This window comes from Amblyomma maculatum, chromosome 1 (genome assembly GCF_055883805.1).
Source record: "Amblyomma maculatum isolate TAMU_Amacu chromosome 1, ASM5588380v1, whole genome shotgun sequence".
NCBI lineage: Eukaryota > Metazoa > Arthropoda > Arachnida > Ixodida > Ixodidae > Amblyomma > Amblyomma maculatum.
In genome coordinates, this window is record NC_139344.1 from 72,804,595 (window position 1) to 72,948,773 (window position 144,179).

Genomic DNA, 144,179 nt, shown 5'->3' on the forward strand with positions numbered 1-144,179 from the left:
GCCGGAAAGGAGGCTTTTATGTCTGCATTTCAGGGGCGGTCAGCGTGCGTGAGCGATACAAACGTCAGTTCACTGAACAAAAACTAGGCTGAATTTCTGCTAACAAAAGTAGGAACGATTTGCCACTCCCCAACATAGATCTAGAGAAGTGATAAAAGAATACACTGGAATATTCCTGGAGCTCGTTCTGGCGCGAAAAAGGCGATAAAAGAAAGTATATATATATATATATATTCTGATCTGTGTTGAAATATGTTTGGACATTAAGCAGTGTTCCTTCTGGGCTTCTTTTTCAATTAAGGCGACATCGAAGGCTTTGTTGACCTCGGCGATCATACACCTGCTGACCAGAAGAATGTGCTGGCAGACCATGGCATGGTTTTGCTGTTTCAGCCATTTACTGGTAAGGTGTGTTTAATGCTTTGAAATATTGTCACCAACCAAAATTAAGAGCCCATGTTTTCGCGTCCGAGTTGTTTTGTTTCTTCAGATGCGGCGCCAACAGGAAATGTTCTTCTTTTCCCCACTGATGTCATCTGCAGCGTTTCCAGGTTATCGTATAGGCTTTATCGGGCGAGGGAGATTCGAAAAGCCTCCTCTCTGGACTTTTGAAAAACCGGTTACCAACGACCCAGTAAAGAGGCGTCATCCTTCCCGACCGCCGATGCAAATGTCTATAGTGTACTACAATTTATAGTTTCAAGAAGGCTCCCCTCTGCATATATGTGAATGGCCTGTGTCACTTTGCAACAACGGCGAACCAAGGCCGCTGGCTCCTCCAAGCAACTTTTTGAAAAAAAAAAAAAAAAAAAAAAAAAAAAAAAAAAAAACACACAAACGTCTCAAAGCCTGTTTGTCCGCGCCATTCGGTTATATGACTTCGGGTGATTTGCAGCGAGTATATTTAACCGCCGGGCCACTGAACGCAAAGCGTGGGTGTGTGAAGTGAAAATCGCGAGTGGTTCCACAGGGCGATTATCATTCCCCGTGTCTCGAATGTGTCATATGACACAATTGAAGCTCCTGCGAGGATTCGATAGTCTACACCGCAACAACTACCTCCATTAAAGTCAATTTTGTGCTTCTGTTGCTTAGCACCGTGCTTCGGTTGCGGTACGTTAGCCTAACAGTGTTGGGCTTTTTCATTATTTTCTTAAAATTCTTCATTTAATTCAGCAATTGGTACGACGCCGAGCCTTGGGTGTGTTTTCTTTAGGTTGACGATTTTTCAGCCTAAGGTATACTTGGTTCGCATTTTTACTTGATTTAAACTCTTGCTTTCTCAACCAAACTTCTATCGAATATGTTCACTTCCTAGAGACGAAGGTGGCCTCGAAACGCGTCAGCTCCTAATAAATTTTGGTTGTAGCCAGTACTTCAACCCTAACCAGACGGTCTTCCATCGAATATGTGCTCTTTTCAATAACCTTTTCTTCGTTATATCGCAACCTTAAATATATAAACATACGCACATATCTGTGAGCGATAACTTCTGCCTTTCTGCAGGAAACTGGACTCAGATCCTAGGGGTTTTTGCCTCAAAGGGAAATGTTAAAGCCCCGACCTTGGCTAAAATTATTTTGGAAGCCACTGTCCTTGCGGAAAAAGCTGGCCTCTTCGTGGATTCCATAACATGTGACGGCGCTAGCTGGAATAGAGGAATGTGGCGGCTTTTTGGAATACAGGGTAAGAGCAAGAATGTAATTTCACGCAAGATACAAAATTGCTCTTTCACAGTGTTTTGCTATTTTGAAGCTTTAGGTTTGCATTGTTTAAAATGTGGCGATGGAATAATACCAGATTTTATCATTTTGGATTTATTTGATTTTTTCCCAGGTTCTACAAGCCACGTCCGAAATATAGCACCAAGCACCCAGTAGATCAAAAGAGAAAGCTGTATTTTTTCTCAGACTTTCCACATTTGATTAAGAATGTCAGAAACGGGTTTGTTGCAAAAGGATACCTCACACCAGCTGGACATGTTCACTGCGGCATCATACAAGCAGCTTTCGAAGTGGATCGGGAAAATGTGACCCTCAAGGTGATGCCAAGCATAACAAATGCACACATCAAGCCGAACAGCTTTGAAAAAATGAAAGTTGACATCGCTTTTCAGCTGTTTGGTGACCAAGTCATCAAAGGACTTTTCATTTACAAAGAACAAATTCAGTCTTCATATGGGATAGTGCAGCCGACAGTAGATTTCGTGCAAGATATGAACCGTCTGATTCGTATAATGACTTCGCGAACAAGCGAGAAGGCACTCAAGCCTAATAGTCCGAACGAACAATATATCAAAGGATTCTTAGAGTATCTGCAGGAATGGGAGCAGCATGCGAAACCAGCTGGCGGTGGCTTCCTTACGGAAAACACATCGGCAGGATTAAGAGTGACGATCAAGAGCACACTTGACTTGTTGTCGTTCCTGACGTCGGCTGTGGGGTTCAAATATCTGCTTACGTCCCGATTAAGCCAGGATAAAATTGAAAACCTTTTTGGGATAATTAGGCAGTCGTCGGGATGCAACGACCACCCCACCGTTTCACAGTTTCTCGTGACTGTGAATCTACTAGCGTTCTACAACCTGGCGAAACCGCCTAGAGGAGGAAATTGCACCCCAGAGGTGATCAAAGCACTGCTAAACCCAAATGAGCTGTGTGAAACAACGAGCAGTTTTCTCTCAGAGAAAATAGATGACCTACTTGACCACGGAAATCTCAGCGAAGCTCATGACGTTGTTGAAGTAATCGTGTCTAGCAGTGACCATGAATCATACACAGAAAAAAAAGCAATAGTGCTCTAATTTATTATACTACAGGCTATGTGGCAAGAAAGATGATTACCAGGAGCTGCTGTCCACGGTGTGCAGACTATCTTTGCGTCAGCAAAGCAGAAGCTGGTGCCGATGCTTCTTCATACTTTACTGCTCATTTTGATAATGAGGGCCTGGTGTACCCTAGCCAGAGCTTGTTAACTGCTGTAAAGGCCATGGAGGATGCCTTTACAACGTTTTTTAGTAAAAACGAACTCCATGAAGGAAGTTTAGTTGAATTCTTGACCCAGCTACAGCAGGTGTCTTTTCCTGAACTTGGCTGTCCAGAGCATGAAAAGGCAATTCTAACTGCAGTTGTAAAATTTTATGTTCTCTTAAGGTTTCGTTTTTTTGTCAAGGGGCTAAACAAAGAGAGGAAAGCTCGAAGGCAACGACAAAGGTTTCTTAAACAGCGCGCCGCTGCCAGTAAATGCTCCCCTTCATGCTCTGCATGCAACTGTCTGCGTCTTGTTATTGTAGCAATAAAAACAAGTGTTGTATGGTTCTTTCCTGCATTATTCACACACACACACACACACACACACACACACACACACACACACACACACACACACACACACACACACACACACACACACACACACACACACACACACACACACACACACACACACACACACACACACACACACACACACACACACACACATCCCGGCCTCGGCGGTAGCTTTTCGATGGAGGCGAAAAGCAAGGCGCCCGTGTGCTGTGCGATGTCAGTGCACGTTAAAGAACCCCAGGTGGTCGAAATTTCCGGAGTCCTCCACTACGGCGTCTCTCATAGCCTGAGTTGCTTTGGGACGTTAAACCCCACCAACCAACCAACACACACACACACACACACACACACACACACACACGCGCGCGCGCGCGCGCGCGCGCGCGCTATGACTAAACTGCACGTATTTGCTTGTCAGCAAATGTAGAGTACACATTGAGAACCACTAATTACAAATAAATCTATTTCTGATCTATTTCAGTTGAATTAGTGTGGGTAAAACACATGTACGCATATGATCCTTACATTTTGTTAGGAAAAAGCTACCAAAATGACAATACACCAATAAAAGCCTATGGTGCTACCATCGCCCGGGTACATATTCCGTTTTTACTTTGTGAGCACCGGGGATGTTCAAAACTCGCTTTGAAGTTGCACCGAAGCGGCGATGATTGAATATGCCGCAAAATTCTAGTCTAAGTTCAAAACAAACCTTTAAACTGGTAGTCAGCTGCCTCCAGTAGAACTGTGGTCGGTTACCAACTTGACGAAAGCAAAGAAATGCAGCGCGCGCCTAGACCTCTTGCCGGTGTTGCGAGAGCGCGGTAGGCTGCGGGCGTCGTGACAGGTACCCACCCAGTTTGCAGCGCCCCTGGCGGCGGCCGCCGGCATTCATCGCTGGCGGCGCCACCCAGGAGGCCGCGGTCGGCACACTAGCCAGTATATTCTAGGCACTATAGTTTCGGTATAGTGCCTAGAATATACTGGCTAGTGTGCCGAGGGCGCGCGCTGGCGTGTCCGCCGCGGTGATGCCTTCCCGCTACCACCGCGGGGCGGCGCTAGCAATAGCTAAGGTGCTATCGCTCCGCGTTCGCGGCCTCGGCAGCATAGGCGGCATATAGGTCCGGATAGCGCGCTGCGCTTTTCACTATGAAACCTGTCTCTCGACCGTTTAAGCGCACTTTGTGTCTAAAAACAGTCTTGGTGGAAGACATTCATACCGTCCTAGTACTGTGCGGAGAAAATTATACGCTCAAATAGCGCTCGAGGAAGCGTTTAACAAATACTGTCTGGTCCATGTCTGCTATATATCTGTTTTATTTATTCAGCTGAACCGGATAAGGTCTTAAGCAGAACACATATTGACTTCCTGATATCCAGCGAGAGAAGAAATTTGAGAAAACCACCTAAAGTTGACACGTTGGTTGCAATAGTTTGTTAGTCTTTGATTAAACGATCGAGTCCGGGCCGGATTCAATATATTGCTATGAAATATTCCGATGACGATTTTATTTGATCTAGAGCCACTCGATTGCGATCCACGCATCGCGATCGCGGATGTTGCGTATCGTATCTATCTTCCTTCTGAGTGAGCGCTCAGTCAGCTCATATCCAGGTGGTTGTCCCGAATTATGGCAACTATATTCTCAATCGCGATCTAACCCGGAACGGATCGACGACGACTGTTATTGTCCGTGTGACACAGGTATCAGAAAATGCCCTTAATATTTTACACTGTTCATTAATCCAACTTTGAATTTTATTTACTCTTCGGTCTTTTCTTATGGTCCATGGTATATCGCGATGCCGCAGTCAAGTGCTACGAACGTCAATACGGGCCTCATGCTTTCGGATAGTTTACGTCGACGTTTCTGCAATTCAGTCATGCTTATTGCTAAGGTGATATAGGTGATAGGTTAGTGACGTTTTATAGCGTCACATATATGCTACAGAAAAGAAGGGCGCTTTTTATGTTTTCAAAGATCGCATTCGACAATAAACACAAGCAGTCTGAATCTGTTCTTACTCTTTATTCATTTGTTTTATTAGGAAGTCACTTAATTGTTGCTTCATACATAAATGATTATTATGCGGTGCGCTTTTTTTTGTAACAGAAGGAAAGACAAGAAACAAAAGTGGTGATTGTGTCACTGATTCTTTTTTTTTTACAAAGTCTACAATATAGTAAAATTTGAGCAAAAAGTTGCAGCAACAATAAACAAGTAAAAATATAGAAATGAACCGCTAAAGGTTTTGGAGAAAGGCCGCACATATGACACCGCAATAATTTTAAAGTAGTCTGATACCAATTTTTGGTGGTATTTTTTTTTTTTTTCACTTGCTAATGATGCGCTAGATATTCCTGTAATTCTCCACGTGGTTTCTCGCTTACCACCGCTAAGTAATTTATAATTAATTTTACTTTCTTCACCAGTTTCGGCTTCGCGGTTTCAGCAGCCGAGCGGTTGTTGTACGGTCACAATTGTCTAGGTCACGCGCGGGATTTAAAAAAAAAAAAAAAAAAAAAAAAAGCTTTAACCACAGACTCACTTATTAGCTCCTCATTTTGCGCTTTCAATACAGCCACTTGTTCTGCGCTCCATGCCAGTTTTCTCTTAGCTCTTCTCAGAGCGCGAGAAATGTTGCAGCATTTATTTGGCTAGTTGCATGCTTTTTCCTTCTTTCTGCGCATCTTGTGTAAGCCTCCGCTGGTATTTGCATTAAGCGCAGCTAACCCTTTCAGAGTTGACGGTCAAGCGACACTTTTTCTGCAAAATATATTCCCATGAATGATATATGCTTCCTGAATCAGCTGGTTGCAGGCCACATTCGGAACAAAGACCCTCCATGTGCACTCTGCCTATATAGCTCTATCTTCAGCTTTAGATATTGTTGTATTGTACGCGCTTGTTTTTTTCTTTTCCGAGAGTATACACTGTAGTGTCCACAGAACTGCGTTCAGGCTTCCAAAAGTTATCACTTTTTCTATGTACAAAGTGACAAAGTTCTTTTTTTTTTTTTTTTTTTTTTTTTAAGGCTCGATAACGCGCGTAGGCTACAGATCCAGCAGGTGCTTCGGTTAATTTGGTCCAAGTTGCAGGTATGTAAACTGAGTCAAACGGATCCCGATGCTCAAAGCTGCACGTCTGCTGCTGCGGGCATGAGTTCTCGCTCGGCTCTTCTAGCTGCTGCCAGCTCCTTGGAAGCATTGTCAAACATCCTTGACGGTGCGTGCATGGCTGTCGTCTGCACCACTGGCATTACGGCACTGCGTTTTTTGTCGTTTAGCGGCCGGTTGGTCACAGAGGTTCCTCAACTTTCTTTTAGATGTCTTCTTAGGCAGAAGATAGTTCGGATAATGGTCGAATAGCATTGGCACGGTTTCAGGATTAATTCGAGGTCTATCTCTATAGCGAGCTCGTTGACGATGCCGTTTACTGTCACTTTGAACGTTCTCTTGATGTAGCTCTCCTCAAAATATTTTTCGCAGACAACACACGTTGAAGTCAACTTGCGGTACTGTCTTTTAATCAGCCGCTTCCACTACGCAAGCTGCGCAGGGTCCGATGGCACACCGAACATAGAAACCTAGTCCTGATTCGAGCGGTAGCCACTCCGACAAAGCGACACGAAACATGTCTTTTCCCTGCCCTGATGCTTTATTTTTAGCATCATTAGTCGTTGCAAATTTAATTATCTCATATGAATGCAAGAAACAGAACGACTAAAACAAAAGAACAGCGTAGACGCGTCCAAAGCGCTCGAACCCACTGATGGCTCGGCCAGCGCAGCTGCGGCAAATCAAGGGCGCGCCGGCGGCCGACGGCGTCGACGGCACCTTTACGATGAGCAGCGCCCCTGGCGGCCAAAGTTGGAAGGCATCGCCGGCGCGGACACCTCCTCCCATTGAGAGAGCCCTCCGCACGGCACACTAGCCAGTATATTCTAGGCACTATAGTTTCGGGGTAGCTCGGCCTTGGCTCGGCTGGAAACGCATGGAGGAAGAAAAAGTTTTTTCTTCCTCCATGTTGCTAGCCTTGCCATAACTGGGTTTCGATCTCAGAACCTTATGATGATTTTGTTTCTATTTTTATTTTCCGTCGTAGTAGTTTAAAACGAATGACTTTCAGATCAAGGACGTAGATAGTACATAGGAATATTTTCTAAAGTGCACAAGTTGAAAGCATTTCCATTGCTATCTAGCCACAATACCATTGCCTACGACTACTGGCTGTAGTCGACTGTAGTCAGTCGTGTTTTCCCAACAGCCGACAGCCGTTACCTCTTGCGTCCTATCGTATGTCACGATCAAAGCTCGTCGTGGCCTAGTCTAGTTCAATTTAGCCGTGGTCTTTATGTAATAATTTGACACCCCGCCTTTTGACACTTAGATGGACAAGCATGGACGGCTCCCAGGATCAGCATACTGAGAAAAGCCCAAGAGTATCGGTAAGTATATTACTGCGGCCTGCACTTGCATAATGTGCCTTTGCTTCACTTGTATTGCTTGCTAATGTTGGTAATGTCTCCTTTGTTTGCTTCTCTTGTAGGATGTCACTCATGTATGTATATCCTTGTTTGTTTCTACGTTTGTAAACTTGATTTTCGTGAAGCTTAGGTTCTGTAGTGAAGACGGATCGTGCAGTAAATAAGGTTGAGTACTGCTCGTAACGTGCCACCTGCGCCCCTCTTGTAGTCGCAGATGCCGCCGGTTTTCCCCCTGTCTGAAAAAAAAAAAAAAATGCATAGAAATTTGCAGCGCTTTTCTTTTTTTTTTTTTTGTGTGTATAGCCTTATTAAGGGATGCCGTTGTTTCTGTTTCCGAATGGTTTTCTTAGTGAGGGTGTTGTTGTTGCATGCGCCCATTGTGTTGTGAAACTGCTGGTTGGCCGCCTTCACAGCCTTGTTCGAGAAAAGGTTACTTTATTGCGTGTAACGCATAACTTGCACGTTCGTGTTAAATTGGTACTGATCTATAGTGCATGTTTAAGTTAACCTTTTCAGAAAACTTGCATATAACGTGACGCTTTTAGCTGCCCTGGTTTTCCAGGAGCTAGCAGTGGATCTAGTCAACTGGCAATTACTTTTCTTTTTTTTCCTAGTTGTCAATACGTCAGTAGTGATTAGTTTCCTATTATTTCTGTGCTCTTCCATCACACTTGTATGCAAAAGTATTCCAGTTTGAAAATTGTGGAAAATTTTTGCGTTGTTTCTGATTTTAACTAACTTTTTAGGAGCAGTTAACTTGCACGTTGTGCACACTTAGCGAAAGTAGCTGTGTCTAGTGTGCCTGGTTTGTTTGCTGGGAAGTGTGACTAGCCGCTGGAGCAGCCTGACAGGGCAAGAGCAACTGTTTGTTGCACCACCTTGTAATTGTGCCGTTTTACATGCTTGTTGCTTCATTGGCACTTGTGCCATAGATTTGAAATAGTTGTTTCTACTAGTGACCTGCCTTATCTCAAAATGCCATTGCCATTGCAGGCACTGTACTGCCAGTTTTCCAAGGATAGCTTAAAAATAGAACATAATAATTATTTCACATTCTTTATAGTGTTGTAAGGGCCTTGCTTTGTTAGCGTTCATTCTCTGACATGCTGGCTTTTGTGTGAAGTAGGTGTGTTCAGTGTTCCTAGTAATGCTGCTGTCTGAAGTCCATACAACTGCTGTCAAGTCATTCCCACTCCAGTGGCTTGTGGCACAGATTAAATGCCTCCTATGCTATTGGCCGGATTTATGGATGGCCGGATTTATGGAGGGCCGAAAAACATTTTTGCCCCCCCCCTCCCCCCCCCCCCAAAAAAAAATGGGGTTTGGTATGCTTTCACTGTGTAACCGCACCTCCGCCCCGCTCCCTTCCCTCTACCTATCCTATACATAAATGTGCCCCTGTGCTGTATGAGTTTAGTGGAAAGAATTATTTGTCTTGTTTACGTTTATTACCTACCATGCTGGTTGAGCAATATTGTTTTTCTTTCTTTTGTTGACATCAAGCTAATAAAGATTGAACTGCATGTGAGTGAAAAAGTGCGCAACGCGATGAGGCGTTGTGGCGAAAGCGATCATCATTCGATCTGTCGCCTGCTGGGGAAGATATATGCTCGTGACAGCTTGAACTGATGGCTACGCGAAACAGCGACTGCGCTTTGTGTTGCTGGCATAGTACACCGCAAAACTATTGGTAAATGCAACAACAGTCATAACAATTGCAAGAATTGAATTGCCTTGTGAAAACATGCAAAATAAAACAGATTTACAACACACCGTATTGAACTTGAAGCGTTTAGCATGTCTTAACTTGTACTCTACAAGTAGTCACATGACCTTTTTCTTTTTTTAAATTGGGATTCCTCGGCCATTCATCATTGTTCGTACAAAGCGAGAAATTTATGCGCCAATGCACAATCACAATGCAACATTGCAAAAAAGGAAAGAAAGGAAGAAAGCATGCGACATGAGCAGCAGTGACGCATGCTTCGCGTTCATGCTATTGGCTGATCGCGCGTGCACTTCCAGGCGAACAAGCGAAATTTTCTGTTTTGGCAGATCCAAGCGACGAGCCAAGGGACGCATGCATTTCTGTTAGCGCGAAGGCTTTGCATGACGCGTGCCACATTGAATTTGCGTGAATTTTCGTGTACATGTAGCTCAGCTTTAAATGTCTGCATTTATTGGCAAATCATTCTTGAATTTCGATAAATTTTGATGAAATACCTTCTCTCACATCCCTCATGGTTTGAATCCTCGACATCAAAATGGCGCACAGTGTTGGTGCGACAGATGTGTGAGGTCATGTTCAAATAGTGTCATGAAAATATTAAGTTTTATAGATAAAAGCTCTCAGTTGTGATACTTTATAATTGGGCTTAAAGATTGGGCCTGAAAGTCTGATATATTTGTATTCGGGCTTTTTATTGATGGAGTGACACTGTTGCATCTCTGCAAAATTGAGATCTGGGACAGAGATTTAGTCTGACAGCTTTCTTTTTTCTCTCAGGCGCTGAATAGATGGCAAACAGGCAGATATCTGCCAGAGATACTGCATGTTACAGTTGTGCCTCACTCATTGAAAGCCTTAATAATTGTGTGGCTCAGATTTATTGAAAGCATGATAACTAAAAATTTCTTGTTTGGCTCTAGTGAAGCATGAGCATAACTGCTGTTCTTTTGCCTGTATGAGTAAATGAAAAAGTGTTCACACACCCAAGTTTGGGTGCAGGTATACATGTACTGTCAGCAGCAGTAGTTTGCAGGATCTCTAATGCGTGGCGGATGACGAAAAGCTGCATTGCAGCACCATCTGCTGCGATTGTGCCCTATGACGGGGCTAATGGAAATTGTGTCTGAAGCGCGCTTTGCGCATGCCTGTCCTTTCTTCGCTTTCAAGCATTTCTCTTCGCTTGCTTCCCCATAATATGCGTATCAGACTCACGGAAGCAGCTGAGGCGTTGTGACAGTGACATTCTCCGCCAGAACGTAGCACACCCGCACAAATGATTCTCCGGAGCACTGTTCACCATTGCAGCCACCGAAGCAGACGAGCAACTATGGTGATACAGCGATTCAGGAGTAGGCGTGTGCAAAGAGTGCTTCAGATGTGATTTCCATTAGCCTCGTAATCAGGCGCAATGGTGTAGCAGTGCAATTTTCCGCCGCTCCGCCATGCGCTGGAGATCTTGCAAACTTTTGTTCTTGACAGTACCTACCTGCCAATCCTCCTGGTTTGCCTGGAAGACTCCCTATTTTTGACTGAACTTTCCAGTTGTACGACCACTGTCCTATATCTCCATTTTAGTTCCCTCTGCCCATGCAGGGATAGTTTTTGTGACACCAGCACCGTGTGATCTGTAGCTGCATCATAATCGCCAGCACCACCATCATTGGCTAGCTGATCAAAGACAAATCAAGCCCAAACCAAAGTAGCTGCATTTCGTCTTTGCTTTTGCGTGCATGTTTACGTTTAGCTGAGCAGCTAATTTGTGGTGCGCAGTGTATATTTATAATTCTCGTGCGTGTGCAGCACTATCAAAGCCCTAGAAATATTTGAAGATTGTTTTGCAATCTCATACTTCTGAATTTCCTTGCTTCATGAGGTCGAGAAAAGGCAAACAATTTGCACAATGTGCAGATGCGACGTCAACACGTTTGCTCGTCACTGTGCAACAACCCTCATGCATCTGCCGCTGAAGGGCCATCAGTCTGAACCATGTTTTGAGCAAAGCTACTCTGACAGGTTTTCGAATCAAGCAAATTCTGCTACTGCAAGGACCCCTCTCAGGGGCTCATTGGACATTGGCTGAAAGTTTGAGCGAACCCTTTCTCCCCCTCCCCACTCCCCTCTTTCATTTGAAAAAACTAAGTTCTCCCTGCTTTGTTCTTGCTATTTTGGCAGGTGTGCATGAAATCTTAATTTCATAGGTGGGTAATCAGGGTAGTATGTTGGAATCCTGAAAGTTGCTTTGGGCAACTGAGGAAAGGTGCTCTTTTATGGTAGTGAAGGACCTAAAAAGACACCGGATTTTAATTTTAAAAGCAAATGAAAGCACTAAAGCACTAATCTTTGCAGAACTGCAATTTTCTGTCTGAACACTACTGTTCGTTGCAAAGTGTTTCTGTTGGAATACTGTTGCATGAATACATAACAATGTATAATTGTGTACTGTTTGCATGCTTTTTCCTACTATTGTGGCTAACCTTTATCAGTATACATGGCTGGTTGACAAATTTTTGGTCCATGCGTAGGTGGATGATGCCTCTCGGGAAGACCTGATCAGACAGGTCAAGCGCCAACTTGTACTTCTTCAGAAAGCGAAAGCAAAGTGTGATGGTGAGGGCTTGTGTTTTTACCTTTGCTCTTCTTTCAGCTGAAATTTCTACATAAGAGATTTAAGTATGTTTTTCTGCAGGCTAGCAGGAAATATAGCTGCTATAACTATATGAACAGATTTATTTCTCTTGGTAAATCCTGTTGTCTCTACTGTAGTGTGCTGTGATTGAGAGACTTGCATTCGTTTGCAGATCTGTGGAGCGGTGTCCATTTGTTCCTGAGAGTGGGCACCCTTGAGAATGTGCCATTAATGTTCACCCTATTTAGCCACCTGGCCTTGTTTAGGATGGGAGCAGGGCGGGGGAATGTTCATTTTGAGTGTGGTTTAATATACATTCAGATTTGTGCACTTTTTAATCAGCAAAAATTTTTGTTGCTTCTTTTTCCCAGAGTAGCATAAAAGTCTCGTAGTTCTTAAATGCTAGAAAGAGCGTGTGCGAAAGAGAGCCTAAACTTTGATCAAATAGCATTTCATCTCGTGTTAATATGAAGCTGCGGTTCACATTGATCTGGTGCTAGAGGTTTGTATTTATTTGTGCTTGGTTTAATTTACGGTGTTTGTTTTAGATTCTGCTTCCTCATGAAAGCGAAAAGCACTAATGTCTGCATTTTGAGTTGGACACAATGTAACTTTAATACAAAAAAATTAAAGGGGCGCTTAAGTCACCATATCGGGAAGCTGAAACACCTTTTTGAGAATTCAATGAGATACTTGCATTGGGATGAATGAAACTTCTAGGTCAGTTAAGTTACCTTGTAGTTTTGCACTGCCATTTAGAAACGTGGCGTAATTGACTATCAAAGTATCAACACCAAGTTTTTTTAGCGGTTTTATGTTTTTGTAGTGATGTGTAAGACATTGCTATACACAGACCATCACCATCTGTCTCTGGCCACTGAATAATTTATTATTTAATTCTTTTTAATAGCCAAGAGAGGTCTGTGACATCGAAGTTATGTGTAAGTCACGTGAGGGATAAAAAATGATATTGCTTTGTCATATTTTCATTCACTACAGCGCTAAGGTTGGCCTACATCAACAATGCGAATCACATTGAGTGAAGTAGCAGCAATTATATTTCAGTTGTTTTATTCCTTACATGACCTATACTTAACATTGTTGTCATAGCCACCAGTCAGCTGTTGAAATCAACACAACTTATTGGTTAGGATGCTTGACTACTAAACCCAAAGGTGTGGGATCAACTTTAAGCTTCCACGGCTGCTTTTCATTGTAGGCAAAAGGCAAGCAGTCCATATTTTGTCACTGCACTGCAGAGAAGCTTGAATGATGAAATAGCTTTATTCAGCAATTCTGTCATCATTTTAAATGCTAGTGCAAAAAGAGTTGTCATGGTTTCCCTGCAGCTTTCACACATATGACCTATGCATTTCTTTGGATTCTGAAGCCTCTTCTATTGCCTGTGAAAAGTGGAATGTGACAGCATTGGAAGCAACATAGTTACTACAATTTTGTCATTGTAGCCATACTTGCTTATTGCTTTCTTAAACTGATTTTTTTCTTTGATCTTTCCAGCACTTATAGTAGGCTCTGTATCCAACACAATGATTTTAGGTTTTTTCCTACCATGGTAGATACAGGTAACATCAATTCTGGCCCCATTGCACCCCGATGCATGGAGCTACCTTCAGTCGGATACAACTCAAGAAAAAAGCGGCAGATGTCCCACGTTCAACCAGTGGCATTGACTGAGATGCCGTGGTTAATCTGATTAAGCCTCGGTAACCCCTTTCACCTGCCACACCCTGCATTGTCACGTGTAGGTGTCTTTGAGGGGCCTGCCTTTTTCTTGAGTTGTATCAGTCACATATGCAAACAGCCACTGCACTTGGCCATGTCACCTGATCAGTGCATCTGCCTTTGCCTTGTCACATTTTTTCATGATGTTACCCCAGTGACCACTCAGCCATGTCAACTGTCGTGTGCCACATACCCTTTAGACCAGTCGGGGAATTTGTGGTTATTACTGGGTTTTTCTGCCCATGTAGTCTCTGGTGCTGTGACATTAAAAACCATTCATCAAGTGGGCTTATAATCAAGAGGTCCAAGTTCTATTCTGCATACTCTCAGGTTGCAGTGTTCATTTCAGTGTAGTATGGCTTCACATCGGGAAGACGTGAAGGTATTCCATCATGGGTAGTGTAGATGGACTTCCTCATAAGCATATACTACTTGTGGTTGAATCGCATCCTTATTTTGCATAAGGTGGTATTGGAGGCGCTACATGACTGGGATAAAATTGAGAAATACCGAGGACAAAGCTCCTCTGTCATGTTCCCTCTTTAAGCACAGTGAGATGTTTCATCGACTGACCCCCAAATGTACGAAAATTTCCCTTAATGGCTCATTGTTGTTGTCAGCAAAAGTGTCACGCTTTTGCGGCGGCTCTGATACTTATAAACTAATAAACCTTGTCTTTCACCGGGGAATCAAACCTGCATCTCCTGGATCCCCAGCCCAGCGCTTTACCACTGCGCCATGCCCCGGATCGTGAAACGCTCTTCATAATTCCCCTTGTCTACAGTGAAAATGATACCGAGATTCCGCGAGTGACAGATACTGCGCCTTTTCTTTCCTGTAGACGAATTATAGAATGCCGGTGAATTTTAATGCATTCGATGAAATGCTGGTTGTGTTCAAAAGGGGTGCGCGATGTACCGTCACGACAGGTCACGATGTCAGAAGGCGATTAATGCATATACGAAGCTGACCCCACCGGGCATCCGATCCAGGTGTCCATGCGCCCTTTCATTTGCTGCTTCCTTGAACGCCGCACCACACAGCAAACAGAAGCAGACCCAGATGTCTAGGAGGCGTTAGTACAGCAGGCATCAGCGGTGTTTGAAATTGACTTACAGGATAGAATTGGCGCAGTATCTGTCACAATTCTCCGCGTACACATGTGCCATGCCATAAAGGAGGGGAGGAATGAAACAGTAGTCACCCTCTTTACTCGAAGCATCATTCACGGCTACATTCGCAACAAATGTGCAGCAGAATACGGCACTCAGGTTTTCGCCTTTCACCACTTTAGTCGCCAGAGTGTCTTAATTTTTTAAGGAGTACTTTATTAGCAGAGTGAAGACCTCTAAAGCAAAGTTGAACTGTTTTGTGCCTCAGATCTTGGCAATAAGTGTCTGGAGAAGGACAGGGCCATTGATGAGTTGCGGAGCCAGTGCAGAAGATCGGAGGAGGAGCATGTGGAGTTAGAGAAGCTTCGCTTGGCATACCACAGGCTGCAGGAGTCACAGGAGAAACAGAGTCATGTGAGTATATACATGCCCCCTGTACCGAAATTTTGTCAACGTCCTTGTGGAATATACATATGAGATTGTCATCACTGAGCTAACGCTGTTTAGTGTAGTGCAGTGAAGCTTTATTTAAGTAGGGACGAGGGTCTTGAAAGCAGAACAAAAATTGGCAAAAAATGTGTGACGATCCTTCCCATGTGTCCCCGCCAGAGCGTCTTCTCTACGGCAGCCGAACCGGTCTGCGTGGGGGAAGAAGCAGGAAAGGAAAGTGTGAATAAATGCTCTCTCCGCGTACAGCGAGGAGGGCCAGTTTGTCTCCCGCTAGCAATATGTACAGTCTCCTTTCTGGGTGCCTCATCCCGCGCCCTTCTCAGGGCACGTTGGTGACCCGGGCATAGACGTCTTCGGGCTCGGCCCCTAGCAACCCTATAACAATTCTGGCAACGAGGTAAAACTTAAGGCATTGCATTACAATTTCTGCAACCATGCCTACCTACGGAGTATTGGAGCCGTTTCACGGGGAAGGAGCAGCCTGGACCGAGTACCTGGAGCGTGTGAAGCTGTTTTTCGACGCCAACAGCGTTCCCGGGGAAAAGCAAAGGTCTGTGTTCTTGACGTGCTGCGGACCCAACACATACTCCTTGCTGCGGAGCCTAGTGACGCCCAAGACGCCCGACCAAGTCTCCATCGACGAGATATTCAGCGCACTCTCCAGCCACTTCATTCCAAAGCCTTCCGTGGTGGTGTGCCGCTTCAAGTTCAACAGTCGCAAATGCCAGCCATGGTAGTCCGTCAACGACTACATGGCATCGCTGAAAAAGCTGTCGGTGAACTGTGAGTACGGCACCTTCCTTTTTGACATGCTGCGGGACAAACTCGTTTGCGCCATTAACGACGCGCCAGTGCAGCGGCGCCTGCTTGAAGAGCCAAACCTGACGTTCGAGTCAGCAGTACAAATCCTTGTTGCAATGGAGACTGCCAAAACTGACTCAAGCATGTTGATGCAAGCATCGGAGAGGGCTGAAGCTCAACCAGTTCACAGTGCAATGCGAGCTCAGATGAAACGGACAGTAAGCTGTTATCGCTGTGGAGAGCCGCACTATGCGACAGCATGCCAAATCCAGGTGCAACGCTTGCAGCAAGATAGGGCATTTAGCAAGAGTATGCCGCTCTACGAAAACTAAAGACACGACGCCGAAGAACATGTCGCATAAGTACGGCAAGCAAAGGCAACAAAAGCAGCCCGTGCATAGTCTTGAAAGCAATGAGAATGTTTCTGTCCCCAAGCCGCAGGTCTACGAGACGTGGCAAATGAACGGCGAGCAACCAATTCCACCCTTCATTGCAGTTTTACAAGTTGCAAGCAGGTCTCTCCGAATGGAGCTGGACACGGGGGCCAGCGTTTCCGTAATGGGTGAAGCTGCATTCCAGGAGCGATTTCCCGATCTCCCAGTAGAGCCTTCAGATGTGATACTGAAAAGCTACTGCGGAAGACTTACACCTGTTAGGGGCAAGGTCATCGTGCCAGTCCTATTCGGACGGAGAGAGGCTACATTGCCATTGTTTATAGCTCCTGATCACTGTCCGACCCTTGTCGGGAGAAACTGGATCAGCGCGCTACGACTTGACTTAAATGACGTCAGAGCTGTGGAATCCCTTACAAATATTGATAAGCTCCTCGCTCGATACAAAGATGTATTTTCAGAGGGACTTGGAACAATGAAAGGCGTGAAAGCGAAAATTGTTGTCAATGCAGATGCAGTCCCCAAGTTTTTCAAGCCGCGAACAATTCCTTTCGCGCTTCAAGATAAAGTCGCAGAAGAGCTGCATAGAATGCAACGAGAGGGAGTCATTACGCCCGTCAGGACGTCAGATGGGGCAGCCCCTATTGTTCCTGTGCTCAAGCAAGACGGCCGTGTGCGCATATGTGGCGATTTCAAAGTAACAATCAATTCTGCAACAGTGCTGGAAAAGTACCCCGTGCGGAGAGTCGAAGACCTGTGGGCGAAGCCTTCAGGAGGCCAACAGTTCACAAGACTAGATTTGAAAGATGCTTACCAGCAGGTAGAGCTTGATATCGACTCTCAGAGGCTTGTGACAATCAACACACCTCAAGGCCTTTTTCAATACACTAGACTGCCTTTCGGAGTAGCTTAGCACCAGCTATTTTCTAGAGAGAAATGGAAAATTTGCTACAAGGCATGCGGCACGTCACTATGTACTTTGACGATATCTTAGTAACAGGTCTAGACAAGGCAGATCACTTAAAGAACGTTGCCAGTGTGCTACAGCGCCTACAAGAAGCAGGTCTCAAGCTCAAGCTTGCAAAGTGTTCAATCTTAGCTCAAGAAGCTGAGTATCTTGGCCATGTCATAAATGCAAATGGACTAAGGCCGACACCAAAGAAAATAGAAGCTGTCGTTAATGCTCCGAGTCCGAAGGACATCAAGCAACTTCAAAGCTACCTCGGACTCATTAATTTTTACAGGCGTTTTCTGCCTAACCTCTCGACAGTGCTTCACCCTTTGAACCCCCTGCTTAAAAAAGAAACTGCATGGAAGTGGACAAGCTTAGAGGAACAAGCATTCAGAAAAAGTAAACAACTATTGACCTCTGCGCATGTACTACAACACTTTGATTCCTGAAGACAAATTGTTCTCAGTTGCGACGCCTCACCGTATGGAATTAGAGCAGTCCTCGCACATCGAGATGAAACTGGGGAACATCCTATTGCATTTGCATCGAGAAGCCTTCTTCCAGCAGAGAAGAATTATAGTCAACTGGACAAAGAAGCCCTTGCCATGATTTTCGGTGTCACAAAATTCCATCAGTACTTATGGGGTCAAGATTTCGAAGTGATAACGGATCACAAGCCTCTTCTGGGACTCCTTGGAAAAGACAAGCCTATTCCTGATAGATCATCATCCAGAATGATACGCTGGGCAATTACTTTGTCAGCGTACAAGTACAAGCTTGTGTACCGCCCTGGCATCTGCATCAGCAACGCCGACGCGCTGAGCCGTTTACCGCTTCCTACGGAGCCCGGCGCAGTGCCCAAGCCTGCTGAGATTTTGATGCTTGAAAATGCGTATCCACGACCTCTTTCGCCATCCGCCATTGCCAAAGCCACAGATTGTGATCCTGTGTTATCAAATTTACGTCTTGCGCTACTTACTGGGGATGAGTTGCCGAAAGGAAGTGACTGGGCAATATTTCAGAAGAACCGCACAGAGTTTAGCGTTCACGAAAACTGCATTCTAAGAGGAACACGCGTCGTCGTTCCCAAGCAACTACAAACAGAAGTTCTTGACCTACTTCATGAAACCCACCCAGGCGTGGAGAAAATGAAAGCAGTTGCAAGAAGCCATGTCTGGTGGGATGGACTCGACAGCAGCATCACAAAGAAGGTGCAACTCTGCAAAACCTGTCAAGAACATCAGAGAATGGGACGGAAAGCACAGTCGAATCCTTGGCCATTTCCGAAGAAACCATGGTTGAGACTGCATGTGGATTTTGGTGGTCCATTTCAAGGCCACTACTTCTTCGAAAAATGTTAGGGGTAACATTAAGAGATAGAAAGCGTGCAGAGTGGGTCAGAGAAATAACTCAAGTTACTGACATTCTAGTGGAAATTAAGAAGAAGAAATGGACATGGGCAGGACATGTAGTGCGAAGAGAGGATAACCGATGGTCGCTGAGGGTAACAAACTGGATTCCAAGGGAAGGAAAGCGTAGCAGGGGGCGGCAGAAAGTTAGGTGGGCGAATGAGATTAAGAAGTTCGCAGGGGTCAAGTGATGCAGCTAGCACAGAACCGGGTTAAGTGGAGAAATATGGGAGAGGCCTTCGCCCTGCAGTGGGTATAATCAGGCTGATGATGACTTCTTCGTCTTAGTCGATGCCTACTCTAAATGGGTAGAGGTGGTTCCGGTTCGTACGCCTTCAGCGGACGCCACGATCTGATGCCTGAGAAACACATTTGCAACTCGTGTACTTCCAGACATCATTGTCTCTGACAACGGCACCGCATTCACCAGCTAGAATTGCGCTGACTTCTTAAGCAAGAACGGCATTCGACGTATCCTGATCCCACCATACCATCCAGTGTCCAACGGCGCAGCAGAACGTGTTGTACAAACAATTAAGGGGAAATTGAAAAAAGCGGCTCCTGGAGACTTCCAATACAAACATTGACAGGATCCTACTTTCATACAGAACCACGCCACACGCGTTTACAGGATCCCCTCCTGCAGAGCTTCTTATGGGCAGGCAGCTGCAAACTCCCATTCAACGAGTGCATCCCGACATGAGAGCAGCATGGAATTCAAGAAGTTAGAGCAAAAGGTGCGCTCCGACAGAAACGCATGCAGAAGCACTTTGCCTCCAGCAGGAGAGCGAGTCTTTGTTCGGAACTTCCGACCAGGCCCATCTTGGTTTTCCGGTACCGTCAATTGTCCCACAAGTTCTTCGTCTATTCAGGTAGAGCTTGAAGACAGAACGCTGTGGAATAGACACGCGTACCATGTGCGACCGCAAACGACGCCTGCCATTACCTACGACGACAAGGATCATTTATCGGCATCAGCCGCAACAGCGGTCAACAAGCCGCCGCCCCCGTCTTCCCCGTATCCCTGCTTGAGTACCGATCCGCCGACAAAAGCGTCGGTGCGCTTTCAAAGGTCAAGTGGCATCCCCTCGGAACACCAGCTTCGATGATCTTCGCGGGTTCGGAAGCCTGCGGAGTACTACGGACTTTAGAAGACAAGACGTGTGCTTGTGCTGTGCTGCAGTCTTCATAAGAGAGGGAGGAGTGTGACGATCCCTCCCATGTGTCCCCGCCAGAGCGTCTTCTCTACGGCAGCCGAACCAGTCTGCGTGGGGGAAGAAGCGGGAAGGGAAAGTGTGAATAAACGCTCTCCCCGCGTACAGCGAGGAGGGCCAGTTTGTCTCCCGCTAGCAATGTGTACAGTCTCCTTTCTGGGCGCCTCATCCCGCGCCCTTCTCGGCACGTTGGTGACCCGGGCATAGACGTCTTCGGGCTCGGCCCCTAACAACCCCGTAACAAAATGAATTTTTAGAGAACGGTATTTATTTGAATTTACGACTTTCATTCTCGATTCTACCAAGTTTCCCATCTCTACTGTCAATATTTTAGCCGTAATATCAATTTATAACATGCCTTGTGGCTACTTTTAAGCCAGTGTTTATGCTAAAGCAGCAAGTTTTCAAAAAAGTACAGCTCCGGCACTGCGGCTGCGCTCAAGGCCATCGTGGTATCATTTGAGAAGGCATTGTTTTTTCACGTTCAAATTGTGCTTGCCAATGTCCCGTTCTGATGACTGGTTCAGTAATGAAACATCAAAGAAAAAAGGTTCCAATGCCTGTTCCTATTCACTATCAGTGCATGTGACACAATAGGCGCACATGATTGACTGAGCCCATCCCCCATCGTCTGCTTCACATTTCGCAGCCGTACTGCGATACCATTTCGTCAAGTGCTGTCAGCCTTGGACAGGCTTCTGCGATGCTGATGCTGCGGTGAAAGTTTGCTTCAAGGCAGCGGTATGGCAGAAAATAAAAAGAAATCGATTGTGAATATGAGGAAAAGGGTGCCAGTGCTGCAAGATGGGGAAGATGAGCAAATTTCGGCGTCGCGAAACAGTCGGCGAACCTACGACACAAGTAGGCCTAGTGGGCCCGTCAATTGATATTGCTCCAAACATACATAGGCCGTATCCGTCTCAGTATGAAGATGCTGACTCCTTCCAAAGAAGAGTGGCTTGCTTGGATGCACTAAATAGCCTTTTTGATGAGACAAAGTGTAAAGCATGCGTTGGAAGTATGATAATTGGCTGAGATGATCGAGCTCTTCCTTTCGTAGGATGCGGGATTGAATCGGAGCCTCTGTGGCCGCTTTTCAATGGAGGCGAAAAGCAAGGCGCCCATGTCCTGTGCAATGTAAATGCACGGTAAAGAACCCCAGGTGGTTGAAATTACTATGGCGCCCGACACTAGCCAGAGTCGCTTTGGGATGTTAAAGTCCGTAAACCAACCAAAGTTACTGTGATGCAAACAACTTTTGCAAGTTTTTCAGGCCCATTCAATTATCCAAACGTTTGATTAAGTCAAAATTTTTTCCTTGTCCATTGCTGTATTAGTTTACTGTATCAAACTGCCTTAGACGTCCTTGTTCCCCATCATGAGTATACGCAAAAAAAAAAAAAAAAAAAAATGGAACTTTCATTGTTTGGAGTACTCAGTGGAGCAAGGTTAGTTACAGTCGTTACAGGAAATCTTAACAGCGTTGCCCCAGCTGTGTTGCAGTATGAGCGGAAGAGCAGGCAGCAGCTGCGCTTCACTGCCATCATCACCGTCCGAGCGCACTCAGTAATGATATGTCTGAAATTATTGTTCATTGCTTTGGGCTAATGTCGTCATCCTTGGTCAGAGTCAAATATTTATTCTGTAACGAAATCCTGAACTCTTCAGCCCTCCACCTCGCTACTAATTCGTTGGACTTTTTTCTTACTAATCTTTTACGTTCCCTCTTCTGATCAAGACTAATTCGAGACCTTACCATATTGTAGTCACTGCATCATACTTTCCCGATTACCTCTACATCCTGCATAATGGCGGTGTTAAAACACAGTATGAAGTCAATTTCATTTTTAGTCTCCCTGTTAGGGCTTTTCCATGTCCACTTCCGGTTCTTCCGTTTGCTGAAGAAGGTATCCATGATTCTGAAGTTATTGCGCTCTGCAAACTCAACTGTCTAATCAGGTTACTTCTTTGTGGCAAGAGCTCTGAATATGCGTAGACCGTACGTTTTGTGTTGTGTTTATTGTGTAGTATTGGTGTGACGTTTCGATGGTGTGCTGGCACGTGCAGATTTTAGAGGCGCATCTGGTGGCATCCACCGAGGACGTAGTAACATGGCGTCGTAAATATGAGGAATGCTTGGAGAAGCTGGAGTGCACGGAATCCAAGATGGCCGCATATACCCAGGGAACAGAATGCCTTCAGAAAGAGTTGCGGCGCCTGGAGGATGAAAACAAGGTGTGTATTGTGCTGCAGCTCAAAAGGCCTGCAGATATTTTTTGTTTCTTGCTTCACTGTATTAAGCTAACTTAGTTGAAAAGATTTGCTGGACATTTTGTTTACAAGGGTGTGTGCAAATGTTCATGAATTTTGAATAGCCATTGAATACCTTCCTATTTGGTTATTCGAATAAATGAAATCATGTATGTTCAGAATTATTCAAAACAATTTGACTGGGTTTTGTACTTTTCAGATATCTTGGTCAAGGTTTGAATAGCTCCTTCGGTAGCATTTTTATTCGATGACTGCATGAAAAGTGGGACCCACACCAATTGTTTGTACCATTCTGCAGTGATCAGTATGCGTAGGACACAGGGCTCAGAACTGCTGTGTGGCCGATCGGTGTGGCTGGGCTCATAGTGCTTGTACAGTCATGAGCAAAAGTGGTATACAACACTCAGCCGGTGGCGGAGCTCGCGAAAACTGCATGCGAACTTCATCTAGTAACAGCTGTCTGTGATCATAACGATAGTGACAGTGCCCCATTTTATCCACATCCATGCACCACTGTCGCTGTCTCTTGCGCTGTCGCTAAGTGGCATTTTTACGCAGTTTTCCCGAGCTCTGTCACTGGCTGAGTGTTGTATACCACTTTTGCTCACGACTGTACATGGCCTTTGAAACAAGCTGCCACAACACGGGGCTTAACCCTGCCTCCGTGCCCTATCTCGGAGGCAATGGCTCACGTGTAGCTGTTGCCAATCTCAATCTGTGTTCTGAAATGTAGCTCTTGTTTATTTTCTTTTGTCATCATTGGCAAAAAAAGATCATTTTTCTGTGCGTGTAATTTTACGCCCATATAAATAACATGCAGAATTTGTTTTGCAGCCCTTTTGAGGAGGCTAGAATTGAGTCTTAACAGCCATTATAGTGCCATGCTGTAGCACTGCCATTGGGAGTCCAACGTATGTTTTTGTTGTATGTTTATTGTTCACTCTAGTCCAAGATGCATAACTTTTAAGTTGTGACGAAAATTCAGAATGACCAGAGCGAATTACTGTGAAACAAGCGCATAAGCACATGTGGCCTGCTACTTTGCTCCCTTGCGCTGTACTTCACAAGGCGGGTCGCTTCTGTGTGCCTGCTTATTTATGCATATCAGAGTTGTACGCAATTGATTGCTTGTAATTGTTTACCTTTCTGTGTAATTTTGCGTTGAATTGATTACCTTCTTTAAGGAGCAATGTTTCAGGTGCCGGTAGTCAATTTGCAAAAATGGCTGCAGGGGTGTAGTGTCTGATGAGTTGACCGTGTGAAGTTGTTTAGCCATGCGACGATGCATGCGGCTTCTTGATTTGGTACGCTCTCCACGGTCTTTCTTGAAGAAACGCGAGCTGGCATCTGTTGCAATTTTTTTATTTAAATTTAAATGCGTGTTAGTGAAGAATTGCGAAAGGAACTCTGTCAGCTTTTGGCCGAAAAATTGAGGCCTCGCTGGGGTTACACACCAAAAGCTCCGCGTGATGTTCCCAAAAGAACACCCTCAGACAATTTTTTTCATATTTTTAGCGTCTGTACCTGCATTGCTGTTTCAAAGCACCAACGAAGGATGGTGCTTCATTGAGGGTGGAAACTGGCATTGGAGCATTGTGCAACTACCATCGAGTGCGCAAGGCACTTGTACATCATGACCCTACTCTACCTTCTTGCACATACATTGAAACAGGCAGCGGCTGATGTCTTCACAAGGAAGCCTTGAAAAATCAGATACAACTGAATGACAACTCATGTTGAAAACTAATGGATAAAAAATTTTAAGCAAACCGCTTTAGTTTTGTTGGGGTTGGAGTGAATTTATGTAATGGCAGTAAAGTTTGAAGAAAAGTAACGTAATAGTGATTAATTGCTGCTCTGCAGCTTAAGTGCAGAGAAGTGTGCAATGCAGTTCAATTGCAGAGACGTGTGGGTGGGGACAATCAGAGCTTTTGTTGGTTTCCCTTCCTGCAGGCGGCTGCTTGTCTAGTGGAGGAGCTTCAGACCGAGAGGGCCACCTTGCAACAGCAGCTAGGCTCACTCGAGCAAGAGAAGCGTTCGGAGATCTCACAGGGCCACTTGAAGCAGAAGATTGAAGAGTTGCTGTCTCAGTGCAGTGCGCTGCAACAGGAACGGGATGCATGTAGTGCAGCTCGGGAGGCTCTTGCACAGCAAGCAGAGAGTGCCAGCGAAGAGGCAGCTAGCCTTCGGCAGAAGATTGCAGTACTGTTGGAAGAGCGATCTTCTCTTGAGAATCAACGGGATGAAAAAATGAATGAATGCAACCTACTGCAGGAAGAAAAACATGGCTTAGAGAGGCAGGTGTCCGAACTGTACCAGACCAAAGAAGAGCTCGAGGCCAAGGAGAAGGAGTTTGCAAAGATTCTTGATGACAATAGCAGCCTAGAGAAGCTGCTTGCAGAGGCAGTCAGTGAGAACACTCAGCTGCAGGAAAGAGTCAACAACTTGCAAGAAAAGATAGGAGAGGTAGAAGCTGAAAAGCAGATGCTTGCTGCTGAACTGGAGACAACCACAGATGTGTCTCGTAAGGAATCTTTGAGGTTCGAGGGAATTATAAAAGAGTTGGAAAACAAACTGGTGTGGCAAAAGAATGTGGAACATGAGCTGCAAGTTTCCCGCTGCCAACAGATAGAGTCTGAAAAGCTTATTGAAAACCTGAAAGCTGCTTTAGCAGCTGCCCATGAAGGGCAGCACACAGGTGAATTTTGTGTAGAAGCAAATGAAAATCTTACTCAAACTCCAGCAGCGCTGGGAGAGCATCTGGAAGCTGTGGAGCTGGAAAAAACTGTCTTGACTGTGGCTGATGAGGAATCGGAAATGGATGCCAAGACAGCTCAAGCAGAGACTGCATTCTTGACAGAAAAGCTTGCAGAGATAAGAGAAGTTGATGAGGTTCTCATTGAAGAGCTTCAGACATCTGCTGGAAAGGTTTTATTGTTGGAGAGAGAGCTTAGTGACTCAAAGAACCAAAAAGAGTTTATTATGGATGAGTTACGCGAGGTCAAAGACCTTCAACACTTCCTGGAGGACGAAGGAAACATCCTCAGGCAAGAGTGTGAAGAGCTAAATGCTCGCACGGGCTGTCTCGAGGCTGACCTTGAAAATGACAGAATTCATATTCTGAAGCTTGAACACGAGCGGGAGTCTGCTGAATGCAGGGATCAACAGTCGCAGCGTGAAGTTGAGATATTACGAGCACGATTGAAGGCAATAGGCTTAGATGCCTGGGTGTGCCAAGAAGCCTTCATGGAATATCGTGTCCAGGATGCCCTTCATCCCCAGGTGTCTGCCATTTTGCAGATTTTGATGAGAGTCACCCGTGATATTCTGAAGACAGCAGACCCAAACTTGATTGATGTTCATGTGGATGCCCTGTTACGAGCTGAGCAGGCATCCAAAGAGGAGAGCGACGATGAATTCGATTATGACAATTATGAGCCAGTGTATACAGGGAACGCTGGTGAACGCTTAGAGTTTGGGAAAAATAAACTTAGAAATATGCCAGCACAGGTCCTTGCAAGCATCAAGGCAGGAGTCAGGCTTCAGCTTGAAGAGGAAGAGGAGGCTGTAGAAGAGGAAAGGATGCATCAGGGCAGCTGGGAAGACTCTATGAATGGGGAGCTGGCTGCCGCTCCCCCAGAGCTCTTGCTGCTGGAAGAGAGGATTAGAGGCCTAAAGAGACAACTAGAGGCTACAGTTTCCTATCTCAAAAATGACGTTGATCAGAACAGAAGGGAAGTGAATGAATATTTTGAGATTTTGTTGGAAAAGCTTGGTAATGCGAGTGAAAGCCACGGGAGGCTAAAGTGTGAACACACGGCACTTTCACTAAGATTGTGGGAAGCAGACAGCCTCTCTGGTGCCACAGCTGCATTCATGGAAGAACTGCACACATTGCGAGAAAAATATGAAGAGCTTGTGGCACAAACCAGGAGGCTGGAAGTAGCTTTGAAACATGCTTATTGTCAGAAAGGGCATGTGACACATCAAGCTTATTGTACAAAACTTGCCGAGGTAATAAAGGCACAGGTGGAGAGTCGGGGTGTTGGCACAGAAGAAATGGAGACACATGAAGAAATGGGACGTGACTCTGCTGGTGAACAGTATGCTGCACTGCAGATTGAGGTGGAAAAGTTGCGAGAGGAAAACAAGCATTTGTCTGAGGAACATTCATCTTTGACAGCTGCACTGGACTCTTCTCGAATAGCTGTCGAGGAGCTCAGCAGTAACCTGAAGGCACTGACTGAGGAAAAAAAGCTTGTGGCAGAAAGCCACTCTCAGAGAGTCAGCTCACTTGAATCCGAAGTGGAGGTGAAAGCTCAACTGCTTAGCCAAATTCATGGCAGACTGGATGACCAGCTGGAGCAATTTGAAAAGCTAGAAGCGTTGCTGAATGAAAAAAGCAAAGATTTGCAAGATGTCAGATCTGATGCTGCGAGGAAAGACGCTGAACTGGAAAATTTGAGGGTAGAATTGTCGCATCTGAGAGACCAGCTTGTCTTTTATGAGAGCGAGTGTGCTGGGTTGCGCACTGCCTTTCAGCCTGAGTTTAGGAATGAAAGTAATGTGCAGGGTGAAGAAGCGCTGTGTGAATGGTACAGTGCCCACAGAACGATGCTCCGACTGCTATCCCAGCTTGTCGTATTTGCTTCTAGACAGCAGCGTTCACATTTTCCGTCTGATGGACATGGGGATTCAGATGTGCTGTCGGAAGCCAGGTGCTTGTATTCTACATTGTCAACAAAACTGGAGTCTGTATGTCCGAGTGAAGTAGATCCACCAGTCACTCTTTCCGGCATTGTCGCAAAAGCCATTTGCGAAGATTTGGTCGCTGAAATGGCCCTCATGAAAAGTTTTGAAAAACTGCTAGACTCTATGTCTACTGATGTGAATAAAGCAACCGTGGAAAAGTCTCCAAATGAACTTGAAGAAGGTAAAGACAATGCCAAGGAGATTTCTGAATTGCAAAACCTTCTGATGGAGAAAGATGAGCTGCTCAAAAAATTTAAAGCTTTGACATTGAAACTAAAGAAAGAAGTAGCAGACAAGACAGGACAGGTAAGACTGCTAACTTGTGAGGCTATGCGGATTTATTAAACCTTATTATTCTCATATGCTTTTAGTTGAACTCCATGGAAGAGGAACTGTCCAGTCTGAAGCAAGAAGTAGAAAAAAATGCCCAGGCATCCATGCAGTCTGTACAAAACTTTCAGGTGAGTCATCTCAGCACTTCAGCCTGTATTTTTTTTCACAGCAGTAGAAGGCAGTGATTGTATGCGGGAGCATGAGGCTGCATGCTGAAGGTTTTGGCATTTTTGCTTGGCAGTTTTGCAGTACCGCAAGCTTGGACTGAGATTGGGTTTTGGAGTTGTAAGCATAGGCTGGTGCTCAGGCCAGAAATAGGGCTTCCATGCCTCTTTTTTTTGCCTGGATCTCTTGTTTTGGTGCAGGTAAGAGTGAAGTGATGCCAGGATAAATGAAGTTGGCAAATGTGGACCTAGGCAGCAAATAAAGCTAAGCCGTACATCGGCTGGTGTATTTGGGCTGTTAAAAGAGCCAGAGATTTAGACTTTTGTTGAATTATAGTTTAAGATAGGTAGTTAAAAAGTGATCACTAATGCCGAGGACGCAGGCTTGAACCCGGCCACTATGGCTGAATTTCATGTGTACTGTGTGTTTCAGTGTACGTTAAAGAACCCCAGGATGTCGAAACTAATCTAAACCCCTACACTATGACGTGTCATAGCCAGAGTTGCTTTGGGATGTTAAACTACATTCCATACCACAAAAAAAGTCAAGTTAGTTGACCATCTCATTAGTTATCAGCCTGCTTCCTGATGCCTGTCACCACTGGTATTACTGTAGCAGAAAAACAATCTAAATAAGTTGAACATGTTTGCTGTTGCGCCTGAGCTCTGTGCTCATAACTCTGGTGCTAACACATGCAGAGTCTTCAGAATGAATATGACAAGCTTCAGGACCAGTATGAAGCCACAAGGTGTAATTGTAAGGAATTAGAAGGCAAGCTGGCGACTATGGATCACAATCTTGCTGTATCCAACCGGGAGCTTTCTGATGCCAGTGCAGAAAAAGAAAAACTGAAAGAAATCACTGACTATCTTGGTCTAGAAATAAAGGTAAGTGACTGTTGTACACTGACTTTTTCATTTGTGAGATACGAGCTGTTCTTAAAGAAAGCTGCATAGCTGTGTAGTTTACTGTCCCGGTGAGGTTCATAGAGGAAAAACTTTTAGTACCAAGTTTTTACTGCCCAGTTTAACTTCGTAAATGCTGCTGCGTAAAAATGCGCAGGTGATCGTATAATGTGGTGCAGCAAATCTGTCTTAGCGGTCGTGGTTGTACATTTTTCTTTTATTTGTATTGATTGCCTTCCGATTGCATCTTTGTATTTGATTTTGTCATGGACTTCTTGAGGGTGGGAAGGTGGAGGCTTGTAGGTAAGTGATGCATTCTCACTGGTGGGTGCCTGGTGGTGCACCCATTGGTGTAAGACGTGTGCTACAGTGCGGCATCACGTTGGCATGCATTTGATGCTGCTCTCCTTTGATCTGTTGTCTACAGTGCAGGCCTTGTCATCATGAATGTACACCATTGTGAAAGTATGCTGGTTGGTTCATTACATTTTGGAGCAGAGAAAAGAGAAGCAAAAAAAGTGCCGATACTCTTCATTTTCTGTACATTCCAGACATTCTCATTGCACTCTCTTCCTTTTTGTCTTTTCATTGTGGACAGACGTGATATTTGCAATACTATCACTGTAATATCAAAATTCTGGTGCATGTGGCGCAGTCTGCGAGGTTGTCACATGGGTGGTACTGAGGTAAACTAGCCATTATTATCAGTGCTGCCAGTTAGAACAGCCAGTTGTAGCAACTTTTGCCTTTCTGAGTAAAAAAAAAAAAAGCAAAGGAAAATTTTGATTACGGTGTGCATTGCGTGTAATACAGTCAAAACCGGATATATCGAACCCGGATATATCGAATTTTGGTTATATCAAACTCACGGAATATCCCCTTGAAAATCGCATGTAAAAGTATAGGAACTACTTTATCGAAACATATATCGATAGGAACATATATTGAACTCAGTTTCACCGGTCGTTCGATATATCGAACTCCGCACCATGCACTGGAAAGTGTGCCTTCCCCAAAGACTATCGCATCACCCTCGGCCGTTTGCCACCCGACGTTTCAAGCCACATGCGGAAGGAATGAGAGGGGGCAGTTCGGCACTGTGCCCATTCCCCAAAGGCGCGCGCATCTGAGGTTATCGTTTCCCGCGCACCAGCACGTGACATTTGCAAGCCATGTGTGTGAATGAACCAGAGAGAACCGGTGGGAACGAGAGGGGAAAAGGGCGATAGAGGGAAGCGCAAGGGTGTGCCCATTGTTTTGCCGAGCTGTCTCTCTCTCTCTTTCCCGGCCTTCTTTCGCAGTAGCACGTGCTACGCATGTGCCAAGCCAGCTCAACTCGTTTCTCAAACAGAACGTCGGACGCTTTCTCCAGCGTGTGTTGCGAACCCTCTGCGCGCAGCGGCTGACGTGGCTATGGCGCCTGCGGACGTTAAGAAACGGCAGTTTTTGGAAATTTTGGAAATTTCCAAAAATGTTGGAAATTTTTTGCTCTGTCGTTGCCGCTCGTCACTGAGATCACTCAATCGCTTGCTTGTGAGCGAGCTGGCCTTAACGCTTTTTTTTTTTTCTTAAAATTCTTGGGTGCAAAAGTGGAGGGTGGGTTCATAATGGGAGTGGGTTGATTATGAGAAAAATACGGTATTGTTTTTTTGCGTCGTAAGTGCCGTCACAAGCCGATTTCTGTATATCGAATTATCGATATATTGAGCTATTTCTTGATCCCCTTCAAGTTCGATATATCCGGGTTCGACTGTATTATAACCAACAGGGTTAGTAAACATGTCATTTTTAACTTTTTGGAAACATTGAAGGACATTTGAAGTAGAGCTGCATGAATAGCAAAATCACTTGGTGGGCTGTGAACTCGAACATTAAGAATTGAGTGTGAATCAAATTGAATATTTTTTGAGTATGTTTCGATTTTGGCCATGCTAAACTAATGAAGTCCTTTGCAAAAATATTGCAACAAGTTCTGTTAATCAGCATAATTTGTCATACTTTTAAAACCTACCAGGCATTAAACAAGACAGTAGGATATCATGCAGGTAATACCTTGTTCACTGTTCCGTTTGATAACAGGGCTGTCAGTGAAAAAAAAAAAAGGCATAATAGTATATAACAGTTTGACTCAATGGCCATGTGGAGAAAGAAGTTTAGTAAATGCTCTTATAAAGAATTGCAAGATGAATGCCTCCTTACTGGAGGAGTGATGTCTGAAGTCAATTAACGGTAAGGCAGAACGCAACCAGACTGCTTGCATTGCAAAATAGACAGGAGAACAGTAACCTGAGCTACAACACTGGCAAGGCTGCTCTTCCAAGTTATACACGAAGCATCAGTAGTGGAACACCGCTTGAAGCTCTGCATTCGCAGCGACATTGCAGCGCGCTTAGCCCTCGCTTATCGGTTCGCTGGGTTGCGAGCCCTTGGATAGGCCTCAACTGCACAAACATTGGACCGTGAAGGTGAGAAGACTAAACCACGCTGTTCCTGACCCCAGTGTGCACGCTGCACTGCACATAGAGCAGTTGTGCAGGCTGGCTTGAAGCCTGATGCTTCTGTTGCGAGTTTTTTTTCTTCTGCATTGTGTCATGTGATGCATAATTTCTAGGTTGTGACAAAAATTGAAAAAAAAAACCAAAGCATTTGCCTTCGAAACAACCGCAGTGGCATACAAAGTGTGCAGACTGCAACTTACACTGTCTCCCACAAGCTGCATGCGTGGGCATGCACATGATTATGTAAAACGGGATGATAGTGCCAGTCAGGCTCACAACCTAGACAGCAACGCGCCGTGGGCTGCTGCATTTGTCGGCAGTATATAATTGTTCTTCCCAGCTATCGGGGGAGGTGGGGCTCTTTCTGCAGCCACGCACTGTCCTGCTGCTTATTTGTCTTCAACCCCGTTTATTTCTTGTGTGTGTATTGAATCCGAACTAGAGGTTGAAAAACAAAAATGCATATAGTAAGCATGCGTCACACCAGTTCTGTATTCCCTAATAAATGAAGTGATTCAGCAAGGAAGCAGCTGACCATATATTGTGTACTTCAGGAAGCAGGATTTACTGAGCGTGAAGTTTGGGCCATCGGCCACAGCTGCCATTATCATTTTTGGAACTAGTATAACTGAAGGAAACAACGAGGGTGAGAGCTAGCAAAAGTGGTGGCGCACAGTAGCAGTAACAGCCACATTCTCCCCTGATAATTTGGAAACACATCACTATTGGCGCCATTGTGCGAACACTGATTGATCTCTCAGTGTAGGTCACAATGAGCTTGAAAGTACCTGCAGGTTACTGTTATAATCGGTTTCTTAACCAGGAACGTCATGACAATAATTCCTTTAACTTGTCATGTGTCCTATGCTTGCTTATCAACGGTGTTATTTTTTCTTTACATCTATGAGATGAGGTTGTGTTTCTGCACCTTTCTGCTCTGGTGTAGCTTGCAGTGCTCTCTTTACCTTAATGTTTAAAGCAGCCCATCAATGTCAAGAATTTTCGTGCTATGCTATACACAGGTACACAAGAAAGCAGGAACCACGTACACAGCGGGAAAATTCTTGAAATGGTAAACCAACTAGCCCATATTGCTGCTGTCCCATCAATGTGTTTGCTTGGCAGCTTTGTAAATAATCAGCTTGGCATCTCTACAATATCATTTGCAGTCATCTTAAAGCATGACATGCTATGCTTTCCCAGAATTCTGGTTGGGTCTCATGGTGGTGATTCATTGGCTAATGGCAAGCCAGTTATACCGAGTCTACAGTTGAAGCCATTATCTCACTGTTGAAAGACGAGGTAGAATGGTGGGTTTGCGTTGGGCACACAAATGCGCTGCTCCATGGCCAGTTATTTTGGCGCAGTGGGGCAGCGCTAGCATGAGTCTCTGGCTGCGAATGGCTTCATCACTTACGTCACATATGCAGCATCGAAAAGTACTACTTGGGCTGGGCCTCAAGTTTCTAGCCTTCTAGCTCTTTAAAATATATTTCTTGTTTATTTGAAACTGCTGTTCGAGTATTAAAAAAAAAAAAGTTTTATCCCTTTATGAGAAAGCTGTCACCAGTACAAATTAACCATTAAGAATGCGTTATGCCTTGTTATGATGGCATTTCTACTGCTGTATGTGCACACAGGAGCTGCGGCAGCATAATGAAGAAAAGGAAGCTAAACTGGCCCAGATGGAGTCTCAGGCGAGGCTTGCGAAGGAACAGGAGGAGAAATTGCTTGGACACATCAAGGGCCTGGAAGAGCAGGCTGCAGAGTGTCACAAGCAGCTGCTTGCTGAAAAAGAGCAGCATGCCAGCACAGCAGCACAGTTAGAAAAAGTGCAGAAGGTACGTAGGAGCTTATTTGTCTGCACCAGGGGATCACGAACTTAGTTTTGTGGAACCCTTCAGTTCCTCAAACACCTATTTCTGTTCATAGCTTCCTTTGTTCACTTTACTTTGGAACTAATCACACTGTTAATTTTTTTGCAGTTTTCGTTCGTTATTGTTGAATTGGGCCATATTTCTGAGGGATTGTCTTTTACCAAGGCAAAAAGGGACAAGTTGAGACACGTGAGAGTTCCTCGGCTCCTTTTAAAGACGCTGCGATTCCCCCTAGGCTGGAAAGACGGATAACTCGTTGGTCTGTGGAAACGCCATTTAGTGAGGTTAAGTAAAGCAGGGGGGGGGGGGTGTTAGGTTCGTTCGAAACCCGCTGCCGGACACCCACCGGTAAAATGGGTACGCCTCCCCTGGCCTGTCGCCCGGCTCTCTCAGGGGTGTGCGTTTGGAAGAGGCTCTACTAACCCTGCTGTGCTCCTTCGAGGGCTTAAAGTTTCGAACAAACTAATGACCTGCAAAGGTCAGGTTCACAGGTCGGGTTTCCAGCATGGCTGGAAACCAGACCTGTGATCGAACCAGGAACCTGTGACCAGGGATCGAACCGGGTTCGATCCCTGGTGCCGTCGGTTACCCACCGATTTTTCAGTGGGTACAAGCTTTCCCCCGGCCTGGTGCTCGACTCTTCTAGGGTGAAATGCTTGGGAAAAGGGGTCACGGCCCAAATAGTTGCGCCGATGTGGCAGTGATTCGTTCCGCCATCGGACAACAATAAGTCCACCTTGCGCGGCAAAAGCCCATTATGTGGCCCTTTTTTTTTTTTAGGACTGCTGCAGCTGAGGCTCAAAGGAAGTACCTTTGCAAGACAAACTGAACCACCTTTGCAGGCTGCGAGGTTCAAAACTGGGTTTGGGCCCACTGCGGAGGAGGTGCGCGCAGCGGGGTTTACGGAGTTTCTCCCAAACGCACACCCCTAGAAAAGCCGAGCGCCAGGCTGGGGGACGCTTGTACCCATTTTTACCGGTGGGTGTCCGGCGATGGGTTTCGAACTAACCACCTCCCGCAGCTGAGACGGGCGCTCTAACCACTAGGCCATCGGTTGTCACTGTGCTGTAAGAAATTTTTGAGCTGGCTTCATTAACATCGCAGATATTGGTGATTATAAAAAACTTTCTTCCTCTCCCTTTAACTTGTACATAGCAAGACAACAGGAAAAAAAGAAAGCAGCTTGGGGACCACGCTTACCCATGGAAACGTCATTGACTGGTGTTTTGGGTACCGACTTCCGATTGCCACACCCTTTTTCCCGAGTGTAGATTTTCTCCCTCCTGCACATAAGTTGTTTGCTGCCTTACTCCTCCTTGTCAATGTTGTATGCAGTATTGGGCACAGAGTGCAGTGGCCAACGGCAGAAAGATGCGGCAATGATAAATCAGAACAGTGTGCACTAGAGTATTGGTGCATGCTCTAGGGGGACTCATGCAGCAACATGAGCAAACGACTTTCACAGCTACCAGGTGTGGAATTGCTGCTCCGTTTGCTCCATTCTGCTCCAAACTGCTTTCCTTGCTCCATCCTGCTCCAAAATGCAATATTGCTCCAAGACTGCTCCAAACTGGCTGCCTCAATGTTCTGTCATCAAATTTATCAGAACACTGGAACAGTGTCACAGCACAGGGGCAAAAATATAATGCAACTTTCACTGGGCTTAATACAAATAAAATTTTTGTAAGGGAGGAAAGCATGAAGCACAATAAATATTTGTCTCGCCAGTAAACTTAGGATGAGCCACAGGCGATTGAAGCGAATTGAATGAAGAAAAAAATGCACTGGGCATGTGACATAGCACTTTTTCCCAGCCTTTATCACTGGTGGAGAGAGAAGCGACAGCAGGAAGTGAAGCAGATAGCGCAAAGTACTGTGATCTGTTAGGAAACTTGTCCGACTGCAAAAACTGCTTGAGTTATTCTAATAAGGTGGCAGTTTGGGTGTTTGTACTTGCTTGTCCTTGTTCTGTCCCTGCACTATTTTTGTTGGGATGTGTTAGTCTAATTGTTCTGCTGTGAAAACGAGATTTCACAATTGAGTCTCTTTGTCAACAAGTTTGTCAGGCATACGGCAGACAAAATCTTACTTGAAGCGGTATTGATTGGCATGCTAGAGGTGCCAATCATTAGGAAGCTTCTTAAGAGTGTTGAAAGGCCATGCAGGGCCTATGCCAAGATGCTAAAAATGAGTGCGAGCATTCCTTAGGCGAAGAATAATGAACTGCTGGCAGGAGGCAGTGAAATAAGCTGGAGAATGAAAAGGCTACCCTTCCTTGCCATCTATCTTTCCTGAAAGCACTACTGAATTTCGGAATTTATCAGCACAGGCATAGAATCAAAAAGGATGTGCACATGTTAGACATCGTAAACGTCATGCCCATTAATCTGAACCCTAAATTAGCAGCGTTGATTGAGCGCATCGAAGGGAAAGACTCGACATTTTAATCTGTCACTTCAAAATAGGCAAGCCCTTTAGGTTATATTAGGCTTTCAGTTATGAAGTGCGGCCAGGAAGCGTTCCGTTTGCTGCAACGTCTGTTTCTAGTTGTTACTAAGGCCAGCCTGTGTTATATTATATACCTTTACATGCTTTGGCTGTTTAGAGATGATGCGAAGATGGAACGACAATGACGTAATCAGATTTGAGATTTTGTATTTCAGAAAGAAAAAACTGTGATTATCAAAGGCCCTTGACCGTCGAAGCTTGCTCCAAAGCATAGTTCAAATGCCCCAAAATTCTCATTTCGTTGCTCCAAAGCTGCACCAGAATGCTCGAGCTTGCTTCCACGCCTGAGCTAGTGTGGCCTGTCACTCACCATGACGTCACCATACTACAGTAGAACACCACTGCAACGAACGCCATTGAAACGGAAGTATTCAGTTGTACGAACTGTATTATATTCCCCCACCAAAGCTCCACTGAACACTATGCAAGCGCCATTCACTTCAACGAAATTCAGTTATTGCTTATTTCAGTTCTGAGAATAGTTTACGCGGCGTTATCCTGTGTCTCCCACGTCATTATAACAAGCATAAACCACACTTTTTTGAATATTTGTACCATGTGAACCACATTTCATTACCGCGTGACGAAAACTGGCCGTCATTTAGCTTAAAACTTGATTGGCTGCACACCAGACAGTTGTGCCGAACAAGTTTCACGGGAGCTTGCACACAGTGACTGAGTTCAAGACCACTGCAGTCCTAAGTTTACAAAAGTGCTGCAAAAGGTTACTGCATTCTTTGCTCGCAAATGAGTGCAAGGACAAATTGAAATTGGGTTGAGATATGATTTGAGCACCGGATGTTCCTTGGAGCTAATGGAAACAAGCTTACACGCACTTATTTCAGTTCAGTGAACTTTCAATTTAATATACTTTTTCCTAAGGTTCTTCGAAATTCATTCAAGTGAAGTTTCATTGTATAGTGGAATACCACTTAAACGAACGTCACTAAAATGAAGTATTCAGTTGTACGAGCGTTAATAAATCCCCCTACTGAAGCTTCATTGAATGCTATGTAAACGCCTTTCATTTTAACGAAATTCAGTTCTTGTTGATTTCATTTCTATGAACATTTTGTGCAGCGTCATCCTGTGTCTCCCGCGTCATACTGAGCCCTTCAATAAGCACAACTCGCACTTTTTTTGGCAGATTTTTACGTTTAGAACCATGTTTCATTACCGCGTGACGAAACGTGGCCATCATTTAGCTTTAAACTGAATTGTCAGCTGAATCCATAGCTGGCTTTGCACGCTTAATTGGCTCCACAGCCATAGTGAGAGCATCAGCCCTGCTAGGCTTTTAACTTCAAGAAAGGCGTACATATGCATGTTGGTTAACCATGATCTGCTGAAGCAGTGATCTGCTTTGAGAAAACAAAGGCCTTTGCTGCCCAGCAGACCGTTGTGCCGGACAAAGTTCACGGAAGCTGCACACAGTGATTTAGTTCAAGAACACTGCAGGCCTAATTAAGTTCTAGGGGCTGCAAGAGGTTATTGAATTGTTTGCTTGCAAATTAGCACAGTGACAAATGGAGAATCAACCTTGACACAGCAAACTTTCATTTTAGCACACTTTTTCCTGAGGTTCGTTCAAGTGAAGTTTCATTGTAATACCTTGATGGAGAATAGTTCTGAAAACCACCACTGTGAACTGGCCAAACGGCCTGCGATTTTGAAAAAACAAAAAAAAGGACACTGTGTTTAAAAATTAATGGCAAATCGGTGGCTCCATTTCAATAAGTGAAACACTGAGCGAAAGCTCAAAAGCGTTCATTGGAACACATTTACAAGCAAGGTTTGAATCCATTTTCCGGTCCCTTTAATGTGGATATTTTATGGGAGTATGCTTGTGTGCCCAGCGACTTACAGCAGTTGGGTATCGAAACATGCTTAGGTAATAAGTGGGTACGAGTACATTATCAAAAAAAAGTAACGTCTGCTGGTTGCAGAATCAGCACTTCAAAACTTCACCTCTTATGGTGCAATGAGCAGTTTAGTCACCTTTTGTTTTATGGCATTGCTGGCCTTTATTAGAAATTGGACATGGTCATGCAGCAAGTTATCATATTGTCTTTAGTTTTTGTCAATGTCCCTGTTGCTTTATTTTGTTCGAAAAAGCTTTCGATTTGTGGCAAGGCCACCTGTGTTGTGATGAAAGAGTGCAGGAACATCTGTGATCCTGTTCTTGCGGTGGTAGCATAGGTAATCCAAAGCAAATTTGGAAGTAACTTGTATCTTGTACGGAGGTGAGAAGGATTCAGTGTTGGAGGCTATTTCATGCTGTAAGTAAATTTCGGGTCTTGTTCTTCTGGGACGGTGAGGTGGAGCGACGACAACTGACAAAATACGGGTAGCGGACTTAGAGATAGCAAAGAGATTAACTGAATTTTATACAGGAAACTTTACAATGTATACAGTAAGGTTGGGTAACATATGGATCTGGCTAGCTCGGCCTAGTCGAAGATGACGAGTTAAGCCATAGCACAGAACACTCGATTGTGCTCTTAGGCTCAGTTTTAATGCCTCGGGGCCCAGCCCACACTCTAATCATAGCCAGTTGCAGCAAGCATTATCATGATTGATGGCTTGCTGCCTACCACACCTTTTTTGACTTTACTAGTACTAATATCTCTCTCTTGAGACATATACACGAGCAAAAAGAGCAGCAAAACAGTCAATACATACAAACGGCAGTGACCCGAGCGACCATATTGGCCTGCCAAATCCCGGTCTCTGCCCCACAACCTTAACCTGTACACAGGCCCCTCTCTTACAGAGAGAGGGAACAAAAAATAACCAAGCACCAGATCCTTTCAACGTTTCCTTTCGCCGCCACGCATGTCGCCTACGTGTTGACACTGTGCACCTTGTTACCTCAGCGCTGCGGTTGACAATGCTAATTTGGCATTGTCATTTCAACATATCCTTTTCGTACTAGTTGGCGCCACGCACCGTGATGAGTGACCATTAGTGTCCTTCGCCCTTGCAAGCGCATTATTGTTACTGAAACAACACGCCACTGACCTCTCCCAAGCAGGTGCACTTCCCTTTTGTCATACACGGATTTGGACGTTGCAACCTCGACTCACCAGTCGTTAGACACTGTTACACCTGTCATTCCAACAACCTCCGTAGATGCTGTTCACTTAGCAGTGCGCTAATACCTCGGTGTCTACAAGCCTCTTTGTAATGTGTACTCACAAGGAACCACTGCTACCAGGGTCGTCTGATGCCTGGCAGTGTCCACCACGTTGCCGCGTACCTACACCGACCCTTACACTGTATTTTGTCTTCAGCAAGCTGGTGAACAGCAGATCACCTTTGGAATTCTACACTGTATTCATAAACAATAATGCAAAGAAAAAAGAGGACATGGAAAAAGAGAAAATTGTCAGCTGTAGTTTCAAGAAGGAAAGATGTTGCACAATGTAGCACAATGCTCTAGCCTGTACATGCTAGAGAATGAAAAGACTTTGCTTTTTGTTACCGCACAGTTGAAAATGCTGCCATGGCATTGCTGTCTTTTTCTCGCTATGTCAGCTGAGGCAAAAAGGAATCTAGAAGATGAAAAACATGTCCTTGGTGGTCTGTCAATATTTCAGGAGTCCAAAATGCACACTCTTTTGGACCTGGAGATTGCAGACTATGAGCGTACTGTGGCTGAGCTCAACAACCTCTTGAAGGACAAAAATGAAGAGCTTGACAGCACAAGGAGAGAGTCACTTTCCTATCAGTCCAAAATTGCCAACCTTGTTGAGCACATTGGTGAGTTTTATTCATGCTTCATGTTTTCTTTAACTAAACAACTATTACAAGCCTTTTTAGTTTTTGTCTTCTGTGTATCCGTTATTGTATGTGTCACCTCATTGCTTCGGTGCAGTTAATCTGAGTGAGCAATTGTGATTTGCAATAACACTTAGTATTTATAATAATAACTTAGTTTTGGTTTTGCTTTTATGCGCTTCGTGCTGTCTGCGCTAGCCCGCGGCAACAGCAATCATTGAGCGTGCGTCAGCAGCTAACTGATCACCTTGTGGCGTTTCGGACAGCGGTAGTGGGTTTTTTACATGCTTCCATCATGGTTCTTCCGCTACTACCAAAATAACCTTAGTTTGGGTGGGGTTAATTATGCGGGAAATACGAGGTTCTTTTTTTTTGTGAGAGTCGTACATCTTTCCAGCCATCAGTCATCAACGAAATCACTCATGCGGACACCGCGATCATGACGCTGTTTTTAGCATCGTGTGCTTTAAAAAGTGTTTGCTGCTATCATACATTCCAATGATTTTGTAGCAGTGGACGGCGCCCACCCTAATCGCGGTACAATAAAAAACCAGGCTTGCACAACCGGATTAGCCAAGCAAGCTACCACTAGCACTCCTGTCAAGGCCGCTAGCACTTAGCAAAGTTCAATCCCCCCCCCACCCCCTCGGCAGATCCTTATTAGGGTTATTCTTTATTCTTATGATAGTGCTCAGAGGGCTAGACACAGGGAGTCGCTTCCTAGCACCAGCATGCCAGCCGTAATTAGCAGTCAGAGCTTTGACCTCCAACCCGCGCTGCGATAACACTGCAAGTTCAGGCCAGAGAGGACAGGCACAAGTTGCATACTCGACACTGGCTTTAAGTTACCCAAGTAATTGCATGGCAAAGTCAACATAAAAAAAGAAAAAAATGCCGTAGTGAGCAAATGTCCCGTTTACGTACGCGGTTGAAAGAAGGCCTCGATAAAGGGGAAGCGAATGCGGAAAGTGGAGAGGAACGTTCTGCTTGCCTCGCATGGCCTCTCGCTCACAGCCCGCAGCAGTAAGGGCACATGATGGCCGGGTGATTCAGATGACGACGGTGGTCTCCTTAGCAGAGAGTGAACCATGCCCCTGTGTATTCGCTCGGCGAAACACAAGCAAATTGCGAGGGGCGCACTCCTCCAGGGCTGTGGAGATATCTCTCCAGAGCTGTAAGGGCAAGAGGAAAGACCCCCCACCGCATCACTGTGCTAGAGTGAGAGGCAGTGAGGGTGGTGGGTGTGCCCTCCTCGCACCGTTCTTGCTAAACAGCGCATGCATAACCTCTCGTGATAATTACACGTGGCTGTTACAGTGGGGCAAGGAAATCACATGTATGCTTGCAAGCCATAGATATGTCAAAAGTAACATGTCCTGGTGTTATTGCTATACAGAATCTTTTCGCACTGCGTAGAAATGTGCTCTGGACTGTGACGGCATGAAACAAAGGGACATGCAAACGAGTCATGACTTAGTTTTTTTTTTTTTATATTCTCAGTGGCAAAATTGGGGGGGGGGGGGTTCATTATGCAAGTAAGTATGCTAAATTTACCGTAATACAAATGGTACTTGTCCGTTTTTTTCGAGGCTATTCAATGATTTTAATGTCGGGTGAATCATATTTTTTTCACAATCCTATGAAGTTCGAATTCACAAGCTTTTACATACATGTTTAATAACGAGCAGCGGCAGCACATAAAAGTGGCCATTTGTATATCATGCTACTACAGTTCCTAGCACAGTAAATGCGTTAAACCAGTAGGAATTGAAGAGATAAGTCATATACATTCCATAAAAAATAGTTTAGCTTTGCAGTCGAACCTCAATATAACGAACCTCAATGTAGCAAAATTCACCATGTAACGAATTTTTTTATTTCCCAGTCTCTGCACCTTTGAAAACCACGTATTATTTTTCCACAATTTAATGAAGTAATTTTATACCACACTTTCGATTTAACTAAGTTCTCAGGCATTACATGCAGGTACTAGTAGCCACCTTAACAATCAGATGAGAAGTAAAACTTCAGCCCTGACACACTGCATTTTACATCTGCCCTTTTATGTGCCAATTTTTCAGGCAGTCTGGAATCTGTGAGTGAAACAAAATGGTGATGACGGGCACACCGTCGTGCCATCCGTCGTGTGCACACAAAGAAAACCCGCAGTGCAGAAGTTTAAGGACGTCACTAGCCAGTCAAAATGACAAAGTGCTTACCGGAGATACCATATTTACTCGCGTAATGAACCCACTTCTTTTTCAAGAAAAATCGACTCGAGTTTGAGGGAAGAGTTCAATACGCTGGAAAAGTTGGGATTCTTTATTTCTTTTTTTTACGAGTGGTCCACCCCAGCCATTAATCATCAAAGAAAGTATGCGGTCAGCCGCGATCATAACGCTTGCTTTTAGCATCGTTCGCTTAAAAAGGCACTAGCTGCTATCACACATTCCAATGATTTTTGTGGTAGTGGACAGCGCCCACCCAAATCGCTCTGTGATAGAGCAGACATACTGAAAACAAGGCTTTCCAAACAAGACAAGCCGAGCAAGCCACTACAAGCACTCCTCTGAGGGACGCTGGCACTCTGCCAAGTTTGCCTCCCACCCCACCACTGGAGCAATTGCCAAAAGACACATTCTCCTCTCTGCGCAGCACCTTGGCGCGCTGCCAAGAAACACACTGAACTGGAGGGACCCGCTAACGGCTTGCGCTTTTTTTTTTTTCAAGTTCTCTGTGGCAAAAGTGGAAAGTGGGATCTTATGCAGTTAAATATGGTACGCGTATGTAAAGCCTGAGCAAAAGATTGCTGCGCCCAAGGTAGCCGCGGTGCCGGCATGGGTGGTGCGGACATACAACTAATCTAGTTCACTATATACTATGACAGCATCCCCGTTAAAGTCCCTAGATCAGCTGATTTAGAAACTCGTATTAACTCTATTGGCTCTTGCCTCCATTTGCAAGCGTTGGATGATGATGATGATATCAGTGACATCTGGTGGCGGCTTTGAGCACTAGGCACTGCGCTCGCGGAGAAAAATTATGCATTCACGTCTGTTCTCTGTCACTCATTATGTGCTCCTGAAATAAAAAAAAACATCCAGTGCCTTGCTAGCGCTATTATTGTTAGAATTTCTCGCCTATTTCCTGAACTCATAATTAACAAGTTCCCAGCAGTGTTCCACGGACCTGTTACTTCATTTGAGCAGCTAAAACCTAGCAACCTCGATGTAACGAAATTCACAATTTAACTAAATATTCGGCTGCAAGTAGGACTTTGTTATATCGAGGTTCGACTTCGTGAAGGCAATCAAAAGATAATTGACATGCCATCAGTGTCTGGATGTTAGTTCAAAAGGCTGAGAATTTTGCAATGAATAATTGCATTTCATACTCGGTCCTCGCTTTGTATGAAAGCCTCATTCTTCATTGTTTACTGCTGACTATAGTAAAGTCTGTGATGTGTGCAGGCTACCTAGAGGGCCAGAAAAAAGCAGATGACGAGAGGCTCTTGGCCTGCAAAGATACCATTTCGAACCTGAAAGAAGTGCTCTTGAAAAGCCAAAAGCACGAAGAAGATCTGCTACAGGCTGAGGTGAGGCTTGAATCAGAGGTCAAGGCAGCCCAGCTAAGAGAACAGGATTTGAAGGTGAGCTCTATTTTATTACTGCCCTTTCAGTACTGCAAGTTAGGGACTAAAGATGTCAAGAAAGGACTACTTGCAAATATAGTCAAATCCAGATATATTGAGCTTGGAGGGAATGGGGTGGAAATAATTCGATATGTAAAAAAATTGCTATAGGTGAGCTAATCTGTAACCTAGAAAAAAATACCAAATCATTGCCCCCTTGCTAGTGGCAATGCAGCTAATGATGACACGTCGTCTACCGGTGTTTTACCGGTGCACACACTGATCTCTAGGTGTTGTTAGGCCTAATCTGCTTTGCATCGAAGCCCCACAGGATAGTGCTTTAGAACTAGTCACTCACTGCCTGTCACAAGATGTCTAGTCCTGCTACCAGTACAGTGTACACGGAATAACTGCATTAAAATTGAGGCGCAGTTGGTTCCTGCATCACCTTTGGCAATGAAGCATGATAACATGGGCTACCACTAGTTTTAGTTTGGTTTAGTTTGTGGGTTTTAACGTCCCAAAGCAACTCTGGCTATGAGAGACGCCGTAGTGGAGGACTCCGGAAATTTGACCACCTGGGGTTCTTTAACGTGCACTGAAATCGCACAGCACACGGGCACCTTTCTTTTTGCCTTCATTGAAAAGCAGCTGGGGCCGGGATTCGATTCCGCACCCTTGGGAACAGTAGTCGAGCGCTGTAACCACTGCATCACCCCGGTAGTGCCTACCACTAGCTGTAACAAGTTACTGTCTTTACTGCGTAGCAGTCATATGAAAAATCTGTAAAAGGGACCAAAGTCAGCTTCAAGAGTATCCTTATTTTCACCTTGTCACATGGTTTCAGAGCATTAGCACTAGGGGCACAAATCCTGTCATTTGTAGAGGCACAGTGTGCGGTTTGATAACGGTTGTTTCAGTGAACACTTTCAAGTTTTTAACTATAGTTGAAAATAAAAAAATGAAGGAGCGAAGTCTCGGGTGCAGTGGACACAATATTGCTGCACCCCGCCGGGGTGGCGCAATGGTTACGGCGCTCAACTACTGTTCCGAAGGATGCGGGATCGAATCCCAGCCTCGGCGGCCGCTTTTCGATGGAGGCAAAAAGCAAGGCGCCCGTGAGCTGTGCGATGTCAGGGCACGTTAAAGAACCCCAGGTGGTCGCAATTCCCGGAGTCCTCCACTATGGCGTCTCTCATAGCCTGAGTCGCTTTGGGACGTTAAACCCCACAAGCCAACCAACCAACCAATATTGCTGCAAAACTTATCTAATTATAAATTTAGTTAACTAAGACTCAGTCATATTTAGGACATTAGAAAATGAGAGTTTTCGAAAGTCCTGCAGCATGAGAGAATTCGTCGCTTTTTTCCGTGCAAAACCAAAACTTTAGCGCCAGAGACTTGCAGGAAGCTCGGTACAGACACGACATCTGGCTATGACTTGCACAGTGATTATTGCGCCAAACTCAAACTACCTGCTTTACAAAGACGTCATTCACTTGATTTCGCTCTGTCTCTGTAAGAATAGCTACTGTGCAGTTCACGATGGCTGACCTTTCCCTTGAGACACAGAAAAAAAATGTACACGACGTGGCGCAATACCGGTTGCAGTTGGAACAGAGTGCTGTAGCCACTGCACACATTATCACTAGATGCCGAGTCTGTACCAAACTTCCGAGCACCTCTTTCAGTCAATCTCGTACAAAAAAGAAAGGTGTTTAATTTCATGGCACTGCAGGGCTTTAGAAATTGAGTCCTCTGTTTCAAAAACTGATATGGCATCATCTTGTTCGCGGCATCAAACTCTCCATTTGGACTAACCACCCAACTGCGGTAATTTTTAATTGCTGCAATGGAATAATCTTTTTAGTTAATTCGTTAATAATGAGCTATATATTTAGAAGAGTTTTGCACGATATTGTGTCTGCTGTGGCTGAGGGTTTGTTTCTGCATATATCTTTTTCTTTTTTGAACTCCATTTTCAGGAATATTTAAGTGTTCGCTGAAACACCCGGTATATCGAATAGGCAGCGAAATTGGAGTTTTGTATACTGTGTCACTTATCGAAACTTTAAAATAGAATTTTCTTTGGGAAACAGGAGTCCGTTTTACTGCGCAATCCGGATGACTGAGCTGGTTTATTTGCCACTATTTAAGCATCCGTCCCTTCATCCTATGTGGGTGTTTTCCTGTCCGCGGCACCTTAAAGTTATACTACGTGACTTTCGTGTACCTTTACACAGAATCTTCAAGGGGATGATCTGTGTGTTCAGTGTAGCCATTAATGCACGATATTGTGGTTCGATATATCCGGGCTCGGTTGGAGCATTTATTTCATGGTTATTTTCTTTTCTCGTAGTTTGTCTTGTGTAGAAGCTTTAAAGGATGAAGTTTGTGTGAAAGCTACTGCTTTGTGAGGCTTAATAAAAACAGACGTGAGAGTTGGATGAGTGAAATTGGAAGTCTGGTAGATTTTGTGCCCTGAAATAAAACATGTTTGTGAACTTCAAACAAGTGAATCAGATACAGGCATCAGTCATCTATGTTTTATGAAAATGATATGCACAGTTTATTGATTTTTTCTGGTAGCAACTTGGAGGGCTGGCCCAAAGTTTCAGCTATACATAGTATGTGCCTTGTATATATAAATAAGGCCTCTCTGCATGACGTGTGGATTATTAATAAACGTTAACTTTTTGGCATGCATTTCGAATAAGAACCTTTACATATTTTCTTTAATATATTGTAGTCATTGCTAACCTTTTTAAGGAGTCTTTGCTTTGATGTCTGAGTGCAGGATGACTTGCAAAGACATTGATTTTAGTGACATTTGGAATGCATTGTTGACTTGCCAAGTTTCATGTAAACTGTGAATCGTGTGGGCGGTGTAATTGTAGGTCAGTTAGCTTTTTGACAGAATGAAAAAAAAAAAAGGCATTGAAATAAACCTGTCAAATTTTCATGTTATCAATGCAGCTGGACTTCACTGCCGCAAAATTCGCACCACTTGAAAAATGAAAATTAACCTCCATTGCGGTGAAATTGGCAACGATATAGTATTGAGCTGTATAGTGTAAAAAAAAGGCTTTAGTACTTTCAAGAATTGCTCAGTCTTGGCCATTTTCTGCTTTCGAACATAGTGCTGCAACATGATTATAGAACTTTTGAACCTGTTTAATTAACTTCACAGCCATCTTTCCCCTTCATTTCATGGTAGAGAGATGTCAGAGAGATAGGATTCTTGTAGAACGCAAAGAAGACTGATTAGCAGTCAAGAGGACACTTCAGTAAGCTTCATCTATCAGTACCAATGTAGCAACTAGTCGTCGAAACATTGGTTAGTCGATTCAGGCTTGTAGCCCTTGTTCGGTTTGCCTTGTGTTCTCCTTGCATTGTGGGGTGTAACTGATACATTAGATGAGCCTGGCTGTATGTTTTTTGTTCTGCTCATAATTTTTTTTCTTCATCTTCTTGCCTGTTAGCGAATTTTTATTGAAAAAAGAACATTCTCTGCACTTTTGTGGTCATTTGCAAGTGATGCTTTTGATGTGCTTGGCAAATGCTAATTTCTTTGTTTCCTTTTCTTGCAGTGCCAAACTGTCCTCCTCTTGCATGCTTGCTGATCTTGAGGTCAAGTACCTCTTTCCTTGCATGTGCTTGTTCCTTTTCTTTTTACCTGTGTGAAGTATTTTTGTTATTGCTCTTTTCATCACGTTTCTGTGCTTGCTGTTGCATGCTAATGGAAAAACTCTTAGCCCATTGTAACCGCTGTAGTACTTATCTTTTTAACATCCTGGCATTGCTATCAAATGGAGTTGGGCTTTCTGCAGGTAGCTTCAACTTTCAAACGCTTTCAAACAAATGGTGCTCTCTGTCAGAAGCTAATGTCTGCCACTGTCGTCGGCAATGCAGTTGGGTTTGTGTGCAGTTGCCGCTATTACTGGCATTTGTATGTTTCTAAAATATCGAAGGCATACAGCAGGCATGTGTATGGTAGTAGTGGCGTTGCTTGTTCCTCAAATGTAGAAGGCATGCCGCAGAAAAAATCTTGTTCTTGTCATCAGGCTGTCTTTGTCACCAACTCAAATGGCATGAAATGGGGCACATGTGATGTTTGAATATTCCAGCAGCTTCCAGGAACTCAATAAAACTTGCAGGTCAGTTTCCTTGGAGCTTTGAAAGCTCCTTATTAAGGGTCTTGGAAGCTGAAACATCATTGTGCAGGCACCTCCAGTGTGCTGTACGGGTGTCAGAGCACAGTAAGCATTCACTGGGTGTATTGTGCACATTCATGCTTGTGACAATGACAGTGTGATTAGTTATTCGGAAACTTCGGTATTTTGTGGCAAAGAAATTTTTTTTGCATCTGCTGGGCTTCAAAAACTTCTCTTGCGAGCCCTTATATGTTAGTTTCTGGATAGTCTTTATCAAACTGGAGCAGGCATAGAAAGGGCAGCTAGTAATGCTGTAGAACATTGACCTGCACTCACTCTAGATGAATTTTATGCTGCGCTTTGCAGCATGTTTTAGTCATTTTACGATTACTTGTGCCATTTTCCGTATGCCTTGTGTGTTTGGTCATGAATATGTGCATAGTGCAATACAGTCAAATCACGATATAACGAATCCCGCGGGACTGCAAAAAATTGTTCTTTATTTCGAAATATCATTATAATGAAAAATCTATGGTGTAAGCCAGTGGTCAAACCTAGGTATTCTGAAAATAACGTACCTAAAAATGAAAATGTAGCACTGACTCCAAAGCTGATTTATTTGAAGAAATAAATTTTCTTCTACCGCGTGCAGCAAACAAGACTACGCACTACATTGCACCACTACAGCACATACACCTTCCACTTTGTGCAACACCTCATCGAGGGCATGATGAAAGTACGGATTTTGTCCATGCACAAAAAAAAATATCACAGTTCGATATGACCTCATTTTTAGTGCTCCCTGAAGTTTTAAAATTTTGTCTCAGTCGTTCAAAATGATTGCCGTAGCCGACGGGGCAATGCTAGCTGTCTGCAGAAGCTGATTCGCTTCTTCCCTACATCGATTTCTTGCAGCGAAAGCTGCATTCTTATCTTATTGGCACTTCGCTGGCTGCAATCATCAGCAGATCTCTCACAAACTTCGCAACACGATAATCCGCGACGAAAAGAAAAAAAAAAGTACTGTCTCGCACGCGCGAATGGCCCGAACGTCTGATCTGCAAACGACACACAACACAGGAAGAAAAAAAAGGCAGGCAGCTGGGCCTGCTGGCTGCTGCGTAATAAACTACAGCTATGTGCTGGGGCTAGGAGCTGGCACTAGATATGCTGATGGTGATGGCTACAGCCTACGAACCATACTGTCACGTAGTGTTGACAAGGCCGTTGACACCAAAAGAAGACACAGGCTTGATGGTACTGAAATGAACTCTTTATCGGGCTGACTTGTGCCCGCAAAATAACTAAGCAACTCGGCGGCGGCGATAGCAACAAACGTGCTCGTCGATCGTCGAACAAAGAATGCCCGTCACACTCGTCAACGCTCAATTTAAAGGCTGCACAGAACAATCTAGATAACGTCGCAAACAGCTACCTGCATGGACTGGAACATTGTGGAAAGATACACGAGTGGCCGGAATCTTCGAGATAGATCTCAGTGCATCTTGCGCTACAACGAAACTGATAAAGGTGTGACTCGCGACATCGAGCATTAACAAACATAGATTACGGAACTGATAGGCGGTCCAGAATCAGAGTGGTAAGCCTGTATGCCGGCGGCTGTTGAAAAACAACAAATACAGTTTTGAAGGTTTCGCGGCAATACACACAAACGGAAGTTTCTGTTTCACGCGAGAATTGCGAGCTGCGGCGCTGTTAGGTAAGTTTAGTCGAATTCGTAATACTGATGCTCCTAGATTATAGAAGAAAAAGTAAAATACGTATATTATTCTTAATTATGCACTGTATTGCAATTTGTAATTCTGAAATAGCTTTACATTGAAAACATAGGAAATCTGCTGGGGATTCTTCAAAAATTTAATTTGAAAAATTCGTTAATGCGGTGTTCATAGTAACGAAATTTCACTGTACAATAGCCGACCGATTTTTCAGGCACCAATATTTCGGACTTCATTCAGGAACCGTCTCGTGTCCCATAGGAACGTGTACAACCAATATTTGGGAACTAATTTGGCGCCAGCGATACTGTGGAGATGGTTTTTTGGCCGAAGGCTTTTTTTTTCTTTTGTCATAAAATAGACTTGAGCGGAGAGCGTTGTCACAAACAACCTGGTCGTGAAAGCGTAGGTGAAGCAAGTCATTCGGGCGGACTAGCTTGGCTCTCTGTGCATCGTTGCCATTAGAGGTAGGGGCAATAAGGGAATGGTCAGCTTTGTTGTCGTGGTAGCCTAGAGTGCGCCATTGAACGGGCAATGGAACATCAGCCGCCACTTCCACCGTGGTGCATTCCGATGCCACCGCTTACGGAAAAAAGCAGGAATGGAGAGGTGGGGGTGCAGTGCATTCGTGTAGGCTCTCGTTCTACTCGTTTTTACCCCAGTGAGTTCTAACTCACTGTCTTTGCTACCGCCGTTAACCATGGGGTGGAAACTGAATGTTATCGCTTCACGCGGCGCGTGTATTCATTCTTGGCACAAGCATGACCTGCAGTTGCGTCACAGTATGTCGTGAAGTGTCATGGACATGACGAAAGCATGACTAGTTTAGATATTCTTACTGGAGGGCTATAGTGATTACAGCTTAGCACGATCCACTTCTGCGGGACACCACTGCGCATATGGTGACCGCCTTGAGCGAGTTTCATGTTTCCCAGTGGCGTGCATGCCTACAGCTTCGGTGCCATTCAGCGCACCTGTACTGGGGTCTGGGCCCGCTGTATCGGATCGCGCCGGCACGTGTGCATGGGAGGCGCATGGCAGCTGATCACAGTAGCGGATCACATTATGCTATAACTCTCTGTTATTGACATATAGATGAAACATAGGGAGTGGCAAAGTTTGGCATTTGTAAAGGTGATTTTTCGGAGAAAAGGTTTTTTTTTTTCAAATTCACGGATCTGTCAGACTGTCCTTAGTAACCATGCAGTACCATGAAAGCATTTAGTGGAAAAGCAGATTTCGCCTTGCGGCTCACAACAATCATCAGCCGCAGTTCTTTGCATGCAGTCCATTTGCTGCTATCCATATCTAACTTACTCGGGATTTTTTCTTTATAATAAGCAGTGCATTTGATGGTCAGGTAGCTATTGAATGTGATGGTCAAGTGTTCAAAAGCCGTGCATTGTTTGTGGGTGCTCTGTGACTACATGTGTTTGTATGTGCGACACATGTTCGCTTAATGAACCCACTGATTTTAAAATTGACATCAGCTTGGGTGGAGGGTTCGTTACGCAGAGAAAAAAAGTACAGATTTCTTGCAGGAGTTGCAATTTCACATATGTTAGTCCGTCGTATTTCATCTGCCCATATAATTATCACTGAAAGCGCGCACGGTTAGCCATGATCATGACGCCTGTTTTTAGCTTTGTGAGCTTCAAATGGTGTTTGGTGCCATCATATATTCAAAGATTTTGTGGCAGTAGAAGAAACCTGTCCCGATCCCGGCGTGATAAAGGGAGCATATTGAACACCAGGCTAGCGCAACCGGCCATGCAGCAGCTCGGGCAGCGCGCCCAGCAAACCACCGCCGGCACTACTGTCGAGGATTCGCAACATCTTAACACATTTTCACTGCGCTGTGCGAGTCACTCTCATCTCCACCTTTCCCCTCTCTCGCCCAAGTGCAGGAGTTAACGTCACACCTCTAATGTCTTATTAGGTTGTATTGCTGTTGGATGCCTGACAGGCAGATTCGTTCGTATAAAGAATTTTTACATGTTGCCTTGTGAACTGCTGAACAAATCTTTGGGCAAAGGATTGGTATGTGGTGGATGTTCAAGCAAGCATTCTTGCTTATAATTTGTTTAAAAATGGGCCTTTAACCCTTTCACTGTCACGAACGTACCGGTACGTATTCGCGTTTCCTCCCCGCAGTGTCAATAACGTACCCGTACGTATTCTATCTTGCGTTCAAATCTTCGCGCCTCACCGTAAAGCTGCCGCGCTTGGACTTGCTCCGCCATCTGTTGAATCTTTCTACAAGCTGATATGCTCGCTCCGGGCCGATAAGACACATATATGGAAGAGTATGGTGCAACCGCGCCCGCCCGTTTTTTGCTCGTGGGAGGGGGCGTGGTCGCTCCGTGACACTACTCTCTCGAGCGAGCGATCCTTCGACGCGCGCGTGCGTTTATGGGTTCAAAGTTTGTTCTGCCATCTGCGGCAGGTTTGGAGGTTTTTATTTTTATTCTTTGTCGCGCTTCCGCTACGGCGTGGCAAGTTCAGGGTCGCACGCGGTTGCCTCTCTCCGACTGACATATGACTCGATTGCTGCATTCGCTCTCTCCACGCGCCCTCGCTTGAGGACAGCTTGCCGTTAGCAGCAGCAGCACACGAGTGTTTTAGCCCCTTTCCATCTTTTTCTCTTTCGACTTCACTACGCGCCGTTTCTCTCCCTTGTGCTGGCCACTGAATGTGCGCCCTCCGCGCGCGCTTACTTTCGGATGGCGGACCGCGCGGGACTTTCGACGGCTGACTGGAGCGATGGCTCTTCGGGTTCTGATTACCAGCCAAGCTCGGATTCGGACTCAGGATCCACCACACTCTGAAGAAGTATTGAGCGTGTTTTTTTTTTATTTTATCATATATCATTTATAGTCAGACTGATGATGATGATGTTTATTTAAACACCTGCAGAACACTGAAATGTGCAAATTGCATTGACTAATTTATTTGTATACCCATCATGATGCAAAATAAATCTTTATGCTCGTTCCCTGATATGCTCGTTCTCTGAAACCAAGCCGACACTGGGGGTGCGTCCCAGTCAGAAACAGCCGACAGTGAAAGGGTTAAAGGAATTTAGTCTAGTTTTGTCGGTGGTGGTCAATGTGAGAAAACAGGCAAACACATTATTAGTCAATTGTTGCGAACAGTATAATTTGTTAGTTATGGCCCTATTAGTTTTTAGCCTTGTAAAACAGCTTTTCTTGGTTGCATTGTGGGAATGAATCTCAGTGGCTGAATAGCATATAGAGCCACTCCCACGAGCAGACTTAGTTTGGGGGTGTTTGTGCCGCCCCTCTTTTATTTTTTTCCAATTCAGGCTAGAGTGTAAGAGTGCTGCTCAGCGTCAGCAATTTGCTCCACCATGCAGCCAGGAAGGCAGTCACTAATTTTTGAACTGAGTATGACCCTTCTTACCGCCTCAGTAACTGCACGGTCGAGTAGCAAATACCCGACCGCATGCCTCTCCAATCCAACTCTAGTTGATGCTCTGCAACTTTGAGACTTTAGTGAATCATCTGTTATATAAAGGTTGGTTAACCTGACTGAATTATATTGGCATGAATTAAAGCACATTTACTGGCTTTAAAGAACTGTCAGCAATATTTTATGAGCTTTATGTGTAGAACGGGTCACAGTTTTTGTAAAGCTGTTGCCTCCAGTTAGCTGAAACAACCTGCACTAAAGAGCTTTCGGCACCCTTTGTGCCATTTTTGCTACTTTGGTTATGCTGTGTGTCTTATAGTAGTGCCAAAGGACATTGTCGCCCTATTTCTTTCCATTACAGTTAGGCCATGCAGAGCTTTTAAAGAAATGCCAAGGGCTGGAGTCAAGCCTTCGCTCAACACGAGAGAACTGCCAGCGGACTGTCAAAGCATTAGAGGGAACAGTTGCATCTCTCAAGGGGGAGCTGCACTCTGCACATGCCGAAATTCAGGCTTCCAGAGTAGAATTTGAAAACTACAAGGTGAGCAGAGAAGTCTAACTAAAATTTTGCTCCTGTTTATGGGGTCATAAACAGCTGTTTTGCAATCCTTTGTGCCAAGCTTATGAAAAAAAAAGTGCGGTGCGTGATACTGTGTGTCCTTTGCCACACTGCGTGGGGGTGATTAAAGTGAAAGAAAAAGGAAATTAAATGTTATTTATTCTCTTGTGCTTTGCCTTGGAGTGTTCGTGCGGCTTCTCGAAATTGGGCTGTTTATGCTTCACGGAGGCTCTGGAAGATTTTTTGTACTGGGGAGATGTGACCAGGGGGTGTTTTTCTTGCTTTATTGATATTTACTTTTTCTTAGTTTTGGTGCTACCTCAGGGTGTCTACAGACCAGGAAAACAGGGACAACCAGGAATTGTCAGGGAACTTTAAGATACCAGGAAAAGTCAGGGTTATTTCTAAAAAGATTGTTGAGTCAAGGAAATTTCCCACTGTTCACCTGCACATACCAGTAGCTGCAGGTGCGCAAAGCGTAAGTGTGGCTGTGGCGGCACAACAGCGTGTTCGCGCTGGCCTCAGAGATTCCTGTCGCATTAATGCCTGACAATATACTGGATGGCGCGTGCCACCACTGTCATCATCATCATCATCACTTAACAGTTGCTTTTCATCTGTCCTCTCAGAGGTGCTTGCACAGTGCTCCATTCGTTTGTCGTTCTTGCCGCTCTTGCGTTTTCCAACTGGGCACACTTAGCTCTACGTGCACGCTACGATTTTTCCTACCGCATGCATTTCAGCCTTCAGCTTGAAAGTTCGTGTTGTGCTCCTGAAGTGAACATATGTTATGGAAGTGACGATGTCACTGTCGGAGAAATGCTTCTTCAACCCCGACTGGACAAACCCGGAAACCTTTGGACATGCAAATGGGATTAGGCCCGTGCCAAATGACCCAAATAGTGCTCGCTGCACAATATGCTGCAAGAAGTTCTCCTTGAGCAGAATGGGAAAGAGGGTGATTACTAGTCATGCTGAGATCAAGAAAAATCAGGCTGCTATGAAATCTCAGCAAAAGCTCCTCCCAGTCCCGGGTCTTCTCATTTTTTGAGACTGCGACAAAAAGTGGCTCGCCTTCCGCAGCGGCAGCGAGTGGTTCGTTCGGAGTTAGCGCTAGTGCTTGTAGCGCTCCGGAGATGCGTTCAGCCATCACCACGGAAGCACTTAGCTCTATTTCTCGGCTCCACTCCCATAGAAACCCATGTATTTGTGACATAAAAGTAACGTAGTGGCCAGGGGAAACAATCTCGAATTAACGAATTTGCCCTGTCGACTGCCTTGTCTTTTTCCCCTATATTTTAAGAACATAGAGCTAAATTGTGCCTAATTTCTTCGTTACCTAATGGCCAATAACGATGAATGCCTAAAAAAAAAAAAAAAAAATTTACAGTGGCGGCGAGCGAGCATCATCACTTGCCCGCTCGGTGGTGATGATAATCCTTTCGCACTGGCAGCGCCACTCTTTATCTGCTGAAGAAGTCACTTCACTTCGTGTGTGTTAACACTAGGTGGCACGACATGCATTTCTCGAACTTTTCTTGTTTTCAGTTGGCGCTCTTTGAGTCAGTTTTTTTGTTTCGTTCGCCATGCCGGTGTGTGCACTTCGTTCTCGGCTTCATATATCAGTGTACCAGGTCGCGTTGGTGCTTTGACACATCGAGAAATAATGCGTCTACGAAAAAACAGAAAATATTGTCTCTTCAAGACAAAATTGCTATTTTGGATACCGTTGCTGCGGGGGAGAAAAAGAAGGATGTCACTGCCAGGTTTCAAATGCCAGCCAGCTCTCTCTCTCTACAATACTCAATGCGAAAGATGCGATTCGCGGTGCAGTGGAGTATGGTGCTAGCGGCAAAAAGAAGCTAACGCCATCAATATACGCCGACGTAGATAAAGCGATGCTCACATGATTCATGGACATGAAAGCTAGAAATCTTCCGATCAGCGGCGCTCTCTTGCAACAAAAGGCGCGGGATTATGGTATCTTGGGATTTGAGGACATGAAAGCGAGCAGTGGGTAGTTTCAAGGCTTTAAGAACAGGTATGGCATTGCTGGAAAGATAATAAGTGATGCGTACTTTTCTGCGGACAGTGATTCTACAAATTCTCGGGTTGAAGACAAACTAGCAACAATTTTAGAGCACTACGACGCGTTTGAAGTCTACAACTGTGACGAAACAGTTTTTTTTTTTTTTTAATTGCTCCCGAATCGCACCCTTAACCTGAAAGGCAACGTCTGCCATGGAGGCAAGCAGAGTAAACTTCGTGTAAACCATTTTGCTGTGTGTTAACTCGGACGGGACTGACAAGCGCCGCCCACTGGTTATCGGTAAGTGTGCCTGCCCCAGGTGCTTCAATAGAGCACACCGGATGCCAGTGAAATACGTAGGTAACACGAAAGTGTGGGTGACACGGGCCATATTTGGTGACTGGTTTAAGGCGTTCAGTGATGGCGAACGGCTAGGACGATGGGCTTGCTCAGTGTTCTCGGTACATCATGGCGTCATGGCGTACAGGGCTGTAATAGGGGCGAGAGAGGGGAGCCGGGCGGCTGTGGCAATAGCGGGACGTATGGCCAGCCTGACAGTAGACGAAGCAAATAGGCCTATCGTCAGATGTACGCCACTCCGCAGGATTGCGGGTAGGGTAGCGCGGTGTTCAGGGCGGGCTTGTGGCAGCAGCAGCAACCACTGGTATTAGCTGTGGTGCAGGGGGTGGTGTGGTAGGATTGGAGACGAGGCCCACATTCGCGCATTCTTGGCGGACGACAGCCTGTATCATAGCTATTGTTGCCTCTGGAAGAGGTGATGTAAGTGTAACAGGAGTCAAGGCCTCGATTTCCCTGCGGGTGATGGTAGTGAGGTTATTCTGACTTGAAGGCTGCTGCAAAGTGGGCAGATCGTCACATGAGGATGTAGTCGCCGTGTTGGGAAGGCGCTGCTTCGCCTGTTCGGAATGGTGACAAACTTGCAGGACTGAGTCCACCATAGAGCAGTCTTTGCAGAGAAGTATGTTGAATGCGTCATCAGCGATACCCTTAAGTATATGACCCACTTTATCATCTTTGGTCATGGAGATGTTCACCTTTCGACACAGTGCGAGGACGTCATATGTAGGCAAAGTATGATTCAGTTGACGATTGAGCACGAGTAGCCAGGTCTTTTTTGGCTGCTAGAGCTCGCCCAATTGGCTTGCTGAACAAGTCCTGAAGTTTTTGTTTGCAGATGTCCCAAGTAGGCATCTCCTGTTCGTGGTTGGTAAACCAGTTCTTCGCTGTTCCCGCTAGATAGAAGATGATGTTGGCAAGCATTATGCTATCATCCCACCAGTTGTTCTTGCTGCACCTTTCGTATTCATCGCGCCAATCTTCAACATCAGTCTTGTCTTCGCCGTTAAAAATAGTTGGATGGCGGATTTTGGTTAAGACCATGGGGGCAGGTGGTGTTTGCATAGCGGGTGATGCGTCCTGGGATGCCATGCTTACTGTGGCAATCGGTGGGGTGAGCTCGGGGAGATGGCGTCCACTGCGCAGATCCAGGTATCTGGCGCAGAAATACGAGGAGCTGTGGCAAGGGGATCAAAAGCACCTCCACAAAGATGTTACGAGGGTAGTTCAGCTTGAGGTTGCAGAGAGCGGAGATGGAGGACAAGGCTTTCACACAACAGGCCTTTCCTGCAGCCACCAGCTTACACTGCTCGAACGTCGTCGTCTTCGCCAAGGCTCCAGATATCCTTCTTTTTCCTTCTTATGCGCATATCAGTGCATGCACCGCCTAACGTAACAATATCAAGAAGCAAGGCCGCAGAATGTGCTTATTCTTAGATAACTGTGCTACGCACCATTTTTAAGGCCTTGGCCTTTCAAATATTGAACTGCAGTATTTGCCCGCGAACTGCACTTCACTAATTCAGCCCCTCGACAAAGGGATTACCAACAGCGTGAAGTGCAGCTGCCAACGTGAACTGATCCAGAAGCTGCTTCTGAACATTCGTCTTCCGCAAAAAATGAAAGTGGACATTTTCCAAGTAGTTGATGTACTTTGATGAAAGTATACAACAGTTGCGTCTTGCCTGTACTCACCTATGGGGCTGAAACGTGGAGGCTAACCAAGAGAGTTCTACTTAAGTTGAGGACAACCCAGAGGGCTATGGAACGAAAAATGGTAGGGGTAACATTAAGAGATAGGAAGCGTGCAGATTGGGTCAGAGAAATAACTCAAGTTACCGACATTCTAGTGGAAATTAAGAAGAAGAAATGGACATGGGCAGGACATGTAGTGCGAAGAGAGGATAACCAATGGTCGCTGAGGGTAACAAACTGGATTCCAAGGGAAGGAAAGCGTAGCAGGGGGCGGCAGAAAGTTAGGTGGGCGGATGAGATTAAGAAGTTCGCAGGGGTCAAGTGGATGCAGCTAGCACAGAACCGGGTTAAGTGGAGAAATATGGGAGAGGCCTTTGCCCTGCAGTGGGTATAATCAGGCTGATGATGATGATGATGTACTTTAAGCATCGTGACGAGAAACAGGTGGAAACATTATCGCCAGCTGTTCCAGGAAAGCTCATATAACAAAAGAAGTTCAGGCTGCGCAAACTGACAAAGAGGAGCACTTAGGAGTGGAGCCTTCAGGGCCACCCGACCTCTCCAAAGCTTGAGGTTTACTGCACGGGAAGGGAGCAGCCTCAGATGACGTGCAGCTCTGTGACCTTTTGTATGTGGGGACTGTGCCGTGACTAATGACTGGATGAGGGGCTGGTTGAAAGTGTCTGATGTCAGACCGACGATGTTGATGGATCTCCAGAGGTCAAGTCACCGTGTGCTATACCTTCTACAAATGAAGTGTTGGATACTAGTGACGTTTTGCGACGCGTCGTAGCTCTCTGGACAATGGCGGTACAGCTTTAAAGTGTCTTGATCTCCTATGAGTGATCAGTGGTGGTGACCCTCGTTGACAAACAGCAGAGCAAGATCACTCGTTTCTTTTCAGTGCAATAAATGCATTCTAGGTGAGTTCACTGGCCTTGATTTTTACCTTAGTTTCGTTTTTGCATTTATTTTTCGAACTTTCTCACAGAAACAGCTTATAACGAAAACCTCTTTAGAACGAATATTTTTCAGGCTTCTTCAATTTCGTTATATCCAGGTCTAACTGTATTAAAGAATGAAGTTACAAAGGCCAAGACCATGTGGTGCTTGAACATTGTAATGACCCTTGGATCTTTTCGACCAGCGGTAGCCTCTGCCTCGCTGTTTCCGTTAATGTTCTCTACATGTGAGGTCGCCACCAAAATACAGCTTGGAAAGGACAAAGTCAGATAAACAGTTTGTCTTGGTATTGGTCCATACTTTCAAGAGAAGTTGCTGACAAACCTTTCTAGCTTTCCTTATTTGGTGGTTGCATTTGATGAGTCGCTCGACAAAGTAACTCTGAAAGAACAGATAGATGTACTGATAGGTACTGAGACCAAACTGATGCTACTGTGAAAACACACTAACTTCGTGTTTCTTGGGGCACACCAGCACAGAAGATTTGGCTGTCGCTTTTAGTAAAGTCGTAGAAGGCATTTAGCAAACAAAGATACTGCAAGTGTCAGTGGATAGGCCAAATGTGAACTTCAAGTTCCTGAGGTCCCTCAAACAAGAACTTACAGAATCCTACGCAACCTACCAAATTCTTGACATTGGAAGTTGTGGACTCCCTGTTGTCAATGGTGCATTCAGAACGGGCCACTCTGCAACGCACTGAGATCTGGTAGTGTTTCTTGTGGGAGCTATAATCTGTTTAAGTATATGCCAACACGTCGCACAGACTACATTTGCTTCACGGGAAGTGCTTTGTTTCCATTGAAATTCTATCCGGTAAGGCGTCTTGAGAATAGTAAGGTGATTTCAAGAGCGCTCGCTATTATTCCGAACTTGTTGAAGTTTGTGGAACGCTCTAAGCAAGCGAAAAAGGCGCCAGCATGTGCTAGGTATAGCATTGTTGAAAATGCAGTAGGTGACAAGATGCTGCCTGTTAAATTAGCTTTCATGCTATCATTTGCTGAAAGCCTGGGACCATTTCTGGCTGAATTGCAGACAGACAACCCTATGGTGCCCTTTCTAGCACCTGCATTGGATCGCCTGTTACGGTCATTGCTTGCTAGAATCGTCCGGAAGGAAGTCCTGCAAGCTGCAAACATGCTCACCAAGCTACTTAGGATTGACTTAGAGAAACCTGACACCATGATTGCTGCTACTGCATTCAGCATTAGGTTTGCTGCAAAAAATGAGCTTTGCAAGATCCCGGCCCACACCGTCACAGCTGAATGTGCTCAGCTTCAAAAAGGACTGTATTGCATTCGTGAAGAAGTATTCACAGAAAGTGGTGGAAAGGTCACCTTTACTGTGCAAGTTGACCAGAGGAGCGAGCTGCTTGGATTCAGCTATTGCATTGTCTCCAGAGGTTGGTGAAAAGCAGCTGTGCGTTGCCCTGGAGGTGCTAAACAAAGCAGCAGTGGCTGACTAGTTTGGAAGCTGAGCGTGCCCACTGTTCCTATGTTGAGATATGCTCATTGAGCTCTGCGCAGGTGGCATTGACCAACTTTGACAGAAACGAGCAAGGGCTGGACACGCTCTAGTTTTAGTTGTGTTCACTCGACCATAAGGAGCTGTTTTCATTAAGATAATTCTTAGCTTGTCCCATGGAAATGCAGCTGTGGAACAAAGGTTCTCAGTCAGCAAAGAGTGCCTTGTTGAAAACCTCCAAGAGGAGTCGCTAATTGCGCAAAGAGTAGTGTATGACGCAGTCTTAACTATTGGAGGGTTGGCCAGAGTTGAGGTCACAAACACAGCGGTGGTGCATGTGGTCCATGGCACCAATGCCTGATGGAGGGAACACCTGCAGAGAAAGAAGCAAGAGAGGTTGGATGCATCAGATGCCGAAAGGAAGAAAAGAGTGGCTGCTCTTGTAAAAGCGCTTCAACAAAAGAGGCAAAATTGCAGGCTGCTTGTCTTGAGGAAAAAATTAATTCTTTGAAACATAATCCCTAAAACAGCTGACTAATGTTTTTTCTCTCTTCACCAGTGGATTAGTTGGCTTTTATACCTGAATAAAACATTTCGCATTGTTCATAATGCCTATCTATGCAATATATTACATTTTGATGGCAGTAGTCGAAACTAGTTTTCAGGTTTTCAGTCACAGTACCACGGCCGCTCAATGGCGGCGCACTTGGGTGCAGCCTGTCGCGTTGCCCGAAAGACCCGTATTGCGCCTAGTTCTCATCGCCACCACTGCGGGACAAGTCTGGGCGGAGAGCTGCGCGCAGCGGCCATGGCTGTGCTTTCGTTTAGGCGTCCGCGTGGTCGGCGCTTGCTCAATTTAGGATTTATGAGCGGCGTTTCACACATTATGTGATGCTATGTGCAAGTTTGCTATTGTTAAGGTGATAGTGGCATGTCATCATCACTGGGCTTTTCCAAGTCATTCGTGGTCTTCCGTTTACAACGAGAATCAAGGCAGTCGTGTGCTTCGCTGAGTGGGCACCCATTTAGTTGCATTTCAACCACTGTAATAACGTGTTAGATATTACAATCTTGAAATAGGGACAAGGTTTGGGGCCATTTATTCAGCGTGCACTTTTCTGGAAACTTGCAATTCAGGACATAGCGTTCAACATTATTGTTCAGCCTGTTCCTCCATTTTCGCTGGAAATAATATTCAAGTGGGTACCACCACCTAAACATACTAGCTAACACAAACTGTTGCAAAAGAAACAACACAAGACAGCCAGTTCATCGACACGCCCGCAGGCTCAGGCAATTGTTTTTCGTTTGATTATAAAGTCGCGTGATGCACAGAAGGCGAAGAACTTTCCTCGAAAAAGGTTTATGTGCAAGCGTGATTTTTTCCACTGTCAGATTGATGTTGCCTGTCCAGTTGGTCAGCAGTGGTCGCATTAGTTTGGTTAGGCCCTTAGTGTGACTGCGGTCTTCTCTCTCGCAAATCAACTCTGGTAATTTCTATAGTATGCCTTATGGCAAGCTTGCATACAAAAAAAAAAAAAAAAAAAGCTCCGGTAATTGCGCAAAATAGGGAAGAAGGGATGAAACTAACATGTTGCAAAGCTTGCTGCTTCTTTTGACCTCCAGGCACTTCATCACCTAGCTAACAAAGGTGCATGGTGATTTTCAGTTACCTTAGGCGTCCATCATCAAGAATTTTGATAAGTCCAGGGTTTTGCAGGAATCCCAAGGCACAAAGTTAATAAAAAGATGGGGACTAATAAAATAAAATGATTGACACTCTAAAGTAAGCTCTAGAAGATATTTAAACTTTGGTAATATATAAATAATGAAAACATGGGCAGGCACTGAAAACAGAATAAATGAAAATGTTTAATGAGATTCTGTAAAAATATTCATGCTTTCTCTTCGAATGGACGTGCAAAGTAACCAGCCAAGACTGCAATCGGTGCTAACTCTATGTCAGCTGCTGGTTCACACCACACATGAATTAATCCAAGCTGACTCGAAAACTCTCTCGCAGCAGACGTGATGGCAGTTGGCAAGGTACGACTTTCATAATCACGAATGTAAAGCTTTTACAGCTGCCTAAATGTTGATAAGTGCATTGCAGACTTTGATGCTTGCAAGATGCCAGCCTGCACAAAGCATGGCGAAATGTGTATAATCTCAGTCGATATTTTTTTTTCCGCTAGTGGTACCTTCAGTATTTTCTCAGAGGTGAAAACTGCAGCCCTTGCGTCAACTCTGTCGTTCCCGCCTTTGAATTGCCTTAGGCTGATAAAAAGCGATACTACAGGCCCGCTGTTGAGGGCCTGCTTTAGGGCGTATCGGAAGCTGAAAATAAGATTCGGTTAAATGCAATGCACTAGTAAGGCACACAGAAGACATTGTTGTAAGATACTTGATGTGATCAAGAAGGTACTTAATTTGCACCACTGTGGATCTGGTTGTCATGATTGTTGCTTCGTACGTTTGTTTGGTTAGCCTTAGCTTCGACGTGCCTCCTATGACCTGAATGTCTTCGATATGGCAAAGTCTAACTCTAACCAAGAGAGTCGCTCGTCATCTGACAAATAGAGCGGCTCCTCTTGGTGTCTCACTGGCTTCACTTATGCGATGTTGTGCAAGGCATGTAATTTTGATATCATTGTCATAAAAGTGATCGTGGCGGAGCTACCTTGAAACACACATGCTTCAGGACGACACGGTGGGGGGGGGGGGTTGTCCAGGAGGAAATGAAGTGTAGTTATAACAAGTGGGGAAAATATATTGATTGGCCTCCGCACATTCAATTTTTTCAAGGTTGTTTGGCTCAACATGAGCCCGCGTGAGTAACTTAACTTGTAATGTGGGCAGTTCGGGAACACTGAGGGGACGGCTGAAGGAAGCAGGATCTTCAGTTTTATGTTCTTCCTGTAATCGTCATCTGTGAAGTGCAGTGGAGTATACCAGTGACTTGTCACTCGGCTCCTACCGGCTTCCTTTTCCGTCCTAGCCCTCCCGAGATATGTTTTTCAGCCATGCTGCTCGACGTTGTGAATCGCACGGGAACTCATGGTAACCGATCTTTTCTTGCTTTCGGGGTGTACAGCGGCACATAGTAGTTGCCTGGCATGGTGCTGTATACGCTTAGGACGCTGTTAACACAGGCACCGATGACACGCATGCAGAACTGTCAGAACCATGCGGTTATGCTGAATAGTCAAAACGAAAACACGCGCCAACACAGCTAGCGCGCTCCTTCCACATCGTCTGCTCGTCGGTACCGGCGGCGCCTCGTCATGGAGGGGTGGCGCCCCCGTGGAGAATGACGGCGGAAACTGTAACTTCTCCCAATACGCGCTTCCCCAGCCATTGAGGCGCGACGCAACTGGCTGCACCAAGTGCGCCTCCATTGAGCGGCCTTAACAGTACAGGCCACTTATAATGACATTGAGAAAACCGGAAAATTGAATCATTATAACCGATTATCGTTATATCTTGATTGGCGAAAAAAAAGGAAAAGAAAGAAAAGCTTACACCCACGCATTTTCCCTTGCATGTAGGCTTGCCTACTTACCAGCGACAAGTAAATCTGGTTGAACAACGCTAATCATCATAAAGGGCACTTAACACTTTATTACAGGATACACCAAATAGCCATAAAACAACTTGAGCGTACTTAAAAGTCTGAAATTCATGCTCGCTTGACAATCGCTGTGAGCATCGCTTCTAGTAGCATGTACTGTGGCGACAGTACTTTTTGCGTGCATGAAACCGTTTAGCATCTGGATGAACTGCAGAGCATCCCGAGCCTTGATGATTTTTAAAATCGTAGAGTGTGAATGTCTGTATTTTTTGTTTTGCAAGGCTTCCAACTTTTAAACATTGCTCTTTCTTCTCGAGAGCTATCACGCCGTCATTGTGGTCGGTGCCATCTTCCACGGACGCACAATCGGCAATGGCGATGATAGGGTCGCACCCATTGCGTGGCAATAGGCAGCGATTATGATGCCGATAGCGCTCTGCAAGCAATGGCCCTCACGGATTTCTCCACGCCGGTCAGTTTGTCGCACATGTCGAGTTCACGTTCTCTTCTTTGTATCTTATTTTTTTTTATCAAACATTCGTACAAATTTTTGTGGTAAACATCTATGGGCGGCGATAAAGCTATCGTTGTATCCGATATGCCGCCGATAATCGACCGTTATCAGTCGAACCTGGAGATATCGAATTTTGGTTATATCGAACTCGTGGAATATCCCCTTGAAAATCCCATGTAAAAGTATAGGAAAGCCGTGTCATATATCGAACTCAATTTCACCGGTCGTTCGATATATCGAACTCCGCACCATGCACTGGAAAGTGTGCCTTCCCCAAAGACGATCACATCACCCTTCGCCGTTTGCTGCGCGACGTTTTCAAGCCACGCGCGGAAGGAATGAGAGGGGACAGTTCGGCGACGGCTGGTCTGGGCAGCGCCGCGCCCATTCCCCAAAGGCGCGCGCATCTGCAGTTATCATTTCTCGCGCTCCAGCACATGACGTTTGCAAGCCATGTGCGTGGGTGTGCCCATTCTTTTGCTGAGCTATCTCTCTCCTTCAGCACGGGCTGCCAGCCAAGCCAGCTCAGCCCGTTTTCAGACAGACGTCGGACGCTTTCTCCATTGTGTGATGCGAACCCTCTGCGCGCGGCGGCTGACGTGGCTATGGCGCCTGTGGACGTTAAGAAGCGGCAGATCTTTCTCTCCCTCTCTCTTTTTTTTTTTTTTCGAGAGTCGTTCATTTTTATCGTTGTGCTGTACGTGCGGCGTAGCATAAGATATGGCGGCTGCGGACGTTAAGAAGCAACAGGGTTTTTTTTTTCCGGAAGTCGTTTATTCTTGCATGTATGAATCAACGAAAGCACGTGGTTAGCTGCTGTGATCTTGACGCCGGCCCCAAGTGCGGCGTGATAAATCGAACCAGGCTTGTGCAATCAAGCCATCACGGGTAATCTGCCAAGTTGGCCTTAACGCTTTTTTTTTTCCTAAATTCTCGGGTGCAAAAGTGGAAGGTGGGTTCAATATGCGAGTGGGTTGATTACGCGACAAATACGGTATTGCTTTCTCGCATCGTTAAGTGCCGTCAAAAGCCGATTTTTATATATCGAACTATTTCGCGATCCCCTTCGAGTTCGATATATTTGGGTTCGACTGTATCTGGTTCATTTTTACATAGGGTCAATGGGAAAGCTGATAAATGTCAAGAATCTGATTGTTACAAGCAATATATCGTTACATATAGACTGCACTGTATGCAGGGAGAACCTGGAAATGTCAGGGAATTAAGAAGAAACGCTTTGGTAGACACCATGTATCTTATTTTGCTATTTTAATCTTTTATAATCTTTACTGTATTCTGGGTTATTCAAAATGGATGTATTTTCCCTTCCTCTTTCAGAATAAATGTTTATCTCTGTTACTCTTTCGGAATCACCCACACTGACTTACCACACAGTCGTTTAGGGGATTGGGAGTTGTGCGAGTTGTGAACTGAGAGAAGCCAGAAAGTTACTCCCATGTATCTCGTCTGAGCAGTTTTTCAATGGAGACAAAAGGCAAGGTACCTGTGTAGTCTGTGCATGTTGAAGAGCCCCAGGTGGTCAGATTTTCTGTACCCCTTCACTTTGGTGTCCCGCATAGCCTGAGGCGCTTTGGGACTTTAAACCCCATAAACCAAATCTATTTACTGTAAAGGAGTAATGTTCACCGGCCATTCGAAGGAACGCCTTGTTTTACTCTCTCCTCCCTTAGAACGAAAGGAAGAAGATGGTTTGCACGGTATAAAAAAGAAGAACCGAACAAGGGTAAATAGGGTACGCCTCAGGTCGCAGATGAGCCAACGTTTCGACAAGTGGACTTGTCTTCGTCTGGGCAGATGAAGACAAGACGAAGACGAAACGAAGACAAGCCCAGACGAAGACAAGTCCACTTGTTGAAACGTTGGCTCATCTGCGACCTGAGGCATACCCTATTTACCCTTGTTCGGTTGTTCTTTTTTATATCTCTCCTCCCTTGTCATCTTATCTTGCTCTGATTCTGTGCTCTTCATTTCATCATCATCATCTTCACTACTTCACATCACATATTTTCATACTAGAATGCATGTAGTATGGAATGCCTCTAGTACGTGTGCACAAGCATATTTTATCAAGTACCCTGAGTGGGAAGTTTTAACGAGGGCAGTCGTGTGCGAGTGGCTTTAATGAGTGGCCAAAAGCTGCTGCTCGATCATTGTAAAAATGGGCTCCTTTTCATCTATAATCTTTAGCTTTCCAACAGTGTCTGTAAACATGTGGTGCTTAATTGTAATCAGCTGCTGCATTCGGGGAAAGCGCTGTCAGGTCAGATTAGTAGTTTCCTGGAGCGCCTGAATGCATGGGAGTCAAGCATGCCAGCCTCCACAAGGTTAAATTCTCATTATTTTTAGCCTTTTTTGATGGACCCCGCCGGGGTGGCGCAGTGGTTATGGCGCTCGACTACTGTTCCCAAGGACGTGGAATCGAATCCCGGCCTCGGCGGCCGCTTTTCGATGGAGGCGATAAGCAAGGTGCCCGTGTGCTGTGCGATGTCAGTGCACGTTAAAGAACCCCAGGTGGTCGAAATTTTCGGAGTCCTCCACTACGGCGTCTCTCATAGCCTGAGTCGCTTTGGGACGTTAAACCCCACAAAACCAACCAACCAACCAACCTTTTTTGATGGGTTTGAAGTTCTTAGCATTTGTAATTTGGTCGAAAGCAGCAGCAGCAGTAGCTGCTGCTCTGAAGGTGCGCAAATGTCACACATTTATGCTCGCTGCCTCAGCTTTCAATGAGAGCATTTGTGTACATATATGCCTGTTTGTATTTGTACCTAATGCTCTATGCAGGAACAGCCATGGCAGTGAGCAAAGAAAATATTATATACATTGAAATGGGGCTTCCTAAGGAAAGAGAATACAATAAAAAGTGGCGAGAAGGATTGCAGTGGGTGCAGGCAATTTGTCATGTTATCACATGCACCTTGCTGAACAACTGCACGCCACTTTACGTGGCGCAGATACCGTATATACTAGACTAAGGGCCGCTCCCCCCAACTTGGCAGTCCAAATTTTGAAAAAAAAAAAAAAAAAAAAAAGCACTCACCAGCAAATGGTAGCGTCATCGCATCTCGCGTACGGCGCATTTTGTGGGAACCACTAGATGGTAGTAGCTGTCCTGCAGCTTTGTTACGCGCCGGCATTGTGAGCTTCGGGCGTGCGCCACTATCTGGGAGATCTTGTCGCTTTTCTCGCTGGTGCCATTGATCCTTTGTGCCGCTGTTCATTTTGATGACTGCCTATAGCACAACCACTTGCGATGGAAAGAAAAAAACGCTTAACCGCGTGCGATGCTATGTTCAAACTTCAAGTTGTCGCATACGCCGAACAGAATGGAAAACGTGCAGCCAACCGAAATTTCCGAAAAGGGGAATGTTTGCATTAGGTTGTGCATCTTTCATCAAAAAAATGTAAGGGAGGAGCTGTTTAAACATTGTCATGGTAAATATATATCTGCATATTGGAATTTGTTGCTGCTCACATTGCTAGTCCGAAAAATTTGAGATAGGCATTGGTTGTTGCAGGTGCGGGTTCATACGGTGCTGAAGCAGCAGAAGAAGAGCACTGCTGGTGCAGAGAATGGGGAGTCTTCTGAGGCACAAGAGAAGCTCCAGGGAGTTGTGGAACAGATGCGACAGAAAATTCGGGACCTTACAGAGCAGCTAGAGCTGTCGCAGTCCGAAACTGAAGCAGCTCGTGATCAGTGTGATCGACTGGCCCAGCGACATCAAGCCACTACTTCGGAGCTGGAAGCACGGGAAACTGAGTGGAAGCACAGGTCAGTCTTTTTCCTCCATGTGCAACTGCACTACCACCTGGGGCAGAAAATAAACAATGAGTGAGCCTTGCCAATAGATCTATACAGCCAACGACCGTATTTTCGGGCCCTCTAGAGAAAGTAAAAATATCGGAAAATTCAGGCAGTCTGAGAAAATGAATGCATGAAAAAAAAACTCACCATTTTGCTGATATTTCTCGGATCAAGAGGGTCAAGGGCAAAATACCAGGCTTCTGAAACTCTACCGAAGCGTCAGTGAGGTGGCTCTGAAAAGAGCCGTTCAAAAACTCTGTATGAAGCCGACAGCCGGTTTATTACCCGTGGGTCGTCAGGGCAGCCGGTGTTATTGCTGCAGTGTCTTAAAGAACTTGTTGATTGTTGTTTGGATGGTTTTCCCCTGGCATGCGATCGCATTCGCTTCGATCGTAAACCGTTGACTGTACGTAGGGTTTACCAGTGATGTGGGGTGTTAAGTGTCACATCCCCTCACATAACGTGGGATCAGGCCAAAGGCCAGGTGCAGTTAATTGCTAGCAAAGCGTTTATTACGTACTAAGCTGCATCACAAAACACTGCATTAAACTCCAGACTCCAGCACAGCCCGTAGCCCTGCCATAGCACCCGAAAGTGGGGCTATGGCACAATGTGCGTGGCTAAAAACTGCATATCCATTAGCGGCGCGGAGACAGAGGCACTTGTGCACTGCATGGCGAACCAAAGGGTAAAATTGCTTGCAACGCAGCACAAAGAAGAATGGGGAATACGATTTAGAGCAGCTCTCATAGAGCTCCTTTAAGAAAGAGTCAGTAGTGTGGCTTCAGTCTCTTTCCTCTCACAGTGGCCTCTCACTTGGTCTCTGACGAGCAAAAAAAGCTTAGATGGCTGCGCGCTCTGAGTGCTCAAGGAGCACAGTTCCCACGAAGCATATTATAACTACTATTATCACGAGATATTTTTTCTGCTGTCTTAAAGGGACATACTTCCAGACTTGGTCAAAAGCTTCCTGTGGCTGCCAGTTTTGTTCCTTGACTGTAAAGTGTAGCTCATTTTTCGTGGTCAGTACTCAAAATCTTTAGGGTGTGTAGGGAACTCTTTTCCTCATCACTCTGAAGTATAGAGCTACATAGGATGTGCTATGTAAACGACTATGTGTCTCATGGCAAGGCTGGAGGCTTGATATAACACCTTAGAAAGGTGGTACATGGAAATAAAAGCAGCACTTAAAGATTACTGCCTTACAGATGAACTTCACATAGATGGCAAGTTTCCTATTCTTGTGCCTTACTCACTGATTATAAGCTTAGGTAAACAATAGCCGAAACCCTGTTTTCCATTTGTATATATAAATTTGTATATTTGTAAAGCTGCTGGCACAGCCATCATAAGAAGCATTGTGTGGTGTGGTGAAATTATATGGGGCATAGCTATATGAATGTGTGAACTTGGGTTCCCCACAATGGCTTGATGAGGGTAGTGCATGATGTGTAGTGTGGTGGGCATTCTCTACCTCAGAAAGGCAATGCTGGTTTGCCTGCAATAAAGGTGCCGTATGATATAGATTGCTGTAAGAGACTTTTACAGCTTTGCTTATAATGTAGTTTAACGAGAATGAATTCTGCAGTGTAGTAAGCACCATTTACTTTTCTCAAGCTTCTGGGGACTTGCTGCGATTGTAAGCCAACCCTCCCAACTCTGGAAAGTTTTAGCAAAAAAATGTTTGACCCTGAATATAGATCGAACCTAAATCACGATTAGTTCTTTATAAGACTGAATCATTCAAAGACTTCATTCATACCTGAAACTCCTCTTCAAGATTCCTTGTCGTTTGGGAGAAGGACATAGTTGCGGTCACCTGAGCCACTACTGCAGCTGGCAGTCGGAAGCAGTGATGAGGTGCTGCACGTGGAAAACTCCCTAGACACCATGTTGGTCCATACCAAGCATCGATTACTCACTGTGCCACTTGGCTCAGAGCAGCACACTTCAGCCGCCCCGTTGGTGTCTTTGGGCTTTCCTGGTGGAGCCATTCATTTTAGAACACACTGATGCGGTCTTTGAATGGCTTGGTCAGTGCAATGTCCAACAACTGAAGGATAGGTGCCAATCCGCCCAGAATAATGACCTGATTTCCTTGCTTCCTGAAAACTGCAACGCTTGGTTGTCCTTAGTTGTACCAAAACGTCATTTGTATGTGTGTGTGTGTGCAGGCTGGAAAGAGCAATCAAACGAAATACTATGGACATGAGCTTTGAATTGGACAGGCAGCTGTCGCTTGAAAGCTGCGCTGTACTGTTGCTGAGCTTGCAGCAGCATGTTGGGGTCTGTCGGGCACACAAATCACGCTCACCACTGACTGTCGACAATCGGGTGTAAGGTGTCTGGTGCTAACGAAACGAAATGCTGAAGTGGCGACAAGGGATGAAAAAAATGCGCGAAAGCACTGTAGCACAAAGGCAGTTGTGAGAGCATGTGACCGGTCGTGTGGTTTGGGATTGGATTGGATTGAATCTGAGGCATGGAATTGCCAATTTTCGTCTACGAAGCGTTTCCGTCATATGAAAACAAAATAATTTCTGTTTTCTTAGATATCCCTAGATAAGTCCCAGCTTTTTTAAGCAGCCTGGTTTTGTATCATGTCCGACAACTGTGACGGAATTATGCTTGAACGCAAGCAGTATTACCTGCCGCTTGGCCAAAACTACTTTTAACCCCTGATATAGATTACATTTATGGCTTTGCCTATAGGTTGCCTCCAAATATGAGTCAATCTCTGACATTCTGGATAGATAGGATAATAATTTTATCCTTACTGCATTCCTTGACACCAAGAGAAAACAATGGCATACATTTTAGCGAGTTGCCTCCAGTGAAATTTCTCACATAACATATTGTATGGGTTCTCAAGGAATTGCTTTACACCAGCTCAAATGATATTTTAGAATCAACATGCCAAGTTTCATAATAGTGACTTCACTAATAAGGTCCTTCAAGGCATAATTTCCTCCTTAAGTATTTTGGACAACAATAGTTTGAATAAGCTGGTACATAATGAGGTTTGTGCTGCTTGTGCTACCATTTTTTACAGAAGCTTTCACGAAAAACTTTTTTCTTACATTTACAGTATAGTCTGCTCTTTTGTGCTTAAGGCGAGAGTCGTTATGGCGGCAGAGGGTTGACACTCCCGGAGAAGCAGTGGGGGGAAAAAATCGCTGATGATACTAGCGGCTCCTTTTTTTCACTTGGATTGCTAAAATACACTTGTACCCACCTGAGAGCGGAACAAGATATTTAATGCAATAAACTGCTATATTTTGCAATTACCAGCACTGCAAAAATTATTACCAATGTGTATGGCTGTTAAAAGCCGCGGATTTTACTGGAAATTGAAACGCATTTATGCTCTCATCAAAATTGCACAAGCCACTCTTGCCACAACGAGCCAATCCAATTCATTATGCGCATATTGGGAGTGCCTACCGCACTTGTACCGCTGCTGCTACCTGCTGCTCGTTTTTGTATACGTTTTCCTGTGTGCTGCTCTCACCCAGTGCTTCTGCATATTTTATAGAGCACCAACCTCTTGTGCGTATTGGTTCTTCTCTTGTAGCAGCTCAGGCGTGTTGGTAAAACTAGCAGAATGCGCCTTGGTGCACAGCCCGCCCGCAAAAGTGATCACGTGCCGGCCAGGCAGCAACAAAAGCATTCGGCAGGAATTACATACTTTATTCAAACAAACATTGGTCAAAAAAAGCTCTCCTAACGAAAGCACAATAACGCATCCCTGAATGTTCTGCCGTAGTGGCTTCAAGTAGCAACTGTCACTGGCCTAAGAATACTAACAGATTCGTTATTGGTTTTAACAGTTTCTCTAATGTTCTAAATGAAGTGCGAAAAATACCTCCAGTAAGCAGGAACTGTAGAACTCGAACAATCCTTAGTAGCCGGTACTGTCACACAGCTTTGTAACACAATACTAGCACATCAAGTTGCTTCTTTTCACTTCTTACTTTCACAAAGCTTCCTAACTGCTCGCAGTAGCTTGTGGTGGCCACACGCGTCTGCCGCCGCTCTCTTTGGTGATTCAAATTGATGTGAGGAGGTGTATGTCACATGGGCAGATAATTTTTTTGGAACTAATTGTTTTCAACTGCGTGTGGTTTGTTTTGAAATTAACCTGTGACCATGAATATATTGCGCCCCATGCTTCTGTAGTTTAGGAAATGATATTTCTATTAGGCCTAGTGCAAGCTGTGTTTTGCCTCTGCCACCAGTGTGCTGGCATTGTTCTGACAGTGGTGGCTCCTATTAACATGGGCGCGCAATTCGCAATGTACCACCACCCTGATAGTGGTTTGTGGTCTTGATTAACAATTGAAGCTAGCTTTTCGCCCAGTGCATGAGTTTCAACTATAATTGAAAAGAGCTTTTAGCAATACTTCAGGAGCATTCCACACATATCTCATTGTTTCATGTTGCATGCAGTGGTGTACCTTTTTGTATTTGCTTGGATATATGGTGAAGTAAACTTGTAGTTTACATGTGTTTGCAAGCTCTTTTCTTCATTTGGTTTACACGTTTATTTTCAACTGAAAACTGCAATTCTTGGTTGTCCTTGGTTGCCTTAGTTGTACCAAAATGGCGTTTTTGTGTGTGTGTGTGTGCAGGTTGGAAGAAGCAATCAAACAAAATACTATGGACTTGAGCATTGAATTGGACAAGCAGCTGCAACGCCAGTATGATGAACTGTCTGATAAATACAAGGTATGTAGTAAGGCTGAATTCTTCAGTGACTTATTTGATAAAAACTGACAAACATTTACTTTTGTGTTGCTTAACGTGCGAATCGAGTTGTAACTGTGCAGCACTGTGCTATGTAGCACCTTCCCACGCCTTTCTTCGCTGCACCAAGTGTGTGCCCTGTGCTGTGTGTACACTTGCACCCTTGTGTTATGTCGCGATACTTCATTCTTAGCCTCGGCACTGTGCACCCAAGAACTCCCATGTACCCTCACTGCGCGCTGCTGCAGCTACTGCTTCCTCCTGTTGAACTAAACTGGAGCTACCTGCCGCGGTGGCGTAGTGGCTAGGGCGCTCGACTGCTGTGTCCTAGAGTGCGGAATCGAACCCTGGTCGTTGTGGCCGCTTTTCAGTTGAGGCGAAAAGCAAGGCACCCATGTGCTGTATGATGTCAGTGCACGTAAAACAACCTCAGGTGGTCGAAATTTCCAGGGCCTTCCTCTACGGTGTGTCTCATAGCTTGAGTTGCTTTGAAGCGTTAAGCCCCATGAACCAAACCATACACTGCAGCTACCAGGTTTTGTAGCAGAAGCTGCACTAGGCTCATAGAAGCTCATCTCACGGGGCTCAGCTGGAGCCACAACTGCGCATGCGCCGTTGTTATGGCAACCGGTTACGCCGAGCCACAGGACAGGAACAACATGCAAGAGGGAGGCGGTGAGTGCATTTACAATGAACAGCATCAGCGGAGGCTACGTGAAGAAGCTTCAACGGACCCAAAAGTCATCGCATAGCATCAGGCCGCCTGACTACAAGCGAATGAAGTAAGAAAGGCTAAGCGAGCGTCCGAGACGCCTGTAGAGCGGGAAAAAGGTGTCGCTAAGTGGCGATGCCAAGTACTAGATTGGCGTCAAAGACGCCGAGCCGCTGCAAAACTACAAGGAGAAAAAGACAGTCAAACAGTACAACAAGAAGTCGAAGCGACGAAGTCTCGTCGGGTGACTGACTATACCATATTTGGCTGACGGTCAGTACTATGGAAGCTAAGATTTTCGAGGCAGACTTTGTAAACAATCAGTTTGACTAGGTGTGTGTGTGTGTGTGTGTGGGGGGGGGCATCAGGAGAACTTGTTGCCGATGGGTGCGACCATGCATGCAACTCTGTAGTTAGCTTTCCCCGAATGGTCTGCCAAAACAGTCAGCATAGCGAGTGTTTGTGTCATGTGCAAGACTTCTCTAGCTAAGTAGTGGGTCCCCATCTACAGCATTAGGCACAGGTATTGATACCCGCCATTGCTGCCAAGCTTACTAGCCCTTAACAATGTCGCTGAATGGCTGATTTCTCTACTCTTTTGCTGTGCAAATCCTGGCCTAGCTGAGCTGAGCCACTGCAATCTTTTTTTTTTGCCCTGTGCACTGTGGTTCTGCAGTGCTGTGCTGTCCTTTTGTTCTTGCAGCGCTAAGTTAGGCACCCCATCCCCTGCCATGTCTTGTCTACTATTTTCGACTGAACAAATTGAGCATTCCTGCAGTTTTATTGTGAAAGCAATACTACGCCAGGTCTAATCGCTCATTGCTATGTGCTGTGTCTGCGTCCTGGTCCGTGGTCCCTCATAAAAATTTGAAGAGTGCAATGCTGCTGAACCGAATATTGAGCGAAAGCAATAGCTGTGGTTGACTGAGCATTCTTCTTCTTCTTCCCCAGCTCACACATAAAGCCCTGGTTTAACCAAGCCGTATGAATGTGCCTTAGCGGCCTAGAGGGGTAGCGAAATGCCAAGGTCCTGGCAGGCTGATTCTAACATAAGCGTCCCATGTAAAACGAGAGACCCAAGTTGGCAGCTCCTGCCAGCCCACATATAAAGCCCCTCTTTAACCAAGCCGTATGAAAGTGCCTTATTGGGCTCTAGGAGTAACGTGAATGTCAGAGTCCTGGCAGGCTGATTCTGACATAACCGTCCCATGTGAAACGAGAGACCCAAGTTGGCAGCTCCTGCCAGCTTGGGGGTCGTCTACAGGGGTCGTCTAAAGGTCAAAGGTCAATGGTGGTCACTGCCGTTCCACGCTGAAGGCTGAAACTGCGAGCAGTATTGCTTTTGCAGTAAAAAATCGGCCTGCCATTACGTTTGAATTCACGTTACCCCTATGCCACGGACAGGAGGGCAGGAGCTGCCAACTTGGGGCGCTCCTCTCATATGGGAGGGTGATATCAGAATCAGCCTGCCAGAACTGTTTGCATTCTCATTACCCCTATGACACGCAGGCACGTAGGGGAATAATGTAGCAGGCAAAAGAAGCTTTCGCCGTTGCTTTCGCAATTCAACTAGGGTTAACCAGAGCTAAACCACAACTAGTTTTTTGTGTTAGTCATGCAAACCTGCAGATTGTTCTTCACATGTGCATTTCTAGCTTTTGCTAATTCCTTTATACCCTTGAAAGGAGAATTCATTTAGTCGCAGTTTGGTATACTGCAGCAAAGTGTATAGTCGCAGTTTGGTATACTGCAGCAAAGTGTAATGAATTGAGAGCTGAGTAAATTTCTCGTCGCACCACTCTAAAATTGCCTCGGTTTTTTTTTTTTTTGTTTGTTTGTTTTGTTTTTTTTTTTAAAGGAAAGCAGTGTGATTGCGCAGTTTTTATTTCGGCGTCTTTTTAAAAATCAGTTGAGCAATCGCATTTTGGCTTACTTTTTTGTTCATGTGCAGTGGCTTCCTTCTTTGTTGCATCAGAGCACTGCCGTGATTAAGCAGCTGTGGCAGGCCGCTAATCATCGGCACATCCACTAGAAGCCATGTTCCGCTTAGCTTACGTTTTAATGGCATTGAACTTTCTCTGCCAGAAGAAAGGTGGTTGCAAAAGGAGTGCATTATTTTTTTTTTCTGTGTGTTGCAGAAGAAACTGGCTGTACAAGAGGCCCAGCACTGCTGTGCATTGGAGTCTCAAGTGGAGAAAGTGGATGAGTTGAAGCGAGAGATTGCAGAGTTGCAGCAGAAGCTTCTGTCTCGTCAGGGCTCCCCGCAGGAAGAGGCGTCAAACATTGACATCACCACGCTGGAGAGGCAGGAGGGAGAGGTGTGTTGGTGGGGCTTGAATTTGACATGCATTGGTTTTACATAGCTTTATTTGAAGCCACCCCCCTCCCCTCCCCCCCTTTTTTTTTTTGTTTTGTGTAAGAAACACTAGGCTGCATGAAAATCTGTAGAGGCTGCCGAGCATGAGTTCAAACCATTTAATTACTGCTTCCCAGGAATGAAGCTGTGAGCGTTTTGGGAGATTGGTGCAGCTGTGCTGATTGAATAAATTTAGCCCCCCAGCAGTGACGGGCCCACCACTTTGTGAGGAAGACGACAGGCCCCTTTGATGTGCATATGAACTGTTGCATTGCATCAGCAATGCAAGCACATGCTCACTGCATACATATGTCGCGCGCACCAATGCTTGTTACACGAAGCATACATACGTGCATCAGAGAAGATGACTTATCCCATGAAAGAAGATGAAAAGTGTCTATTGAAGTTGTCTGTTAGGTGACCATGTTTACATTTATAGAAGCTGCAAAGGAAGGTGGAAGTTGAGAGTTGTCCTCACCGCAGTGGTGCAGTGGTTAGGGTGCCCGACTGCTGTTCTCAAGGATGTAGGATTGAATCGCAGCCGCGGCGGCCGTTTTTCAATGGAGGCAAAGGCAACTATGCGTTGTGCAATGTCAGTGCACGTTAAAGAAACCCCAGGTGGTCGAGATTTTTGGGGCCCTTTAGTGTGGCGTCTCTCCTAGCCTGAGTTGCTTTGCGACGTTAAACCCAGTAAAATAAACCAAACATAGCAGTTCATGCATATTTTAATTAAATGCAATTGTATCAGATTTGCGTACAGACCAAGTTACAGTAAAAGTTCGTTTGTATGTTTTAAAAAAAAATATGGGACAAGAAATGTACAGTCAAACCTCGATATAACGAACACACATATAACGAATTATTGAATATATCGAACTCTTCCGAAATATTTTTGTCAAGCACATGTATTTTTAACTTCCCATAGCGAACGCGGTCGGCATAAAACGGATATTGCGAACTTCGCGACGCCAAGCACTACCTCACTTTAATAGCAGGAGGTAGGCTTCATTGCACTACATATGTGTTCTGCGGCGCAGCAAACGTTCAGGACTACCTCGCAGGCGCTGACAGCGCCACAAATGCCACAACGGCATTGGGAGTTGACAGCCAAAGAAATTTATGGCCTCCGAGATTACCTCCGGGGCGTGCACAAACAGGTGCGCGGAGGTAATCTCGGAGGCCATAAAAAATCGTTCGCATCTCACAATTGCTGACAGCGCCGCTGATCGAATGTTGCTTTTGCCTTTTTGGTTTTTGCATCTTTCGCGTTTTTTCGTTTTAGTGTTAGCAGCGGCGTCGCAGCGTGGCCGTCGTAGCGTTCGGCGGAGGCTGTTGTCGTGTCGAGTGTGGTGCGCGGGTGTGCGTAGTGCTGTGATGGCGGTGAACGGGAAAAAATGAGCAGCACTGACGTTAAGGGGGGATGAGGGGATCGGAGCAAACTTTTTTATTTTTTTACTTAGAGGGATGAAATTTGGCAGGCTGGCTTGAAATAGCATCAAACAGAAAGGTATAAAGTTTCAAAATGATAGCTTCAGTAGTTTTTATTTTACAATTGTTTATATGTTGGTAACATGTTGCTTGCTCGTGGAAAGCCTAGCATGACAGCAAAATGGGCTATGGGTCTGTAAATGTTCTTAATAGTTACTAAGAAGGGTGGTCTAGGTCAAGATTCACCTCAAATTTTTTTAAGCTTCTCTGCTCTTTTCCTAAATGACTTATTATACATCTTCTCTTAATGTTTAGAAGGTATCATGCTCTAATTACTGTGTAATAAAAAAATGGTGAGCCTAAATAGCAAATCTGAGACTGTCTTGATGTAAAGCATATTTCAGCAATTACAACAAGACAAACGGGATAAAAATCCATGCACCCATTGTGATGCTGCGCTTTCCACAAGCAAGGCGGAAAGTTCAAAAGAAGTTTTCAGAAAACAAGCTCGAAAGTTCCAAACTGGCACACACTGTCTAAAATGCTCCTGCACTGTAAAATTTCATGTCTTTGGCAGCAGGCAATTTCTTAGACCTTTGTCCTTTCAAAAGATGGGCTTTGTGCGCCTTCTTAATGCGCTGAGAGTCTTTCTCGGCGGCCCGCTGAAGAGAAAGGGCTCCAGGGCGTAGGCCCAATGTTGTGCACAGGTTTGAATATGCTCTCAGATTGCCTGAGTTGTACTTCAAAATCGCCTCGTGCACCGCTGTTTCCACAGCGAACAGTGAGGCATGCTGGTCTTTTGATAATAGTGACCAAATCACTGAATGGAGGCTCTCAGCCGCATTTTGAGTTTTGCCTCCCCTGCACTGGGCCAGCAACTGAGGGTCTGAGAGGCGCTGGTACACTGGCAGAAGTGCTTCAGCGACCTTCGGTGATAACTTGTACTTGTGAGGGGGTGGTGGTTGTCCTTCTGCCTCTGCTGATCGATGTTTGCACCAGCTAAGGGGGCCAGGGGGACACAGCTCATGATGGGGCTCACCATCCGTCGACGTCACATGATAATAGGTCGACATTACTGCCCTTTGCATTTCTTCAACTTCTGAGTGGTTCTGCAGAGCGAGACCATAGTAGTCGGTCAGTTTTTTCATCAGCTGCTGTGTCAGGCCTCCCTTTCCACCTAGTGGCTCTCCTTTTTTAGCCTTGCTGACCAGGGAGCGAAGTGCAGCACCCATCCGTTTTTTCACGTGATTTATGCAGTCCTCTTTGGAGAGCTGCACAAAACCATAAACTTCTTCGTCACACAGAGTGCGGAACATGCGGCTGTCCCCATCACAGACTATGTTTCTGTACCGGAGATCATTCTTGCTCGAAGAGCGCCTGAACAGCTGCAGTGCAGCCTCCACCTTCATTCGTCCAGAATTCACATCAGTGTTTTTCTGGCACTGGTGCTGTTGCTTCCACTCAGCATAAGTGGGGTCACTTTCAGCTGGCTGTCTGCTGCACCCAAGGCAGAAGTTCGAGAGAACCACACAGTCTAACACAAGCCCTGTATGAAACTCAATTACACAGCCTATGCCAGTGTGAGAACTGTGGCCACGTGTCAACCACGTGCCATCGTACACGACTGTAATATTCTTTGAAAAGGTAGTTTCCATTTCTGTGTACACCTTTCTCACTGCCTCTACAGCATCTGCAAAGATGTTTGCAGCTGCTTCTGCAGCAGGCTTGAAAGTTTTTTTTAGATGCTCTTCATATGTTTTGTGGTGTAAACCTCTATGTGAAACATTCATGGTGGCCCAGAAGTCATTGAGAGCAGTTGGTCCTTTACCAATGCTCTTTATCGCTTGAATTGATCTGATGTTGATATCAAAGGCTCTAGAACCACTCTGCCTTTGTGAAGACCATTCAGATTGGAGGGCACCACAGGAAATACACGAAAGTACCATCTTCACAGTTAGCCCTAATTTAGTTTCCCGATGCACTGTTAGGCCAGGCTGGTGACAAATTGGGCAAAGCATGGAACTAATCAGCGAGTTCAAGGCTGCTACTTGCACAAGCATAAATTCCTCTTCTGGAGGTGTGGAAATGGCATCTTATCTTGAGTCAGTCTGCGCAAACTTGCGCTCCGTAGCTGAAACTGCGCGAAGCGATTCGCAAACACTCGATGCTTGCACCTTTGCTGTTTCCGCGGACACAAATCGTGTTCTGAGGTGAGCTTGAATAGTGTGACGTTCACTGGATGAATATTCGTCACTGCGATGATCGGCCACCGGTGAGTCCGTGGAAGCGAGCGTGCACCCGCGATCGCCGTAACTCGTCGATGGCGCGTCCGCGAAAGCGAGCGCGTGCCCGCGAACACCGTAACTCGTCGATGGCATAGGATTGCCTTCACTCGCGGTTGTCGGCTGTGGACACATTTTGGAGTTGAAAAACACATCGTGGAAACGTGTCTCCACTGTGCAGTCAGGCGGTGATGACTGTTGCAAGACCACTTCGCTCGACGAGCTTGTGCCGGGACGCTCGCATACGTTGACATTCACTGGCGTGTCGATCCTCACTGGCGAATTAACGTTGCGCCCACGGCTCAACGGCAAGAAATCATGGCCCGTCTCACCTTCGCTGGCTGGTGCCTCACCCGACGAACTTGCAGTGGCACGTCCGTGCACGGCGAGACGCACGTGTGCGGCGACGCTCACTGGCATGTCGATCGTCGCTGGTGAAGTAACATTGCACCCGTGCCTCGACAGCGCAGCACGTTGTTGGTTGTTCTCACAATCGCTGGCTGGTGCCCGACTCAGCATGAGATCGCACAGCACATTGGGAGAGAGATCGCCTAGCACGTTGGGCGCGTACTCCGCAGATTCCGAATGGACGCTCGGCTCGGTAGAACCACCTGTTGATGATCGCCGCTTCTTCCTTGCTGTAACAGGCTTGCGTTTTCGCTTCCCGTAAGCATGCTTCGTCCGGAACTTCTTTTCGAACGTTCGCTGATCCATTGCACGTGGTCGAAGACTCGAAATGCAAGAAAAAGAATTGCTTTCCAGCGGCGGACAAAGCAGACGCTCCTTGCGCTGGCTGCCATTATTGCCGCGGCATCAGCCAGTGAGGAGGCGCCTAGCAACACGTCGCGGCGCAGAGCCAATCGGGGCGCGGTATTCATTGGCTGCTTCGTGCTGCCGTCCTGCGGATATTCCTTTTTTGTGCGCTTGCTAGCTGGTGGAGAAGGAAGGGAGGGGTTGGGACAAAGAGCTGAAGAGTCGGGCTTTCCAACGATGCCAAAATGGCGGCGCTCCGTGGCGGGAAAGTCAAGTAGTCATGCCGTGAACTTGGCAGCTTTTTCGCGGTTTGGGAAGAATATCTCGACGCCGGCACCGATAAATATATTTATTTAGACTACTTAGAGTTTGTTTTTTGGTGAAATATTTCAGGACAACATAGAAATAATGTTGTAGATTCCGAAAAGCGCACTTTTCAAAAATAGATCTTTTTCCGCGATTTTCGCGATCTGATCCCCGCATCTGCCCTTAAAGACCACGCTCAATATAAAATCAGGGCCTTCAAGGCAGTTTACAAGAGGAGACTGAGACTGTTCTTGTGAAGCTTCTTATGAAGCAGGACTTGAAGATCGACTTGCTGGGAGTGGCGTGGGACAGCGTGAAAGGCGAAATGATTGCCAGCTGCTTTCGGCATACAGGTTTTGTTCCAGCAGAGGCCCGTGCATCAAGTGACGATGGGGACGATTCCGACGAAGTAGAGCTCCGCGAGCTCGATGAAGAATGATTTTTCGCGTTTTGTTGGTGACATGTCCACAACAATGACTGTAGGCGACGACGACATCGCGGCGACCACGGCTGTACTGACGGACGCCGAAATCGCTGTGGAAGTTTCTGAACATCCCGCAGACGAAGCTCACGCTGACCCTGGAGACGATGAGAATATTCCGACTTCACAAGAAGCGCTTGCTGCATTGGATTTACTGCGCCGCCACTGCAGTGCTATCGAGAGCAGTGGGTTTGCCCTTGTTGAGTGTTTGCAAACTGTGGAACAGGGCCTGATACGGAACGTGATCAACACAAAAAAGCAGGCCGCGATAACTCAGTTCTTTGCGCGTGACCAGAGTAGGCACCCTCTGAGTTGCTGTACCTTCTCTGATTGAATTTTGCTGCTCTTGCATGTATTTTCTGCGAAATTTTATATTACGAATTATGGATAGAGCGAACTATTTTTCGATTTTTTAACTGTTCGTTATAATGAGGTTTCACTGTTTCTTGATTTTGTAAACATTTAGCTCCTGAATGAGGTACAATGGTATTAAGAATTAAGACTTTCACTGCATAAAAGTGAAGATCAGCATTTATAGACAAAGTATGCACTGCACTTTTTTTTTGCTTTCACAGAATTCAGTCCATATTTGCATTGTCCTTGACGCGGAAGAGGTTTAGTATTTAGTAATGGATCCAGTTCATACAAGGCAATGATGAGCCGAAATCGCTTCCTTGGGCATTTCTGGATGTTCATCCCCATGTTGGAATCCATCGCGATGGCTTGTAGTCGCAGTGTTTTTGCTTGTGTGCATCTCCCAGACCTGGTCCACTCGTATGCAAGCGAGAAGTTATCAAATGTTCCTTTCCTATGCCCTTAAGGCACCGCAAAGAAGCCACCGCATTTCTCCTCATGAAGCCATGTTTCCGCGGGAACGGGTGCCTCGTATGTTGGCTCGTTGGCTTTCTTCGATGCTTCATCCCGTTGGTGAAGAAAGCAACTGTGGCGAATGAGCGCTGCTGATCAGTTTGTGTTGTGAGTGGCGTTAGCATGTGTCCAGTTGATCACAAAACGTAATATAGGACCACAATTCGTTGAAGTTTCTTATGTAGAAACGAAGAAATTGTGTTACAGTAAAACTCCGCTGTAGTAAACTCGGATATAGTAAAGTGAAACTGAAGTCCTAGTTCATCGTTCATAGACAACTGTACATTTTTCCCCCTTTATAGTAAAGACGTTCTTGATAAAAATTGGTTATAGTAAAGTGCACCTGGCCGCGGCGACGACTCCACAATATGACATCGCCGCCCGCGCATTACCTAGAATCGCGAGGCAAAGATTTTTTTGTATTTGAAAACAGAAAAATAACTCCGAGCGTTCGTTTAAGTGGCTTCTACTGTAGGTTCTACTGTAGTGCATGCACCTCAAACTGAAATTCTCTATGTTGAATTGAACATATGACTACGGAATGGTCGCCTCCTGTTGATTCATTGCTTATACGACCGGGGCAGTTAATTTAGTTGACTAGTTTTTGGGGCTGACATATTAACATAAAGCTCCCTACAGTAAAAGCTCATCAATTTGAACTTCGAGGGAATGTAAAAAAATGTTCCAAAGGTCGAAATATAGAGAGTCCCCCAAAAAGTCTGCTCTCGCATCGTAGTAAATTTATTTGGTGAAAAACTGGGCAGTGTTCACGTGCTTTCGGGATAAGAACAGCATGACAGTGGCTATTTTTCACATTTCCATCAATGCTCTATCGAATGCACACTGTCAGTTGAAACAATACCGCTTCAAAATGTTCTCCCCTGCATACTTCATGATGTGACACAATGGCACCCCTTTATAAGTGACAGTGTTGGGAGGCTCGACTATAAAATGCACGAACGTGCATGAAGTGGTTGGCCCGTTCTCGGAGGCGAGGCCGTCCATTTTCTGTCAGGCCTGCTTTTACACTTGCGTCAGGGGTGTATGCGCAGCTCTGCAGCATGCAGTCCAGGTTTGAGTAGAGGATTATTTTGACAATCACTTACCATGCCGGTCACACCTGGACATAGTATCCTTTCGGGAGCCTGTTCTAAATAAACGGTTCAAGACCCTTAGGATACAAATTAGTGAGTGTCCGATGCCATAGCAGAACTGTGCTAGCAGTCTGATTCATCTGGGCTTTCAAGTTTGGGGCAGTTTGAATGATTCGAATTTTCAAATAATGGGGGGTAGAACTGATGGGGGTCAAAATTAGAGAGGTTGAGTTAATGATGTCAAATTAAAAGAGGTTGAATTAACAGGGGTCAAGTTAATGGAAGTCAAATTAACGAAATTAATGAGCATTTACGGTACATATGTTCCGGTGGCATGAACTGCTGGTTTCCAAAGCTTTTCGCTTCGCAAGGACCTTGAGGTCTGGCCTCTTAGTTGCTGGATTCAAGGGCACGCTACATACACTGAAAGGCAGCATGAATGCAGCTTCACGGCATCGGCATATGCACTCGGACACATGAAAAATCTATGCTTTCCTAGCTGCATGGTCTTTGTTGATGTCACCATTACTGTCGGTTGGGCTGCTAATCATAGTATTTATTTCCTTAGGTTTCTACTGGCTGGTAGAATTCTCAAAGTTTTGTGATGCCCAAATGAATAACTGAAGAGTGTTGAATTGTTTCAGTGAATTTTTTGGCCTGCTAGAGGGGAAGGGGGGGGGGGGGGGGGGGTCACTTTTTCGGCAGTATGTAGTATTTTCTGGCCGAGGCATTTCAGTTATATTTTTGTGATCAGTGGTTTTTGCATAGGTGTAATAGAATTGGAAAGTGAGGCTGAGGTTCAGGGTAGACACATACACTGAAGCACCTGGAGCCAAAAACATGCTGCTGTCAGTGTTTTTAAAATATATTATAAATGGGGCTGTGTCATGTGTTGTTGGGGTTTCATTACTCATTTATACATCATCTTCTAATGCAGGGTTCGGAATCCATATCACCCGAGCCTCAAGTCTTGACGAAGGTAAGCATAGATGGTTCTCACGTTGCTACCCCTTTGTGCATCTAGCTGGATACGTGAAGCATGAGCATGATAAAGCTATTTTAGCAAAAGTAATACAGTCAAATCTCGATATAATAAATGCCGCGGGACCACACGAAATCATTCGTTATTTTGAAATATTGTTGTGATGAAAAATTTCGATTATAAGCCAGTGGTCAAACCTAGGTATGAAAATGATGTGCCTTGGCAGTAGGCACATGTGTAGACAGGCAAAACATGAAATTAAAATGTTGCACTAACTCCAGAGCTGATTTATTTGAAGAAATCAATTATATTCTTCTGTCGCGTGCAGCAAACATGACCACTCACTACATTGCACCACTACAGTCGAACCCGGATATATCGAACTCGAAGGGGATCGCGAAATAGTTCGATATATCGATAATTCGATATACAGAAATCGGCTTGTGATGGCACTTACGATGCTTAAAAACGATACCATATTTGTCACGTAACCAACCCACTCGCATAATGAACCCACCCTCCACTTTTTCACCAAGATTTTGAAAAAAAAAAAAAAAAAATGCGTTGAGGCTAGCTCGCTCACATGCAAGTGACGAGCGGCAGCGAGAGAGCGAAAATTTTCAAACTTGTTGGAACTGCGTCCCTCTCGCCGCTCGAGCCACCACAGCAGCTCAAAACAAGGTTTCTGGCGGCAAGAAATCGCGAGCATTTTCGCTTGCATGTCAATGGCGCGCCTCAGTCCGTTTTGGTCGTCTCATCCACAGCTCATTGGCAGCGTGCCAAGATGCTGTGCAGCAATAACGCCAGGGCGCGTTTATCTTTTTATAGCTCCTACGGTGGCGGGGAGTGAACTTGGCAGAGCGCCCGTGATGGCTTGATTGCACAAGCCTGGTTCGATTTATCACGCCGCGCTTGGGGCGGGCGTCATGATCGCAGCAGCTGACCGCGAGCTTTCGCTGATTCATACATGCAAGGATAAATGATTAAAAAAAAATCCCTGCCGCTTTTTAACGTCCGCAGCCGCCATATCTTACGCTACGCCGCGCGTACAGCCCAACGATAGGAAAGGATGACTCCCGCAAAAAAAAAAAAAAAGAAGAAGAAGAAACCGAGAGAGCTGGCGCAGGCGCCGTAGCCACGTTCGGCGCCGCGCTGCCGCACGTAGAGGGTTCGCAACACACGCTGGAAAAAGCGTCCGACGTCTGTCTGAAAACGGGCTGAGCTGGCTTGGCACATGCATTGCGCTTGCTGAAGGAGAGAGATAGCCAAGCAAAAGAATGGGCTTGCAAACGTCATTTGTTGGCGCGCGGGAAACGACAACTGCAGATGCGTGCGCCTTTGGGGAATGGGTGCGGCGCTGCCCAGACCAGCTGTCGCCGAACTGTCCCCTCTCATTCCTTCCGCGCGTGGCTTGAAAACGTCACGCGGCAAACGGCCAAGGGTGATGCGATCGTCTTAGGGGAAGGCACACTTTCCAGTGCGTGGTGCGGAGTTTGATATATCGAACGACCGGAGAAATTGAGTTCGATATATGACGCGGCTTTCCTATACTTTTACATGGGATTTTCAAGGGGATATTTCGTGAGTTCGATATAACCAAAATTCGATATATCCGGGTTCGATATAACCGGGTTCGACTGTACAGCACATACACCTTCCACGTTGCGCAACACATCATCGGATGCGTGATTGCACCGAGCGATGAAAGTATGGATTTTGTCCATGTGCAAAAGAACATAGAGTTCGAATGACTTCACCTTTAGTGCACCCTGAAGCTTGAAATCTTGTCTCGGTCTTTCAAAATGATCGCAGCGTTCGGTGGGGCAATGCTAGCTGTCTGCAGAGGACGATTTGCTTTTTGTCCTGCGTCGATATCTTTAAGTGAAAGCTGCATTCCTATCTTCTCTGCACTTCACTGGCTGCAACCCCCGTCAGATTTCGTACAAACTTGGCAATAAGATAATCCACGGGCAAAAAAAAGAAGAAAAAAAGAAAGTAACGTCCCGCACACGAGAAAGGCACGAACGGCCGACCAGTGTACGGCACACAACACAAAGAAAAAAGGCAGGTGGCTAGGCCTGCTCGCTACTGTGTAATAAATCGCAGTTTTGTGGGGGCGCTAGGAGCTGGCACTAGATATGCTGATGATGATAGCTACAGCTCGCAGGCCATGGCGTTTATTTTTTTTTTTTTTCCACGCGAGAGTTGCGAGCGCCAGTGCTGTTAGTTTTAGACGAATTCGTTGTACTGATGTTCCTAGATTATAGAAGGAAAAATGAAACATGTACAGTAGAACTCCGTTGTTACGTTCCTCACTGCTGCATTTTCCCGGCTGTTACGGCGCTTTCATCCGGTCCCGGCATTGCTCCCGTAGGATCCAATGTGTTGGGATCCTCGTTGTTACGTTGTAGCTGTGAAAACGTTCTCGTATGATATGTCGCAACTGGTCACTGCGAACCCGCCTGAGGCAACGTGCGCCGACCACCATTTTTACTTTTGAAAAGTCTTGGCTAGACTTGGCTATGGAACTAACTTCAAGAAGCCGCACACGAGTTGGAGAGGCCGCCACTAGATTTCCATCTGCCTCGTGAACGTCGGCTAGGTGGCGTGCACCGCCACTGCCCGATTCAAAGGGTTCAGCTTCATCCATCTATCAATCCATCGAACCAGTCCATGACAAAGCCGGTCGTGAATCAATCGAACTTACTCTTGTCCTTTGTATCCGACGATCGTGATCTGACGTTCTTCGATGGCGTCGCGCAAGCGGAAGGCGCTTTCCCTCCAGGAAAAGCTGGACGCACTCAACGCTGTCGACAGGCAGCCAGCGCCGAAAAGAATTGATATTGCCAAAGACCTTGGTCTGCCACCATCAACACTTAACAGCATCGTCTCAAAGCTTGCCGAGATTGAAGGCAATGCAGCGCTTTTCGACCCGAAAGCTAAGCAGGCTCGTGGGGCCAAGTATGGCTCTTCTGACCTGGTTCAAGCAAGCTCGCGCTGCCGGCGTCAACTTTGATGGCAGCATTTTGCGCAAGAAGGCAGTGGACATCGCCGACAGACTGGGCATCACGGACTTTGCGACGTTGAATGGCTGGATCAACCGTTTCCGGAAGAGGCACGGCATCGCGTACAAGACAGTAAGCGGTGAATCAGCAAGTGTAAACTTGGCAACAGTCGATGATTCGAAGGCCACACTATCTGCTATACTAATTGAGGGCTATGCGCCTCGTGACATCTACAACGTCAATGAAACGAGCCTTTTTTTTTTTCGGGTGCAGCCGTCGAAGTCCCTAAGCCTGAAAGGAGAATCGTGTCACGGAGGCAAAAACAGCAAAGAGTGATTGACGGTGCTCCTTTGCTGCAACATGGATGGTTCCGATAAGTTAAAACCATGGGTAATCGGCAAATATCCGAACCCGCGGTGCTTGAAGAAAACTCGCCTGATGCCATGTCACTACAGAAGTAACAGTCGTGCGTGGATGACGTGTTCATTGTTCGAAGAATTTCTTCACTACTTCAACAAGATGGGATCCCAGCGCAGGAGTGTTGTCCTTTTTCTAGACAATTGTGCTGCCCACCCAAGAGACCCGCAGTTTCTTCGGAACATCAAGCTTGTGTTCTTCCCACCTAACACTACAAGCCATCTGCAGCCGCTGGATGCCGGCGTCATAAAGAACCTGAAGCATTCCTACCGGAAGTGTGTTGTGAAGCGCTGTCTTGCGCGTATTGATCGTGGATTTCGGTGCTTGACGCTATGCACTATGTTGCTTCAGCGTGGGCTGCAGTGGCCGCATCAACTGCACAGCACTGCTTCGCGCAGTGTGGCTTTCGCACAGACGGCAAAGGTGAATTTCCTGGCACAGACACTGGGGAGTCGGAAGCAGCCTCTTGCGATCAAGAGCTCACTGAGGCGATGGATGTGCTGGGTGCCACGGGACTCACATATGACGACTACGTCGCAGTGGATGCTGCCGTCGTGACATCGGAGTGCCAGAGTATCGGTGATATTGTTGCGAGCTCGGTAACGAGTGAAGCCGCAAATTGTGATGATGAGCTCGAGCCACACGATTCCGAGGATTTGTCAGATCCGAGCTTTGGAGAAGTGGTCATGGCTCTGGACCTCCTCCGTAGGTATGTCGCACCTCAAAGCCACGCGGACAGCTATGCGGCTTTTCAGGCTATTGAGAAGCGCCTGGTGTTTTCTAGCGAGCGAAAGAAACGGCAGTCCACTATTCTTTATTTTTTGAAGTCCTAACATCACTTTGCGGAAATAAGTTGTTTGAAGTGAAAGTTGCACCGTTCTCGTTCCTTTCCGGAGCCTTCCTCACTGTTGCGTTTTCCTGGCTGTTACATTTGTTTTTCTCGGACCGGTGAAAAACGTATGAACGGGGTTCTACTGTACAATATTCTGAAATATGCGTTATTTTGAAATTTGTAATCCTGAAATAGTTTTACATTGAAAACGGAAAATCTGCTGGGGATTTTATAAAAATTTGTTAATTTGAAAAATTCGTTAATGTGGTGTTCGTAGTAACGAGACTTCACTGTATTGAATGCTTGGAGCATGAGCATGATAAAGCTGTTTTAGCAAAAGTAATATTGAATGCTTGACTTTTCTTTCTTTCTTTTTTTTTTTTTTTTTTGCAGCCTTTACCATGGGGTCTGGTTCCTACAGGGGGTTTTAAGCCACTGGAGCAGCTTTTACGAGAGGATGAAAACTTGGGTGAGGTTTCACTTAATTTCTGAATATTGGAAAATTTTGCTGGGGCTATGATTAAAGGTTTAAGCCAAAGCTCAAAGTACACCCACTCTCTATTCTAACGCTGTGAAATATGATGAGAGAAGTAAACGTTTCACGTCATCAGCACGAGCTTTCTTTCTCTTGCATTACCCGTGATGTTTGATACCTTGTTTTGAATGCAGCATGCACTGTGTACTATTGTTCAAATTCAGACATGAAGGCGACCAAAAAACACTTAAATGAACTGACGGGAGCCCAGCTGGAATTAGGGAGCCTTGGATAACCACACTGAAGGCTTCAATTTATTTACAGTTGAACCTCAATGTAATGAAATTTGCGATGTAACGAACTTTTTTTTTTTCCCCTATCTCTGCTCCATTGAAAACCATGTATTTTGTTTCACGATTTAACGAAGTAATTTTATATCGCACTCACGATTTAACGAAGTCCTCGTGTATCACATGCGTGTACCAGTAGCCACCTTGACAATCGGATGAGAACTAAAACTTCAGCCCTGACACACTGTATTTGACATCTGCTCTTTTACGCGCCGCGCTGTTTGGTGTCCTTCCTTTTTCTTTGTCCCAATTTTGCCGGCAGTCTGGAATTTGCGAGTGAAACAAAATTCGTTGTGTGCATACAAAACCCGCGGTGCAGAAGTTTTAAGATGCGTCATGCCATGGCGTAACTGGCCAGTCAGAACGAAAAAGCGCGAACCGGAAATACTGTACTTACTCGCATAATTAATACCCCAGTCACACGGGCAAGTTTAGTGACACTTTCACGAAGTGCACTTACATAGGAAGAGTGACACTTTCGGTGCTCACTGTCACACGGCAAAATCAAGTGTCATTTTGAAATGACGGCAGTGCCGATGCGGATGCTGCAGCCCTATGTGGAAAAATTAGTTTTCACGAAAATACCTTAAAATTCAATTTTATTGCAAGCACAATTACCCCAAGGTAATATTCAGTTTATTTGTGCATTTGAGTACATGGTTTTCACTTAAAAAGCATCGCGATGTCACACGCGCTTTTCGCTAACATGCATGGTTACTGCTGTTTACATGCAAAATCGGCCTCGTTTATGATATATAGTTATGCTGCTAACTGCGGTTATCGTGAACGTAGGAATTGCGACTTTGATTTGCATTGTTAACAGAGAAAATGCCGGTAGCGCCTATGTATGGAAAGGAGTCACTGGTGTTCGAGCGCGAAAAGTGCACGAGTTGTATGATTCAGAGCAGCGTGCATTTTTTCACACGAAATCATGTCCGACGGCGCTTCTAAGCAGCCTAAAATGTCCAGCGGCGCAGCACCCACGCACGGCAGCATCGTCACGTCTTCACTGCGTTTGCTTGGCGTGTGGTTGTACACAACGTCGAAAAAGGTCCAATTTCCTCAGCATCACGAAAGTAGGCGAGAAGTTCGCAGCGTTCACAGTACCGGATGCTACTAGCTTTCCGCTGTAGTGTGCCGCCCGTGAGCGCCGTGAACGGCAGAGTGCGCGGGGCAAGTGCGCTCCTCCGTGGCTAGGCCTATAGTTTGCTTCGCATTGAAGTAGTGGGTGGCGCTTTCGTATGGCCAGCTTAATAGGATATATGGCTTACTTGTGGCACTGCCTTGAGAGAAATGAGAATAATGAGAAAAATGTGCAATTCAAATCGACGATGCCTTAGGAGCGTAGCTAGCACATGCGTGTACTACATGGGTGAACTATGCCGCGCCGCCGGCGATGATGGCTATGAAGTTGCGTGCAGAAATTTGCTTGTATCGCAGCAATTACTCCTGCTAGCGACTCAGTACGTGTCAACAATCCACCAAAAGTATTAATTTCTGACATTGCTTTACTCCAGGGATTATTATTTATGGGAAAAACAAATTTTCGCACACTTTTCTGATGCCGGTGACAGCGGGACCGGGTGCACTGTAAAGGTGCTGGCTTGATGCTAGCGGCTTGCGGGAGCAAAAGCGATGCTGTCTTCGGCCGGCGCTTGAGCGAAATGCTGCCATGTCAAGTGACGACTTTCTAGAGACTGGGTATACAAATAACTCCAACTTCGTTGATGCAGCTTGAGATACCGCATACCATCGAAGTGCAGCAGCAGACGAACGCCTTCGCCTTAGCGCAAGCACTGAGAGCGAGGGTAGCTATTCAAGTGTACGCATCGTTTTTAGTTGGTGACAGCTTAAATCTCTTGCCTATTAATAGAAACGCTCATAAAATTACGATAAACATTTTAAAATATTGTAATTGTCAAAAAATGTATGAGTAATATGAAGTGTCCTGCTGTCGAGACTACACACTCGCCTGCCGGACAAAGTGTAGTGAGTTCCCCAAACTCACTTTGCGCTGAGTGTGTTCTGCAGCTAGTGTCATTAAAGTTCATCGTGTGACACGATGCGAATGACACTAAAAGGCGAGTGCACTCGTTGAAAGTGACACTAAACTTGCTTGTCTGACCGGGGTATAACCTACCTTTTTTTTCAAGGGAAATCCACGCGAGTTTAAGGAGAGGGTTCAATACACGGGAAAAGTTGAGATTCTTTTTTTTTTTTAAGAGTAGTTCATCCTAGCTATCAATAAACAAAGAAAGCATGCGGTCACCCGCAGTCAGCTGCAATTATGACGCCGGCTCAGCATCATTCCCTTCAAAAGGTGCTTGGTGCTATCACAAGTTCTAATGATTTTGTGGTAGCAGACAACGCCCACCCCAATAAAGCAAACGCGGAGACCAGAAAAACCAGGCCTGTGCAAAACGAGCCGCTGGCACTCTGCCAAGTTCCCCCTTCCTGCAGCACCTTGGCGCGCTGCCAAGAAATACACGGCTGTCGCGGGCTAATGCCATTTTTTTTTTTTTTTAAGTTCTCAGTGTCAAAAGTGGGAGGTGGATTTTTACGCAAGTAAATATGGTATGCCTACGTGACGCCTGAACAAAGGTTGCCGCACTCAAGGTAGCTGTGCCAGCATGGATGATGCAGACATACGACTCAATCTAGTTCACTATAATATGACAGCGTCCACATTGAAGTCCCTAGATCAGCTATCTAGAGACTGCTGTTAACTCTCTCTCGTCACCGTTTGCAAACATTGGATGATGATGATGGCGATTATACCAATGGCGACATCTGGAGGCGGCTTTGAGTACTAGGCACTGCGCTCGCTCTTTGCGCATGCGGAGAAAAATTATGTGCTCGTGTTCGTTATCACTCATAATTTGCTCCTGATATACAAAATAATGTCAGATGCCCTTGTTAGCGCTGTTATTGCTAGAATCTTTTGCTTATTTCCCGAATTCGTAATTTACATGTTCCCAGCAGTGTTCCCAAGAACTTGTCACTTCGGGCAGCTAAAATATAGCAACCTCGGTGTAAAAAAATTCACGATTTAACGAAATTTTCGGTTGCATGTAGGACTTCATTACAGTCGAACCCGGATATGTCGAACTCGAAGGGGATCGCGAAATAGTTCGATATATCAATAATTCGATATACAGAAATCGGCTTGAGACGCTACTTGCTATCGTGAAAAATGATACGGCATTTGTCGCGTCGTCAACCCACTCGCACAATGAACCCACTCCCCATTTTTGCCCCCGAGAATTTGAAAAAAAGAAAAAAAAGCGTTCGGGGGTGTGTTCCTCAGTTTCGAATGTCGCATCCACAGCTCATTTATTGACAGCACGCCAATATGCTGTGCAGAGATAACGCCATAACGTGTTTATCTTTTAACTACACTTTTCATAGATCCTGCGGTGGCAGGGAGCGAACTTGGCAGAGTGCCCGCGTGATGGCTTGATTGCACAAGCCTGGTTCGATTTATCATGCCACGCTTGGGGTGGGGAGGACTTATTCCACTGTTACAAAATCATTGGCAAGTGGGATAGCTGCAAATGCCATTTGGAGCGAACAATGCTAAAAGCCGGTGGCATGACCGCAGCTGACTGCATGCTTTCGTTGATTCATAGATGCAAGAATATACAACACTCTCAAAAAAGAAAAAAAAAAACTGCCGCTTCTTAACTTTCGCAGCCGCCATAGCTTATGCTGCGCCGCAAGTACAGCCAAACAAGAACAACTCTCGGAAAAAAAAAAACTACCACTTCTTAACCTCCGCAGCCGCCATAGCATGCGTCCAGCCCGACGGCAAGAATAAACGACTCGCAAAAAAAAAAAATGATCTGCCGTTTTTTAGCGTTCGCGACCGCCGAAGCTTACACGCGTTTAGCACGACGCCACGAGACACTCATTGCACGCCAGCCGCCACGCACAGAGCATTCACAACACACACTGGAGAAGCATCTGCCACGGGCTGAGCTGGCTTGTCCGTGCATGCGTAGTGTGTGCTGCTGTGAACGAGACTGGGAAAGAGAGAGGAAGGGGAGAGATAAATCTCTGCAGAAGAGAGGGCACTCCCTTGCACTTCGCTCGCACTTGCACCCTTGCACTTGCATCGCGTTTTTCCTCTCTCCCGAACACCACGGCTGTATTGGTTCCCTCTCGTTCCTTCACACACGACTTGCAAACATCACGTGCTAGCGCGGCAGCGATCACCGCAGATGCGCGCGCCTTTGGGGGAAGGGCGCAGCGCTGCCCTAGAACAGCCGTCGCCGAACTGTGCCATCTCATTCCTTCCACGTGTGGCTTGAAAACGTCTCGGAGCAAACGGCTGAGGGTGATGCAATTGTCTTTGGGGGAGGTGCACCGTTCAATGCGGGGTGCGGAGTTCGATGTATCGAACGACCGGTGAAATTGAGTTCGCTATACGACGCAGCTTTCCTATACTTTTACATGGGATTTTCAAGGAGATATTCTGCGAGTTCGATATAAACAAAATTCTAAATATCTGGGTTCGACTGTATTTCTTTTATTTTTTTCAGGAATAACCTCAAAGGTCCGGGGACATTATAGTAGGGGTGGGCTGCAAGATGCAGTTAAATGAGTGCAGATCACCTTGCTGAAGATGATGGTTGCCACTTCAGATGGAAGGACATTCCAGTCTGGCTGTTTTCAAGTATAAAAGACTGATAATAGGTTTTGGTGCTAGCCTTCACTGGATAGACGGCATTAGAGTAAAGTTTATGTCCAAAGTGTATCGTTATTTCAAGCGGGAATTAGTTCAGCCGCGTGTAAATCTATGTCCTGCCATGCCGAGGTTGCCTTGGCAGATGGCCAACGTAGCTACGCACCCACGAGGCTGCACTGCCTTTTCAGAGGAGGTGAAAGAGAAGGTAAAAGTGGCGTGCGAGACCAGAGGGAGGCACCTTGTTGCATGGCCTCCAAGGCTGGCTGCATTTTGTTAGAGCATCAGCTCTGCTGTGTTTATTTGAGAGCTCTGCATTATTCCTGGACCTAGTACCTCATGCGTTCAAAAGATGGCACTAAATTTCCATGTACTGCATGTTGTTTCAACTCTGGTTGCCATACGGATATGTCATTCCACTAAAAACAGAGATTGCAGCCGTGCCAGACAGGTTGCAGAGACCATCGAACAACGAAAAGCCAGACTAACTCGTTGCCATGAAGCTTACCCAGTGCGGAAATGAGCCAAGGTCGAAGTAGCAGCGGTGGCTGCGGCTGCACCTGATGGATAACACTCTTAAAACTTGGTTCAAGGATAGTTGAACCTCTACAGTTTTTTTTTTTTTAATAGATGATGCTTATATATTTTCTCATTTGGCAGCTTTCGAGGAATGCCTTTGCACATAGAAAAATTGCTGGTAGCATTCTCGAAGAACAAACTACTATTCTGGTATAGCTTCTTATTTCTAGTAACACTACTCTTTAGTATCTCCTTGAGGTAAGGGATATGGTAAGTCAAACCTGGTTAATGGTCCTTCAGCTGCTCGAGGTGACAAAATATGTACAATAGACCCAGTACTGATTTACTACGTTTCTTCTTTACTGCTCTGCTTTAATTGCATTTTTTGATCAGTTTCAAGCTTGAGGTTTACGAGATTGTCTAGCTGTGCCGTCTGGTGTACTTTTTAAAAACTGGTAGGATTAGGCATGTGAGGGGACAATGTGAATGAGATCATCATTGTTATTGAATCAACTTCATTGTTCTCTTTTTGACACAGTGAATACTGAAGACCTGGACGCACTTCACGAGAAAGTCAGGGAGTCCCAGAAGAAGGTCGACCACCTAGCTGAGGTAAGTATTGCAGGAAAACCCTGCAATAATCTCAACAAAGAATCATTGTGCCCCTTTATGATGCTTGGGCTAGCATATTTATGGTCACTTCAATTTTTTGGTGTGTTAGCCACATTAGTTTGAAATGCAGTGAAGCTTCTTGGTGTTGGTCCCTCCTGAACAGACTGAACTTTTGATATACGTGCGATGTCCCTCTGGTGCACCTGGCTTACCTTACTATAGTAAGCCACCTGCTGTCTAAAACGAAGAAAGGTTGGTTTTTCTTGTCCTAAAACATTCTTCCCAAAAGTAAATGAATGGAAAACCTTTATTGGTCGCATAAAGTAGGGGTGTGTGAATGTTGAAATTTTCAAATATGAATCGAGTTTGAATATGGGAAAAAAATGCCTTTGAATATTTGATCACTCAAAAAATAAATAAAGAAAGAACAGTGTTTAGCTAGAATTGCCAGAAGCTACCCTGCTGAAAAATCCAGTTTATATTTTTAAAGGATTCTGTATAGTTTTTTATTTTTGGTTCTAGAAGGACCTGTGCGAAATTGATTGAAACCGTTATATCGCTACTGTATGTGTTACTCTTGTTAATTTGGCCTTGAAAGGACAAACAAATTTTTAAGTTATTGAAGAGGCTTGAAGAAACTGCCGGGAACAGTTTGCATCACGTTAATTGTATCTGATGAACACCTGCATGATGGTTGTCTGCATTTGGGATGTAACCGAAATAAGAACATGTTTTTTCTGGGTTTCATTGAGTGCTTCTCCTCGCGCACACTGCACTGTCGCGGAAGGCCCTCTTCTCCAAATGGCCCTGTTGCATTTTGAGGATGCCTCACTGCACAGTTCACATTCACCGCAATGCTGTCAAGCACTGAGGTGAAGGTATGTGTGATTACGAGAGCTGTTGCGACCGGCTCAGCTTCTGGCAGTTGTTTTTGCGATGATGGAAGCGCTTATTACCTGACACTTGGTTCGCCACCACAGCTTCTGACCCCTTCTTGACATATGGGGATGAGGGGGGGTACGCTATGTCGTTTCTGCCTCTTTTCTGTTGAATCGAGTGCTTAACTGTCTTTTCTGCGTGCTGTAGCCTGTTTGGGATGCATTCTCTTTAACAAGGGATTGACATTGGTCGCCTTGTACATTAGGCTTGGGAGGACCACACTCTTGCACCCTTTGTCAGTGATGCTTTTTGTACCTGACGGAGCATTCCAAGCAAATGCAGGAAACTGTAATCCTTGCTGAACCAGCGCACTATGGCCATATTCTGCTGAAAAGTAGAGGGGAAGGCACAACTTGGAAAAGCACAGGAGGAGGAGAAAATCGGATGCAAATTAGTGGGCATGCCAAAATAGATTCATACTATAGTCATATCTCGTTAATTGAGCCTTCAAGACACCAGCAAAAACATTATCCAGAATATTTAATTATTGAATGTTCTTAAAAAAATAAAGCTGTTTCATCACAGTAATATAATTTGACGAACACTTGACATATGGTCGCCTATACGTCAGTGTTTTGAGGTTTTGTCAAGTGCTTTGTTTTGCGTGCACTGTCGGGAATGTCAAAGCATTACTACAAGATCTGAAGTGTCTCTGCAGCCCTTTTTGCAGTGCGATGCAGTGCCACTGGTGCCTTTTCTTTAGGGGTGTGGGAATATTCGAAATTCCGAATAGGCATCGAATGTGCTTTTATTTGTTTGATATTCGAAAAATTGGTATTTGAAATTATTGAGTATTCGAAAATTACCGAATACACTGATAACTTCATTGCACTGCATACTTCACCGCAGTGCTTGACTGCATGGGCTGTGCATTGAAGCATCCTCAAAATGTGACTGGCCTGTTTTGTGAAGAGGGCCTTCTCGACAGTGTGCGACAAGTTCACAAAGCAAGGCACTTGTCAAAAGCAGAAAAAAAATGAAAAAAAAAAATTCGTTAATGCAGACAACCATCATGCAGGTGTTCGTCAGATAAAATTACTGTGATGCAAATGGTTTTCAGCAGTTTGTTCATGTCCATTCGATAATTCGAGGTTTCAGTTGAGTGTGACATCTTACCAGAATTATCTTAATTTTTTCAGGCCCCTTGAAGGCTGAATTGAGGAGAGTTTACTGCATTCAGCTGCGATATAACAGCTTCACCCAATTTCATGCATGTACAAAATAAAATGGTATATAGAATTGTGTATAAAATTTATTCTGCATTTTGAGTAGGGTATACCGTATTTACTCGCATAATGCTTGCACTCTCGTAATGCTCACACCTCCCACATTGGGCATCAAAAATTTGAATTTTTTTTTTCCTCGCATAATCATCGCACCATCAGTATTACCACCGTGAGAGTCGTCTGCTAATAGTAGCAAGCGCCATCTTTGAAGCGCTACTGAACCTAGCTGGCCTTGTTGTGTGCGCGCGCTACCAGGCGGCGATAGCATGCTTGGGTAGATCAGCATCATCATAGGTTACGCGCGTCATTTTTTTTTTTTTTTTTTTACCTGTGGTGAGTTGGTTATAGCATGCTGGAATAATTTTGGCGGGTGTTGGAAGACGCACATATCGGAGGGGGCTGAGCAGGCGATATGTGGCCAGTTTCTCTCTTCACGCACACAGTGTGTACGGTTAGATAAGAGTAGTGCAGAGAGCTGGCAGTTATGCGCTGTCCTTTCATTGGGAGAATTGTTTTGGTAAGGCAATGGATTCATGCGATTCAGCCTGTTTGACACACTGATAAACATTGTATTTACTACTGTTGGTTTTATGCTTTGGACTTCTGATGTTCTGGACATGCTTGATTGTTACAGACTTCTTAGTAGCCTTCTTAGGAGCAATTTGGCCAGCGCTCATCCGGTTCTGCAGGCCTCATTTTCACTTCATCGGGTCGCGTTTGGGACAGGTTCTGTCTGCACGACTGGCAGTTGCGACATCGTCGACTATGTGTCGACCACTTGCCGCTGTCCACTGCTGGCGGGGATACAGTACAATTAGTGATCAGTGTCGGTGCACAGTCACTACATGGCGCTCGAGGGCACTGTCATAGCTCGTGCATTCATATCCGTAGTGGTGCGGTAGAATGTTTAGAACATTTGAAATTCTTCACATCGCATACAATGCACTTCTGTCGGGGAATTTTACAAATTTGAGTCATTTTGAAATTGTCAACCGTGACAGTGTCACCAAGATTCTGCTGTAGTTATGAATTCTCGAATACTTTCTCTTCTGATGCAGTTGCTCAACGAATCGGAATCTAGCAACCTTCGAATGACTGAGCAAAACCGGGTACTCAAAGAAGAAATTCGTCGCCTTGAGCGCAACCAAGAGCGAGAAAAGCATGCCCAGAACCTGGAGTACCTCAAAAACATCATCATGAAGGTAGTACACCACAGTGTGCCACCCTTTTTTATTCATTTTATATATTTTTGGAGCTGCACGTTCAGCCCATGAAAAAAAATCTGACTGTTAGTGGCACTGATAATTTAATCCACGACCTCTTTCATGAAAGGTCAGTTTTCTACCAGCCCATCACCGTGGTAGTGAAAGTTGCCATGTTCGAATTCGCCGCTTGAGATCACTGGAATTATTCTAAGGGTAGTGTGAACAATTGAGCCATTGAGGCTGCGGTTTGTTCAGAGACAAGCGGCACATTTTCCAAAGGCCTTGTTTAAATACGGTTTTTAAATCTTGCTGGAATAGCATAGTAGTTGGTTGAATATGGCTTATGCATTATGCATGGTGTAGATAAAAAAAGTGCATAGTGACAGAAGCTTGGTAAACATGTTTAATTGTCTACATATATTTAGGACGTTTTTTTGCAAGTATGGCTAAACAGGCGGCTAGAAATGGCGTCCACGCGCCCTCACGCAGAGGGTACTTATTTGGTTGGGACTTGTGACAGGACTGCTTGCTCACTCTAAAATGTGCATGAAATGATATTTGTGACAGGGGCATACTCAAAGAATATTAAAAGTATAGTGTTATGTCATTAGGATAGGTTATTGTAAATGTTTTTGACATCAAATTCGAGCTTGTTTTTTTATGCTTTTATTAGATGAACCACTTAGATGGAACCTTCTTACTTCCAATGGCTCTGTGTGTAAAGTAACTGAACTTTATGGCTACATGTTCACAGTTCTATGTTTGCACTTCACCAAAATTTATTTGCTGGCATGTTGCTGATGTTGTTTTCTGCATTGTAGTCTGTGTCCATACATTTCAAGTAAGTATGACTGTACCAGAGTCCTTCAATATTTCCAATAGTCACGAAACTCCCAGCGAAGTTTGGTTTGCAGACAAAACGACCGCGAGAGGCGCTGCTGCCTATCGAAGGGTCACAAGTGGTCGAAATTGCTGCTTCCGCGTCCGTGCTGTTATTTTCAGTTTCTATTACTTTGCACGAAACCGAACCTCAGATCTTGCATTCGCTACAGATCCATAATCAGTTGATTCGTATGTCAAGAAGTCAGCTGCTAGTAGAGCCGCTGCGCGCATAACGCTGTTACCATTACAGCATGGTACCACGGTCTTTACTTTAGCAATGTAAGTTACTTTCTCTAAATTCACCACCGCTTTCACCGAGGGTGTACTTTCATGCGTAAATAAATCGAACACTCGCACAAAATGAACAGTGTAGTTGCATATTGCCAGGTAGTACTGACAGCAGTCCAGAAATGACAAAAGTAGCAAATGGTACCCAAATGAAACGCTTGATAGGGTTGACCTGTGCCTGCGAAGAAGCGTACACTCGGCGGCACTAATGGTATAAAGTTCTTGGTGGCCGTTAAAAAACTCAATGCCTGTCAATCAGTTAGGCCTTAAAATGGTCAAGATCCCATAAGCAGCTCCAGCAATGTTGAACAATGTGGAAAAAGGTGAGGCTTGGTTTTGATCTATCAAAATAAGTCTGGAACCAGTCACATCTCGTGTTGCAAAGTGATGAAGCCGCGTTCCAGCATATTTTCACCGTGAGCCAAAAGTGCAACATTCTGTGGCAATGCATTATAAAGTGCGCAAAGGCACGTCAAAACATATAAGCTTTCAATGTTGTGCCTCCACTGGCTGGCCATTTAGCATGCAGAGCCCATGGCAAGGCCTTGATTTTCAACCGAGTGAATAAAATCTAGGTGACATGTCTGAAATAATGAGTCATGGCATCACTTTAGAGGTGCTCGAAGATGTGGCTTCGTCATTGTTAAATACCATGGGAGTACTTTGAATATTTTTGAGAACAGCTGCAGGCTTCAAATTTGGCAGCTTTTCATAGTCACCACTTTTGCATTCACTAGGAACACATCGAAGTCATGTCATGATGGCAAAATATTTTTTTTACAAAACACGAACGTTTGGGAAGTCAAATTAGTGGTCACAAACTTCTGAGAATGGCGCGCCTCTTCTTTACTTAAAGTTTGGCATCAAACGGGAAACAAGAAAGCAATGACTCTTCATCGTTGCTCCCATAGCTGTATACAGTCGAACCCGGATATATCGAACTCGAACGGGATCGCGAAATAGTTCGATATATAGATAATTCGATATACAGAAATCGACTTGGGACAGCACTTACGATGCGAAAAAACGATACCACATTTGTCGTGTAATCAACTCACTCGCATAATGAACCCACCCTTCACTTTTGCACTCGACAACTTGGAAAAAACAAAAAAGCTTTAAGGCCAGCTCGCTCACATGCAAGCAGTTAAGCGATCTCAGGGACGAGCGGCAGCGACAGAGCAAAAAATTTCCAACTTATTGGAACTGCTTTCCTCTGCCGTTCGAGCCACTGCGGCAGCTGGCAGCTCGAAACAAGGTTTCTGTGTCGCTGCGGCAGAAATCGCCAGCGTTTTCGCTTGCATGTCGCACTCGATCGTCTCATCCACAGCTCATTCCTTGGCAGCGTGCCAAGATGCTGCGCAGCGATAACGTTAACGTTGTGGTGTGTTTATCTTTTTATAGCTCCTGCCGCAGCAGCGGGTAGCGAACTTGGCAGACTGCCCGTGATGGCTTGATTGCACAAGCCTGGTTCGATTTATCACGCCGCGCTTGGGGCGGGCCTAGTCCACTGCCACAAAATATTGAAAAGCGTGATACAGTAGCTGCAAATGCTGTTTGAAGCGAAAAATGCTAAAAGCCGGTGTCATGATCGCAGCTGACCGCTTGCTTTCGTTCATACATGCAAGAATAAAGACTCCCGCAAAAAAAAAAAAAAAAAAAAGCCGCTTTGCAACGCCATATCTTACGCTACGCTGCGCGTACAGCACGATAAAAATAGAGAACTCTCGGGAAAAAAAAAATAGATAGATAGATCTGCCGCTTGTTAACTTCCGCAGGCGCCATAGCCACGTCAGCCGCAGCTCGCAGAGAGTTCGCAACACACGCTGGGGAAAGCGTGCAACGTTCTGTCTGAAAACGGGCTGAACTGGCTTGGTGCTTGCGTAGCGCATGCTACTGCGAACGAAGGCCGGGAAAGAGGGAGAGAGATAGCTCAGCAAAAGAATGGGCACACTCTTGCGCTTAGTTCTGTCGCGTTTTTCCCCACTCGTTCCCACTGGTTCTCTCTGGTTCATTCATGCACATGGCTTGCAAACGTCACGTGCTGGCACGTGGGAAACGATAGCCGCAAATGCGCGCGCCTTTAGGGAATGGGTGCGGCGCTGCCCTAGCTGAACTGTCCCCTCTCATTACTTCCGCACGCGGCTTGAAAACGTCACGCGGCAAACTGCTGAAGGTGATGCTATCGTCTTTGGGAAAGGCACGCTTTCCAGTGTGTGGTGCGGAGTTCGATATATCGAACGACCGGTGAAATTGAGTTCGATATATGGCGCGGCTTTCCTATACTTTTACATGGGGTTTTCAAGGGGATATTGCATGAGTTCGATATAACCAAAATTCGATATATCCGGGTTCGATATATCCGGGTTCGACTGTAGCAGCATGCCCTTCACAGCAGCATTGCTCTCAAAACGGAGTGGCTTTTCGCATACTTTGACACTGCGCCAGTTGAAGCACCTTGAAATGAAAACGCTGCAACCACGCCCTGCAATACATCGCTTTCCACTCAGTAAGACGGCTGCCCACTCCTTCACCTGTAGAAATATGCCCCTCGATTGACGCCAGCGCCGCTGTGTGGCTGCTCCGGACAGCATACCAAACGCTCTCATGGAGTGACAGAGAAGTTTCATGACCAGAAAACGGTATTGAAATACTCTGGCTGTATTGAACTGCAGCCTATTTGGCATCTGCCTAAGGGGTCACAGTGTATCTTGGAATCTTAATTACAGTAAACTCTCATTAATTCAGCCTTCAAGGGAGAAGAAGAATATTTAAATTGAAAATTGTAGTTATCGAATGGACCTAATAAAGTGCCGAAAGCTGCTTGCATCAAAGTAATTATATCTAGCGAACACTTGTATTATGTTTGTCAGTGTTTTAGATGAAATGCAAGTGAGAATAATGGTCTTTCCCGGTTTCTTCCCAGTGCTTTACTTTGCACACAGTGTTGGGAAATTTGAAGAATTTCTCCAAGATTATAAAGGCTTTCGCTGCTCTTATTCCATTGCGACACAGTAGCAGTGGTGCTTCCACAAAACAACTCTGTCACATTAATGCGATTAAGCACGCAATGCAGGGAAACTGCTTGTGTTGAACACGCAGTTTTAGTGATTTTAGTATACCGCAAGCAGCATGTGAATGCACGTGAGGGGCATATGAATAGACGTTGAAACAGTGACACGACAAGCAGCGTCTGAAACATGACAGGCCAACATGTGCGCCTAATCGCAGACACAGGATGGCATGAAGTTAAACCGAAACTGAAACTATGCCATTAAACTATGTTTGGGTAAGGGGTAACTTTTGATCGTCGCCTTGCCTGCCATAGCATGCACAAAGTATGGAGGCACCAGTTTTCTATGCAACTGAGGTTCAGGGAGGTCTATTTCAGAGATCACTTGCTGTGCGGGTTGTACCTCGACACGATGCCCTGTCTGAATTAACCAGAGCAAGACTGCCCATTGTTTGAATTAAAGGGCGTCTGATGCCAGGCTTCTATGGGCATCGGCCGGGACCGAGCCCCAAGTTTTAGTTTTTGAATTAATGTGGGTCGAATTAACGAGATTTTGCTGTATTAGGATCTTTGCACGTGCTCCAGATATGTGGTTCTGGTCATATGGTATAGTAGTTTGGTGGTTTAGTGAAGGCCATATGAATGCTCATTTATGTCCATGACTGATAGCAGATATGGAGGGTCTGCCACCTTTCAACTTTGTGGTTATTGCGGTTTTGGCGCAGTTTGTGACGTTGCGTGGTGGCAGTGAGAAGGAGCGGTTGGTACCTGTTTTGACGACCATGCTCAAGCTGAGTCCGGACGAGAAAAAGGAGTTGGAGGCCGTGGTGACCGGTGAAGGGCAGCAGGATACATCTGCTGCATCCAGCTGGGGTGGCTACTTGCCCCGCTGGACAGGATTGTCTGGATGAGTGCTACGTGTTTTTTTGAGGAACTTGTAAAATTGTATACCAAGTGTGTACCAAATAGGTTATTGACAAATTAAAGTGTATATGCAAATTGAGTGTCTTAATAAATGTTATGTATTATCAAGTCCAAAGGTGCACCTGTATCAGTATTATGAATAAATGCTTTCATATTGCAGGCAGTTCCTATTTGAGGAGAAGCATTTGTGGTGCATAATAGTTAACACCAAGATTGAACATTGAGTAGGCAGCTGTCAACTGTCAGCTTTATTCATGTATTGAGTCTCCTTTGTTGGGGGTCTTTGATATTCAAGTCATTCTTTCAGAGGAACTATCTTGTATACTAAATGTTGTAGCCCATGCATAGTCACCTTGCAGCATCTTGGAATAGCTGCTGTTTTGGAATGAATAACTTCATACATTCGTAAAAATGACTACGGCCGAACTATTGATGCACTACAGTGTGATAATGTAAGATTTGTTTTCTGGTACCTGCTTGTTTGTACTTTGTTAGAAGAATGAGGTCTTTCTAAATGAAGTTTAATAGTAACGTCAGGGAACTGGAGAGTTCTGGGTTGAATCTCAGAGGCAACGGAGAGGCGACGTTAGAGGTAATGACAAAGGGACCTCAAGGTATAGCAGAGGTCCAGCAGCCAGGTTCCACACATTGGGAACAAATATCCTCTTCCTCGTAAGTCTGATACCTGCACTGGGTCCATGTTGGCCTGCAGTATTAAAGTCACTCTCCAGCGAAGAAGGAGCCATTCTGGCGAACCAAGTATAACATACAACATGGGGACCGTAGTATGCCTTCAGAAGGTTGACGTAGACAATTTCGCAGCCACGACAATGCAGATCTAACAAGGAGGCGAGTGGCTCAATGAGGTAGTTAAATTGATGGGCAATGTCTGCTGAATGATGTGGTAGGGACTCTTCTATCGGAAAGAAGCTTTGCATGAGAGGCTGGGGGTGGAGGATGGGTACCAGAGCCGAACTGGCGAGTCTGGTGGGTAGGGCATAGCTTGAAGGGAGCTTTCACGGCTAAGTTGCTAGAAATTGCGGTATCCTTGTGGTCAATGCACAAATGCACATGAAAGATGATGGCATTCTTCGGCATACCTAGCATCCTGGGAAAGTGACATCAGTTCAGAAATGTCCGGGTGGCAGGGAAAATAATGTCCATGGTACAAGTAGGGTCTTGACCAGAGAAGAAAGAAGGGGTAGAACGCTGATGGTAGCTTGCATAACTGTATTAAAGATGATCACTAGATTTCTTTCATCTTCACGCTGCGTAGTCAAGGATAGATTAATCGTATGCTGCCAACATCAATGCCACCATCCATGAAAAAGCGATGCCTGTGTTGCTGCAATGACGACTTCCAGTAGCCGCTCTGGAGCACTGTGCGAAGTCTTCTCGAGCACTTTGATACTGTATTTGGTGACGCATGCAGTCAGGCTCCCGGTAACACGCTAGTCTCAATATGCTAAAGGCGTGTGCATTTAGTATACCGTGATTCAGTATCATTGGGAATGGAAGTAGCAATACAGGCGGCATTGTTTTGATGGCGATTGACGTACATTAACTATGTTCCGAGCACTGCGAAGGAAAAGATTGGACAGTCGGTGCTTTCTTGCGTAGTGAAGTAGATTTAGCATAGCTCAATTCGTTTTTGCCCCATCAGTGTATATTGCACGCAGTTGCTTGACACCTGGCTTCTTTAGGGTGATCTATGTACGGTAGTTCGCCGCAGAATGCCTACTTTTGGAGCGCATTTATCTATTCTACAGGTTTTCACGTGATGCATTACGAAAATTGATATGCATAAATTTAAAATTCCGTCCAAGTTCCCAGACAGTACACCAGTCCCCCTGGGGACGTCTCATTAAAGTCCTGGGATCATGTTTCAACCTCTGAGAAAAATTTCCCTAGGATGTCCCGTTTACCCCTTTAGGACTATGCTAAATACCTTTAAGATTGTTGCTTTTGGGATCATGCATCTGGTTGCATGGAACCATGTGAGTGAGGACAGCACAATTTCGCTGTGGATGCCAGGAACTGAAACTTGATACTGTTTGGCATGTTAGCACCAGAAATAAAATGAAACACTCGTGTTAGCGGCAGTATTATGAGCATGGAAGCATACAATGAATGGTTGCTCCATATGTGTGCCAAAAAAGCACTCTATTTTTTCATTGTTTTCTTCAGAATGAACAATAGGCACATCTTCACGAATTGGTACTGAAGGGTGTGGCTGCTGTAGGCCTTTTGGGGCTGGGGACCTACGGGCCTTGGCCGTTTTTCTGTAAAGGCTCCTTTGTCACCGGTGTATCTGTACCTGTTGTGCATGCCGTCATTACACTCACTGCCGCTTTGATGGTGGACGACAGCTGTTTGATGTGCATCTTTTGCTTTCCTTCATTTTTCTTGTCTGTGAACTGAGCATTTCCTTTCATACTAGAGGCGATTGTACATTACATTATTGATTGAGTGAAATCCACCTCATGCTTTCACAGAGGTGTATTTCGCTTTCTCGGTGCCGCAAAAAGTGTAGATAATATATGCTATTACGCGCACTTTAATGACTAGATGCTGCTGATCCATGCTGAGCTGTCCTGTTTTAGTAGCTCTCCTGAGATTTGTGGAATATCACTGAGCAGTGTAACATAACAAGGCATGCGTCACATTAAACATATTACCATTAAGAATATGCCAACCGTTACCACTTCTTTCGCTGTTAGAAATTTGTTCGATATGCCCTATTTTAAGACGCAGTCTCTTGTGGCCAGTTCCCATTCAGTCTGTGAATCAGTTACCCATTGACCCTGCTCCTGTTTGCTCCTTACTTAGAGCCAGTTTGCATAAGTGTTTTGAATAACAAAGCCATCAATGGCTTTCGTGTTATGAGTTATGAACTGAACATATTAGGGAAGACAACCTCTTATTTGTCTGCACTGACAAGCTGAGTATTGAAGAGTTTATTCGTTTAACGAAAGACTGTGAAATGTGCTGGTTTGGCATTGATGTGTAGGTCAATAAAGTACCTTGGAATGCCATTAGGAATATCATTAAGTGCCTGTAAGCATAGTGCACATTATGGTAAAAGCCACATACTAACGCTTCACCATAGGCTACACCGACTTTTGTTCTATATGATCTGGTTTTCAACGCAAATTTATTATGCGCTCCAAGTTATTTGTTGCAAAAGGCCTTATATTGAGCGTATTCAGAGTATTTGTTATTTTTGTGAGTTTCACAATTAATTTTTCCGTGGGATTTCACATCTGCTAGTATAGGCATTCTTGCAAGTCAATTTAGTTAATATTTTACTGACCCTCATTGTGTCTTCTCATATTCCATGACCGTCTGCCGTGTTAATGGGATTTAACGCAGAAGGTGTATTTGGCTGCTTACTTCTTTCTTGTTGGCTTCCCCCTCGAGCTCGTTTTCATTGACGAGGAAAAGTTTGTGCCAGTATGTAATTTTTATGTTTTTTCCCTCCACCGATGTACCACTCTGTGTATTTCAGTATACTGGTACATGAGATACTCTTAACAGTGCGTAAAATACCGCTCATCATGTGCTAAGACTTTCTTCTGTGAGCTACACACTAAGAAATTGCCCGTTAAAACATGGACAGCACTTTTTTTTGTCTGGTAAATTGTCGCCTTTGTGATGTTCTAGAAACAAATATTGCTTAGTTAATTGCAAAGGTGCAATACTATTCTAAGGTATTTTTCAACAGACATTGAAACAGAGGCTTAATCTGTGACTGCATTCTACAGTCGAACCCGGATATATCGAACTTGAAGGGGATCACGAAAAAGTTCGATATATCGATAATTCGATATACAGAAATTGGCTTGTGACGGCACTTACGATGCGAAAAAACGATACCGTATTTGCCGCGTAATCAACCCACTCGCATAATGAACCCTCTCTCCACTTTTGCGCCCGAGAATTTGAAAAAAAAAAATGCATTAAGGCCAGCTCGCTCACATGCAAGCGATTGAGCGATCTCAGCGACGAGCGGCAGCGACAGAGCGAAAAATTTCCAACTTGTTGGAACTGCGTCCCGCTCGCTCGCCACTCGAGCCACTGCGGCAGCTCAAAACAAGGTTTCTGTGTCGCTGCGGCAGAAAATCGCGAGCATTTTCGCTTGCATGCCGATGGCGCGCGTCACTCCGTTTTGGTGGTCGCATCCACAGCTCATTTCTTGGCAGCGTGCCAAGATGTTGCGCAGCGATAACGTCAGGGCGCCCTTATCTTTTTATAGCTCCTCCAGTGGCGGGGAGCAAACTTGGCAGAGTGCCCGTGATGGCTTGATTGCTAAAGTCTGGTTCGATTTATCACGCCGCGCTTGGGGCGGGCGTCATAATCGCAGCAGCTGACGGCGTGTTTCCCTTGATTCATACATGCAAAGATAAACGGCTCCCGTCAAAGAAAAGCCTGCCGCTTCTTAACGTCCGCAGCCGCCATATCTTACGCTACGTCGCGCGTACAGCACAACGTTAAGAAAGAATAACTGTCGCAAAAAAAAAAAAAAAACAGAGCTGCCGCTTCTTAACGTCCGCAGGCGCCATAGCCACGTCAGCCGCCGCGCCCAGAGGGTTCGCAACACACGCTGGAGAAAGCGTCTCACGTCTGTCTGAAAACGGGCTGAGCTGGCTTGGCGCATGCGTAGCGTGCTGAAGGAGAGAGCTCGGCAAAAGAATGGGCACACCCACGCACATGGCTTGCAAACGTCATGTGTTGGCGTGCGGGAAACGATAATTGCAGATGCGCACGCCTTTGGCGAATGGGCGCGGCGCTGTCCAGAATTGTCCCCTCTCATTCCTTCCGCGCGTGGCTTGAAAACGTCACGCGGCAAACGGCCAAGAGTGATGCGATCGTCTTTGGGGAAGGCACACTTTCTAGTGCGTAGTGCGGAGTTCGATATATCAAACGACTGGCAAAATTGAGTTCGATATATGACGCGGCTTTCCTACACTTTTACATGGGATTTTCAAGGGGATATTCCGTGAGTTCGATATAACCAAAATTCGATATATCCGGGTTCAATATAACCGGGTTCGACTGTATATGACACCTCACTGCACTGCCGTTGTTGATTATCCCGTGGACATGATCTTTCCGATAGGCCTACACAACAGTATCTTGGAAGTACGCTTGATGGACCGGCGATGCCAATCTTGTTTCTGCAAAAGACCTCTTCAGTAGGGTGATTGCTCATCAAGGGGAAGGCCAGACTCAGTTCGAGCCAGAGTGTTGTTGCTAGTTGTGCCGTATTCTTGTGTTGATTTGGCATTGTTGTCCTAATTGTTTGTACAGAATTCATGTATATAGAACAGCGCTTCATTGTAATAAATACCATGTTGGGGAAAATCCATAGATGAAGCAATAGTCTAACATGATGGACAATGAAGCTGATATCTTTGTCTTGGCTTCATTTCGAAACCCACTGTCGGCGAGCATTTTTATTCCATTGGCGGGTGCAAAGGTGAAAGGAAAATCGTCCTGGATGCATATTGAGTAAATGTGGGAATGCAGCTAGTAGTGGTAACGTGCTAAAAGCTTGTCTGCACGCAACCTCAACCAACCACTATTGCAAACATTTTCTGGCTCTGTTTACTTCTGCATTAATTGTAAATGCTGGACTGTGAGCGGTCTAATAAGGAGTTTGTTTACCTTCCCGCAAGTGCGCATCCTGTGACCAGGCGCTTCGCTCAAGCAAGACGTCTGTTTCAACTATGACTTATTGACTTTTTGGCAATGACTTTTCATGAATGACTTTTTGGCCTTTTTGTACTGCCCTCACAGTGTTGCATGCGAGAGCTCTGATTCACTGATAATGTTGCACTAATGTTGTGCTTTTCTTGTGTCTATAATATTTTGCCCAAATCAGAATCTGTTTGCCTTATAGGTATATATAGCCTGTTTTGAAAGTTTCAAAATTCCCAGATGGTTTACCAACAAAGAAGAATGACCTATCAATGTGTTTGCTGTAGCCCTCACACGAAAAAAAAAAAAAAAAAAACGGGAGGAAGATGGTTGGGGGACTCAAGCTCCGCCTTTAAGGGTATGATGCGAGAGCATTAAATTTGGCTCCCCTTGGATACTCGTTCGCGTACGTGTACATTACCACTTGCTTAATCACTAATCTAATTTGTGCCTCTGGCACAGTTTCGTCAGTGGTACCCACGCTTTGATTACCAGAGTTGCCAGACGAGACACGGTGCAATCCGCTGCTGATCAGTGTAGCCAGACAACCTTTCTTTCCTCCTCTCTTCAGTCGTCGCCTCGTCCCTTTTCCTTTGTTTCAGCCCCCCTGCAAGGTCCGCCACGCTGCTCTCTGTCTTTTTTATCTTGTGCATACTCTTTAGCATACAGTCGTAAACTATGTATATTGCATGTGAAAGACCATCAGACATATAAAGCCCTGTTTAACTGAGCCGTACGTACGTACGTATCTGCCTGCGTGGCCAAGAGCGAGCATGTCCGACTCGAAATGCAAAGGTCCTGGAAGGTTCATTCCCTTTGTTCTGTCATTGTCAAATTGGCCGTGTCGCTTTGACATTACAACCCTACAGCCAATAAATGCATAGTCGTGGTGGCTGCCGGCTACTACCTATCAGAGCCATTCCATTGATTTTTCACTCGTAATGGCAGAGAGCATGTCCTTTCCACAAACACTATTATGTTAGAATTGAGTACAAGGACATGGAGGACAACAAGACCTACGGAGCGGTGAACTACTATCAACTTTTATTTCCAAAAGGCGCACCCTTGTATTGTAAAGCCTTGGCAATTTGAACTTCATGGGTCTGGAAAAAAAGTTCGAATTATCGATTGGCCTCAAAATAACTTGGAACCACTAATTTGCACCAGTCACATGATGTTTTGTATTTCGCAGGCTTTCCTTAGAGCTTGGAAAAACGATAGTGTGGCTTTCTTTATCGGAAAGAAATGGAATGCAGGTTTTAGAAGGGGCTTTTCAACTTAAATTTGCTTATTGTCAAAAGAAGTTAATAATTTAGAAAAATTGTCTTAATTACTAGTTAATTGCATAGTAACATTCTCTGTGGCGCGCCAGATGGCTGCCAACCATATATGATTTCGGTGGCCTACCTCAAATGTTTCATTTTTTAACCCTTGGCTAAAGTTAGCTTGGACATCCTGTATAACTTTCTCTTGAGCGATACCAGTAAGCTGCTAGCCATAATTGGCAAGTACTTGCCAAGTGCACTCCATCCCAATCTTTATCTTCTAGTTATTTCTCTTTCATGGTCCGACTCTGCTGTTACTATTTGTTGCTAAGTAGACATATTCGCCTACCACTTCCAGTGCTTCGCTACCTATGATAACCTACTGTTCCGTTCCGAGGGTTTTCAACATTACCTTAGCCTTCTGCATATTAATTTTTAGGCCCACGTTTCTGCTTTTCCTGTCTACACCATCAATCATGCTTTACAATTGTATCCAATTTTAGCACTTAACAAGGCAATGTCATCAGCGAATCGTAAAAAACAGGTATTCACCAACTCTTATCCCTAACTGCTCCCATTCCTAGTCTGAACACTTCCTCTAAACAAGCAGTGAATAGTACTGGGGAGATTGTATCTCCTTGCCTAACATCCTTCTTTATGGGAATTTTATTTCTTTATGGAGAACCATGATTGCTGTGAAGCTACTATAGATATCTTGCAGTACTTCCACATATGGAGCTTATCATAGGAGGTTGTGGCCAATTACTGCACCAGGGTGGCCAACTCCTGTTCTGGTGAGGGAGTGCGTTGCCGGAGGTGTTCACCGGCATCAGGTCGCACCCCAAACCTGTTTATGCAATTCCATCAACACGCGGATTTTTTTTTTTCATCCGGTGGAGAATTGCGCGGCACCGGGATTTGGACCCCGGTCCTCTTGCATGCGAGGCGGATGTTCTACCGCTACGCCACCGCTGCACCCTACCATCACCATACCATACCATCAACCAGGTGATAGAAAAATGCTCGGAATATAACCAGCCCTTATACATAGCATTCATTGATTACGAAAAAGCATTTGACTCAGTTGAAACCTCGGCGGTGATGCAGGCATTGCGAAATCAGGGGGTAGACGAGCCGTACGTTAAGTGCTGGAAGATATATATAGTGGCTGCACAGCAACCATAGTTCTGCATAAAGAAAGTAACAAAATTCCCATAAAGAAAGGTGTTAGGCAAGGAGACACAATCTTCCCAGTACTATTCACAGCTTGTCTAGAGGAAGTATTCAGAGACTTGGAATGGGAGCAGTTAGGGATAAGGGTAGATGGAGAATACCTCAGTAATCTGCGATTTGCTGATGACATTGCCTTGCTAAGCAACTCGGGGGATGAACTGCAAATAAAGATTGATGACCTAGACAGAAAAAGTAGACAGGTAGGCTTGAAAATCAATATGCAGAAGACTAAGGTAATGTTCAACAGCCTCGGGAAGGAACAGCAGTTTACATTAGGTAGCGAAATACTGGAAGTAGTAGGCGAATATGTCTACTTAGGACAGGTAGTAACCGCAGATCCGAACCATGAAAAGGAAATAACAAGAAGAATAAGATTGGGATGGTGCGCATTTGGCAAGCACTCGCAGATTATGACTAGCAGCTTACCAGTATCGCTCAAGAGGAAAGTATACAACAGTTGCATCTTGCCTGTACTCACCTATGGGGCTGAAACGTGGAGGCTAACCAAGAGAGTTCCGCTTAAGTTGAGGACAACCCAGAGGGCTATGGAACGAAAAATGGTAGGGGTAACATTAAGAGATAGAAAGCGTGCAGAGTGGGTCAGAGAAATAACTCAAGTTACCGACATTCTAGTGGAAATTAAGAAGAAGAAATGGACATGGGCAGGACATGTAGTGCGAAGAGAGGATAACCGATGGTCGCTGAGGGTAACAAACTGGATTCCAAGGGAAGGAAAGTGTAGCAGGGGGCGGCAGAAAGTTAGGTGGGCGGATGAGATTAAGAAGTTCGCAGGGGTCAAGTGGATGCAGCTAGCACAGAACCGGGTTAAGTGGAGAAATATGGGAGAGGCCTTCGCCCTGCAGCGGGTATAATCAGGCTGATGATGATGATGATGACTTCCACATATGGCTGGTCTACACCCTAATTTCACAATGGCTGAATGACTGCCGAGGTTTCAGCTGAGTCAACTGCTTTCTCATAATGAATGCTGTGTGTCTATCACCTGGTTGAAATATGATCGATTGTTGAGTACCCTTTTTGAATACCTGCTTGATCCTTTGGATTTTTGAAGTCCAAGGTTGCCTCGATTATATTAGCGATTATTTTATGAAATACCTTATATGTAACAGATAGCAAGCCGATGGCTTTCAATTTTCAGGTAATTGTCCATTTCTTACAGATAAAGATAATGTTGGCGTTCTTTCAAGGTTCTGGTCACTTTGACGTCGTCAGGAACTGCGCATACAGGCTGACCAGTTTTTCTAGCACGATATCCTCACCATCCTTCAATAGATCTATGGTTACCTGAACCTCCTCAGCTGCTTTTCCCCCTTTCATATCGTCTTTCTTAACCTCATCCTTCTTTACTGGCAGAATGTCTTACTGCTGTTTGGTACTGTCAATCTCGTCATTTCCCTGACTACTTTGGGTACTGTATAGGTCAGTATAGGACTCCTTGGCTACTTTGATTAATTTGCCCATATTAATAATAGTGTTGCCGGCCTTATTTCTTAACGCATACATCTGGTTTTTGCCTATGCACCGCTTTAAGGCTACCACCATTCTTTAGAACATGTCAGATTTTCTCTATACTGTACTTCTTTATGCCGGACACCTTATATCTATTTATTTTTCGGTTCTATCCCATCTGTTGAGTCGGAGGATTTCGTACTTTGGCGCTTCTTAACCAAACCTTTCGTGTGCTTAAATTTATGAGTATCCTCCCTAACTATCCTACCGCTTATTTCTACCGCACGGTCAGTAATGATATTTCTGCTTCTACACTAAGGTCGTTTTCCTTAGTTAAAGCTAAATATCTATTTTGTAGTAAGATCCCGAATTCGTGCATCTTCCCTCTCACCGATAAGAAAGCATTCATGATTCGCATGCTATTCTTCAAACTGGACTCGTAATTTCTCCCTGCTATTTCAAGGGCCAATGCCATAGTCACCGGCTGCCTTGTCTCCAGCCTGCTTTTTGCCTTCCTTGGCACTGAAGTCACCCACTAATACAGTATACTGCGTTTTTACTTTCCCCATTGCTGATTTTACATCCTCGTATAGAAGCTTTCGACTGCCATGGTCATCATGGCTACATGTAGGTGCATAGGCCAGTAATCTTCAGTTTATACCGCTTATTAAGCTTAATTAAATGCCTGCCACCCTCTCATTAATGCTACAGAATTTATATATGTTACCAGCTAGAGGTTTATTGATAAGGAACCCTATAGTTCTTCAGTACAGTGTATGCCTCAAGTAAAACTTAATTGCTGGGATAGTTGGTGCATTAGTCATAAACACATGCCTGTGCTGTGACATGCTATGCCTGTCAGAGGAAAGGCGTAGCACCTGTCCTGTGTGTCTTTTTGTGAGTGTCTATTAGCGTTGTGAAACTTTCCTCTTATGAGTGTGTGCCTCATTTGGCCGCACCTCACTAAGCCCTATAGTATCCCATTTCATGCCTGCTAATTACTCAAACAACACTGCTGAACTTCCGTCACTAGCTAGGGTATTAGCATTAAACGTTGCCGGGGTCAGTTTCCTATGGCGGCCTGTCCAGAGCCAGAGATTGTTAATACCCTCCGCCGCTGAGGGCCGAAGGTTTATTGGAGTTTACATGGAGGTTGTGGCCAATTACACCAGGGTGGCCAAATCCTGTTCTGGTGTGAGGGAGTGCATTTCCGGAGGTACCTTTTTTGCTAGTTTCCGCCGCCGGTTTATTCACCCGGCCACTGTTATCTCTAAACCCCAGAGCTTCAGGAACAGTGATTGCGCCTGCATCAACTTTCGGATGGATACCATTACATTAGAGTATAATATGGTCAATTGTTTCACTGGAGTTACCACATACAGCACATGCGTCATCTCCATTGTTAAATTTCTTTTTGTAGCGCCGTGTTCTAAGGCACCCTGATCTAGCTTCAAAAAGTAGGGCACTGCCTTTTGAGTTATCAAAGAAAGCTTCCTTCCTGATCTACATTTTCCACTTTCGGTATAATTCCACACTCTGTTTCTCAGGCACCCTGATCTAGCTTCAAAAAGTAGGGCACGGCCTCTTGAGTTATCAGAGAAATCTTCCTTCCTGATCTGCATTTTCCACTTTCGATATAATTCCACACTGTTTCTTTTCCATCGAATTTATCCAATTTTTACCTTTTGTTTTTCACCTGTTGCTTAATGCTCTTTATTTCTCCGTCCTTGTGACTAGCGTACTTACTAGTGTCCTAGTTCTTTTCCTCCATTGTGAGTCAATGCTTTTTAAGTACAGGTATTTAAATACTTTAGCTGCCCATCTGTTGCTGTCCAATTTCCTCAGACGTTCCTCATATAATATTTTACTCTGAGCTTCCCGTGCTTCGAAAGATGCCCAGCCCATATCTCCCTGTACCGCCTCATTTGTAGTTTTGCCGTGGGCACCTAGTGCTAATCGTCCAACGGATCTCTGATTTATTTCTAATGTTGACTGTACCTCTGATTTTAGGCATAAAACCACATTTCTGAAAGTAAGTCCGGGCACCATAATTCCTTTCCAAATACCCCTCAGAACCTCATACCTATTGTATCCCCACAATGCCTTATGCTTCCTTATCCCGGCATTCCTTCGCCTTTTGGCCTTAAGTGATTGCTCATGCTTTCCAATGTATCCCAATCCTTCGTTTACTAATACCCCCAGATGTTTATATTCTGCTACTCTAGGTATTTCATAGCCTTGTATTTTAAGACCCTGATCAGTTGAGCCGTTGAAAATTATCAGACCCGACTTAACTGCGTTAAAACTGAAGCCTAGAGCGTCTCCTTCGTCTCCGCAATACTTAACTAGAGTTTGCAATTCTTCCATACTCTCAGCTAGCAGCACAATATCGTCTGCATACATCAAACCGGGGAGGCGCTGCTCTACCGACTTTCCACCTAATCTATATGACAGGTTAAAACCTAGGTTACTGTCTTGTATCCTCCGTTCCAGGTTTATCATATAAAGCACGAACAGCAGCGGTGATAGAGAACATCCTTGTCTTAATCCTTTGCATACTTTGACATCTTCCGTACTTCTTATCCCTTCCCACGATATTTCTACTTTATCCCGGTATATTTCCCGTAGGAACTCTATTATCTCATAACCGATACCTTCTTCTTTTAATATGTTCAACAGGAGTTCCCTGCTTACGTTGTCGTATGCCCCGTTTATGTCCAGGAAGGCCAAATACAAAGGTCTATTTTCCACTCTAGATATTTCGATGCATTGGGTAAGCACAAACAGGCTATCATCTAAGCGCCTACCATTTCTAAAGCCATTCTGAAGTTCTCCGAGTATCTTGTTGCTTTCTACCCATGCTTGTACCTTTAATTTCACCGCCTGCATGGACAACCTGTACATTACAGATGTTATGGTAATCGGCCTGTAGGATTTTATGTGCATCCTTTCTCCTTTCCCTTTATAAATCAAAATCATTTTACTCTGCCGCCAGCTGTCCGGAATTTGCTTATTCGTTATGACTGTTTCCAGAGCTTTTAACAACGTTTCCTTACTTTTTGGACCAAGTTCATTAATCAGCTTGGTCGGAATTCCATCTATTCCTGTAGATGTGTTTTTAGGAATATGTTTTTTTGCCTTTTTCCAGTTTAGATTGGTCAGTTCTAAGCTGCTTTGTATTCTACCTTGTGTTGCTTCCTGATTTGCGGAGATTACTCTATCGTCGCTCTTAAATGACTCTGCTATAACTGATGTAATGTAGTTCACTGCATTGTCTCCCGTTAAACAATTTCCCTCGTTATCTTGAATCCGATCGTGCTTTCTTTGATTCTTCTTCTCGAGCCAGCTTATATGGTCCCAGAATTTTCTTGCTCCACCTCTAGAGGCATCGTGTATGTCAGCCATCCAGCGATCGGCGGACTGCCTTATTTTACTTTGGACGAGGGCCTGCACCTCAAGTTTCTTTTATCCAAATCCAAATCCAAATCCACTTTATTTCCAACCTACAAGTTGGGGGCCCCCAGAAAAAAAAAAAAAAAAGCTGTCGATATGATTCCCATGTTTGGTCGATTTCCTCCTGAGATACCTGTGCTTTCTTTGCCACTTGGTGTTCCCTTGAAGCAGCCCGTCATTGTTCAATAGCTTCCCTGATTTCCTTATTCCACCAGCTCCGTGGCTTCCTCTTTCCATTCCAGCAGTTTGCTACTTTAACCTCCTTAATTTTCCTCCTTATGAGTAGTTCTACCTGTTCATAATCCCAGTCTTCCATGGGGCTTTTCTCTATTCTTCCTCTATGTCTGTTGCTATCTGCGCTATTTGATCGTCGTTTAATTTTGCGTTTACGTTTTGTCTAAGTTCCATTTCTCTTTTCATCAAGGACCCCATCTGCAGACTAATACGTTTATGATCACTTCCCAGACTACACTCCCCTTCTTCATCTATTTCCATTTTTGTGACCTTGCTATAAATTTCCTGCGACATTAGACAGTAGTCAAGGGTCGTCTGCCTGTTGTGGAATTCCCACGTGATTTGGCCTTCACATTTTGTTTCTCTATTTACTATAACTAGATCGTGTCGCTCACAGAAATCTAGCATTAGCTTCCTGTTACAATCCGTGTATCCATCCAGATCGTCCATGTGGCCGTTCATGTCCCCCAGCAGAATAATATTGGCCCCGTTTCCAAACTGGCTTATATCGTCATTGAGACATTCAACAAGATCCTTGTTTTCTTGCCTGCATTGATGTCCTGTTTCTAAATAAACTACCCCTAGCCATGTCCTTATGCCGGCAATTGTCCCTGAAACCCAGATATGTTCTTTACAAGATGATTTAATTCTTTGCCAATTTGTTCCCTGGTGTATCAACATACCTACCCCTCCACCCTTTTTGTTCCGTTCTCGTTCTGTTGCACCCTTCCCAGACGTAGCCTTCTATAAAAGGCGGATCTTCTAGATCCCTGTTATGAGTCTCGCAAAGAGCGTACACACCTATTTTGTCATCCCTCAACTGCTGTTCTATCTCTAGCCATTTCGCTCTTTTTCTACCTTTTTGCATGTTTATGTAGCTGATCCTAGTGTTAAATTTCTTTTTGTACTTTTCTTTCTCGACCTCCTTGCCATTTTTTGGGGCTCAGCCTCCGTTATTACACTTTATTCTGCTTCACTTCTAACTACCTCTGTGCACGGAGTCCTCGCGGACCCCCTAAAAAAGCTACAGCCCCGCCTGTCAGGTGCCAGCCGATCTCTGCTCCCACCCTTCTGTTAAAATGAATGCCATCTCGCTGAAAAGCCCTACCAAAACCTGCTTTATGCACCTCCCTGTTTACCCTCAACCACTTAGAAATGCTTCTCCAGGCTTAACTTTCTTATGTCCTGATTAACTGTCACCACGTCCTTTTCCAGCTTTCCGTTCAATCCTAGCACCTCCGGTACTGTGCATACAACTAACATCAACGGAGGTGTTGCACACGAAACTGACAGATCAGGTTTGATTAATCTTTTTATTTAATAATTGTTTTGTGAAACGAGTTCTGTTGCAATGTGTTTGCAGTTAAGTACTGCATTCTGAAGAGGTGTATGCCGAGAAAAGATGTGGCAGATAGGAATTCCGCTTCGGATGCCGGTGCATCCGGGAGTACAGTGACTATAATTGGGAAGTGTGATGAGCGGCATGCAGCGCCTACAGAGCGCGTTGAAGCCTTCGGAGAAGAGCCGCGAGGGGGCATGCGCTGCCGCTTATACGTCGGCCGATCCGAGTCACTCCGGCTCTGCTGCACGCCGTCCGCCACTGACCGCTGTCAGAAGTCGCGCTCCTTTCTTTTTGTGTTGCAGCAACAGAGAAGTCTGTATGCGTACTCATGCCTCGTAAACAGTCATTGTTTTGTGCCAGGATGTACTACAGGTTACAAGTCGTGTAAAAAGAAACTGTCGTTTGGTGTTATGAAGGACCAGGCTGTGTTGACGCAGTGGCGGCGAGCTATTCCACGTGCTGACAAGGAACTCAACTCCGCTGTGTGCGAGCTGCACATCCCGCCACCTTGAACACACAGTGAACGGTCAAATTGTCCGGATTGACTGGGGTAGGCCTCTCTTGCTCCCGGGAGCTGTGCCTGCACAGTTTCCTAATCTCCTGCATTACCTGTCAAGAAGATCTGCGCTTGCTGTGCTATTTCCCTGATCTCGTCCACTCCCTTAGCTAAACTTTCCACCACTCCTGCAGCGTCATCATTAGACATCGTTTAGCCCCGCGGCTACGATCACCATACTGCGCTCTGTGGAATTTTTCAACAGCCTATTTTTACTCTCTTTAAGCACTACCCTCATTGTGCTCCCTGGGAAGGCTCCAACTAACACTCTCTTATCACCCTTTACACGTTCCAAGATATCTCGCTTGCACCTGCTCATGTTAGAATCTCCGGCGATAAGCACCTGGGCCTTCTCTCTCCCTCTCCCAACTGTTGGCTCCTGCTTTCGGTTATCTGTGTCCTTATCTCTGGGATTTTCATTCTTCCTTACTTCTTCCTTTTTTTCCGACTTCTTAGTAGCTGCTTCTAAATAATTCTGTCGGTTCGGATCCGCCTGACTTTGCTTATGCCTTCCATGCCAGTGCTGGCCCCAGCCACGTGGCCCGCGCTGGAATGTTCGTCCTCGTTGGTTCCAAGGCCACTTTTTTTTTTTTTTTTCAATTTGAGGAAGCTGTCCAAGCAGTTTCTGATTTTCTGCCCTTAACAAACGTACTTCATTTTCTAAATCATCCACACGAGACACTAAGCTGCCCCTCTTTTTGATCAAATCTATCTAGACGCGCACTCAGCACGCAACACCGACACAAAAAGTCGCTGCCTTCCGCTTCACCTACAGAGTCAAAACGCGTTTCCTTGAGATTAACCTGCGCCTCACACTGAGTACACTTTACCTTCTTCTTCTGATTGCACATCTTAAGCGTGTATCGACAACTATATCTATTACGAATTCTCAGAATATACAAATTGCCAAAAGAAGACACAAGAAACTAGCAAACACGCATTAAAATCAATTCTGCGAATGCCGATAGCCTAGAAAAAAAAATATTTATCTAAACAAGATAGTTAAAGAATGAACGCCGAGAAAACCTAGCTGCCGGCACGAAAAACCAGGCCGCTAGGACAAAGAGCTAAAATCTATTCTTTAGGCTGCACCTAACCGAACTAGCTGAAAATGAAATACATTTAATAAAAGAACGAACTCGTTCATTTGACGCTTCGGAAGCTCCCGCTGTCGCCAGTCCGTCCGTTTCCGGTAGCCACGTGCAATCGGCCGAGGAGCTGCGCACAGGCTGCGCCACCAGTGAGCGCCAGAACATTTTCGTAGTGACCCGCGCGGCCGCCTGGGCAGGGCGCGCGCTTAAAAAAGATGGCCTGCGCAGCAAAATGATGGCAGTTTCAGCCAGCTGGACCGACGTAGCGAAGCGCAAACAACGCGAAAGCCACACGACACAAGACGGAGAGACAGGGCCGCCAGCTGGGCGTTTATTTCTAGGCTGGAAACACGCGAAACTGAAGACGACAGAAGCGCGCGCAGTTGGAAAAGGCCGAGCAAAAACGAAGGGGGTGGGGGAGGGGGCGTAAAAAAAACATTAAAAATACAAAAAAAAACATTCGTCGCGAACTGCCCTCCCAAGTGTGGCAGCCTCACAAAGGCCAGGCTTGATCGCCCCAAGCTGGGGTGGCTGAGAGAAAAAAAAAGAAAGCTGCAGCGAATCGAGCGGCCGAGAAGGATAGAACAGTGTGGGAAAAAAATATATGAATGTAGCTGGAGTCGAAGAGAAAAAAGCCCCCCCCCCCCCCCCACACACACACACACGCACACATTGTGAGCCTTCCGTGGATGTTCTTTAATTTGTACATGCCATGATCTTCCTCTTTCATTTGCACAAACCATCATCATCGTCCCGCGGCGCCGGCTCCGGCACGCGCCTGGGTTTTGTCATCGGATTAAAACGCTAGACAAGGCATCGCTCGCCTTGTCGTCTCAACCTAGCCTTCTTTCACAAGTAGTGGAGGTCAAATTCGATCCCCTTGCTGCTTTAGGCCCTGCCTCTAGCTGGAGCTACGTTCCGGTCGCCGTTTGGCAACTGCCACCATAATCATGTCCACCGAGAGCAATCCCGACCCGGCCGGACCCTCTACCTAGGCTACAGTGAACTAGAATATTCTAGTTCATTGTACCTCGGCTGCACCGACGCCTCCGACTCTGCCCACACGTCAACGTGACCCGCCGCTGTTCGCTGGTCGTCGCGACGAAGACGTCGGTGACTGGCTCGACACATATATATGAACGCTGCAGTGCCTATAACCGGTGGGACGATGCTTTAAAATTCCTCAACGTTTCGTTCTATCTCATTGAGGTCGCCAGAAACTGGTTCATTAATCGCGAACCCCACACTTAACTGGACCACTTTCAAACAGCAGTTCCGACAATACTTCGTCGACCCGGCAGTTCGGACTGAGATCGCGAGAAACAAGCTCGCTTCCCGCCTTCAAGGTACCGATGAATCATATGCGTCTTACATAGAGGCTGTTCTTGCGCTTTGTCGGCGCATTAGTCCCACCATGACAGAACCTGAACGTGTGCACCACGTCTTAAAAGGGATCAATTCTATGGCTTATCATACCTTAGTTGCCCAGAATCCTTCAAGTGTTGATTCAATTATAACGACCTGTCAACGCCTCTACCAGCTGCAGTCCTCTCGATTACAGCCCGGCTTCGCAACTGGTCCGACCTCTGCTGACCTTGATCTGCGGGCAATGATTCGAGCAGTCATCCGCGAGGAGCTCCAAGCCCTCAATCCTTTCTGTCGACATGGGTGCGATCATTCTTCCGCACCTTCTAATGACGCCGTTCTCCGCAACATGATTAAAGAAGAGTTATCAACTATCAGCTACCCTGTGACATCCGAACCTTCTGCAAACCGCCCAGCGCCGACCTACGCGCACGTCGCTGCATCCCCCCCCCCCCCTTCTTTGGTTCCCCCGCCCCGACCGGCACCAACTCACAATCACGTCAATGCAATGGCGATGGCTCAACCTACACCACCCTATTACGCACCTTGGCGTCCCTCCCGACCGGTCCGCTATTACTGTGGTATTAGATGACATATATCCCGCTTCTGTCGTCGCCGCCTTCAGAACGAGCGCCGTGGTTACGACACCTTCGAAACTTACATGCCTTCAACCTCATATTATCAACGCCGGTCTATTCCAAGCCCACCTCGACGATCCTCCCCACCTCCAGTATCTTCCTCTGAGCCTCATGGTAACCATATGCATCCCGACGCCGGTCCACATCCCCATACCGCCGCTCAGTTTCCCCTCTCCAACCCGCAACCGCTCTCCCTGTCCGCCATCCGGAAAACTAAGTGTTGCAGTTTCCGGAGGTCAAACTGCACTCTGCGAACTTACTAAAAGTCCTCCTGATCGCCCGTATAATGTGATTGCTGTTATCGCTGAAGGTTTACCGGTCGAGGCTTTGATTGATACAGGGGCTGCAATGTCTGTCATTAACGCTGATTTGTGCTACCGTTTGCGAAAAGTGACAACACCATATGATGGGCCTGAAATCCGTGGAGCCAATGACGTCCCTTTGCGCCCTTCAGCGAAGTGCACCGTACGAGTTGTTATCGACGGCATCCGCCATCATGTGCAGTTTGCTGTGCTCTCACCTTGTGCGCACCTGATGATTTTTGGATGGGATTTTTTTGTCAACCGCTTCAGCGTTAATTTCTTGTGGTGACCGTGTTATCCATATGACAGACAGCGTTTTTTCATCTGACTTTTCTGAACGACATCATCCCCTCGTTGCCGCCGCTGATACTGTTTTGCCTCCTCAGTGCGAAAAACTGCTTACTGTTGTTTCTGACCACATCACTGACGGGGACGTACTCATAGCACCATCATATCTTGCACGTGGCATCGCCTTCCCGTCAAGTCTTGTCCAGTTCCACAACGGCTCAGCGACAGTAGTGGCCACTAACACTTCACGTGAATCCCTCGTGATCCCAAAAGGAACTTTTCTGCATTGCATGGTGGATGTTCAACATTCTTCCCTGATGGTGCTCACCGCCCCTCCGCCTCAGCAACGTGTTTCGTCAGACGTCTCTCTTTCTGTTCTCGCAAAGACTATTAATCCTAAACTCACGCCGAACCAACGCCAAGAACTGCTGACAATGCTTCGACACCACCAAGCCATTTTTGATGCCACTTCCACACCACTGGGACGGACTAGTGTTGCGCACCATCGCATCATTACTGAAGGTAACTCTATCGTTTTCCGACGACCTTATCGGGTTTCCCTCTCTGAACGAAAAGTAATTGAAGAAAATTTATATGACATGCTCCATCGCAATATAATTCGTCCCTCAACAAGCCCATGGTCCTCCCCAGTAGTGCTAGTTAAAAAAAGGACGACTCGGTACGCGTTTGGGTTGATTACCGCGCACTCAACAAAATTACCCGCAAAGATGTATATCCGATGCCGCGAATTGATGACGCCCTTGACTCTCTCCAAGGCTCCGAATATTTCTCGACCTTGGACCTCCGCTCAGGTTATTGGCAATATACCTATGCACGAGGACGACAAAAAAACCGATTTCGCAACACCCGATGACCTTTACGAATTTAATGTTATGCCTTTCGGACTTGGTAACGCACCAGCGACATTTGAAAAAATTATCGATACTGTGCTTCGTGGCCCAAAATGGAGAACCTGTTTGTGTTACTTGGACGACATTGTTATCTCTTCGGCAACCTTTAATGACCATCTCACGCGCCTGAATGAAGTCCTCACCTGTCTCGCTTCGGCAAGCCTTCATCTCAACACCAAGAAATGCCACTTTGCACAGAAGGAAATTAGAATATTGGGACATCTGGTAAGCCATGACGGCATTCGCCCAGGTCCTGAAAAAATCATCGCGGTCTTGAACTTTGCTCGTCCACAACGGACTACAGATTTGCGCAGTTTCCTCGGCCTCGCGTCTTATTTCCGGCGTTTTATAAGGTATTTTGCAACTATTGCTGCACCACTTCATGAGCTACTTAAAGCACGCAGCCCTTTCGTGTCGACTGAACTGTGCGAAACTGCTTTTAATGACCTAAAGCACGCCCTCACATCAGATCCTGTTCTTGGCCACTTCAGTGCCAGCGCTCCAACTATCCTGCACACCGTTGCCAGTGGTCACGGTCTTGGCTCTGTACTTCTGCAGCGTGATACAACATCGTGTGAGAAAGTGATTGCCTTTGCCAGTCGGACTCTGACTCCAGCTGAGAAAAACTACACCATTACCGAGCAGGAGTGTCTAGCCGTCGTCTGGGCTGTCCAAAAATTTCGCCCTTACATATACGGTCGGCACCACAGTTGTGACCGACCACCATGCTCTTTGCTGGTTATCTTCACTCAAAAATATGACAGGCAGACTTGGCCGCTGGATTCTACGCCTGCGAGAATACCATTTCGACGTCACTTATAAATCTGGTCGCCAACATCAAGACGCCGACGCTCTCTCGCTGTCCCCTTTCGGAATCAACTTGCTGTTTTTCTTCCCAATGCATTTCCACCTCTGACCAGAGCCGACCATCTCTTTGCCCGACGTATATCACAACCGTTTGTTTTGACGACTCTGAGAACAAGCATGCTCTCCGCTCACAGCAATTAGCCGATGCCTACTGCCGTCCTATCACCGACCGCCTTATCGGCGCTTCGGAACCGCCCAATGCTAGGCTTCGCAGACAGCTTCGCAATTTCAAGCTCGAAGATGGCATCCTACTCCGCTACGTGTATTGCCCTGATGGAACTCGCTGGATCCCAGTCGTGCCGCGAGTGCTTCGCCCACGTATACTGGCGGCTCTCCACGATCACGCTACTGCAGGTCACCTTGGTTTTGACAAAACCTACGACCGCGTGAGAAAACGATTCTTTTGGCCTGGCTTATCTTCCCCCGTTGCCAAATACGTCGCATCCTGCCCTCTGTGGCAACGTCGCAAACGACTGACCTCTTCGCCCGCTGGCCTTCTACAACCTCTTCCTTGTCCCGCCACGCCATTCGACGTAGTCGGCATCGACTTATATGGTCCCCTACCTCTCTCCTATGGGGGTAACCATTGGATTATAACAGCTGTCGACCACCTCACACGCTACGCTGAGACAGCACCTGTACCGACTGGTTCCGCTGAAGAAGTAGCAAATTTCTTTTTGCGATCAATTGTACTGCGTCATGGCGCTCCTCGGGTGCTCCTAAATGACCGCGGTACAGCCTTCTTATCGAAAGTAGTTGCCGAAGTTCTTCACGCGTCATCCACCCTTTATAAGACAACCTCAAGCTACCATCCCCAGACTAACGGTATGACAGCGATTTCATCGCACCTTGTCAGACATGATATCCATGTCCATCACACCAGATCATCGAAATTGGGACACTATTCTACCATTCGTCACATTCGCCTATAATACAGTAGTACAGCGGACTACCGGTTATTCTCCATTTTTCCTCATTTATGGCCGTCCTCCCACTACAATTCTCGACGCTTCCTTCTTCTCTACGCCCGACTACACATCATCATCATCATCATCATCAGCCTGATCATACCCACTGCAGGGCGAAGGCCTCTCCCATATTTCTCCACTTAACCCGGTTCTGTGCTAGCTGCATCCACTTGACCCCTGCGAACTTCTTAATCTCATCCGCCCACCTAACTTTCTGCCTCCCCCTGCTACGCTTTCCTTCCCTTGGAATCCAGTTTGTTACCCTCAGCGACCATCGGTTATCCTCTCTTCGCACTACATGTCCTGCCCATGTCCATTTCTTCTTCTTAATTTCCACTAGAATGTCATTAACTTGAGTTATTTCTCTGACCCACTCTGCACGCTTTCTATCTCTTAATGTTACCCCTACCATTTTTCGTTCCATAGCCCTCTGGGTTGTCCTCAACTTAAGTAGAACTCTCTTGGTTAGCCTCCACGTTTCAGCCCCATAGGTGAGTACAGGCAAGATGCAACTGTTGTACACTTTCCTCTTGAGCGATACCGGTAAGCTGCTAGTTATATGACTACACATCAGTACCTACCCATTTTTTATCTCGTGTAGCCAGATGCCGTCATCTTGCCCGCCTCAACACGGCAGCGTGCCAGGAAGACCGCAAGACTCGCTATGATTCTACACATCGAGTGGCCTCTTTTCGTCCTGGTGACGAAGTACTGCTTTATACATACCATTGCGCACCCCTGGCTTTAGTGACACATTCCACCACCGCTACGTAGGTCCCTATGAGGTCATAAGCCAAACTTCCCCAGTGAACTACAAAGTGACGCCTGTTGATCCCCCAGCTGATCGACGCCACCGTGGAACTGAAATTGTTCATGTGTCTCGCTTGAAACCATTTGTGCGCCGCGATGCATCGCTTAGTTAAGAGCGGCCAGGCTGGCAGCTTCCGACCCCCCGGGCAGATTGTGAGAGCCTTCCGTGGATGTTCTTTATTTGTACATGCCATGATCTTCCTCTTTCATTTGTACATACCATCATCATCGTCCCGCGGCACCGGCTCCGGCACGCGCCTGGGTTTTGTCATCGGATTAAAACGCTAGACAAGGCATCGCTGGCCTTGCCGTCACGACCTTGCCGTCTCAACCTAGCCTACTTTCACTATATATATATATATATATATATATATATATATATATATATATAAAGCAGATAAATGAAGGGGAAATGAGGGTGCTTGTTATAATACATGAAGGAAAGCAGTTAACAGTCGGCGAGGCCAAGGAAAGCATTGGGGATTGTACTTTGTCTTTTTTTTATAATTTCTTTTGATAATCACATAAAGTAGTGATGTATTCTGTTTAGGGGAAAGAGAATTAAACACGAAGTAGAAGAAAAAACAACGTGCCGATGGTGGGAACCGAACCCACGACCTCCGAATATCGCGTCCGGTGCTCTTCCAACTGAGCTACATCAGCCGCTGTCCCCCCTCCTAATTTCTTGGGTATTAATATTGTCTGTATACGAACCTTGAGAGTGTTCACCAGCGCCACCCTCAGCCATAGCGGTGGATGTGGAACGTCCTGTGTTACCGCTGTCGTGACGCTGGGGCTACGTCGACCCGGCCTTCACTTGGTAGCGTGCAGAGACTCGGGGTTGATGAAGGATTGATTCTTCGAAGTTGGTAAAATATGTACAAGCAGGTTTAATGGCACTTTGAGAAATCTTATTTACATGAATATTTACATGAAGAAGAAGGGTACACCAGCAAAATGGCAAACGTTAAGAGTTCATAACGAGAAGCGACTGGATGAGCCGTTTACCCAGGGCTCAGAGCGTCTTTTCGTGCTCTGCAATGTCCTTAAAACCCCCTATGTCCAGCCCCCCCCCTCTGAAGATGCTGACCAACCAGTTCCAGGGCACGCCCCTCAGATATCGGCATCCAATCGAACACATCACTGCACTGATGGTCTGAGGCACTGACTGGTCCGGCATTGACTCGTTGGGCGTGATCACTTGTTGGCGGGAAAAACTTGGGAACGGCGAGGAGAGGAGGTACATTTCTATTCTTCAGCAAAGAAACGATAGGCTGGTTCCGGCAAGTGGATTTCCTTCTCAGAAACCCAACTGCATGTGCGCGCCACATACTGCTTCCAGCATTGTCCCTTTCCGACAATTGCAAATCTTTCCTGCATTCCCGGGAAATCATCTAATGGCCGTATGCGTCATGCTCCTTTCTTGTCCTGCAAGTCAGCGGACATGTCACTCTGTCGTCTCCTTTAGATAGTAGGCATTCCTCACTGGACGATGGCGCTTCTCCACTGGAAGGGTGAACAAAAGAAAGCACTTCCGGCTATTTCCCGCAGGGGGACATTTCTTTGTATTTTTCTAGACGTTCTCTTGACAAGGTCAATTTGGCATTTGCAGGGTCTCCAAAAAGCAAAACAGGCTTACACAAAAGGATTCCTGGAAACAGGCTCTCGTAGCGCCCTTGTACCAACAGCACATATCCACAGCACTTATCCTATGCCCACAGGCGAACAATAGAGCGCGCAAGTGCGGATGATGCACGGTCGTAACAGCCTCCTCCCCCGCCAGAAGAGTCACGGAGGGCAGCAGTCGCAGCTGCTGCATGAAGAGACGACTTAATGGCCTGCACATCAATGCTTGAAGCTCGATGCTGCTTGTCGCGTTGTCTTGATTGTCGTAGGCCAAATTGCTTGAGCTATCTGAAACTCAACCACATGTCCAAGCAAGCACTCGGCTCCCGTCTGAAGAGACCAGGTTAAAAGAAAACTGCCATCGTTGTTCGAGAAAAGCCCACACTCAAGACGTTCAGGACCCACGTATGCCTAGAAAACCAAACGTGCTGCTTTACATAGTCACACATATACAAGTGCACGAAAAAAAAAAAGAAAACCTGATTGTCAATTTGGATACATGGTGAGGAACACCTCGGACCGCTTAGAAACAGCGGCCAAGCGCGTCCGCATTCCCATTTAATTTCCCCTTTTTGTATCTTATTTCAAAATTGTACTGCTGTAAAATCAAGCTCCACCTCAGAAGGCGACTGTTCTTCGATGTCGCAGTTTGCAGCCAAGCCAGGGGACAATGGTCCGTCTCTACGATGAATTTGGCCCCTCCAAGATAGCACTGCAATTTTTGAATGGCCCATACAATGCAAGCGCACTCTTTCTCTGACGCGCAATTAGCTCTCTCTCTAGAACTCGGTTTTCTGCTCAGGTAGAGCACGGGGTGCTCATTACCGTCGTCATCTCTCTGGCAGAGAACAGCACCTAGCCCTCGATCACTTGCATCACACTGGACCTTGAATTCTCGGTCATAGTCTGGAGCTCGCAATACCGGACGGCTAATCAGCACAGCCTTCAGGTTTACGAAGGAGGCTTCCTTTTGTTCGTCCCAGACTACATTTGTCGGTTCTGTCTTGCGGAGAGCGTCGGTCAGAGGGCTAGCCAAAGCTGAATAGTTAGGGATGTAGTGATTGTAGTATCCCGTCAGACCCAGGAATGCTCGAATTTCCGTCTTCGTGCTCGGCCGCGGATAGTCTGCTACCGCAGAAATCTTAATCTCGCTGGGTTTCCTGAAACCCTGACCTACATTGTGACCCAAGTAGTCCACGGTCGCCCTTGCCAGGCAACATTTCTCGGCCTTTACGGTTAGTCCAGCTTGACGCAAAAGGCTCAGTACAGCTCTTAGATGTACCATATGGTCCGCCCATGAGTCGGAAAAAACCGCAACGTCATCTAAATAAGGCACCGCGAATGTTTCACACCCCTTTAAAACCCTATCCATGAGTCGGGAAAAACAAAATGGAGCATTTTTGAGCCCCAAACTCATCATTGTTGGCTGGTAGCTGCCCGTCGGAGTGACGAAAGCCGCGTATCTGCTGGCGCGTTCAGTGAGCGGTACTTGCCAGTATCCTCGAGTAAGGTCCAGCGTAGTCACATGTCACCCGTTAATAATTATGGGGGTATTATTAACGATGCACCCTTAACGGTGCGCACACTCCCAGACACCCTTAGAGTGAGTGGGGGTAGCTGTTCCGGTCGCAAAGGAGATGCCCTCGACTTGCGTGGCAAGCTCAGCCGGAATTCAACTACTTTGTAGTGACAGAAGGGGGTGGTCGTTTGGTGCCCAGCGGTCGCCGGTTCAAACCAGAGTAAGGATCGGAGTCAGAAGTAACAAACAAAACACAATTTATGCACAGCAAGAGACGATACAACGGAACGCACAAGATCACTTGAAATGCACAGACGAGAGGTTCACAGAATAACAAACGCTAAGCATGCGATTACACAGATATTCAATAACATAGAGGCTTTACAACAGATGAAACACGAGAGAGTTACATAAACAAACACCAAATTGTTCACCGGGCACTGTTGCAGTCCGACGCCTCAAGAGTCACGATGTGGCCGCCATACGAGACGAGCGCCGCTCCCTTGAAAGTCCGTGGGCTTGCCAGCAGCGGGTGATCCCCGGGAGTCCAGTCGAAACACAGGCGAGCACGTCGCAAAACACTTGACGAACTGACTGACTGACTGACTGACTCATCAAGCGGCGCGGTCGCTTTAAATAGGGCGCGCCGCGTCTGTTTGTTAACACGCGCCAAAGCTAGCGCGCACACACACATAGCTTCGCTGGTTATAGCTCCCTCTTCTCCTCCCGTCGAGCCGCGCGTCGTCATTGGCCAGGTCCCATAGAACCTTCTCGAAAGGCCTGGCACATTCCAGGCCGATGAACCACCGTCCTCCCCGGGCAATGGGGAAGAGGGTCACGGCAACGCGTACAAAGCTACGCGCTCTCCCGCGCGGGGAAGGGGGCGTTTCTCTACATGCCTTCCACGCGACGCCGTGCGGGCCTCGCGCCGTACCGGCTTGATGAAAATGGGCGCCGATTTCGTGACATCACATATGCCGCTCTACTGACCTGTTCTACTCTCTCCTCAATATTCGGAATAGGATACACTTGATCCCTGGTGAGAAAATTTAGCTTTCGGTAGTCTACCACAGGCCTAGGGTCTTTACCTGGAGCTTCTACTATGATCATAGGCGAAGCATAATCGCTTTCCGAGGGTTTTATTACTCCCAATTCCAGCATGCGAGTTACTTCCCCATCCAGAATTTCTCTTTGCCTTGGAGAGAATCGGTAGCACCTTGATCGCACTGATACGTCTGAAGTCAGCTCAATATCGTGCTCAGTCAAATCAGTCCTGCCTGGCCTGTCCACGAAGCAGGCCTCAAACTCTGTTATTATCGCGCCCAGATCGGACAGCTGGGATTTCTTTAGTTCTCCTCTCCGCTCCGTCTTTTTAAGAAGCTCCTGAGCGTTGCTTCCTTTTCCGCTGAGGCAAATCAAGTTATCTCCCATCTCCTCGGGAAGGTTTAACGTTAGATTTACCACGGCTTGCTCCATAGCTAAGTCCTCTCGGGTTCCACTTAAAAGTCTCGTGAGATTACTAGACACTGGCGGCAAGAGGTTACTCTCAAGGACGTCCTCCTTCCGCGTCTCATCAAGCTCACTTTCAAGTTGACTTATCTGAGATGCCTCGCTCTCAAAGTTTTCTGACCTGCTATCTTCCGCATCTACCACTGTTTTAACTGCCGTTTCCTCCGAGGGATTTTTCTGGAAGGAGCAGTGTAGCTAGTTCTCGCGCTTTTGAACGTGTTAAGGCCTGCACATCTCTGTGTCCGAAAATCAGAAGGCAAGCCTTGACCTTCTCGTAGTTGTCCGCGTCCTCCTTGCTTAGCCGCGCGACAACCTCCGCTGCCTCGCAGGGCAGAACCGTCAATAATCTCTGAGACCACGTGTCTCGCTGGAAGGACAGTTTTTCGAAAGTTCGCTCAAAGTTAGCCAGATACAGACCGATATCCCCTGATATCACATATGGCTGCATGTACTTTGACATCTTGAAATCTGCCTCCTTGTTGAGAAGAGGTACCGCTAGCTGGGGACAATTGCCCGACCTCTTGCTCAACTCTAGTTCTAATTTCCGGAGCTCAATTTCTAGCTCCAGCCTTTTTGCTTCTCTTTCAATTTCACGCTTCTTTTCCTCTTTTTCCCTCTCAAGTTTACGCTCACGCCTCGTTTCCTCTTTTTCCCGCTCTTTCTGCTGTCTGAGTTGTTCCTCCTTTTTTTGTGCGATGAGGTTCCATGCTTCACTGAGCTCCTCATCATCGGCTCCCAAATCTGTGATTGCCTTTATAATCAAAGGTTTTCGTGCCAAACCACTTGTATCAATTCCCAGTTCCTCACATAATAGCAACAGTTCCGGTTTCTGCAGCTTTTGTAGGTCCATGATCGCTCCGAGTGTTGACTCCTTCCAAAACAACAGTGCAAACTACCAAACCTAAAGGCGTTTCAACACTTTTTACCAGTTCTAAAATCTAACCCTGTTCTAGAACCTGGTCCACATCAGAAGAAAAGCCAAGCACTCACCCACACATGCGATCGATGTTCCGAGCTGCTCTCTTGTTGGCCGATTGTTGCGCCTGCTTGTTGCTTGAGATGCCACCTCCGATCACCATATGTTGTGGCTTGTAGATTCTGATCGACCTCCAATCACCAGATGTTGTAGCTTGTAGATCCAGATCCCACCGCTGGTCACCAGTTGTCGTGACGCTGGGGCTACGTCGACCCGGCCTTCACTTGGTAGCGTGCAGAGACTCGGGGTTGATGAAGGATTGATTCTTCGAAGTTGGTAAAATATGTACAAGCAGGTTTAATGGCACTTTGAGAAATCTTATTTACATGAATATTTACATGAAGAAGAAGGGTACATCAGCAAAATGGCAAACGTTAAGAGTTCATAACGAGAAGCGACTGGATGAGCCGTTTACCCAGGGCTCAGAGCGTCTTTTCGTGCTCTGCAATGTCCTTAAAACCCCCTATGTCCAGCCCCCCCTCTGAAGATGCTGACCAACCAGTTCCAGGGCACGCCCCTCAGATATCGGCTTCCAATCGAACACATCACTGCACTGATGGTCTGAGGCACTGACTGGTCCGGCATTGACTTTTTGGGCGTGATCACTTGTTGGCGGGAAAAACTTGGGAACGGCGAGGAGAGGAGGTACATTTCTATTCTTCAGCAAAGAAACGATAGGCTGGTTCCGGCAAGTGGATTTCCTTCTCAGAAACCCAACTGCATGTGCGCGCCACATACTGCTTCCAGCATTGTCCCTTTCCGACAATTGCAAATCTTTCCTGCATTCCCGGGGAATCATCTAATGGCCGTATGCGTCATGCTCCTTTCTTGTCCTGCAAGTCAGCGGACATGTCACTCTGTCGTCTCCTTTAGATAGTAGGCATTCCTCACTGGACGATGGCGCTTCTGGACTGGAAAGGTGAACAAAAGAAAGAAAGCACTTCCGGCTATTTCGCGCAGGGGGACATTTCTTTGTATTTTTCTAGACGTTCTCTTGACAAGGTCAATTTGGCATTTGCAGGGTCTCCAAAAAGCAAAACAGGCTTACACAAAAGGATTCCTGGAAACAGGCTCTCGTAGCGTCCTTGTACCAACAGCACATATCCACAGCACTTATCCTATGCCCACAGGCGAACAATAGAGCGCGCAAGTGCGGATGATGCACGGTCGTAACACCGCCAGCGTCACGTAGAACGTGATCAAGAGCGAGGGCGAAAGCTGTGCTAGAACCCTCTTACGCTACCTATGGCTTCAAGACTGCCAGAACCGAGACTCCCGTAAGCTACAAGCAGATAAATGAAGGGAAAATGAGGGTGCTCGTTGTAATACATGATGGAAAGAAGTCAACAGTCGGCGAGGCCAAGGAAAGCATTGGGGATTGTACTTTGTCTTTTTAATTTCTGTTTTGATAATCGCATAAATTAGTAATGTAATCTGTTTAGGGGAAAGCTACTTTCTTGGGTATTACGTTTCTCCACCGACAAGTGGGACAGCTTACGCTGCCACCGCATAGCAACAGGCAGAACGGCGAGCGGATCGGCCATTTCGGCGCCGTTCATCGGCCGCGCAACGCTTCCTCCCGCGGACAAGTCTCGACGTGATCTTGCCACGCGCCAAATGTGTGTGCGTGCGTGTGTGTGCGAACGCCGGCCAAGCCTGGAGCTCGTGAGAGAGTGCGCCACCCTCGCCCGTCTGCAGAAGGTGGAGGAGATGCGGTCGGACCACCTGCTATTGAGTCATCCCTTCGTGCCCAGACTTGTCGGGCTCTCCATTTCCTGTGAGGGTTTTCCCTTCCCTGTGAACTGGAAAACCTATAAAAAGCAGCGGCCGACTCCGCTGAGACAGAGACTACTTTGACGCGCCGTTGAGACGACGCTAGACACCAGCTGTATGAACGTGTCTGTATTCTCTCCGGGTCAGATTCTCTGCCCGTTTCTTCATGACGTTGCAGTAAAGGTTGTTTCGTTAGAAGACGCCTCGTCTTTGCTGGGACCGTTCATGCCGTCCACGGAACCGTCAGGCCAACGCTACCGAAAACAACGTGCCGATGATGGGAACCGAACCCACAACCTTCGAATATCGCGTCCGGTGCTCTTCCAACTGAGCTACATCGGCCGCTGTCCTCCCTGCTGCTTTCTTGGGTATAAATGTCTGTATACGAACCTTGAGAGTGTTCACCAGTTGGAAGAGCACCGGACGCGATACTCAGAGGTCGTGGGTTCGGTTCCCACCATCGGCATGTTGTTTTTTCTTCTACTTTGTGTTTAATTCTCTTTCGCCTAAACAGATTACATTACTAATTTATGTGATTATCAAAAAAAAAGAAAAAAAAAGAAAGTACAATCCCCAAAGCTTTCCTTGGCCTCGCCGACTGTTGGCTTCTTTCCTTCATATATATATGGCCGACTTCAACAGTGAAGTAGGTGCGTAGCACCGCTTATCCCCGTTATACCTTTCATGCATTACCATACAGATCTGCGATTACACTAAAATATCTTCCCTCAGATCACGCAAGAGATGGTCAGAAGTCACGAAAAACAGCGTCGACGGTTGCGATTCCACAACACACAAACCTAAGGCCCAAACATTCCGATCGCTGCCCTTGGTCGGTTGCACGCGCGCGGCGGTTTCAAAGGGACGTATATCCATCCTTCACATGATATGGAACTGCAAAGAGCAATTAGAGAAATATAAATCTCGAGCGCTCAGCCAAGCGGAGTGGGAGGCAGAGCTGGCCCACACGGGTCTCTCTGAGCAGCGCAGCCTGCTCACCAGGGCGCGGGAGACAGCCCAGGCCAATGGTATTCTGGACTGAGGAAACCACCCACGCTATTCCGTTCAACAATTAAAGTTTTCTCTCTCTCTCTCTCCAGGCATCTTCCCGAGAAGATACCGACAGTAGCTCCCTCTGCCACGTATTCTCCTCAGCCCGTGTTTTGCCGCGATGTATGGTCTCCGCACCCTTTCCCATCAAACCGAGAGACAGAGCAGTTAACGCCGAACCCACAACCACTGCGCTTACGCTCTGCTTTTTAACTGCTCTGGTTTGCCCCCTTCGCGGCACGGTCGAAGCTCGACTTTTACGAGAATCGGAACGGACCGAACCGACTGCGTCGCCCGTTTCCATGTATTCTATACCACTTCCGACGAGCGGCCGCCTGCGCGACCGTCATAAATTAGCGTCAAGATGCCACTTGACTTTGCCGCCCCTTCGGAATCTTCCCGTGACAGTGTACCCGCGGTAAACACTTCGTTTCTGGAAAAAGCCCGCAAACTTAACTGTCGATTTATGGGCCCCCGGCTTTCCGATTCTGCCTTCGTAACCGTTGTACTTCAGCACGTAGAGCACGGTGAACCTTCGCTGCAGTGCCAGATGGCCCGGAATCACCATTGCCGTGCGAAGCAAACGCACACACGCTTGTGCAACGTTTTCCAGCGACGGCTGCCACGTCCGCAGTTGACACGCCCCTCTCACTGTCTTACTCCATGTGGTAGCTCCGCCCCCTCAGTGTTAAGTTGCGTGATGCGGGCGTCGCCACTTTCCCTTCCTCCTCTTCAAGTTCATGAAGGGATAGATGGACAGAGAGAGAGAGTGGCTTTTACTACAGCTGTGCGGCCGCTCCACCTCCTCAATACTGAGCCGCGAGATGCGCGCGTAGCCACATTTTCTTTCTCCACTTCAAGTTCACGAAGAGAGTGAGCGGCTTCAGACAGACATCGGCGAAACCTGTGATATCGGATAGGAGTGTTGCGCACTAAAAAGCGACAGCCTGAAAACTCGAGAACGAGATTACCGGGGCCTGAAAATGTCGCAGGCACTTAGATTGAGCAGACGGGTTTTGAAGAGCTTTAGCTGTTTTCTGGTGAGGCGGTTGCCACTTTTCTCAACGATAAAGGAGAGAATGGTAGATGTCACACGGTCGCTGATACAGTGACACAACTATGAGAATGGAAACTCCCTTACAGACAGTACGGCACAACAAGCGATCTACAGTTTCTAATACGCATGCATGTCTTCCTCTCTGTCACATGTCAGAATTGTAGTTTTTTTAACGATTCTTATTGGGGGGCCTCTTAAAGGGACAGAACACTGGAATTTAGATCTCGATTTTTTTTTTTCGCCGCAGTGGAAAGATTGATATCTAAAATGCTCAATTCCATAACGGTTTTGTTAGAAACGCTGTCGAAAATTTTTCGATCAATGCGTGCGCCCGTTTTTATGTAGTCCGATGTTAGAAACCATGAGCAGCGACCCCAATGACGACAGGTGGTCGACATCGAAAAGACGTACCGAAAACAATTATGATTTTCATTCGCCAGCCAGTAATCAGACATTTTTTTGCATAGAGTAACGTCCTTTTCAGTTTCACATTCAATGCTGTTACAGCACAATAACGCACGCCCTCGTCGACGAAAGGTTTATTGGGCACTGTCATCGCTTTAGTCACGAAACTGCAAACACTGTGGCGCTATCTAGTGACAAAACCTAAAAGTATACCTTTCGCGGTGCGAAAGCAGGGGTGGTTTTCAGTTAAGGACGCATTGGAGAGCGCAAAATGTAATAAATTATGGCCAGGACTCCTAGAAGAAAAACGAACAGTGTGCAGTTACGAAAATCAGAGATACTTTGCTGACATGTATTCACGTTGGGGGCCACACTGAAAGTACTAGGGTTTCTCCGCTAGATAGCGCCTCGGTTGTTTTTATGTGATTTTTAAGGGCAAATTAAAATGGTAAAGCCTCTTTTCTTTGATATTTTGCACCAGCCCTTCCATCCCACGACCGTCACTCGGATCGTCCGGAGAGAACACGAGGCCCTAACTCGCGCACCACTCCCGTCTGCGCTGCCCGACACCGTGGCCATGATACAAGCCGTTGTCCGCCAGGAACTTGCAAACGTCGGCCTCTCCTCCAGCCCCGTGCCGCTCCCGCCACCATCGCACCCTATTTCTTTAGTGGCTGCTGCAACCACCAGCCCAGCCTCCTCACGTCGCTACGTTGGTCACAATCCTGCAGAGTGACGCACCTCAGACGACAGGCCAATCTGTTTTATTTGCTGTCGCGCCGGCCACATTTCGCGTTATTGCCGTAGCCGTACCTTCCCCACCCCTCGCTCCTATTACAACGCTGACCGTCGGTATTATTATGGACCTCGACGCTTTGTTGCCCAACCAGCCGAGCCCCGCCTCGCCTATGATGGGCCTGGACACTTTCCTCCTCAACCGGATGAGCCTCGCACCGAAACCGTCCCAACTGCTCGTCGCTCCAGTCGATCTCCATCTCCCCGCGCTCCTCGATTCCGTTCACCGGTACCTCGTCGCAGCTCCTCCCCATCATACGCCGGTACCTACTCGGGAAACTAGCGAATTCAGCGCCCGGGAGTGACGCCGCATTACCGACCCGGACTGTCAACTCGGTACTGACCCCCGCACCTCGACGTAACCTCATTGATATTGTTACGGGGATGTACGTAATAGAACAGCACTGCGATGGGCTGAACTCGACGCTGAGACTTCAGTAGCCGTGCAGTGTCCACTATGTAGCGTCGTCCTCTTTCTCAACGCTTTGTCGAGCCCGTGTTCCTCGGTCATCGTCTTCGTCAGTGAGCACATCACTTTGGTCCAGCGTTTCCAGGTAACACTACCCCCCTCGGCAAAAGGCAACGTCCCGGTGCGTATTAGGCGTGCGATGTGGAGGGGGAGTAATATGGCTTTAGGCGGGCGACATGTACGATTTCGGAAGTGGGTGTAGCAGTCGGTGACTTTGGGTGGAGCGGTGAAATCTCATAGGTCACGTCGGTCACTGGGCGTAGTACACGGTAAGGACCTGTGTAGTGGGGCAGAAGTTTTTGACACAACCCCACACGACGGCACGAAAGCCAGAGCAACACCAGAGATCCGGGAGGATAGTGCACATCGCGGTGGTGAGCGTCGTAGCGGCGTTTTTGAGCGTCTTGAGAGATGGTGAGATTGTGACGAGCAATCTGGCGAGCAGCGTCGGCTCGGGCGATGGTATCGCGGGCATAGGTTGTGACGGGGCCAGCGGCGGGAAGCAAAGTGTCGAAGGGCAGTAAGGGGTCTCTTCCAAAGAGAAGATAGAATGGAGAGTACCCAGCAGTGTCATGACGCGAAGAGTTATATGCAAAGGTGACAAATGGCAGACTAATATCCCAATTCCGATGACTGTCGGATACGTCGGCGAGAGGTACGAGGATCGATACCCCGCACCTTCACCAAGATGTTACGGGGATGTACGTAATAGAACATCACTGCGATGGGCTGACCTCGACGCTGAGACTTCAGTAGCCGTGCAGTGTCCACTATGTCAGCGTCGTCCTCTTTCTCAACGCTTTGTCGAGCCCGTGTTCCTCGGTCATCGTCTTCGTCAGTGAGCACATCACTTTGGTCCCGCGTTTCCAGGTAACAATATTCTTGTGGATGGAGTCCCAATTTCTGCACTTATTGATACTGGCGCCCACATTTCTGTCCTCAGTTCTTCGCTTCGCCGACGCCTCAAGAAAGTCCTCACACCCGCTACCTCATCTACCATCCTTGTTGCGGATGGCAACACAGCTACTGTTATTGGTATGTGTACTGCACGAATTAGCATTGCCGGCCGCAACATCCTTGTGTTATTTACAGTCCTCACCAGTTGCCCTCAAGATGTTATATTAGGCCTCGACTTCTTAACTGCACACTCTGCTCTTATTGACTGTTCTTCTGGACTGCTTCATCTAGACCTGCCACTCTATCCTGACGAACAAGCTCATGAAACTTCAACGCTCCGTCTTCGCTCCGCTGCATTTACTCGTCTGCCACCTGAAGCCGCTGTTGGTTGGTTGGTTGTACAACTTTTAATTCCATTGGAAACGGCGAGTCGTGCGCCCGCGGATTAGAGGCTGGCAGGTAGGCCTTGGCTTGTTGCGTCCTCTTCCGCCAGATGGACGGTGCGGTGCTGGATCGCAGGGTCCGCGATTCGCAGCAGGGTATACCAGGCTTCTCTACTTGTAATATTTTGCCCTATCCCTGGAGATTTTGGGCACTCCCAAATTATGTGGTCGAGGGTCCCTCTCGCCCCACAGTGTTTGCAGAGATCATTGTCCCCGAGGTCTGGTATCGCGTGAAACGCCCAGACCGGGTTCATGAACGTATTAGTTTGTAGCCGCCTCCACGCGACAGCTTCTCTATTATTTAGTCTAACATCTGGCGGGGGTACCAGTCTACGTCCCAATTTATAATGGACGATGATTTCCCCGTAATTTTGCAGACGCTCGTCGTATGCCCAGTGTTCGGGGGGCTCGACGGCTACCCAGAAGTAGAGCTCGGGCTAGCTCGTGAGCCGCCTTGTTACCAGGGACGGCAGTGTGAACGGGGGTCCAAATTAACTGAATTTTCCTATTTATCGTTCTTTGGGTGGATTTTGGCCGCCTCCGACGATATCCTCCCCTTCCCAAAATTTTGAATGGCAGTTTTGCTGTCGCTAATTATGAACTTGGCTTCTGTTCCTACTCTAGCTAGCGCTATCGCATCTTCCTCCGTAGTCTCTACGTTGCGGCCTCTGATGGCTGCCGCGGATACCGGTGCCCCTCGGCCATCGACTACCGAAGCTACCGCTGCACCTCTTCTGCCATTTGCCGCATCAACATAGACTACTTCCTTTGCTCCCATGTTCTTGAACCGACGCTCTAGAGCTTCGGCTCGTTTGGCCCTTCTTTCGACATTAAATTCTGGATTCATATTCCTAGGGAGGGGGGGGGGGGGGGGACTACCAAGGCATTCCTGATTTCACTATTAATTGTGACTTTTTTTTTTGAACTCCTCTGTCTGGGTTGAGGCCTTTTGCAAGGCTTACCCTGCCCGTCTCGGTCGTGCTTAGTCTCTCTAATTGGGAGACTCGCACTGCCTCCGCCAATTCTGCCCACGTGTTATGCACCCCGAGTTCGAGCAGTCGTTCGCTTAAGGTACCCATGGGCAGTCCTAGCGCCTTCTTAACGCATCTTCGAATCAGGCAGTCTAACTTCTCTTTTTCGCCGGCCTTGATGTCCAAGTAGGGCGTGGCATAACTGATTCTGCTTATTACGTATGCCTGGATTAGTTTTAGTAAATTTCTCTCCTTGAGGCCTCTTCCTTTAGTGGCGACCCTCCTCAAGAGCCCGAGGGTTTGCATCGCGTAACTTTCTAATTTTTTCAGGACCTCTCCGTTATGGCCGTGGGATTGAATGACCATCCCCAAAATCCCGATCTGATCTACTTTTGGCACCGGTTTGCCCTCCACCTAAATATCAAACTCCCCGCTATCCTTGCAGCGGAGGTACTTTGGGTTATAAACGAACAACTCAGATTTATGCGGGGAGTACGAAAGTCCCCTTTTAGCCGGGCAATCGACAATGATGTCGGTCGCTGCCTGCAGGCGTTCCTCCGTACTCGCATCGCTCCCATGGTTAATCCAGAGGTTAACAGACAGACGCGGCGCGCCCTATTTATGGAGGCCGCGCCGCTTGTGTAGTCAGTCAGTCAGTGGTTGCGGCGTGTTCGCTAGTGCTTCGGCTGAACTCCCGGGGATCACCCGCTGCTGGCAAGCCCACGGACCTGCGAGGGAGCGGCGCTCGTCTTGTATGGTGGCCACTCGTCGCATCTCGAGGCGTCGGACTGCAACAGTGCCCGGTGAACAATTTGGTGTTTGTTTATGTGACTCTCTCGTGTTTGTTCTGTATTGTAAAGCCTCTGTGTTATTGAATACCTGTGTAGTTGCATGCTTAGCGTTAGTTTTCTGTGAATCTCTCGTCTGTACATTTTTAAGTGTTCTTGTGTATTCCTCTGTATCGTCTCTTGCTGTGTATAAAGTGTGTTTTGTTTGTTACTTCTGACTCAAACCCTTACTCTGGCTTGAACCGTCGAAAGCTGGGCACCAAACGGCCACCACCCCCTTCTGTCACTACAAGGCAGTTGAATTCCGGCTGAGCTTGCCACGCAGGACAAGGGCATCTCCTTTGCGACCGGAACAGCTACCCCTACTCACTCTAATTGTGTGTCTGGGAGTGTACGCACCGTTAAGGGCCCATCGTTAATACTTTCTAATTATTAACGGGTGACAACTGTGCACATCGCTTAATGTGTGCCAAGTTTTGTCAATGTCTCCGTCTACATCTGTTGCATCTCTTATGCGTTATATACGCAGCAAAATAAATGTTCATTTCACAAAGAACTTGACATCTTTTCTGCAATACTGCTTTGCAAAGTCTGTGGCGCAGCTGCGTTGATGGCCAGTTTAGAGCACTGGGAATCTATTTTCCATGTTGTTATGCATGTTGAAAATAAAAACACTAGAAGACCACATAAAACCAAAATAATGTGCCAAAAGGACAGGGCGCAGCGCGTAGCAGCATTCAAATCGCGCGCCTTTCATCGAGACCGGAAGTATTTGCCGCCTGCCGCTTGGTGCGCTACAGTCAAATGGGCCGCTGGGCCCTATGGGAGTGTCCGCTCTTTACCGATCTCTTTCTCTATACCCCACTGGCGAAGATCGAAGGAGCATGGTTCTTTTGTAGATTCCATGTAACCCACGTGATTTGACGTCATCGCCGGTAGGCGCGATATATGTCTCTTGACGTCATGACTGCACAGCACATTGACGACGAGAAAATCAGCACGATGTCAAAGAAGTTTGCTACGAATAAGGTACAAAAAAGCAGCAACTGATGGCTAAAGGCTCAGCGGAAATTGGTGTCAAAACTGATCATTAACAGCAGAAGTTTTGTTAACAAGTCAACTGAGAGATAGATTGTCATTTCCAATGATCCAGATGTTTTTATTCTGATCGAAATGTGGTTCGGTAACGTTGTCTATGGTGGTGAATTTGTGCCATCCGAGTAGTGTTTACCGAAAAGACCGAGGCAGTATATTCGGGGGCGTATTTATGTTACATAAATGCAGTTCAAAAGCTCGCTCTATGCCTGACGTACCAAAAGCAGAGTGCATTTTTGTAAATAATATTGGGAAGTATCAAGTATGTTATATGGGCTTTTTGTACAGGCCCGCAAATTCCAGTATCAATCTTTTGGAAGTAATAAGGAATTAGTTTGCATGTCAAACCTGATAATCGAGCGATCCTGTCTGTCTGCACAAAATAAATTGTCCAAACATGTCGCTAAATATTTCAATGATAAGATAAGGGAAGCAAAGTTAGAAATAGCGTTCATATTTGATTTGTTACAAGTTGTAGAAGGCTTCACTAGAATACACGATTGCGCGAAATCACTTCTAGATCTATTCTCTGTGAGCGGGACTATAAAGGACAAAACAGACTGCATGATAGTTACCGGAATATCAGATTATCCAGTTTTGCTTACTTGAATGGCTTGCTGCAAACAAGAACAGAAATAAAATGCGTTAGGGATATGCTATCATTTTCTTCCAACAGTTTTCATAGCAGCACCGCTGATGTGCATAGCCTGCGGTCCTCTTTCTTGCATGTCTTGTGAATGAATCTATTGAGCACTTTGTACCAATGGATTTAAAAAAAAAGAAAATCTCGTGGCGATCCCCGGGTAAGTCGGTCTACACTGCAGCTGAGGAAGGAAACCGAAATGGCTAAAGAAAAAAACGTAATGGAACTAGTTCAGGTATAATTGCAAGTAAAATACCTGCTTTGACACTATATGTCAAAAACTAAATCGCACTAGATACAGAAAAATATTATAGTGCCTCAGCGTGCCCAGTTACATTACATCATAAGGAAAATTCTGGCGAGCTATTTTTTCTATACCACAGACTGTGACACATTTTTCATTGATGGCAATATAATATCTGACGCCAATAATGGGCGAATGCATTTAATCATTATTTAAAATCTGTTCTCAAAAAGGGTAATATCACGTTGCCAGATTTTGCTTCTGATTTACCGCTGATGCCAGACATCGTAATAAGCGAAGAGGAAATTTTTAATAATTTAATATTGCCACGTAGTGACAAGGCCGTACACGTCAAAAGAAGACACAGGCGTGATGGTACTAAAATAACTCTTTATTGGGGCTGACTTGCGCCCGCAAAAGAACTAAGCAACTCGGCGGCGGCGATAGCAACAAACGTGCTCGTCGGACAAAAAATGCCTGTCACACTCGTCAACGCTCAATTTAAAGGCTGCACAGAACAATCTAGATAACGTCGCAAACAGCTACCAGCACGGCCTGGAACATTGTGGAAAGACACACGAGGGGCCGGAATTTTCGAGCTAGATCTCGGTGCATCTTGCGCTACAACGAAACTGATAAAGTTGTGACTCGCGACATCGAGCATTAACAAACGAAGACTACGGAACTGATACGCGATCCAGAATCAGAGTGATAAGCCTGTATGCCGGCGGCTGTTAAAAAACAACAAATACAGTTTTGAAGGTTTCGCGGCATTACTCCCCCTTTAAAAAAAAAACATCGCCTCGAAGTTCCAAACCAAAGCAACTTAAACATAAACACTGCAAAGTTTAAACGCCACAGATTCTTTAACGCGCGTATTCGCCGCGAGATCGACCTAGAGGTGGCGCTACCGTCACTCCGGTTGTGTGGATCGGCAGCCGGCGGCGCTCGCAGAAGCGCACGCTGCGTAGGTCTGCTTCCGAGTTTACGGCAGGTTTGTTGGCGATGAAAACGTGTCTTATGCAGTATTTTTGCAATATTGCAGAAAAAAATCCAAGGATATCGCCAATGCAGCAGAAGAAGAGCGGAGTTTAGGAAAACAAAGCACGCAACCCCCAGACTTCTAGATTTACTTTGCACGTTTCTTGCGCTACACCGCCGCGCCTAATGCTTGGGCCTGCCTAATGACAGCTTTGTTTTTCTTATCAACTTTTAAACAGTTTGCGCGTGTCTCATGCGAGTGAGACCGGCGAATTTAGTGTCAAGCCCACGCAGATACCTGCAGTACTTTAGATTGAATCGAGAAAGCCTGGCTCATTATATCGTACTTGACTCGAATATTAAGCAGGTTAAATGTAGCACTGGCAGCGCATTGCATGACTGAGTGCACATCAACTCTGGCCCAGACAACCACGCACAAGTATTCTCCAAAAATGAGATCACGCCGACACTCTACAGGAAACCTCGCCGCACAGAGAAGCTGATTGTTCACGTGTACAGCGCTGAGTGGATTGAATTTGCCGAGATGCCTTTTGCGGACTGTCATAAAATGTGATAGTGTATTACTGCATGCGCCACTAACTGTAAATGATTTCCTGACACCGAAGAAAGTATAAGGAATTTCTGATGTGTGTGATGTTAGCATATAACGGTAAATTAGTAGTGTAATTATTTTGTTTTGCAATGCCAATAAATTTCACCGTGTGGGAGACCTTTTATACACTTTACAGAATTTAAAATAATCAGCGATTAATTTTCAGTAACGTTAAAGTGCAAGCTACGAATTACTCGCTGCGAAGACATCATAAACTGCCCCAGACGGCCATAGACGTCCGACGGTCGACCGACGGACGTCCGTTTTCGGACCTTCGGACATCCGACGGAAGTCCGGTTATGTTCGATATACGTACAGCGGACGTCCGTCGGACTATCGTTCGTGGATCCGGATCGCGTCCCACGGACGTCCGACGGGCAGCCGGAGGCGGACATTCGGACGTTTCCCGGAACATGCTTGCAGGGCCCGCTATTGGTGTAAAAACTTGCCAATAACATTCGTGCAAAGCTCAGCAAGCATGTGCCATGGAAATTTCAGTCACATACTAGTGCTCAATGCTTATGTCGTGAGAGTAAAGCAGACAATACAATATGCAACAGGTTCAAGTTTCCTGTTGTCTGCTTTACTTTCACACACAAAGCACTGAACAGAAGTGTGCAATTAAAACTTCCATCAAAGAGGCACATATGCTAGCTGAGCTTTACACAAATGCACCATTCCTGAAAACAATGCTAAGTGCATAGGCATACCAGCATGCGAGGTTGTAAAAAAAGCTTTTTTTTTGGCTTTATTGCAAAAACTGCATGCATAAATAGTCTACACTAAAAAAATATCGATGTTAAGGAATGGCATGGTAAAATGCAGGCCAACTGGAGTATTAAGAATCTACTTGAATAATTTTTTTTAATTATCCTTGGCCGTGACAGCTCTTCCCTTGGGGAAGTGGTGGAGGAAAAGGTATTTATTGAAACCTAATATTTCTGAATTAGCGAGGAGATGATCGAGTTCTCTGTGGGCGGCCTCCGCAGGCCGGGATTCCAGGAGCAGTTACTATCCTGTGCATTTGCTCGATCAGCTGTTGCTGGTCTTTCAGGCCTAAGATGGAAAGAGCAGGCTGGGCTCCTCCTGCAATAGAAGGGAAAATGAAATTCAAGTTATCTGTGCTGAACTTTGATTACACATCTCCAAGGGCAACTGCCAGTTTCTCTCAATTGCTTTTTCCAGATGG

The 144,179-nt window shown here is 45.9% G+C and overlaps 2 protein-coding genes, 1 long non-coding RNA gene and 1 pseudogene across 4 annotated transcripts in view; 3 read left to right on the forward strand and 1 right to left on the reverse strand.

Annotated features, from left to right (window-relative positions):
• The window catches only part of LOC146202787 (uncharacterized), a 2,405-nt gene extending 525 nt beyond the window's left edge, over positions 1-1,880 (forward strand). The window contains exons 2-4 of the mRNA XM_084602055.1: positions 302-403; positions 1,507-1,710; positions 1,837-1,880. Coding sequence (XP_084458181.1) covers positions 302-403; positions 1,507-1,710; positions 1,837-1,880 — 350 coding nt within the window. The remainder of the gene's footprint in view (positions 1-301; positions 404-1,506; positions 1,711-1,836) is intronic.
• Positions 1,881-7,572: 5,692 nt separating this feature from the next.
• LOC146202788 (uncharacterized) lies at positions 7,573-108,570 on the forward strand. Of its 2 annotated transcripts, XM_084588335.1 has the most exons (20): positions 7,573-7,778; positions 7,880-7,891; positions 12,069-12,153; positions 15,296-15,441; positions 22,313-22,480; positions 24,470-27,574; positions 27,640-27,729; positions 28,465-28,653; positions 32,810-33,010; positions 39,154-39,316; positions 42,805-42,983; positions 52,652-52,831; positions 66,979-67,232; positions 71,897-71,993; positions 74,862-75,041; positions 83,228-83,269; positions 87,920-87,995; positions 94,093-94,166; positions 97,390-97,533; positions 102,445-108,570. In XM_084588335.1, the coding sequence occupies exons 1-20, from the start codon at positions 7,731-7,733 to the stop codon at positions 102,628-102,630; spliced, it is 5,619 nt and encodes a 1,872-aa protein (XP_084444461.1). In that variant the 5' UTR covers positions 7,573-7,730; the 3' UTR covers positions 102,631-108,570. The 2 variants fall into 2 exon arrangements, with proteins under 2 accessions (XP_084444461.1, XP_084444462.1); XM_084588336.1 differs by lacking the exon at positions 7,880-7,891 and having other exon boundaries at positions 102,445-108,569.
• On the forward strand, positions 53,652-59,867 carry LOC146202789 (uncharacterized; annotated as a pseudogene).
• A 35,324-nt stretch (positions 108,571-143,894) lies between the features above and the next one.
• Positions 143,895-144,179, reverse strand: part of LOC146202790 (uncharacterized) — a 6,498-nt gene continuing 6,213 nt past the window's right edge. Inside the window, exon 3 of the long non-coding RNA XR_014703753.1 lies at positions 143,895-144,076. This is a non-coding gene — a long non-coding RNA (uncharacterized LOC146202790). The remainder of the gene's footprint in view (positions 144,077-144,179) is intronic.

Coding starts and splice junctions, on each gene's coding strand:
- LOC146202788 (XM_084588335.1), top strand. CDS start 7,731: ATGGACGGCTCCCAGGATCAGCATACTGAGAAAAGCCCAAGAGTATCG. Junction 71,994..74,861: donor AACTGTCTGATAAATACAAG/GTATGTAGTAAG, acceptor TGTGTGTTGCAG/AAGAAACTGGCTGTACAAGA. Junction 83,270..87,919: donor AGCCTCAAGTCTTGACGAAG/GTAAGCATAGAT, acceptor TTTTTTTTGCAG/CCTTTACCATGGGGTCTGGT.